This window comes from Micropterus salmoides, unplaced genomic scaffold (assembly GCF_014851395.1).
Source record: "Micropterus salmoides isolate LMB-PRFRI ecotype aquatic unplaced genomic scaffold, ASM1485139v1 Ms_hic_scaffold_11, whole genome shotgun sequence".
Classification (NCBI taxonomy): Eukaryota; Metazoa; Chordata; class Actinopteri; order Centrarchiformes; family Centrarchidae; genus Micropterus; species Micropterus salmoides.
In genome coordinates this window covers 23802828-23947006 of record NW_024040152.1, presented here as the reverse complement: position 1 = coordinate 23947006, position 144179 = coordinate 23802828, and the positions used below count along the sequence as shown (strand labels likewise).

At 41.1% G+C, this 144179-nt stretch overlaps 4 protein-coding genes, 1 long non-coding RNA gene and 1 other non-coding gene across 6 annotated transcripts in view; 2 read left to right on the top strand and 4 right to left on the bottom strand.

Annotated features, from left to right (window-relative positions):
* adcy2a (adenylate cyclase 2a) overlaps positions 1-8228 on the bottom strand; it is an 80752-nt gene extending 72524 nt beyond the window's left edge. The window contains exons 1-3 of the mRNA XM_038711912.1: positions 6764-8228; positions 4981-5530; positions 1-112 (exon numbers count right to left, since the gene is read on the bottom strand). The exon at positions 1-112 is cut by the window's left edge and continues 86 nt beyond it. Coding sequence (XP_038567840.1) covers positions 1-112; positions 4981-5517 — 649 coding nt within the window. The 5' untranslated portion in view covers positions 5518-5530; positions 6764-8228. The remainder of the gene's footprint in view (positions 113-4980; positions 5531-6763) is intronic.
* Positions 8229-28667: 20439 nt separating this feature from the next.
* LOC119896869 lies at positions 28668-29319 on the top strand. Its single transcript, XR_005443300.1, has 2 exons — positions 28668-28717; positions 29243-29319. It is a non-coding gene; the product is annotated as an uncharacterized LOC119896869 (long non-coding RNA).
* A 23568-nt stretch (positions 29320-52887) lies between these two features.
* On the bottom strand, positions 52888-64361 carry LOC119897893 (terminal nucleotidyltransferase 4A-like). The gene is made up of 12 exons (XM_038711911.1): positions 63362-64361; positions 62822-62945; positions 59326-59372; positions 58299-58419; positions 57671-57778; positions 57463-57591; positions 57104-57317; positions 56520-56646; positions 56325-56428; positions 55958-56142; positions 55530-55667; positions 52888-55254 (listed from the first exon to the last, which is right to left on the bottom strand). The coding sequence occupies exons 1-12, from the start codon at positions 64072-64074 to the stop codon at positions 54808-54810; spliced, it is 2457 nt and encodes an 818-aa protein (XP_038567839.1). The 5' UTR covers positions 64075-64361; the 3' UTR covers positions 52888-54807.
* A 659-nt stretch (positions 64362-65020) lies between these two features.
* On the bottom strand, positions 65021-80346 carry ice1 (KIAA0947-like (H. sapiens)). Its single transcript, XM_038711910.1, has 20 exons — positions 80114-80346; positions 79875-79933; positions 78867-78978; positions 78595-78671; positions 78468-78505; positions 78256-78338; positions 78012-78088; positions 77735-77772; positions 77525-77607; positions 77391-77427; positions 77041-77097; positions 76854-76937; positions 76341-76699; positions 73309-75732; positions 70504-70672; positions 70086-70246; positions 68647-68837; positions 68431-68531; positions 68205-68303; positions 65021-65845 (listed from the first exon to the last, which is right to left on the bottom strand). The coding sequence occupies exons 1-20, from the start codon at positions 80201-80203 to the stop codon at positions 65664-65666; spliced, it is 4521 nt and encodes a 1506-aa protein (XP_038567838.1). The 5' UTR covers positions 80204-80346; the 3' UTR covers positions 65021-65663.
* A 435-nt stretch (positions 80347-80781) lies between these two features.
* trnae-cuc lies at positions 80782-80853 on the top strand. Its single transcript has one exon. It is a non-coding gene; the product is annotated as a tRNA-Glu (tRNA).
* Positions 80854-82967: 2114 nt separating this feature from the next.
* On the bottom strand, positions 82968-143377 carry LOC119897891 (A disintegrin and metalloproteinase with thrombospondin motifs 16). Its single transcript, XM_038711909.1, has 24 exons — positions 142751-143377; positions 142507-142597; positions 139479-139837; positions 127252-127675; positions 124451-124653; positions 121571-121654; positions 120524-120683; positions 118722-118827; positions 118196-118333; positions 114644-114797; positions 111909-112004; positions 108988-109136; positions 107203-107375; positions 106926-107056; positions 106514-106637; positions 106052-106296; positions 105770-105905; positions 103585-103711; positions 86539-86743; positions 85518-85712; positions 85334-85390; positions 84907-85122; positions 84615-84762; positions 82968-84456 (listed from the first exon to the last, which is right to left on the bottom strand). Exons 1-24 carry the CDS (start codon positions 142832-142834, stop codon positions 84341-84343), a joined length of 3921 nt encoding a protein of 1306 aa, XP_038567837.1. The 5' UTR covers positions 142835-143377; the 3' UTR covers positions 82968-84340.
* Positions 143378-144179: the final 802 nt, after the last annotated feature.

The following is a 144179-nucleotide window of genomic DNA, read 5'->3' as shown; positions in this document are numbered from 1 at the left end:
CACGGAGAAGCTTCTTGAAGATGGACTCAATGCAGACGAGTACAAACACAGCCAGGAAGATAGCCAGTGCTGTGGGCACAGTGATTACAAAGGCCACATGGTCCTCAATGTTCTGAAAAAGAATAAAACAAAAGGAGAATCAGACAGAAACAGTGAGACACATGGACAGACAATTTAAAAGAGAAGAACATATATAAAATGTATCAGAGAAAGGGGAATTAGAGACTGAGAGAGATAAATAAAGAAGCAAATCTTTTCGAAGGGGCATTAAACTGCCAAACTGTTATAAAAAGCCACTCTTCTAGCTCCGTCTTTCCTCTTTAGTGTCCTGAAAATAACCAAGGTAGACATGTGCCCGAAAAGCAGTGAATGTAAAATAAAGCACATTCTCCTCTGAATCTTCAGATTTAAAAAAAAAAAAAAAAAAAAACACAAGGTGTTCCTACTAAGATCTTTGCTACAGTCAGTTCTAATATGAAACCAATGCCAACAAAATGGTAAATAAATGCATAAAAATATAAAAACTGGAAATCACATGAAAAGGGGTGTACTTTGTTATACGATATGGTTGTGTGCCATGGTTGTGGGAAAAAGAAAAAATGGCACAATAGCACCGCCTACAAAATTTCAACAACGCATTGCCATATGTTTCACCAATCTGTATGAAATATAATGTATCATCTCTAGACTTAAAAATAGGCCTCTTGGAGCCATACCCTTAGCCATTTTGAATTTTACACAAACTTTTTCACCATTTACAGGCTCCATATTAACAAACTCCTCCTAGAAATGTAATCTGATCAACTTCACATTTGGGCAGTCCAGTCTAAAGATTGTTGTGTTGCTAATCGCAAAGGTTTTTATGAGCCATTAAATTTTGTGTCTTTGGAGTGGCAAAAAAAAGATGTGTTGATGTTGACAGGCCTCGTCCTTTAGTGAGCTCCTCAAGATTTAGGCAGATTGTCTCCAAATTTAGGCAGTGCAATCTGAAGGCCTGTTGAAGGGAGTGTCCGTGACGTGGTGTTGAACTTGAAAAGGATGTGGCTTGTAAATGGACTGTACATGGACATATCTGCCCCAAACTTCACAGATTTGATGAGTCGTGTCCTGAATATATTTAACATGCCAATATTTATTCATAGCGCCACCAACTGGCAACAGGAAATTACATGTTATATTCTTTGATGTACTTCTAGCAGGATGATCCGATTTGGCTCAAAACTGTCTCAGAAAAGCCTCAAGGCCTTGATGTAATTTTGTAAAAAACTTGAGCTGTTGTAAAAGCATTAATCGCCATGAATAGGAAGCGCTTTTTTGAGAGGCTAAGAATGATTGAAATCTCAAAACTTTGCACACACACGGAGAATTTTCTGGTGTCTAATATGGTTTGGGATCATGGTTGTGGAAATAGAGCTCGAAAGCTCATTACAAATTCAGTGATGCAGCCCCTGCCCAACGTCTCTGATCCACATCAAATTTTAGCAGTGCAATCAGAGAAGCTTTTTTACGATTCATCAAACTCCGTTGCCATGGCGATAGATTATTCACCATGAAACAGGAAGCTGTTTTAAGGATGCTTGAAAATTCACAAAACTTGGCACACACCTTATAAGGTGTATATTTTGTTGTCCGATATAGTTCAGAGACATCAGTGAGGAAAAACAGCTCAACAGCGCCCCCTACAAATTTTCAACAAAACAGCCCCTGGATTTCACCTAGATGTACAAAATTTGGGATGTAGATTTGTAATTTCTACGCTGTTGCCTTAGCAAGGAATAATTTGCCATGAAACAGGAGGCTGTTTTTTGAGAACGACACCCTAAACCCAACTGGAAGCCCCATTTTGAATTGAATAACTGACACATCAACCAAAAATTGTCAGTTATTTTCAATACTTCCCATGTGTGACATAATGCATTGGTAACTTTAGAGCTGTGTCAGCTGGCCTGTTGTGTAGAGACCCTAGCTGTATCTCTACCCGAGGCATTGATGAGGGTCCGTTCAACACTGCTTGCAGCTTTAATATCTTTTTTTTGTAGTATATTTTAAAATACTCGTCTACAATGGTACTCGTGTGTACAGGTTTGAAATATAAATTAAGTTTTATAACCAAGTTCGGGAACAAGACCACACCTTGAACACATCCCATTTCAGCACAAAAAGTACTTCACACCATATCTGTTCCCCTACCCTTTGAAGCAGTTCTGACATCCCTCTCCCCCATATTTTCTCCCTTTCCCAACTCTCTTGTGTGAATATAGGAACCACTGGGGCTCTGTCCAAACCAAGAGTACATGGTGAGACAGCTCCCCCACTCAGAGTGTCTACTCCCCTGGTTCTCTCCTGTCATCCCACCAACTGACACCAGTCCATCATTGTACTCCATCCATCCGTCCATGACCCTGATTTCTCCTCATCCCTCAACCCTAACCCCCCTTCCCTTCATCCATCCCTCCTGCATCCTCTTACACCTCCATACAGAATATGTAATAAACTACTCTTAATTCATATCTTTATTGGTGTGGTCTTTGTTAGTAAAATTCTAAGATAGTAGGGTCAAAAACCTATGGTAAATATTATAATATGGCTGAATGTACAAGCCAAGGTTCCATATCCTTTTTTATACATAACTGTAAAAGTGAAAAAAATCTTCACTGATAGAACATCCTATGGAGTTTGGGAAACCCCTGAAAAGCCCGCAGTGTTAGCCAATAGCAAAGCTGAAGCCACATCCATAATGGATTCGCTGCTGCCTTGCTGAAACACACTAAGATCAGAAAGTTCTAATTAAAATTTCAGGAGTTTCTTCAAAAGGTGGATGTAGGAGGATAGTGAATTGAGTCGTTTGCGCTGCCTGCCTTTGCTAGGCTTAATCCTATTATTGCTTTTCTAGTGACGTGTCGGGATGGAAAAGGGTCAGGATATGGCTATGTAGGCAGATATGTCACATCTGAATGTTTAGGCAAAGGAATATGTGAAATACACTCATAACTACCAATCACACTTCAGATTCAACCCCAAGTCGTATTGGCATTGCGTGAATGCAGCTTCCAAATTTATTATTTCTTTAACACATCAGCTGTTAATTTGCTGTTCACTAGAGGACCACACTCTGTTTAGTGACAATGTATCCCCATCTGTAAAACAGAGCTTTGTTTGGTCTTCCACTCATTTTGGATCTTTAAAAACTCCAAATATCCACTGTTATAACACTGTATCCACTATTACACTGCATAATCCAAATTAATGAATTCATTATTTTCAACTCTTAAAACAGTGAGTAAAAATGTAAGTTGTTTTTTTTATTAATTGCAGTGACTAATCACTAAAACAAGTTCTTATTCATTCCTCCAGAAGTGACCTAACCATCAAAATGTTTTTATGCCAGTCTCTCTCACAATGTTTCTCTTTGGATTTGACCTCCATCTTTCTCTCGCTTTAGCCCCCCGCCCCCACCTTCCTTCTGTCTCATGCACACAGTCAATGCACTGGGACAGGAGAGGATATGCGTGGCTGCAAAGAGCCACAGAGAGTTTGTCTCGCCCAGAGCAGAGCTCCAAAACAGCACAAGATTTAGGTCAGCCAGCCAGCAAGATGGAGGGATGATAGGATACAAATAAAAGAGAGACAGCGATATGAGGTGGTGAGAGATGACACAGACATGAGAATGTAGAGAAAGGAAGGATGAAGGAGGGGGAAAAAAAGTAATGCCTATCCAAAACAAGGATAGAGTATCAAGAAAAGAGGATGTAGGACAGGTATAGTGAGCAGTGGCCTGACAAAGGCATTTACTGAGATGCTTGGTCGCTGTGAGCCCACGAGTTTGTGTCTGATTGTAGGGAAATATTTTCCTCAAGACTGGAGATATTAACTTTCACAAATACTGCCAACATACATATTATTCATCAAAAGATTGTTGCCTCTTCTAATATTTTAGATAGGGGATTTCATTTGTTGACTTACTAGGTAAAGTACCTGTTTTGTCTTGATTGCACCACTGATGTTACTGACCGATCTATTAGTTGGTGGTATTTTATGGTGCATGAAAACAACTTCAGCATCCAACACTTTTAATTCTGTTTTTCAGTTGTGCATGTTTAGCTAAAATACATGTGTTACTATTGATTACTGGTGTTCTAGTGAATTTGTGATGTGGAGGGATGCGTGTGTGTGCGCGTCAATGCCCTCTTTGTCTAATTGTCTCTTTCACTGTATTTTAGAGTAATCCCTTCTTAATAGCAGACTCAGCTGAGACAGGAGAGGTACTCTCCTAATGCAAAAATGTGATATGCTATAATGTTAGTATTTATCAAAAATCAATTGAATTCGATTGTGCTAATATAACATGGATTTTTTTATCATTAAATTTTTAGATGCATCTAGTCAGGTAGGTTATTTAAGAGTTACACCACAGCCAGTCAAAATCTGCACTTAATGTTTTGCTTTTTTAACTTCAAAATGTCTATTTTTTAGAGTGCCTTGCCTTCACATCAATGAATTCTTCAGTGTTTTAGAGGAAAGATAACCCTGTCAAAATAGTGACAGAGGGAAACAGATCTGTAGTTCCGTCAACCATGAGGCGATAACAAAGCCCCTCATTCCCCCTCTCACTTTTATCTCACCCTTCTTTTCACATTAATGCTGCGATGAGGACCGCATGCTGTGAGTGTGCGTGCATATAGGTGTTGCACAAGCATGCTTGCAAGTGTGTGCACATTTTTGTGTGAGTCTATGAGAGCGGGGAGCTCATGTATTGTGTTTAACAAGCCAGCAGATTTTGTGTGTGTCGCACGCGCGCCAGTGTGTTTGACCCTATTTTTATGCCGTTTATTTCAACGTAATTCACAGCCCAGACAGTGATATGCTATAGTGATAATAAAATGCAATCCATGTTTGTATTATCCAAGATGTATGGATTTTTTACTTTTTTTTTATTTGCATAATGCATTTCTGTGTGTGTGTTGTGAATGAGCAGCTTACCAATCCTGAAGCAAAGAACACAGTCAGCAGAGCCAGGCAGGCTCCCATCACTATGAGCAGCAGAAACACAATCAGAGGATGCTGCTGGCTCATACAGTAGTAGGACTCATACAGCCAATCTGGGGACCTGTTCCTCTTCTCCTGACCTCCTCCTTTATCCCCTTCACCAGACTCCCCTGTCCGGTCCAGGAGATACCGCTTCCTCCTTATTGCCTCTTGCCACATGGATCTTGGAGCCGAGAAGGAGGAAGAGGAGGAAGGGAAAGTAGAGGAGGCAGAGGATGTGGTCACTGCTGAGGTATTATTAGTTTCCACCACAGATGAGGAGCAGTTGCTCTGTTCCGGTCTCCTGCGGTTGTTGTTCCTGTTGGGGACCCTGGTGTGAAAGCTCCTGATCTCCAGCGTATCCTTTGGTTCCTCCTCCACCTCCTCTCTGAAGTCCTTCAGGCGGAGACAACTGAAAGCTGAGGCTGAGTCAGAGGCAGCATGTGCTGACCGGAGAGGTGGCAAGAACGCACCGAGAGTAGAGCGCAGCATCCTCTTTCTCCTCCTGCCAACATGTTGGAGCGGGAAATGAAGGGGAGTGCAGAGAGTGACTGCTCTTTACAGTGAGAGAGAAAAGTGGGAGGGAAGTAAAGGGAAAAGGGAGGGAGAGAGGGCTAAGGGGGAGGGGAGGAAGAGAAGAAAATAAGCAGTAGCAGGGAGAAGTCTGCGAGTGAGAGAAATTAACACTGACATTTCTGCAGTATGCGTTATACTAAATAATTTGAGCTGAGAAACTGCAAAATACATGTTAAACGAAATCAGTTTCAGCTCTATCCCAGAGCTCGATTTTGCACCTACACCTCATGTTTTTTTTTTTTTTAAGTCATTCCCTTCCCTCTCTCCTGCTTTCTCCATAAAGTTAGATAATTTGCCTTAATGCCAGATTTGTTGAAACTGTTCAATAGTCAAAGGTGAAGTGGTGTCAAATGCATAAAGAGAAAAAGGGAGTTATTCACCAGTAGAGGTCAGTTAAGAAGAGTTCAGCATCAATTACAAGCTCTGCAGCAGCTTGGAGAGTGACCCAGCCCGATGGCCACTGTCTCTCTGCACATCAAACATAGCTTATATAGGACATGTTTTAGGTATCTGTTAAGTAACAGAGAAGGGTGTAAGTCTGCAAAGTAAAAGGTCAAACCCATAGAAGGGTACAGTACTATTCAGAGGTAACAAAACACGGGGTTAGAAGTCAAATTCTATAGAAGGGTTCAGTCCCTACATAACCACCAATCACTGCTCTCCCCGTAGAAGGTCACTGACCCTCTGTCATGCTGCTACAGTGTTATTTTGAACTGTTATGAGTCAATGCACAAGCACTGTACACTATACTAGTCTCTAATTTGTTCATTCTAAGTACTAAATGTCCATAAAACTACTTATGTATAACAGTTACTTCAGTATTTTCAAAGTTAGCTGTAGCACATTGTTTTAATATCTCGCCCCATCCAAGATTGTTACGAACCTCAGATGGAAGCCCAGGGGCTAGGAGGTTAGTACAATTAATTGTTCCAGGGCAGAAGAAAACGACGAAATAGTAAGCTTGCAAAGAAAAGGGTAAATTATTTACAATAATTAACAAAGAAAGTGTCTCTTAACACTCAACAGAAATCAACTCCCAAAAGGGAAGCGAGCAACAAGGGTCCTTTTTAAAAGATAACTAAGGTAAGTGATAAACACAAAAGTAGTGGTAGCAAACTAGCACACAAGTACACAGTGCAAAACAAAAACAGTAAATCATTACACTTAACCACAGGACTTCCAATGTTCCACTGCCGGTTACTGTCTTTGCTGTAGACCACCATACTCTCACCTACAGCAGCTTCCTTCACCAGCCCTGATACTCTCCACTGATTAGGAGAGTGGAATCAGCTGCGCTCCTCAGGTTGCTGGCTGCAGCCTTGGGGGCAGGGCAAGTTCCTGCTTAGAGCAGAGAGGGAAAACACACAAGCACAACATCCCATATACACAAACGGCCCGTGGGTCGTAACATCGATTTTATAAGAAGTTGAACATGTTGCCACAAATGGCACCCGATATAGCTCAATAGCCCACTAACCAAACCATGTTTATCATATCCCTATTGCCTTCTGTCATACCGCTTCAGCTGCAAAACCTTTGAATTTTCACGTGAAAATATCTCATGAGTTTAAGAATATTAAATGATCTTAGGTTGAAGTCAACCATGTCTGACTACTTGAAGTAATTTTGCTCTATTGTGTCATACCTGAGTAGTTTCTAAATTATGACTATTCAGTTCTTCTGTTTGAATAAGCAGCTCAGAGAGCAAAAATAAAGTGAACAAAAAGGCCATTTACCAATAATGCATGCACACATTCAATGACGCACAGGGACCAGCCAAGCATGATGAAAGTGGCGCTGGCCAAAATGCTGCTTTTATAAAGTTGAATCAATGACGATTTCCAGATTCTAATCCCATTACGACTACTACCTCATTTGAGTGCTGAATTTAAGTTGTCAAACTATTACTGCACAAAGCAATAAATCCCAGTTGTTAGGGTTCTCACATGTGTGAGAGTTCATGCTGGGCCACTAAATGTATTTTGCAACCTTCATTCACATTATTAAGGGGGCAGACAGTCACTGTCAAGCTGCCATCCACATCAACTGCCTGCGTCTGAGCATGTGTTTGTGCGGTTTACCTATTGCAACAACACCTCTCTGTCCCTTCCATTGAACGTACTACAAAACCCTTTAAAGTAATATTTCCCATCTGTCACACTAAATCAAACACCTATTCATTAATGTGTTCACATTTGCAAATGAGCATACACCCATAATCACATACAAACAGTTTGACCATGGAAGGTAAAGACATTTATTATTTCTTTTCTGTCAAATTAATCTAACATTTGGTCTTCAAGTTTGGGTCAGAAGCATGAAACTGTCATGTTCTACAGCTCTTTGAAGGCAGCCACCCTAATGAAGGCAAAAATAGCTGAAGTCACTTACGAGGAGAGATGTGTCGTGCTTTAAAATGAGCTTGACTTGCCTCTGATGTTCCAAGTTCCTAAAATGACATGTCACCATCAAAATACATGTAAAATCCTGTCACAGAAGGCCAAGTGCAGAACAGGACCTAAATGCAATACACCGGAGAGCATGATGCAGTTTGTGACATTTAACACAAAAACTGCAGACAAGGCTTACATGTACATACACAGGCAGAATCCAAACACCAGTGATAAGCCACACATCCAAAGCAGGTAAGAAGTGACACATTTATACTCAGGTAAATTAGCTGGGCGGGAGAGCAAGCAGGTGGAGCACATAAGGCAATCAAGACTGGGTGCGCGCGCACACACACACACACACACACACACACACAGAGTGAAGCACAGGTGACAAAGATAAGCAATCAAACAGACAGGACAAAGGGCTTGTACTAACACTAGACTAACCTAAACAGAACAGGAAACAGGCAGATTGAACACAAGACAAGAAACAAACAGGACTGAAACCTAAAACACAGAACAGACTAAGCAGACTAAATAACTGGTAACACAGACAGATTCCAAACATGACAGAGTAACAAGGATCTAGACAAAGAAACAAAGAACAGACAAGACCAAATCATGACAACTACTTGTCAAGTGAACAATTAGCAATGCCATCTTGCACACCATACGTAAGGATAATTTGCCACTCATTGAGGAAACTATCATTTCTACCAACAGGCAGGGCATTCAATGCAGTTAACTCTTTGTGGATCATTCATATACTTTACAAAATTAAAAACGCAACACTTTTGTTTTTGCCCCCATTCATCATTTGCTGAACTAAAAGATCTAAGACTTTCTCTATGTACACAAAAGGCCTATTTCTCTCAAATGTTGTTCACAAATTTGTTCATTTTTGAGTGGCCTTTGGCACACCTGTGCAATATCATGCCATCTGATCAGCATCTTGATATGCCACACTTGTGAGGTGGATGGATTATCTCGGCAAAGGAGAAGTGCTCACTAACACAGATTTTGACAGATTTGTGAACAATGTTTGAGAGAAATAGGCTTTTTGTGTACATAGTGTAGTGAACAGCCAGTGTGGATTTGATCATTTTATATCAAATAAATTTGGTGATCCCAAATTCTTTTTTTGTCTATCCCTGAGAGAAATAGGAGGGGCGTTGAGATATCAACCCTCAACAGACAGCCGAAGTACCCCAAAGGAGGGGGTGAAAGGTTTGCTCCACTCCCAAGTGCTGCTTGGGTAGTTTCAGCCATAAAACCTACCACCGCCAGTGAAGTTGAGATAACAGACTCTATGCATGACTGTTAAACTGACAATTTTAACATTACACAGAGACTAACCTCAACCTGAACCAGGCTGTGAGGACCTCCGCAGCCATAAACTAAACAACCTCTAAACACTCCCAAGACCAAAAGGGCAGGGTAACCATGGTAATAAAGTTCCTCTTTCAGATTACTTCCAAACATCAAAGATCTCCTCTTCAGTCTTGACTCTCTACCCCACCAAAGAGCCATTAATTTGGACTCTTAACATGCCCTCTCACTTTCACAGCTAGGTGTGAACTCCAGACGCCAGAGAAGGACACTGCTTCGAATTCCTTTTTGTGGACAAATGAATACTGTTTCCTTATAACTTGCCTATTACCTTGTTTAATTAAATAATCTTTGTTAAGTTACTTAGCAGGTCTCTCCACTCCATTTGAGTAGTTATCTTACCATGTTGTTGTTGAAAAGAAGAATCCATAAAGAAATTTAATTTGCAGTGTTTTAATCGTCCTCAATACTCACTGATATTCCATTAATTTATGTTATACTAATGCCATGCTTCAACATGTTTATATAGTTTCTTGTTAAAGAACATGATACAGAAATATTATCCTGTGCTAAATTAATTTTCCAGCTCGAATTTAATGTTAAATAACCATTTCTTCCCTAGTGAGAGGATCAACTGTTCTCTCGTGGAACCAGTGTCCCCCAAAAGGACAAACTAAGTATTACAGGTCCCTGTTTCTTTAATGCCTCTCCCGCTGTTTTAACGTTTCACTCTGTACTTATTTGTTCGTAATCTGATGCCATGTTCGTGTAACTTGCTTATATTCTCTAAGTAAGAATGTGTAACAGCCAATATTATCCAGGAAATATTGAGTTAAGTCTCTTTCATTCTGAAATCCTGAAAATGTGTTTAACTGGTAACCAATCCAATCATTACTGTTGTGGTGGCAGCCCAGCTGACGGTGAGTGTCCTGTCTCTTCCTCCTTTTCTTTTTTTTTCTTACATTCTGTTTTCCCCTGAGTTTTGCCTCTCTCCCTGTGTCTCCTCCCCTCTCCCTGTGTGTGTGCTCTCCCTCTCTCTCTCCGCTGCTGAGCCCGGCTGACAATCCACACCTGTGCCTCATCAACCTCCACCTCTGCCTGCCACACCTACCAGCAATCAATCTCATCTCAACCAGTATTTCTACACTGGTTGTCCACTCAATCTCCGCTTGATCGTCGCCGCTCCAGACTTGGTGCCACTGCTATATTCAAGCTTTTTATGATCTTGTGTGTATCTCGCTTCTCCGTCTCCTGCTTCCCCGAACTAATCCTGCTTGTCTAACTGTTTTCCCTGCCAGGTCCACTCACCTCCGTCTCCCGTTCGGTCAGCTGGGCCTGTCCGGTGTTCCTAACGAGTACCATGACCTCGCCCTAGTTTTTGGTAAGACCAAGCCCTGTCCTTACCCCCCCACCATCCCTACGACTGCTCCATAGATCTTCTCCCGGACGCGCCCCTCCCATCTAGTCACCTGTACAACCAGTCACCTCGCATCCGGAGAGGGAATCTATGGAGCAGTACATCAAAGACTCCCTAACAGCCAGCATCATCCGCCCCTCCTCGTCTCCGTTAGGGGCCGGCTTCTTTTTCCTTGCCAAAAAAGACAAAACCCAGCGGCTTCTGAAGAACAGGCTCTTCGTCAAAGCAGAGAAATGCGAGTTTCACACACCCACAGTCCAGTTTCTCGGCTTTATAATCGAGGGGGGAAAGCTCCGTGCTGACCCGTTGGAGATCCAGGCGGTTGCTGCTAGCTACAGCTACAATGCTTTCTCGGCTTTGCAAACTTCTACCGCCGGTTCATCCACAACTACAGCACCATCGCTGCCCCCCTCACCCGTCTCACCTCCACCTCGGTTCCCTTCGTCTGGTCTCCGGAGGCTGCTGCGGCCTCTCGCCTCAGGACCCTGTTCACCTCCGCCCCCGTCCTCACCAACCCTGACCCCTCCCTTCCGTTCGTTGTAGAGGTGGACACCTCGGACGTTGGCGTTGGTGTCACTCTCTCCCAGCGCTCCCATGAGGACGCCAAACTCCACCCCTGCGCCTTCTTTTCACGCCGGCTGTCACACACAGAGAGAAACTACACCGTGGGGGACCGAGAGCTGCTGGCTATCAAGCTGGCTCAGGAGGAGTGGAGGCACTGGCTTTAGGGAGCAGAACACCCCTTACTGGTACTGACCGCTCACAAAAACCTCTCCTACATCCAAACCGCCAAGAGACTGAACTCCCGCCAAGCCGGCTCTCTTCTTCAGCCAATTTAACTTCACCCTCTCCTACCTCTCCGGGTCCCGTAACACCAAGCCAGATGCTCTCTCCCGACTCCACTCCCCCGACACCCCTTCTAATCCCCCTGACACCATCATGCCACGCACCTGCCTCGTCGCCTCTGGTGGTCTGGGAGGTGGAGCCTGCCGTTCGCCGCGCCCAGTCCACTGATCCTGATCCCGGTACTGGCCCCCCTAACCGTTTCTATGTTCCATTGAGTGTCCACTCCCGTGTTCTCCAATGGTCGCACGCCTCCAAGTTCAGTTGCCACCCCTGGATGGTCCGCACCCTCTTCCTGCTGCGTCAGCAGTTCTGGTGGCCCTCCATGGATAAGGACTGTCGGGCCTTTGTGGCGGCCTGCAAGGTGTGCGCCCGCGCCAAGCTCGCTTCTCCGTCTCCTGCTTCCCCAAACTAATCCTGTCTGTCTAACTGTTTTCCCCGCCAGGTCCACTCACCTCCGTCTCCTCCACAGCGCTCCCCCGGCTCCCCTTCGCTCCTTGCCAGTCTGCCAGCCACCACACTCCTTTCCACCTCGGCCTCCTGTCCCCCTCGGCCCTCTCGCATGAACCTCTCCTGCCCCGCCAGCTCCTCGGTCCTCCACGCCCGCGTCTCCTGGTGTCCATCTCTCCCCCTTCTCCAACCCCTCAACTCCCTTTTTTTCCCTTAATAAATCACTTTAAAACCAGAAGCGTTGCGTTTGGGTCCGTTCTGTCCGAAACCATAACACATTGCAACGATTAAGTAATTGTTTCCTTTCCTTTTTATCAAATGCTTGAAGCTAAGAATGGTATAACTGTCATGACATTTAAAGGTTTGATTGGGGGAAGGTATTTGATTAAAATACGCGCAAATAGATTTTAAAATAGACATTAAAGTTAAGGGACAGCCTCTCTCAGGGGAACAAAGCCCTCCTCCTGAGACACGCCCTAGACAACAAAACACGGCGACACACGCCACTCTCTCTCTTGTTCTCTGGTCACTTCACTCTTGCTCTCTGCTCTACACGCTAATGGAGCGTATCCCGTCTCCCAGCAACGGCCCAAGGAGCCCGGCTCGGCATTGCCGCGAAGATTTCTTTGTTCTTCTCAAGCCACAAGCGCGAAACGCTGCGACTTTGGCTTTCCCTTTATTCTCAGCAACTTACTTGCTTTATATTTTCTTTTCTTTTGTTTGTTAAAAATTATCAGACCGTTTCAGTCGCGCAACTTTGAATTTAAGAACGACCAAGTACTTTTAAACTTTATTCCGTCGAGTTAACTTTTACTGCTTCCCCGAATTTCGGACTCAGCCACGTGGGTTAGTTGCGCCAGCAGCCCAAAGGACATCAAAACCCACGAACCGAGCCAAGGTTAACAGCCATCACTGCAAGTTTTCTTCAACTAAGTCACCAGCCGAAGGGCGGACATCCCGGAGCAATTCCCTGACAGAGAAAGCAAACGGCTTGTTAAGCCGTCTCAATCGAGAACGCGCGAAACTCAGCACTTTACAACAACCAAAGTTGACCAAAGTGCTGTACAGAAAAATAAACATAAACATATGTACAATTGATAACCATACAATAATAAAAAAAACAAACATTCAAAGTAACAAATAAAATCAAGTAAATGAAGTCGACATCTTACTAGGTGTCAAAAGCCAAAGAGAAAAGATGGGTTTTAAGAAGGGTTTTAAAAACTAAAACGATAAAGAAGAGGCCTGCTTTACATGCAAAGGCAGATCATTCCATAGCTTAGGGGCAGACACAGCAAAGGCACGGTCCCCTCTGAGCTTATGCTTAGTTTTAGGCACAGTCAGGAGCAGCTGATCATCTGACCTGAGAGCGCGGACGGGTTTATAAGAGTGTAGAAGCTCAGAGAGGTATGGCGGGGCAAGACCATTTAGTGAATTAAAAGCAAATAACACTTAAGTAAACACTTAAATCATACATCAGATCTTGATGAACGAAAAAGTTCGAAGTTCAAAATCTTTACTGTACATTGTAGGATTGGTTGAGGATTGATTACTTAAAAACAGTCAATGAAAATCAAACTAGCCCGATTGAGGGTTCAAAATCACAGCAAAAATTTAAGTAAAAAATCTGCAATCACAGGCAGATCGAACTTGCGTAACTTTCATCATGGCAACTCATAAATGTGACTCAGTAGTGTGTACTCCTGACGACTTCTGGGCATGCTCCTGATGACCCAATGCCAAACAGGTCATGCTGGATGATGGTGCAAGCAGCACTCTTTGACATCTGTCCCATGTGGTCAGTGTGAACCTGCTCTCATCTGTGAAGAGAACGAGGCGCCAAAGGTGGATCTGCCAATACTGGTGTTCTCTTGCGAATGCCAATGGAGCTGCACAGTGCTGGGCTATGGGCACAGATCTTACTAGAGGACATCAGGCCCTCACGCCATCCTCACTGAATCTGTTTCTGACAGTTTGGTCAGAAACATGCACACCAGTAGCCCGCTGGAGGTCATTCTGTAGGCCTCTGGCAGCGCTCCCCCTGTTCCTCCTCACACAAAGGAGCAGATACTGGTGCTGATGCTGTTGCCCTGTCTAGCTCTCCTAGTGTAACGGCCCGTCTCCTGTTATCTCCTCTATGCTCTTTAAAATGTGGAGACGCAGCAAACCCTCTAGTAATTTCACGTATAGGCCTTCCTGGAGGAGCTGGACTACCTGTACAACCTGAATGGGCTGCTGGTACCACCTCATGCTACCAGTAGTGACAAGGTGCAAAACTAGAGAACAATCAGTCAGTCAGGAAGGATAAGGACAGAGCAATTGTCTGTGGCCACCACCTGCAAAACCATTCCGTTGTCTTGCTGTTGCCTCTCAAGTGCACCTGTTGTGACTTTCATTTGCACTTAAACTGGTGACAGTGACATTCACAATTGCTTATGCTTCCTAATTGATATCCCTGAAGTTTAATTGACACAACGTTACACTGTGATGAAGTGTTCCCTTATTATTTTTATTTTCCCGCTTGCCTCTAGTGATATCTTATTCCTGAATGAGTTCCCACTGAAAATTAATAGAATATCAATCTGTTCAAAGTCCATCTGACCGAGACCTGAAACCACCTGAAAATAAAGTTTAAAAAAGGATGAACACTGCGTCCAACAACACACAAAGTCAGAAACGTGTTCACCATACACCCAAACATAAACATAGATATATGATACACAGTAACAGTATAAATAAACAATAAGACCCCCCTCATTTAACAAATCTAACAAAACATCTTCTGCTCACTGCAGATCTGTAAAAACCAATCAATCAATCAATCAATCAATCAACCAATCAATGTCATTGCTGTCTGCTGTAATGATTTTGTTATCTTTCATACTCTGCATTGGCTCTGGTCTTCTCTATGTCCTTTTCTCTTCTCCTACAAAGACCCATTTTCCCCACAGGATGATTACAAGCTTCATCTTATGTGATTTAATTAGTATGGGCAGCAATTTTGTAGATTTTATTGCAAAGCATGACACAGTAAATAACTGTGAAAACATTTTATTGATTGTGTGCAGTTGATGGAGATAATGGGAGTGGTAGTGATGGTTTTATTACAAGAACTGTTGGGCAGCACTAACAATTTTGTTTTTTCTTTTACCTCATCTTCATCACTCCCTGCACTTTATTGTGCCCTTTCTTTTACCTCCTTTCTCTTATCCCTCTCCTCCGTCTTCACCTCTTATTTCATCCTCACACATTTTCCCACTTATTTTCCCTGTGATTTTCAACCAGTATCCTTCCTCTGCTCAAATACTCACACCCTTCACCCTCATCGTGTCTAATATCCAACCTTTCAACCTTTCTCTTCTTCAAAATCCTCTTCCTGATTCTGATTGTTACACTGTGTGTGACTCTTAAATGGAATGTACAGTAACTAAACAAATATTGTTTCATTGCACACTCAAATCAGTCTTATCTCTGCTCTCATTATTACCAACATAACTTGCTTTCTTGTCTGACATAATTCAGGCTGGTTTAATTCACTGTTTGGAACAATGACTTTGCCTTAGTCAATAATAAAAAAGAAATGCATTTACATTTGTAAACTAATTTAGAAATAGCATTTTTGTAATAAGCTTTACAAATTACCAACATTTTGGTCTGTATTTCCTCAGTCAGGCTTTTTTCTTTGCCAGTAAGTGATACATGTAACTAACAGTACATTCAGATTGCATGTGAGACACAAAGCTACAGAAGATGAGGGACTTGGCCACAAAGCATACAGTATGTCTTGTTTTGTCCCATTTCATTTCTTTAAATTCTTCCTGAAATGCTTGTAATTAGGCTACTATTATCAGTACTATTCTTAATCACTGTTCTTAATGTTTGGAAAATTACACTTTACCTACATAAGTAACATACACTACACCACAAAGCTTGTTCAATCATGTTTTTATCAACTTAGAAATATAGCAAAAATTCGATCTATGTCAACTTTTAAGGACACCGAGACCATTTTACACGCCTTCATCTCATCACGCCTGGATTATTGCAACAGTCTTTTCACCTGTTTAACCCAAAAATCTATTGATTGACTCCAGACTGTCCAGAACTCAGCTGCCAGGCTTTTAACCAGAACAAAGAAATATGACAACATTACTCCTATTTTAGCTTCATTACACTGGCTCCCAGTATGTTTTAGAATTGACTTTAAAATTCTATTGATCACTTTTAAAGCTCTTCATGGCCTCTCGCCTTGTTATATTTCTGACCTTTTAGTCCCATACGCACCAGCACATACCTTGAGATCCTCGGGCAGAGGTCTGCTATCTGTTCCAGAGTCTCGACTGAAAACTAAAGGGGACAGAGCGTTTGCTGTCAGGGCCCCGAGGCTCTGGAACAGCCTGCCCGAGGAAATCAGGTCGGCTGAGTCAGTGAACTCTTTTAAGTCCCTTCTTAAAACATACTTTTATAGGAGAGCCTTTCCCGATCTTATTTGACTTTATTTTATCCCTTTTATTTTATTGTATTTTACTAATTTTATATTAATTTTTCATGCTCTTATCTTGTTTTTTTTGTATTATTCTTTACACTTGTTAATGCACTTTGTAACTTGTTTTTGAAAAGTGCTCTACAAATAAGGATTATTATTATTTATTATTATTACTTACACAGCAGCTATTACGTCTTCATTTAATTGAGTGAAACATACCATTGCATAAAGAAACAGATGACCTGAATGATTCATTGTTTAAAAATCTATACAATATGTAAAAGTGCAATTTTCAAATTGCGAGAGCTTCCGTTTTAATTATAGCTTACGTAATAACAGGCCTTTTTCACAGAAACCATTTTTACATGCCACACTAGGAAAAGCAAGTGTAAACAATAAACTTGATGATGGCTGAAGTCCATTTAGCTGTGCGCTTTCAGGGTCTTGGTATTGTACATGCTGGCTCACTGTCACCGCTTACTGGGACTGGGACACCTGAATAGAATAAAGCCATTTCCAATGTTATTAGTAACACCTGTACTTTTCCTACTATGCCAGGTGAAAAGGTTTTCTATGGAGAGTCTAGCAGCAAATGTAGCCAATAGCCAATTATTCCATGAGTTGGTCAAACTACATGAAACTAAGTCCTGATCATATTTGAATGTCACTGAGTAACGTCAAGTAAACTGTAGATGACATTTAGTTACATTAAAAAATAACTAATTTACTTACAAGTTGACTTTTGCAGAACCAATTAGCATACAGTATGAAACATAATTGGCATTAATATACATGATTTTGACAATTATGACATCACATTTGTCTCTCCTGATTGCTAAATACTTATAACTTTGAGGAGGGTGAGATAAAAAAAAAGTGATGTTGTTTGTTCACTTGTGTGCTAAGGTGACAAGAGCAGCATCTAAAAATAGACTACGAGGGAGGCAGAAGGCAGTGAGATGAATGCAAAAAGAGGTAGTGAAGCAGCTGGCAGATATTGACCTATTCAGGGTTAAGTGGAGGTCAAGGAAAAACAGACAGAGTGTCTGTGTGTTTTTATGTACAACTCCCACACTAGCATAGACATGTATGCACATAGGTGCACACATATTCCAGCAGCACTTGCAAACATTGTGCCTAAATCATTGCCAAACAGCTTGTTAATACATTACCCAAAGCTGACCACTATCCTTCCCACTATGCTGTATTCTAAGATATCAGCAGGTGAGGTAACTGACTAGTGGTACAAACGCAAATGCAACAAAAAGTACTTCACCAAGAAAGTCTGTCACCAAATGATTAAAGACCACCTTCTGCCAAGAAAGGAGACAGACCACCTGAAGCTATGGCATTTAGCCTAGTGTTTTCTGTGCATGCCAGCTGAGCATGTTTTCTAGCTGCCTGAATCTAGGAACTGCAATTATTCAACCACCAAACACATCAGTTGTTTTTTCTCCAAAGGTATTTATGAGTAAATCTCTTTGATGCCATTGCAGCCTGAGAACAGGATAGGTTTGCAACAATTTCAAGAATCCAAATGCTTGATTCAATTTTAAGATTTGATGATGCCAATATTCTTAATCCAGCATTGAGGCTTAAGCTGACCATTTACAGAGCCAGCTCACAAGTTCATGACCATGACAGTGAAACTGTAGCATTGAAATTGGACATATTTCTTTAATACTGGGACAAAATGATCTCCATAAATAACCAACTCTAGTAACAGTAACGTTAAGTTAGCCGAACCTCATGACCAATCTTCTTCTTTTCTTCACGTTTCTTCAACACTAAAAACATCTGTTCAGTAAAGTTTAAGCCTCAAGCTCTGATTTACAATCACTGACAAAGCTCTAGCCTGTAAAATACCACTCACCTTGTTAACCTATACATTTATCAGCATATTCCCACATTTTGGTAAGTTGTTCCAGAGTAGAGTTGTTAGGGCTGTTGGTTACTTTAAAACTAACCATCTGGGTGATCACAAGGATATGTAAATATTTGATCTTTTAACTGGTTGCATTCGTCAGATTTATAGCATTAATCGTAAGGCAGAGAAAAGATGTTGCTCCCAAACAATGTCCACTTAATCAACAGTGTACTGAGTAAGTGTAGTGCTGAAGGGATGGAACAAATATATCAATTGATAGATTGATAGATTGATAGATAGTTTACAAATGATTTCATGGTAACTTTGAAAAGTATTTTAATATTTTTGAAATACAAAAAAATACAGAAGTTTATTTGGATAAATGGCATGGTTGCTGTATTTATTTTTATTTTATTTTAAAATACATTTTGATGTATCTACGCCCATCCCTGGCTTGTGAGAGGGCTGAGGGCCAAACCTGTAGTTGACTACATGTAATGAAGTGAAAGAGAGATTTTTGTAACTTTTTTGCGTCCAAGCACAATATGTGTGATATGTAGTTCTGTTGGTTCGTATCCTTTGTATCTTGCAAATTTCCACTACTTAGCTGCACAGTACAAGCAGAAATTCCATAAAATACTACTTTAAATAGGGAAAAAATTTTAATTCTTTTCACCTGTATAGTTAAATTTTAATTCAATCAATTTGACGTATCTCATTTGTATCCAACAACATAGTATGTCCTTATATAATTCTCTTTCTGGTTGTCTCCAGTTCTCATCTGGCATAACCTAGATCTTAAAATAGATTGGATATTTTCAGTCACTACAGCATAATTAACCCTTCATAATCTGTGCATGAACGTGCCATTTTAACTCTGGGTAGAAATTAAATTGATTACTGTATTTTAACCTGTTATTTTTGCATCATTTGCATAATTAGTTATTTAAAAACATAATTACAAGTGAAAAACTGAACTAAAGAGGGTCGTCCACTGATTACAGGGTTGGAGGTTCGATCCCCGCCTTCTCTTGTCCATATTTCAATGTGTTCTTGGGTAAGACACTGAATCCCTGATAGTTGGTCAGCATCCAGCATGGTAGCTTGCTGCCATCGGCGTGTGAGTGTGTGTGCATGAATGGGTGAATGAGCTACTAGCAGCTGATGTGCTGGGATTGTGAGCTGAGCATGACTTAACCTTCAAACAACCCTCTGAAGAAATGAAGAACTGATGAAATGTTATTTCCTTTACAAAAGTATCCCCTTCCAGATTTAAATGTTTTTTCATTAAACAGAGCACAATATCTCATCATGCAACAATATTTGTAAAACTGACCAGTCCTGTCTGCCCCAAATTTGCACAAAGCTGAAACAGACAACCAATAAAGTTAGTAAGATGGGTCCCTTTTCTCTCACTATCCATTTGTAATACTTAAGCAAGGTGGCTTATGTTATGACATAGTTAACTGTACATCTTTCTATTTACTTACAGTTCGTGTTCCTCTTCTGTGTGATGCATTTATCCTTCTCCCATCGGGTTTCCTTGACGTGACAACACTGAATTTGTGCTGCAGGAACCACAGGAGCCATAAACCTAACAAGGGACTCATTGACCTTTTTGTCTAACCACAGACAACCAAGCTCGTGGTTTCCAGATAGAATCAATCCAATTATGTTTCTTGTTTTGTCTCATCAGTGAAAGGTCCCTGACTGAAAGAAGAGAATAGGAGACCTCCAATTTGCATGTAACATCTCAATTATATCTCATTTACTATGGTAAAGATATACAAGGTGTGAGTATTCAGAATGGGAGGAAAAAAGAATCAAAGCTTCACATTAGAGGTGGTGGGGTTTTTTTCTGCTGCCATAATTTGCACACCACTTCTCTCTCTGAAAATGACTTCAATTATTCACAGCTTCTCTGTGGTGTGAAAGGTGAAAATGCCTTCATTCACAGTTCAGAAAGTGTGACACATTCTGACTTAACTTGATCCACTTTTTATTTTCTAATTTAGTACTAATCAGGGGCTCAATTTTCTTCCAATTCAGTCCCCTGAGACTTGATTACTATCCTGTGACAAGTTAAACTATAGCCTAGACATTAACCATAAAACACAAAATTAAACTGTTTAAGGAATGTGGGTAAATAATAAAGAGTAAATGTAGGAAATTTAGAGGAAATGAGTGAGGGAATGGCTGTGCTTCATTGTCACTCTTTGAAATGGGTGGAGGGTGATGTGACAGCATGAAGTACCTTCTGCTCCACTGTGTGGATGTGTGCCTTGACAGAATGAGCACAGCTGGAGTGTGGTTATGGGACTTATCTTTCTCTCCTTCCATCTTCTTTTCACTGCATTACATTGCACAAAGGGAGAGGCAATCAGCTGCTGCCCTTTTACAGTATTTCCAGCTAAACCACTATTTTGTATTATCTCCCTATTTCCTTCTCCTACTCCGTTTGCTAACAGAAAATTGGAACTATACTTAAGTTGAAAGATTTTTCATAATAATAAAATTGGTTGTTAAAGGTAGTCCTAATGTGCAGACCCAACCACCGGCATACACTTGATTGATTTCAATATCATACTACCACTTGCTATTATGCCTGTACGCTGATGATTGTTAGAAGGCTGGAGTCCTCTTTCTAAAGGCATTGTATTAGGAGATGCTTAGCAGTGTACACATCCAATATACCTCTCAGCCCTGATATGCAAGTTACCTTGGCAACATTTATTTATAGTGTTTGACGTTGTTGCTACATGACCATCTTGCAGGGCAAGAAACATGTCAGGTGTTTGTCTGAATCAAAGCAAAGTCAATTAATATAACTATAGGTCCTACAGGAGGTACACTCAGGGAATGGACAAAACATCCCATCAGCATAAAAATCACTTTTGTTTTAAAAAAAGGTTAATAAGACTCATTAGGTCAAAAATACTGCATTATAGGGCACAAAGGGCTTGTTTTCTATGCAACATGTCCTCATACCTAAACAACAGAATATGCGGTTTGCTAATGACTCTCAAAATGCTCAAGTAGCCCACAGGTATACCGGGCCTTTAAAATCATGCTAACAATAATTAACACATGGTTAATGATGTGAAACAGTTGCAGTTTGGTTAGGTTTAGGCACAAAATCTACTTGATTAAGTTGATTTCGTTTAGGAAAAGATTTGAAATAAGTGCATTAGTTACGTAATTTAAAATAACTCAGCGTTGACATTTGGTTTCACACGGAACATGAACAGTGGCCTCCTGGGTGACAGTCCTGTGAAAGTCCTAAGTTAAAGGATAACTTCCCATGTTTTTTTATCCACGTGACTAATTTGGAAAACATTTTTTGAAAATTTAGAGTGCTCGTGTCTGACAACACTATGTGAAGGTAGAAGAGATAGAAGCTGTGCAATGTTCTTTCACTGACTTACATTATAGCCGTGTTTGAATTGTAAATCAGAGTCATCATCAAAATTATTAGAGTGGATAATATGGAAATGTAAATCAGAACAGTCTTCCATTAGCAATATTTTACACATTAAATTTGCTCTGGAGGCTGAAGAAAATGTAAACGCTGTAATATGCCTTCAGCATCAATAAGAAGGCTGAGTTTGAAGGTCTCAAAATGAATTGCATGTTAATTATTGCATTCTTCCTGTCTCCCTTCTTAAAAAATCTGTATCCTAACCTTTTTGCAAGGTGAAATGGGGGAAATGCAGCAAGCTGTAAATTCAACATGGGCATTTCATCATCTCATAAAGTCTGCCATTTGGTGCTGAGCAGTAAGGAACCCTTAGACCTGAACATACAGAGCCAGGTCTAAGAGTTCCTTACTCTGAACAACCTCTTTCACATTACACATAGTCATCCATAGTTAGGGGAGACCGGGTATGGGTATGGTTTCCAACAGGAACAAATGGAAATATTTCCAACAAATGGAAATTCACACAGCCGTTACACAGCTGCTACCCCCAAATCATTATGCCTCCTTCGAATACTATGCTGTCTTTGTATCCGCTCCGGTAAAGGTCTCTGTGATTGTCATATACTGCCCACCAGGACAAATGGGTAACTTTGTGGAGGAGCTAGACACACTGCTGTCTTCAATCCCAGAGCATGACTGTACCCTACTTGTCCTCGGTGACATGAACATTCACTTAGACAATTCAAACTCAGCAGACTTCCTGTCTCTGATTCAGTCCTTTGATCTAACACGGGTACTCAGCCCCCCCGGCCCACAAAGCTGGCAAGGTGCTTGACCTCGTTCTTGTCCGAAACTGTGCCACAGAGTGCCTAACAGTCACACCTCTACATGTGACCACTATTTCATTCAGTTCACGGTATGCCTACAGGAAAAGCCCATTCTTCCAACACCATTGGTTTCACACCGCCGCAACCTGTCTCCCGCTCACTTTGCCTCAGTGGTAGCTTCCGCTCTACCCTCCCTCAACACATTTTCCTCACTTGAGGTCAATGATGCCAGACAATCTCTGTGCTCTACACTAAGCTCGTGCCTGGCTAGCCTGTGTCCTCTATCCACCAAGCCTGCTTGCCCTAACCAGTCCCATCCGTGGGCTCCGTACTGATCTCAGAGCGGCTGAAAGAAAATGGCGAAAAACCAAAGACCCCGCCGACCTTAAGGGCTACCAATTGCTCCTATCCTCCTTCTCAACAAGCATCAGTGCTGCCAAAACTGCGTTCTATAATAACAGAATTAGCAGTGCCACTGACTGAGGAAATTATTTTCCACTTTTAAAGTGCTACTAAATCCTCCTCCACCTCCACCACCCACAAACTTGTCTGCTGATACCTTCATAGGCAAAGTGGAGGCTATAACTAGCCAATTCTCTGAAACATTAAAACTCAACCATTGTATCAGTCCTATTACTGGTTCTTCACTCTCCTCGTTTACTCCTCTCACAGAGAGCGAAGTATCAGAACTCTTGACCCGTAGCCGTCCAACTACATGCCCACTGGACCCGATTCCTACGAATCTCCTCATCACTCATGTGATAAATACTTCTATGGCTTCAGGAACCTTCCCGACCACTTTCAAAAGGGCCCGGGTTACACCCTTGCTCAAAAAGCCCTCACTTGACCCAACTCAAGTTGAGAACTATCGACCAGTGTCTCTTCTACCATTTTTATCCAAAACTATTGAACAGGCAGTATTCAAACAGGTCTCAGAATTCCTCTCACGGAATGATCTCCTAGATCCATACTGGTTTTAAGAGTGCCCACTCTACTGAAACGGCTCTTCTGTCTGTAACAGAAGCCCTAAGGTCAGCTAAAGCTGCAGCCCAATCCTTGGTTCTTATCCTGCTTGACCTATCAGCTGCCTTTGACACAGTCAACCACAGGATCCTGCTATCAGCTCTCTCAGCAATGGGCTTCTCGAGAAAAAGCACTCCTGTGGTTCGAATCCTACCCTGCGGGGCGTTCCTACAATGTTTTGTGGCAAGGACAATTATCCTCCTCCCACTGCCTCTCCACAGGGGTGCCCCAAGGCTTAGTGCTTGGGCCCCTTCTCTTCTCAATTTACACCACCTCACTGGGGCCGATCATTCGCTCGCACGGCTTCTCTTACCACTGCTACGCAGACGATACACAACTCTACCTATCCTTCCCGCCAGGCGATCCCACCGTCTCAGTGTGGATCACGGACTGTCTATCGGACATATCTGCATGGATGAAGGCTTGCCACCTTCAACTAAACCTCTCTAAGACTGAACTCTTGGTCATTCCAGCCAAGCAATCTATCCACCATAACATCACACTACAAATTGACTTCTTAACCATCACTCCAACCAAGGTGGTGAGAAACGTGGGTGTCATGATTGATGACCAGCTGTCCTTTTCAGACTATGTTGCTGCTGTCTCTCGGTCATGCTGCTTTGCTCTATACAACATAGGGAAAATCAGGCCCTACCTCACTCAGTACGCCACCCAGCTTCTGGTACAGGCCATGGTTATCTCTCGCCTCGACTATTGCAATGCCCTCCAGCTTGTGCAGTGAAACCCTTACAAATGGTTCAGAACGCAGCAGCGTCTCTGGTTTTTGATCAGCCCAAAAACTCACTCCATTACTCAGTGACCTCCACTGGCTCCCCGTGGCCTCCAGAATCAAATTCAAGTCACTAATGCTTGCATACAAACTTACGTTCCTTCTTGGCCGCTACGCTCCTCCAACAAACGCTGCCTGGCTCTGCCATCCCTTCACACAAAGCAATCCCAGTCCCGGCTATTCTCATCTGTGACACCACGATGGTGGAACGAGCTACCACACGCCATCAGAGCAGGGGCGTCCCTCTCTAACTTCAAGAAGCTCTTGAAAACTCATCTCTTCCGAGAACACTTCCTCTTATAACACCTCTAACTCCTCTAACATGCACGTCCTGTGCTCCTCTTCTTCTATCCCCTACAATGATCTTGTATTGATTGCACTTTTTGTTAACTTACTTCCTTCCCTAGGTTTTTACCCCATCGATGTGATAAGTACTATGAGCTCTTACTAGTACTTATTGCTGCTCTTACTAGTATGTATTGTCAGTTGTAGATCTGTATTTGATGCTCTGTTGATGCTTGTATGTTGTTCCTCAAATGTAAGTCGCTTTGGATAAAAGCCAAATGAGTAAATGTAATGTAAATGTAATGGTTGTAACACTTTTTGCTTCAGTAACCATAACTCACTGAATTTTTTAGCTAGAGTTCTCAAATTTTTATACAAAATATCCACGTGTTCACTACAAATGGCAGCAATTCAATCCTCTACAAGAATATCACATATCTCGTGAGTTGATGGCAAATGCCTTGTGTTCCCTTGTTACAACCTACCCCAATAGCGAGGTAGGTTGTAACACGTGCTGGGGTAAGTTGTAACAATCACACAAAAGAATCAAAAATAGATGCCGCACTATATGATAAGCTTCCAAAACAGGTAGTGATATCAAAGAAAAATGTTTCACTCTTGCTGTAACAGACTTTGTCTGATGACTCACGTGCATGAACAGTATGTGTATGTAAATTTATCTATAGAATAAACTTACTTAAAAGTATACTTAATAAATACTACTAAAATGTTCCTAATTAAAGAACATATCTGTACATCCTTAGGTCTAACTAAAAATAGGTGTATGTGTGTGTGTGTCAATGTGTGTATATTCTTATTCAGAGTCACTTGCTTGAAGTGGGCTGGTATTCAACGGTACGTATATCAGCACTTCTATATTTTACTCTTTGGCGTACCGTGACTCTTTTTTTGCGCACAGGCACTTCTTACAAGCTGCCCATACGCTTTTCTACCCTCTCCACCAGCGGAGACCGAGAGTATGGAAAAGTTCGAGTGACAATACACAAGCTAACATGTGTACAACATGTGAATGGGGAGTACTGGTCACAGTGCTGACAAATTAATGCTGGTAACCCTGGAGTGCGGGTTTGGTGGGCCCAGACTGCATAGGGCAATCTGTAAAACATTAAAATCAAAGAAAGTCCCTAGTTTTATGTATAGAGGATGGTTGTAACACTTTTTTAAGAAGTGTTACAACCCACCCCACCCCTGTCAGCCAATGTTGAGCTAGCGGTATTACCATAGTGGTTTGAAATTAGAAAGTAAAAAATGCATCACATGTTGCCTGAGAAACTATATTTCAATCTTATATAAGTCAAACAATTCTATCTGCAATAGTATAGATAGTCTTGGTCAAAAATTTTACTTTCTTACCTCAAAATCATTTTTCTCTATATATTCTGAATGCACCTCTTTCCAGACTTGATAACCACCATGCTTGATCTGGGAGGAAGCAGGTAAATACTGAAATGATCACCTCACTCCTATCTTATCTCTATTTGGTGGAATTGGTGTTGTTACAACTCTCCCCATGTTACAACCATACCCGGTCTCCCCTATTAGAAATATATTATTATTATAGTAACTTTAAAAGGCATGACATTTAATAAATATTTTTCAATCCACGCACCACCTGCTGAAGCGATATGACAAATCTCACAGACAATGCAATAAATTGCCTTCAAATTTCTCACATTTCTCAGAAATGTGACAGTATGTTGCTGTATTGTTTTGCATAATGAAAAGAAAAGACAAAAGATAATGAAAACAATTTGAGTATGGCAACTATGGCAACATAGCTTTCTGACATCATTGTTTTCCCACCATTACCTCTTTTCTTGCAATGTCACTTTAACAGTTGTGACCCATTGTCTCAGCAGCAAACCATTTTTTATTTGTTATAAACTGACTGTCAGTGGAAAACACCATTGAACAAGAGTGTTCATGAAACATCCAGTGAAGGTTATATCAGTGGCAACTGACTTGGTTGAAGATACTTGAAGAAAATGTTTCAGCTCTCACACAAGAGGCTGCTTCAGTTCTGGTGAAGAAGAAATTAAGTTGCCCTTGAGTTAACCTTCCTTGGATAACTATGACTTGGATGACTGAGAATTTCCACGGACAAATTTCATGGCATTTCTACGTTAATTAAGAGTATAGTGTGAATGACATCCAAAAAGGAAGCAATAACCAGATTCAAACCCATAGAAGAGCAAACACTTGGTACAATAATCTTGCTAAGCCTCTGGTCGTCATTGTCCAGGTGTCCTCTGCATGGAGAATAAACCAAAAGGATGTAAATTAGCAGGCAAGCTCAGCTCCATTCAGTTGCATAGGGCTAACATCTCTTTGTGCCATCCTTCATTCTTATCAGCCGTCTAGGAGGACACTGCTCAGACAAGCACTGTAATAATAACAAACCATTACTCTGCCAGTCCAAGCTCAGACACATGAACTAGCGCCATGCTGTGAGCTTTACTTTGCTTTTCATTGTCGTATGATGTTCATTGCAGGTAGAGATGAAGTGTAGTGTCTTCCCCATTGCTAACATATCCAGGAAAGGGTATATTAAGTGTGTTATCAAACATTCAGACAGAGGTTTATTTCATCAAAATAGGAGTTCTGGCTGTATAAGTCATAATGTGGTATCTATTGCCAGTTGTATTTAGCAGCACATATTCCACTATGACTTAGAAACAAAGGTTTTTATCTTTTCCATATACAAACAAATTACAGGTTGTTAGCCAACAACATGGAAATTAAATCTGATGTCAGGAGGGCAGGAAATGCCTTTCAGAAAAATCAACCACGGTCTCTTTCCTGCTCAATTTACTGCTCAATTAACATTGAATCAAATGTGGTAAAACTGACTCTTGAATACAGTCTTCATTTCGCATTATTTTTTTTAAAGCAGCCAGACACACAGCAGCAGATCACTGAAAACATTGTAAGCATGCAAGGAAAGCAAGGCATTAATATAACACATTTTAAATAGGAGATAAATGTGCATTACATAAGCTATAAAAGTCCAATAATGCAATTATAAAAAGAAATTAAAATTGAATAAAAAGAATTAAACCTCTTTAAATAGACACATGAAGACATAGACAAGTGAACAGTTAAAGTACAGTTTCAGGGCAGTTCCAGTGCAATATACTGTAGCCCAAAATTGAATAAAGGAAATAAAAGTGCAGTAGAAAAATATAATGAAAGGCACGCTTCTACTTCAGCATCTGTCTGTGTCTGCAACCGTGAGTGGTATGACTGCAAACAGCAAGCCACATGGATCACAGCAATAACGAGAGAGTGACAGAACACTGACGCACACACACATTTTGACATCCCAAAATACTTCACACAGTTGACTGGCATGCATGCGAAGTAGAATGTGTTAATGAACAAGTTTTGTAATTAAAGCCTTACCGTCACTTAAGGGGCTTGGATTATGGTGACAGACATGACAAGCAGGCTGGAGATGTTAGGCCGTGTTCATAAAAAGCCTCCAGCCCTCATGTCTTCATGCTCAGGTTAGGTGAGGCCACTGTCATCTGTTCATCCAACTGTTCCATCACGTTCTCATACCTAAACGATAGAATAGGTCAAACACTCCCAAAGCAATATGACCATCCACAGGAGAATACATATATAAAGTGACCAGATTCCTGAAATTCCCACTTTGGGGGTCAATATATCATTAAAATATCCAATGTTATTGTTTCTGAAATAAAAAAAGGGGGACAATTCCAGTTTCATGTATTTTTAACTATGGTAACTGTATAAAAGGCTCTGACATTTCTGGGTGCCTGCCGCTTTAAGACTCTCCTTCTGTGGTTACGGTAGGGGAAGTGTGTAGCTAGTGTGTTGGCTATAGTGGGAACGGAAACCTTTTGAAGTTCAACGAGCATAGTTTAGCCCACGTACCTGTGACGATATTTCCTCCTGAATGATCCAGCTTCCAATATGCCACGTGTTGAGTTAATGACGAAAAGTAAGTGACTGCAACTTTGTTGTGTTTGTTTCTGTATTGTAGAGTTAACATGCATTCACATGTGGCCAGCGTGGTGAGTGAGATTTCTAATGTTAGCACAATGTTCATGCTGTAAAACGCTGCAGGAAATAATAAGTTACCTGGTGTGAGCCTTCTGATGTCTAAGTTACGCAGTGACACCTATAACATTGAAGTAGGGAGTGTTCGTGTCGTGTTTATTAGACCATGTGCAGACGCTACTGTGTAGTAGCCTCAGCTAGCCAGAGGGTGTCGCCATTGCTCCTTATGTGAACCCCTTTCAATGCAATCTATGATGTAAACTGGTCAGTGAGCTACGTGAAGCTCCTTATGTCTTTCCAAGGAGTAATATCCACATTTCTGTAATTGTAAACTTATGTTTAAAGGGGAATAGCAATGTTTTGAGATGTGTATGTTGGATGATTTAATTACATAATGTATGTGGATTTATTATTCACGTTGCATAGTAATTCAAGTACCTAATGGTGATTTATTTGGTTTATACAGACTATAATGACAAAGATGGATATTGGAATGTTCTGATGAGTACTGCTGGAGCTCAATACAGTTGAAGGAAGAAATTACATCTCCTTGTCTTCGTTCCTGTGTCCTGACCGATACACCATCCTGTTCACTAGCTGAAAACCTTGATGAACTAGCCCTACCTAGTTGCCTCAGTAACATTGGTCCTTCGAGCCGGATCAGTAGTATTCAGGATGGAGTCAGATGAAGAGATGTATCCTGATGTGAGACCTAAACGGCAAATACGTCGACCCACCAGACTTCAAGACTTTGAAGTGGACTATATGGGATATAGTCAACGAGATCAGTTGCAGTGGGCCCTGCCATCCCCTACCTTGGATGGGACAATGTTCCTCACCCGGGCGGGTCCAGGCCAGATGACCCCCTTTCAGACAACCCACTCTCACTCTGGTGGCTTCACTGAGAATGCTGCTCACCTTGAGATTCCTCAGCTAGCCCCAGCCCACAGCCAGAGGAGAGATTTAGATGGGTTTATCCTGCCTGCACAAACACCCTCATCCCAGCAGAGCCCAGCACTGGAGTCTCGTTTCCAGGAGGAAATTAGAGCTATTCGAGAGGAGAACGCTAAGCTGCTCCAAACACAACAGGCCTTCCAGACAGGTATAAAGGAACTTAATGAAGCACGGCACGAGATGAAAGAGCTAATGGAGGTGGCCCGTTCACTGAGAGCAGACCTGGCCCAATTGAACAGCCCAGCCTCGAACTACAGTAACCCCAAATCTCTACAACCCGGTGCTGTAGCCTCAAGGAATTACCCTGTTGCAGCACACTCAAAGGAAATGGAGGTGGAGGACTGGCCTGATCCGCCACCCTGGCCTGAACCTGATGAGAACCTGTCGAGAGGCATGGGCAACCTCGGGATTGAGGAACAAGGGCTAGACAGTAGCTGGCTCTACTTCCCCCCTGAAGCTAGAGTATGTACGCCTTGTAAGCCTCCACCGCTGACACAGCAGCCTCCTCAGCATCCTACTCCTGCTCCTGACCGAGGTAAATCACCATACCCCTCTGCACGACCCCCTCAGCTGCTCACACACCCAGCCCCAACCCATGCACTGTTAATGCAATCAGCGCCTGCAGAAGCCTACCATCAATTAGCAGCCACTGGAGCCGTACATGGCATGCCGCCACCTAATCAGTCTATGCAGCTACCAGGGAGAGAACAAGTGTATCGAGGGCCCCAACCCACAATCCCAAAGTTCATTCACCCGGATCCCAGTGAGTTTGCCCGGCTTCGCATAGCTCTAGAGAACCTACTCCCATCTAATGCTACAGAACTCTTCAAGTATCAAATACTTGTGGATCATCTAAGGCTGGAGGAAGCTAAGCTTATAGCAGATGCATATCTAAACTCACCAACCCCATATAGTGACACTATGGCAGCCCTCCATGATAAATTTGGTCAGCCCCATCAGCTCGCCTTAAAGAAGATAGCAAGCATTCTAGAAACCCCTGAAGTCAAGCGTGGAGATACGGTGGCATTCCAAAGGTTCTCTCTCCAGATACAATCGTTAGTGGGCTTGTTGCAGACTTTGGGTCCTGAAGGGGAAATTGAACTGAACTGTGGCTCACATGTTGCTCGTCTGCTGAGTAAGCTCCCTCCCGAACAGCGAGCTGATTTCCGTCGTCATCAGTTCAAGCAGTTAGGGGTTACCCACACTCTGCAGGATTTGGCAGAATGGCTTCGCTATGAATCGTGGTGTCAGGGTTTCGACAGTCAGGCTACTGGACGTAGCATTAAGGAAAGGCAGAATGTGAAGGCTGATGGTCGGCCTGCAAGACAAACGGTGACCGTCCTACATGGAGCCGGTGAGTCTGCAGAATGCGTCTCTGTCCCACAAAGAGAATTCAGCAAAGAAAGGGGCCAAGAGTAAAGCCTACTGTGCCTACTGTGAGAGCACGGAGCATTATCTCAGTCAGTGCAGTGCAGTCTCCAACCTATCCAAAGACCAGCTTAGAGAGTGGATACGGGTTAACAAGCGGTGCTGGCGCTGTGCACGTGCTCATCAAGCAGCCCAGTGCACATTGAAGAAACCCTGCAACATCTGTCAGGGAAAACATCTACTGGCTCTCCACGAGATAAATACAAGAGCAGAGAGGGGCAATAAAGATGTAGCAGTTAAAGAAGAGAGCTGCTTAACAAGCTCTGCCTCTGACTCACTTTACCTGGACAGACCTGGAGCTGGTAATCGAGTCATGTTAAAGGTCATCCCTGTGCTTGTTCATTATGAGGACCGGACACTCGACACCTTTGCAATCCTCGATGATGGGTCAGAGAGGACTATGTTGTTGCCAGCAGCCACTAAGTTTCTTGGCATAAAGGGCACTCCTGAAGCTCTTCCTCTGCGTACAGTCCGTCAAGACATCCAGATACTCCATGGACACACAGTGTCTTTCCGAGTCTCACCAGCTGCAAACCCTCGGACTAGCTACAAGATCAATGATGCCTTCACAGCTGGCCACCTCAGCTTAGCGCACCATACTTACCCTATCGACCGCCTGCAGCGGAAATACAAACACCTGAGTGGCATCCCCCTACGTGCCTTAAGAGACGGTCAACCAACACTCCTGGTAGGTTCCGACAACCCTCAGCTGATAACACCTGTCGAGCCTGTCAGGCTTGGTCCACCGGGTGGCCCAGCTGCAGTTCACACCAGGCTTGGGTGGACTCTTCAAGGCCCCACCCCATTCATGGGGCGGCCCATCCAACCTGCGCAGTGTCTGTTCACTTCATCTACGCCACCAATGGAGGAGCTTTATAAGCATGTTGAGAGGCTCTGGCAAGTAGACACCGTACCTTACCGACATGAGAGAGAAGTGACTCGGTCAAAGCAGGATCAGCAGGCTGTAGCATTGCTTGAAGCCAAGACTGTCCGCACTAAGGTAGATGGAATTCTCAGGTACGCCACACCATTGCTGCGCCATGCAAGCATGCCCCCTTTGCACTCACCGAAGTACTGAGAGGCGTCTCTTGAAAGACCCCAAACTGGCGGACGCCTACAAGATGGAAATGCAGAAGCTGATTGAAGCAGGTGCTGTGCGGGAAGTCATTGAGGAGACCTCCACCAAAGAAGGCTGGTACATCTCACATCACCTCGTCAGCCACAACGGAAAGAACCGCCTTGTCTTTAATTGCTCACACCCATACCTCGGACAGACCTTGAACCAGTACCTGCTACCTGGCCTACCCTCGGTGCCCCGTTGCTGGGGGTCCTAGTGAGATTTCGTGAACATCCCATAGCTGTTAGTGGCGACATCAAGGGGATGTTCCATCAAGTCCGTCTCATCCCTGAAGATCGTCCTCTCCTAAGGTTCCTGTGGCAGGACCTGAAGGTGGAAGAGTCCCCAAGAACATTTGAGTGGCAAGTTTTGCCTTTTGGCGCCACCTGCAGCCCCTGCTGTGCAACATACGCCCTGCAGCGTCGTGTTGTTGACCACTGCCAGCCTGATGACAACCTGAGATTCTCTGTTGAGAACTGCTTTTACGTCGATAACTGCCTGCAGAGTGTGTGTACACCAGGTGAAGCCAAGCTGCTGGTGGATCGGCAGAGGGATATTCTGACTGCTGCGGGCTTCGAGTTGCGTCAATGGGCCTGCAACGATCCAAGCGTCCTGGGCCATTTGCCTCAAGAGGCCAGATCAGAGAGCCTGGACCTGTGGCTGGCACAAGATAAGTCCAACCCTCTGGAGTCAACACTTGGTCTCAGCTGGAATTGGGCAACAGACTCCTTGGGCTACAAACATAGGCCTGTGGCCTACGAGGCACCAACCTTGAGGAACATTTACCGAGTCCTAGCTACTCAATATGATCCCTTGGGTTACATGTTACCTTTCTCCACCCGAGCAAAGCTCATCATTAGGCAGCTGTGGGATAAGAAGCGAGGTTGGGATGACTCTAACTTACCTGCCGAACTCCTGCAAGCCTGGTCCAGCTGGGAGGCTGAACTTCAGTCCTTACCTCTTCTTACCTTTCCGCGTGCATATGCGCCTGCGGACGCCAACCTTGAGGAACATCTTCGCAGACGCCTCTGAACAAGCTTATGGAGCTGTAGCCTACATGAGAACTGAGGACAAGGAAGGCCAGATCCACCTTTCCTTCATCCTAGCTCGTTCCCGAGTAGCTCCAAGACGTCTGCATTCCATCCCACGCCTGGAGCTCTGTGGAGCTCTGGTTGCAGCGCAGCTAGCTCGTGTCCTTGAGAGGGAACTTACCTTGACAGTGGATCGTACTGTGTTGTGGTCAGACTCCACTACAGTGCTAACTTGGCTGCACTCCCAGTCTTGCCGCTACAAGGTCTTTGTAGGCGCCAGAATAGCTGAGATACAGGAGTTAACAGGGACGTGCACCTGGCGCTATGTGGACTCGGCAAACAATCCTGCTGATGATCTGACGAGAGGGAAGACCCTGGAAGCCCTTACAGATCCCAACCGATGGTCACAAGGACCTCCCTTTCTTCTCCAGAACCCAGACACCTGGCCAGAAAGGCCCCGCACTGAGCCACTTGAGGACAAAGCGGAACTCCGGAAGGCTACCTTCTGTGGAGTAACAGTTACCTCACCGACGTCTATCAGCCAGGATGACAAGGTGTACCGCACCTGGCAGGAGCTCATGGATGCCACCGCTCAAGAAATCCAAGGACAAACGCCTTCCAGTCCTCCGCCTAATGCTGAACAGTATCAACAGGCAGAGATGATCGTTCTCCAGCGAGCCCAACAACAGTCATTTCCAGAGGACTACAAACTCCTGGCAGCAGGGAAATCCGTCTCCTCTGGAAGTCGATTACTTACCTTGGCTCCGGAGTTAGATAAATCCACGGGCCTCATAAGGGTAGGAGGTCGGCTCCGACGTTTGGAAGACGACGTGACATTGCACGCTGTTGTCCTGGATGCCTCACACCCAGTTACACGCTTGCTTATCCAAAGGTATGATGGCGACCTGCACCATCCTGGTCCAGAGCGAGTCTTTGCAGAGTTGCGGCGGTCATTCTGGATAATCCATGGAAGGGAGGCAATTCGCAGACACCAGCGTTCCTGTGCGGAATGTCAGCGCTGGAGAGCTCAGCCTTCCATTCCCAGAATGGCGGACCTTCCCACTGCTCGTCTTCGATTACACAAACCAGCCTTCCACTCCACCGGTGTGGATTGTTTCGGGCCCATGTTGGTGAAGGTGGGCAGACGCCAAGAGAAACGCTGGGGGATAATATTTAAGTGTCTAACAACCAGGGCGGTACACCTGGATCTCCTCAGAAATATGGATGCGGACGCTTACTTGATGGCCCTAAGACGGTTCATTGCCAGAAGAGGGACACCTGCAGAGTTGTGGTCGGACCAGGGGACCAATTTCAAAGGGGGAGAACGGGAGCTTAGAGAGGGTTTCGCCAGTATGGAGCCAACCTTGAGGAAACGACTTGCACGTCAGGGGATTAAGTTCCAGTTCAACCCCCCAGCAGCTCCACACTTTGGCGGAGTGTGGGAGAGATAGATCCGCTCCGTCAAGTCTGCACTCTACACCTGTGTGGGGGCCCAACCTGTTCATGAAGACGTCCTTCTCACAGTTCTCCTGGAAGTTGAGGCAATTCTCAACTCCAAACCATTGGGTTATGTATCCGCCGACATTGCAGATCTCGACCCTGTGACACCCAATAGTCTGCTTATGGGGCGGCCTGATGGATCCCTCCCCCAAGTGGTCTATCCTGAGACGGAGCTCCTGAGCCGCAGACGTTGGCGGCATTCACAAGTTCTCGCTGACCAATTCTGGTCCAGATTCATCAGAGAATACCTCCCTGGGCTGCAGACCAGTCAGAAATGGCACTCCTCTTCTCCTGAACTATTGGACAAGGCCGTTGTCATGTTGGTGGACCCACAGCTGCCTCGAGCCCTGTGGCCCATTGGGCATGTAACCAAGATTCACCGCAGTGACGATGGGTGTATTAGATCTGCTGATGTGGACATCAAAGGACATGTGTACACCCGACCGGTAGCTCGGTTAGTGATGTTGCCGGCTCTCCCGTCCGAAGAGGACGACGCCTCTGTGAGTCCCCCTCAACCTGACTGATAAGCCTTTTATTGGAAGCAAATGTGCATTGCACATTTGGGGGCAGCTGTATAAAAGGCTCTGACATTTCTGGGTGCCTGCCGCTTTAAGACTCTTCTTCTGTGGTTACGGTAGGGGAAGTGTGTAGCTAGTGTGTTGGCTATAGTGGGAACGGAAACCTTTTGAAGTTCAACGAGCATAGTTTAGCCCACGTACCTGTGACGATTAGCATGTTTATTTCCTCCTGAATGATCCAGCTTCCAATATGCCATGTGTTGAGTTAATGACGAAAAGTAAGTGACTGCAACTTTGTTGTGTTTGTTTCTGTATTGTAGAGTTAACATGCATTCACATGTGGCCAGCGTGGTGAGTGAGATTTCTAATGTTAGCACAATGTTCATGCTGTAAAACGCTGCAGGAAATAATAAGTTACCTGGTGTGAGCCTTCTGATGTCTAAGTTACGCAGTGACACCTATAACATTGAAGTAGGGAGTGTTCGTATCGTGTTTATTAGACCATGTGCAGACGCTATTGTGTAGTAGCCTCGGCTAGCCAGAGGGTGTCGCCATTGCTCCTTATGTGAACCCCTTTCAATGCAATCTATGATGTAAACTGGTCAGTGAGCTACGTGAAGCTCCTTATGTCTTTCCAAGGAGTAATATCCACATTTCTGTAATTGTAAACTTATGTTTAAAGGGGAATAGCAATGTTTTGAGATGTTTATGTTGGATGATTTAATTACAAATTGTATGTGGATTTATTATTCACGTTGCATAGTAATTCAAGTACCTAATGGTGATTTATTTGGTTTATACGGACTATAATGACAAAGATGGATATTGGAATGTTCTGATGAGTACTGCTGGAGCTCAATACAGTTGAAGGAAGAAATTACATCTCCTCGTCTTCATTCCTGTGTCCTGACCGATACACCATCCTGTTCACTAGCTGAAAACCTTGATGAACTAGCCCTACCTAGTTGCCTCAGTAACAGTAACTGTCATAAATTACAGGGCAGGTCGACTGATAAAATTGGGGGATTACCAGCTTAGGTAGATTACATTTTTGGATAACCACCAGCTGTTCCTCCTTTCAATTCAGCAAAATCAAGCAGTTTTGTTGCCACAGATTTGCTGCCATCATGTATCTTACTACCATTAGCAGCAGTTTTACAAGTCCACAGTTTGATTGGAAGCATCAATGGACAGGGATGCAGATTCGACCGTGGCACTGTACCAAAGTAGTTGCCCACAGTGCTAAGTAAATGTCACATTTGGTCACAGCACATGTAAAATTTGGCTAAATTTACCTCCTTAAAAAATGTGTTGACAGAGGGCAAACCAGCATGGATAATCAGAGAGGCTTTATGCATTTTGGTCTGTTGATGTTCTGCTGAAAAAGAGGAATTACAAAAGGGTGCAGTGGACCATTGTATTGTCTTGATCTGGACGTACAAATGGAAATTCTTTAATCATGTAAAATGACATTTACGTTTCTTGGAAAGAGCCATTGTATCTTTTCGGCCTGTTCTTCTTCATGTGTCCCTCTTCTTACTCTCCTAAATTTTTCTTCTTTAATCTTTCTCATCCTCTTTTATTCACTTGTCATCTTTCTCTTTACCTTTCCAGCTCTCTCTTCTGCACTCTCCTCGCTTCACTCATTTTACTCCCTTAATTGTCCTTTTTCACTGTAGTCTCCTTCCCCTCCAATATTTAATAATAAATTGTACATTATTTGATCAAATACAAAAATACAAAAACAGATTCCCCTTGCTTGCATATGTCTTTGTATTTTATCTCAAAAACCTTGTTTGGATTTATACTATAAATTGGCAGGCTCTGTAATCACATTTTTTCTCTTTCCTTCTCTACCTCCTTCACTCTTTTTCCTCTCCACTGAGAAGATGTTTGTGGTGATGTTGTGGATTGATTTGTTTGTAGTGTTGTGTCCTGTGAGAACACATGTAATCTGTCTAATCATGTCTAAAAAAAATCTACTTTTCATGAGCTCAGTTTTGGATTTTCCAGCTGATCCAAGTGGGGTCAAATTTATTTATCTAGCTTAAGAAGGAGAAGCCTTTTCTCAGCCCATAAAAGTATTTATAATAAATAGGTTAAGCCAAGGTCGAATCTTTCATGTCACTGTTGGAGTGGACAATAAAAAAATTATTTTTAGAACATTGGTAAGGGTCTGAAGAAGGTAGGCAGTGGACTAAACAACTTTGAGGCACATGGGGGGGGTGGACATAATCTTTCAAAACTTTGAAAATGCATTGGACTTGTAGTAGAGAACACAAGCTGTTAATTCATTAGCTAATGTATAACACCTACATTGTAATCACTATTTTTGTTAAAAAAAACATAAATGCATAAATGTGAAGGTTTGTACCAAAATATATACAAATTCGTAATGACTTTTTCCCTGCAATCCTCCAAACATTAAAAGCTGCCCTCTCTTACCATATACAGTCAGTAGTTTGATGAGGTTTTTTGAGTTTTTATATATTTATTTTATCTTTTAATCTATTGCATTTTAGTGAGCGAGGCGGAGATGAAAATGAAGCAATTAAAAGTCATCCACTGCTGTCATAAAAACTCCTTACCAGTGACACTCAAGGAAGATCTGGACCTTTGCCAGGGAAAATTAATCATCCAACAGTCAATTTACCTGTCACTCTCCTCCAGTATCCCAACACTGTGGGCTATATTCAGCCCAGTTGTCAAACTGAAATATCCTCTCAGAACTGGCTCTATTTCACACTATGATGCCTTTAACCTCATCCAAGAAGAGGTCAGAGCTAGTTGCAATAAACAAATCTGACTCTACTATTTATATGGTTTACTGCTGATGTGTACACAACTGGTATATGGCCACAAGACCATTAAGCTTCTAATACATTTAGCTATAATAGTAAATACTATAGACCAGGAGTTTTCAGTGTGAGGCGGGCTTCCCAAAGAGGGGAGGCTCAGTGAATGGAAGTGAAACAATATTAATTATTGCATTACTTATCAAAAGGAGATCACATAGAATAGCCTACATGTTTGAGAATGCAGAAATATAGTAGTTTTTAAGTAAGTTCATAAGTCAGAAACTAATAAATGCCTCATGGCAGACCTTTTTAAAACTATTTGGTGTAGTCAGAAGTTACATCAAACAGCAATATAAGGCTATTTTGACTCAAATGTTGAGTGTCTATGGGATCAAATGACAATCATGATCCCATAGGCATAAAGGAATTGAGCGAAACTTACCAAGTAAACTAAAGATGTGGCAGGGGGCACGGGGCACCAAGCTTTGTCTGAGGAGAGGCCTGCAGTCTCAGACTGTGAAAACCCCTGCTATAGACAGTTTACAGTATAACAATCCTGATTGCTCATGTGCCATGAAATGAAAATGAACCAGCACTCCTTTGGTGACACATTATAGACTGCACTGTGCAACAATGCTAGTGTATATCCCATTTTTATTATGACTGTATATCTGCCTTTATTGATTTTTTTGCCACTTGTAGGCAGGGCAGTAAGCAGTAAACACAACATTGACATAGTATCACCTTATAATGTCTTTTTGGTGAATGTGTTAGCAAACAATGACTTACGGACCAAGGGCGTAGGTTTGATCTCAAGCCTATGTGGGAAAAAACAAACAAAAAATGGATTTACTGCAAAGCTGAATGATGTTTCTCTGTTTTTGATCTATTTTATTGATTAGAGCAGCTTTAATAATACCAATCTAAATTCACAGACACAATTAAATAAGAGTATGCTGAGAAACCGCTTTAGCCTCAGTTTCTACAACTGCGAGTGGACATTTACACGTGTCAATTGACGTCCAGTGCATCACTTGCAGCTTGTTACTGCATAAATGCTGACAACATTGATGTGTTGGATTTTGATGGCTTAGTTGTTTTTACTGCACTGAAAAAAATGGAGTATTATTTACTTGAGAAAACCTAGGAAAGTTTTTGCACTTAGAAATTGAAAGTAAATTCTACAAGGGCAATCAATCATCAAGTAAACTTTATTTGAAGATATAAGTTTATTTTACTAGCAAACCTCACGTAATTTACTCATGTTTATTAATATGGTTATTGAATTTTACTCTCTACTTCTTTGTAAGTTTTACTTAAACTCAGATTTCAAACTTCTGCGAGTTTGAGACACGTTTTCTCCACTCAACTGCAGTGAGCGGTATCTTAACTTCAAACGTCCAAAAATACATCAATAATCAATAAAATGTCTCCATACTGTTTGTCTGAGTGTCCTGTAGATCACACATGCCAAGACGTTTGTAAGAAACATTACAAACTTGTGTTTTCAGCGGTGTTTGCTCTGCTGCTCTTCCCATGCCTTCTCCTTCCAACGCTGCACACAAACTTAATTTTTTTAATTAATTTAAAATGTTTGTTTTCTGAATGGAGTTCGGATCGATTAGGGCTATGCTATGCTAACTTGGTCACAGTAAAGTACAACGATAGCTGGACTAAAGTTACATACACATGTTTTCTTAACTCACCAGGTAGTTCAACCTCCTCGCTTTCTTTTGTCCCAGCAATGTCAAGTTTTGTCCGGTTTTTATACTAATATGAAGTAATGCCAAACAACGCTAACACTGGAACTGGATGTGCACGGAATCCAGCTGCTGAGAAGCTCGAGTGAAGATAAATCAACGTTGTAATCCTATAAATTAAAGTAAAAAGCTTATTTAATAAAAGCAGTTTACTCCGAGCTCCTCCCTCGAGCAAACGGCGTAGTTGCGAGCAAAGTCCAGTCCGACCACAGGTTTTTATTTGTCCGAAAGCTGGAGCACTGCTCCCTGCTCCTCTAGCCCAAGTTTAGAAGCTCTCAGCCGGCCTGCAGATTTTCAATCCCCCGCTCTCCCTGGCCCTCTCCACACAACGCTCTGAAGCTGTCGGTGACGTACGGACAATCTCAACACTGATAGGCTATCGCGACTCAGCGTCATGCGAATTTCTCGCTTCCTTCGCTTCGCCGGCACCGCCCCCTTCACGTCGCCCAACAGGAAATCGCGGCTCTACGCGTCTGTGCATTGACTTTGTATGTAAACTCACCGCCCCAAACGCTCACTTCGCTTTTGGTCTGAAAGCACCATTACACACTACTAACTTCCAGCCAGCCCATCCGTGTTCACGCAGCACCACAGAGGAAGCAGAGCAAACAAATTCAAAACACAATATTGTTATGTTTTTTTCGAAACATCTAGGAATGTGTAAACTGCAGGACACATGGATTTCTTCGGATGAGCAGTATGGAGACATTTTTTTGATTCATGACATATTTTTTGGATGTTTGAAGCCAAGTTGCTGTTCACTGCAGTTTTGTGAGAAACAAACATCTCAGCAAAATCCCACAAGAGCATGAATGTTGACAAAACTTCAGTCCCATCGGCATCAGGGTGAGTAGATGATGTTAGAAATTTCATCTTAGGGTAGCTAAAATGGGTTTGAGGTAGCTTGTTAAAAAGGCACAAGGGCAAGTTCAGGAACTGTTTGCATAGAGCATTTTGCATTTTAAACCTTAAACTCTCGAAAAAAACATTTGACATGCTTCAGGAACCTTCAGTGATGCCCATGAACAGGAGGCGGGCCTTTGCAACACTTCCACAGTTGTCAAGTACCTCAGTCCTTTCAATAACAATTGACACAGTGTCGGATGCACCTTCATCTTCTTCACTTGTGTGGAAGACACAGATCCTCGGGACTTGCTCAGCCTGGTCCTCTTGCGTTTCCTCTCTGCTGATATCCTGTAAAATATATGTGAATACATGTTCAGGTGCATAGTACAGCTTAATTTTTTAGTCAAGTTATAGACTAGTGTCAAAAACATCAATATTTCAATACCAAAACCTACAAAAAGGATGATACTGCCAAATGAGGATGAAAGGGGTAGCAGGGAACTAGAGAGTACATCATCGTTGTTGTTGTTGTTGTGTATGCATATGTTTTAGGGTCTGGAAACATAAGCTTTGCTTATTCCAAACCCTTTTCAAAGTCTTGTATCACTGTCTGCTGTGGAATTTGTCTTGTGAATATTCAGTTTGAAATACATTTTTCTGATTCTGAAAATATTCTTGTTCCACAGTACCGACAGATAAAATAGAGGAGACACGCCACTCAATCACATTCTCAATACATTCTAATAACTGTATGGGGAAAGCCCGTAACGGCAAAGATGGCAGTTATCCCGCCCATCCCGCTAGAAAGCCAATCGTCTGCTTTAAACAGCCAACGTGGGAAACATTTCAGCCAATCGTGTGGTTCCACTGACAATAAGGGTCTGTGCAGAGTACTTGTACTCCTGTTGTACTCTTAAACACAGGACAAGAATCGTGGGGCAAATAAGAGTTTGCAGCAGTGAGGTAATACTTTACTCTATCTTTCCTACTCTTGAGGTGCTATTTCTTTGCACTTTTACTGAGTAATCCACTAGAATCTGAATTGAATGAAGGCACTGTGAAATGTATGGCCCAAACAAAAGATATTAGGCTACATGCATACATGCATGTAATATACACTGAACAAAATTATGAATGCAACACTTTTGTTTTTAACCCCATTTATCATGAGCTGAATTCAAAGATCTAAGACTTTCTACATACACAAAAGGCCAATTTCTCTCAAATATTGTTCACAAATCTGTCAAAATCTGTGTTAGTGAGCACTTGTCCTTTGCCGAGATAATCCATCCACCTCAAAGGTGTAGCATATCAAGATGCTGGTCAGACAGCATGGGTACTGCACAGGTGTACCTTAGGCTGGCCACGATAAAAGGCCACTCGAAAAATGCAGTGTCACTGTATTGGAGGGAGGGGTCTGGAAATCAGTCACTATCTGGTGTGACCACCATTTGCCTCACATAATGCAACACATGTCCTTGCATAGAGTCGATCAGGTTGTTGATTGTGGCCTGTGGAATGTTGGTCCACTCCTCTGACGATCTTGGAGGTGAAGATGCTGGATGTGGAGGTCTTGGGCTGGTGTGGTTACACATGGTCTGCGGTTGTGAGCCTGGTTGGATGTACTGCCAAATTCTCTGTAACGCCTTTGGAGGCGGCTTATGGTAGAGAAATTAACATTCAATTCAAGGGCAACAGCTCTGGTGGACATTCCTGTAGTCAGTATGCCATTTGCATGCTCTCTCAAAACTTGCGATATGTGTGGCATTGTGCTGTTTGATGGAACTGCACATTTTCGAGTGGCCTTTTATTGTGGCCAGCCTAAGGCACACCTGTGCAATACCCATGCTGTCTGATCAGCATCTTGATATGCCACACCTGTGAGATGGATGGATTATCTCGGCAAAGGAGAAGTGCTCACTAACACAGATTTTGACAGATTTATAAATAATATTTGAGAGAAGTAGGCCTTTTGTGTAAATAGAGAAAGTCTTAGATCTTTGAGTTCAGCTCATGATGAATGGGGCCAAAAACAAAAGTGTTGCATTTATAATTTTGTTCAGTGTATGTTGGCATTATCAGTAATGAAAGAATGAAAGAAAATGGAAAGTTTGTATTGAAGCTTCTTATGTTCACAAAACAACAAAATCACTCAGAGCACAAAAAAACCTAAGTGTCAAAAAAAAGTGTGTGTAAAAGTAATAAGCATCAGAAGCTTTAATAAATATGTTATTGTTATTAGTTTATGTTTTTCACAGTCTCGTCCACTCACAAATCAAAATGTTCAAAGTGACAATAGATCAAATATTGATAAATCCAAAAAGAATGATTAGCCTATTCTGCAGTTCTCGGAGCGCTTTAGCATCAGCTCATTGTTTTGGTTTTAGCGGCCAGAGACTATTTTGGTTCAGTCTCACAGGTATCATCAACCCCGTTTATAAAAAGATTCTTCAGGTGGACAGGCACACAACTCCAAATGAATGCTAATTTTGCTCCATGTCTGCTGGATGTTTGAATAAGCAGCTGTTTTGCTAACATGTGGCCAAAACATAAATTAATGCAGGTTTCATTTTACTGCATGGGGCCAACATTCAACGTTGTGGCTCAGAATAAAATGTTCCAGTGTGCACATGTAAAAAATGTCCAAGAATACACAATATTTATGCAGAAGAAAACACACTTATAACAAAAACATTACTTTTATAAGGGTCGCCTCTACGGCTGATTTAAATGAGTTCAGCTAAGCACTTACAGCTTTTTTTCTTCAAATATCAAATCCTACAAGATTTGTGCCAGCCAAATTGCATCTGATATAGCTACAAGTTGTGAGTTAACTAAAAATTTCCATTGGTAACACCCTTAGAAAATTTTTGACCAACCTCAGTCAACAAGCAGGTTTAGGTTGTTGCTGGTTGATGAAGGTCATGCCTCAGAGGTTTTTGCTGTTCGTGCAACGTTTGTTGACATTCATGACATTCATATTTTCCATGTAAAAAGATGAAAAATGAACACTGACTAAAACCAAGCCACTGGAAGAAATTTCAAAAATAGAAGTCATGAGATGGAAATATAAATGTAACTACGGTGAGCTCCACTCTGCTGCAAGGGTCTAAATATGTTTCTTAAAGCTGCAGAAAAAGAGATGCTCCATTATTTACAGAAAAATAGGTTTTATGTGAAGCACCTGAATACTGGTGTCTATGGGTCATTAGTGTTCTTTATACTGGAGAGAGGCTGAATGGAGCCATGTTACCAGGCTGTATACAGAATACAGAAACCATCAGGCCTCTTTGAGTGGAAGAAGAAAGGCTATCTCAACTGAACACACTGTGGATCGAACTGTGACAGAGCATGAAATCAAGGTAAGAGAGAGATTTGCTAACCGAGAGATATGCTTTGACTTCAGAGACAAATAAGTGAGATAAGCTTTATGATAATTGCAACATGGATGAAACATGAATGGACATGGCTCCATGAGGACACACTGGGAGCTTGCTTGTATAAAATACGTTTTATGTTAGAGAAGAGAAGGATGGTTGGCCCTTCCAAGGGACTCAGCATTAAGTTTCCCAAAAACACATCAATGGTCTGCATTACACAAACCCCCATTAAAATGCAGGCTAACACTGATAACACTGGCCACATGTTAGTCCATTAAAGTGGAACAAAATCAAAATATTCTACAACTAATGACATGCACGTGTCACAAATTGTAAGAATCAAATCACAGGGATGCTTCTTAATGAGCTGCCTTGCCCTTTAAAAGAGTCGGCCCCTCTAGGTGTTATTCATAGATTGATGAATAGTAATCAGAGACACTGTTAAGATCTCAGTTTGATTTGTGTGTCTACATACACAGCATCAGGTTAGATGTTTACTTTAATCATGAAAAGTAAGAGGATGTATGATACGGGACAAGTACAGCATTACTACATTAGCATGACAGACATCTTGTTATGAGGTATCAAAGAAAGAAAAACTGAATATGTGTCACAGATGTTGCAGATGCCTTCATTATTTTCCAGGGCTAGGATATATATATACCACTGACACTATTTGTATCAGATGACAGATCAGTTATCTAAGTGTAGGTGTTAGAATAATGAACATGTTCCACACAATGTATGATCACAGATGATGAAAAATATAAGTACATGAGCCTAGAATAACATAGTGTTGAAGGGGACTTTTTCTTCCTTTCCTTTTTGCATCAGCAATTATTTCCTCTTCATTCTATTAATAACAAAGCATGCCTGTCGTTAGTAGCTCCATTTTGTACACTTTGTGGTTTCATCATCTGTCTCTAGGTGGTTTCATGCTGTAAATAGCATAATAGCTGAAATGCGTCTTCCATACATCTTAAGAGCAACAAACAAAACCTGTCTGTAGTTAAAGCAGAGCCTTTGATCACATTTCTCACTTTCTGAATTGGAGATAGATATAAGGTAGAGCAAGAGAGAAAGGCAGACCTGAAGAGTAATTGGCACAAAGACAGGGGAATGGTCTGACAATGTTAGAAAAAACACTTTTTCATAAATTTAACCTAAGCTAAATGAACTGCAAAATGTGCAGTAAAAATGTGGAAAAAAAACGTTGGATTCTGGGGGTTTGAGTGTGAAAGATTTAAATAGTAGCCTAATGTTTAAAAGGGGCCATGTGTAGTTTTCAGTGGCCTCTAGTGGTGAGGTTTTAAATTGCAAGCACTACTTTTCTAAGCATGTGCTCCAAGTAATGAGAGAGCACTCTGCGTTGGCCAAAAGCAAGACATGGTATCACACAAAATGCTGGAAACTCCGGTAAACTCCCACTGCAACGTTATATCAGCTTTATGTTGAACTAATTTCATGCTCATTGCATGATAACACTACACTGACACCATTTAGCTGACATGATACGTCGTTAGCTCACCTGCCGGCTTGTCAAGGACTATTTCATCTTTCACCGGAGAAGTTCAGCAATGTGAGCATATTTAACATAAACAGTTTGTGAGCTAGACTGAACATTATAAATGAGATTGTTGGCAAACTACTATCAGAGTTAGTGTTAAAGAGGTGGTATTATGCTTTTTGGCTTTTTCCCTCTTCTTAATTGAGTTATATACCTTTTTTGTGCATGTAATAGGTTTGCAAAGTGAAAAAGCCCAAAGTCCACCCTAAAGGGAGTTCCCATCCCCCACAGAAAACACTACTCTGAACTGCTAGAAAACAGCTCGTTTGTAGTCCATTCCCTGTGACGACACAGGGATGAAAGCTAAATGCGCCTCATATAACGCTCGCCAAGCGGCTAGTCCGACACGCCTTCAAAAACACCTGTGGAAAAACACTGAGCTGCAGCACACACCTCCTCTCCTTTCCAAACGCTAGCTACCCTCCAGGCAGTCAATGGACACAAAGCTGTTACTGTGATGTAGAGACAGAGCTGAAAACTAGCCTACTTTTGTTACAGATTAATAACTCACCACTCTGAAACTCTTGCTCCATTCTATGTTGCCAAGCTGGTCAGCAACATGTAGCCTACAGCTGAATAAAATGCTGTTTACCGGCTTCTCGCTGACTCGCCCTTCTCTGCTTATGATTGGCTAGTAGTCCTTAACTAGTACTGCACATGTGCAACTCCCAACAAAGATCATTTAGAGATAAGATGTATCAATCCATAGCTAAAACAAAGCGTTCAACACACATGGTGAGAAGAGGAGCTGCAGCAATGTGCAGTATGAAAAAAAATAGGTGTTTTTTGAAAATTAAACCATGTAAACCTGTTCTGGTACAAACCCTAAATAGGATTTTGAACCTGAAAATGAGCATAATACCACGTCTTTAAAAAGGCCAGAAACACTTGGAACCTTCCACCCACACATTAAGACAATTACAAAGTCAGCCTACTATCTATCTGACCTGAAGAATATATCAAGGATTAAAGGACTTATGTCTCAGCAAGACCTGGAAAAACTTCCATGAAAAATCCATGCATTTATCTTCAGTCGACTCGACTATTGTAACGGTGTCTTTACAGGGCTCCCTAAGTAATCCATCAGACAGCTGCAGCTGATTCAGAACGCTGCTGCTCAAGTCCTCACTAAGACCAAAAAAGTGGATCACATCACTCCAGTTCTGAGGTCTTTACATTGGCTTCCTGTATGTCAAAAAATTGATTTCAAAATCCTGTTGTTAGTTTATAAAGCACTAAATAGTTTAGGGCCAAAATACATTTCTGATCTTCTGCATCGCTATGAATCATCCAGACCTCTCAGGTCGTCTGGGGCAGGTCTGCTTTCTGTCCCCAGAGTCAAAACTAAACAAGGAGAAGCAGCATTCAGTTATTATGCTCCGTATATCTGGTACAAACTCCCAGATAACTGCAGGTCTGCTGAAACTGTCAGTTCTTTTAAATGAAGACTTAAGACTTTTCTTTTCACCATTGCTTTTACTTACATATTTACAGGGTGAGAAATGAGTAGGTAATTGAGTGAAAAGATAATGAGAGTGAGATTGAACAGAGTGAAGGAAGTGGTCTTAAATCTCGTGCCTGAGTGATTTGCAGGACCCTCTGTCCACCTGTAAACACGCAAGTGGGTCCAGAGTATAACTGGATCAAAGTGGCCTGCGGACAGACATGTCCTGGTTTCTCTGTAGTGTCCGAGGATTTTGGAGTTTCAGTGGACCCAAAGATTGCTGTGGACCCAAGTAAAGACTAGCTAGAGAGAGTAGATTAAGTGTTTATTCTCTTTTTTATTGTAACTCAATTATTTTCTCAACCCCTCAGTTTTTATTTTCCATTTTACTCTTTTAACCCTGATTGTACACTGCACAGCACTGTAACTTTTACTGTACTGTTTTACCCTGTTTATTATATATATTTATTATTATTATTATTTTATTTTTTTAATCCTGTTTTTATGTTGTATTTCACCAAAATTATATTTTAATGTATATTTTTTCAATTTCCCTATGTTGCTTTTATGTTTAATGTAAAGCACTTTGAATTGCCTTGTTGTTGAAATGTGCTATACAAATAATCTTGCCTTGCCTTGCCTTATCTTAAAGTGGTCCTTTCTGCCCAACGCAGTTCACAAGATCATGGAGAGATCTGACAGTTCCAGTAATTAATCCAATTAGCTAAAAAAAAAAGGGGTGTTAATGGCTTCGTTTCCGACTGTTGTGTGCATCTATTGAACTAACCCCAGACCTATCACTATTCGGCAATAAAGAGTTCTTAACCAGAAGATCTGCACTATTTTGTGACTTGACTCGTCACTTCAGTAGTGGGTGGTGAGTTCCTTAACCCAAGTATTGTGAGAAGCCACATCAGATTGTAGTAACATTCCAATGGGTTAGGGTGACTGAGACCGGTGGAGAATTCGTTTAACTGAGTATCGGTAAAACGGCAATAAATCTAAATTGAACATTACGAAGCAAACAGTGCCAGATCTATGCTAATGTAGCTGGCTGTCCCAGAAACAATTTGCTCTACATTTGCTTTGTACTGTTACATAATTTTTTGCAGGCTAAAAGCAATACTCTGACGTAATGCTGGTGGTACACATAAAACTAATATGGAGCACGCTAGCATGTGCAGGGGCGGTTAGAGTGATTTGGAGGCCCTGGGCAAAGAAGAACTTGGAGGCCTTGGTGTAAGTTACTCACAAGTCCACAACCACACAATAACATTGTTCCACATCTTACCATAAACCACTACAAAAATCACCATATTTCTACTCAATTTTACATAAAAATTGGGCAAACGATTTGAACGTTTGCTCAGTAGTTTTCACATCGGGTGTAACGTTAGCATTATAGCTATAACTTTAGCTGTGTTAGCCAACGTTTACAACAACTCCGCACTTGAACAGTCTGTGAAGTTACATTTCCGTGTTTATTTTAAATATAATTCACAGCCAATAAATAATACTTACAGGTTGTGATTGTGAATTCCCAGGCCCAAACAGAGTCTGGGTTGCATCGTCTTTTAGGACTAAACGTTGAACTGTTGCCGGTGTCCTGACGATCTATGCTGTCTTGCCAAAAAATGCTACCATAGTGCAAATCGATAGACTTGACTCTATTCGGCCCTGCTCCGTTTTCCATTGCAGATAGTACCCAGAGATAGTACGTAGCATGTCGTCATAGCAACGCCACACACACCAGCGATCCACACAGCTTTCTCTTTTTTAAGTTAAAATGTTTCAACATTCCTCAGAATGTAAAGACAGATAAGCGATATGAAAACCTACCAGCTGTGTTTTCCTCTGCCGTTGTTGCTGCAGCGATCTGTGTGACGGCGGGAGCAGAGGGCTCTGTGCTGGCCAGCCTCGCCAACTCCTCCCGCAAGTTGGCACAGGCATCCCCCGCAGCCACTTGCGGAGCTCCTCAACCCCGAAAATATTCAAGCACATTTTTGTTCCGCCATCACTTCTCGTAAAACTGTCAATATTCGAAATCTACACAGCTGATTTCTCACCTCAAAACTTCTCAGAAGTGGATTTAGTGATGAAATTACATACAAAAACTGTAAAATATAAAACTTTCTGTTGCTGGCCTCTGTCTGGCGCAGCAATGATGATGCAGTGAATAGTGAATATTCTCTCTGACCAAGCAACAGTCTGTCCTGTTTTCACGTTTCATTTTAGTATCCCTCAGCTCGCTTGGAACCTTGACGGAGGTGAGGTGATACGAAAAAAAGGTACAGGTACAACATTTCTACAATGGAAAACCGAACAAAGGCAAGTTGAGCCAAGTCTAGCTGGTACTGTGCAGTGGAAAAGGGGCTTAACTAAAATCAAAGGGCCTCTGCTCAGACTAGCTTGGTTTGAGGGCGTGCCTGAACCCCGCTAGGCGCTTGGCAAGCTTTATGATGCGTTTTCATTGTGACGTCACAGTGAAGGAAGGGAAACGGCTGGACTAGAAACGAGCTGTTTTCAACCAGTTCAGAGCAGTGCTTTCTGTGGGAGATGGACTTTGCACTTTTTCACTTTGCAAACCTATTACATGCACAAAAAAGAGATATAACTCAATAAAGGAGAGGGGGAAAGCCAAAAAGCATAATACCACCTCTTTAACAGAAAGATAATTTGAGAGTCGAGTCATGGCAATCACTAATATCATATAGCCTAATATCTAAGTTCACCACAGTGTGTTATTCATTCAGTGCTTAATTCAAAGCCCACAGTTCAACCATCAATGAATGAGTTCAAATCTCCACAGAGTCCATATCTCAACAAAATCTTCCTCTTCTGGATCCCAGCAAGGAAACAAAACATACTGAGTGTCAATATAAAAGTTTGCCAACAAAAATAAAACCAAGTGAGAACACCGGAGTTACCTCCCGTAGTCTGGCCAGCCAGAAGAGGCCCAGTCTGGCACAGCCAGTGTGTGCTGCTTACCAGCAGCAACACACACTGGAGGAGACTTTGAAAAGGAAAGTGAAATCGTGAGGCCCCCTGGTGGCCGAGTACCCGGTCAATTGCCCACCTTTGCTCAATCGTAAAACTACCTATGAGTTGGTGAAATAACATGGCAAGCCATACAGCTATAGTATTTTTCAATAGATACTCTTCATTACTCAAACGCCTTTCCAGTGTTGACTGTGTTTTTGCATGCCTTTGATCTGATTCTCATTTGGCGTTATGGGCTTCAGCACATAAAACATTATTGTTGTTTTTTATCCTTATGGGGAGTTGGATAAAAAATTGGTGTTGGAATCTGTGTTGTGCTGGAAGCTGGTCGTTTTTGGTGTTAGCGGACTCCATTTCGCACAGTCAGAGACGGCTAGAGTAAGTGAACGCTTCTTTTATTGTTGGCTTGGCTTGACAATTGGTTTGTTTCAGAACTATTGGACCTATGAGCAGCACGGCCAGACTGCTCAAGTGCAAGCAAATCACCCTGTTAGCACCTGAAGAGGACAGAGGGGGAGGGAGAGAGATAGAGAGCAGGAAGGAAAACAAACAAGGCCTGCTTGGCACGTAACACTCACAATACATAAAAAGTGCTCTCATTTTATTATTAACTATGGCTGAAATGTTCACACATACAATGCGAAAGGGGTCGCTTGTAGCGAGAATATTAGCATCTCTTAGCTAATTGTTTTTGGTTTTACAGCCTGTACTGTTTTGATTCATTTCACTATTCTCATTAATGTGTTTCCAGCAGCAGCATGTGGCTAAAGTGGGTAAAAAGCCATAGGTAAAAGCCCTGTTAAAAAGCCCTCACTAGAAAGTGAAAATCCCTTCTGAGGTTTACTGCACACCATTGGTGATTTCATACAGTTGTTTGCAGTGAATGAAAATTTCATTTCATGCAAAAATGGGGAAATGTTTTAATTTGGTTGCAATATGTCAACTCAAAAGGTGTCCAATTCATTCAGAACTCTTCTCGCCCAATAATAAAGGAATTATGACAATTATGTGCACCTGGATGCACTGTAAGTTAAACAGAAATAAACTGTCTCCTGTTTGCTGATCATCACCAAGATCGGTATGTTGATATTTTCGCGGGATAACATATACTTTCAGAAATACCAGGGTATTAAATGATTGCAGAAAAAAAAAACATTCAATCCTGTCATGGCCTGAGGAAGAATCTGAGGACACTGGGAAATGACATTTATTTACAGTGTCAGTCTGAATACATTAACAGTCTCCTGACAGCATAACACTTAAGACTTAACTGAAATCTCCTTTGTCCTGGCATTCACTGTATGCCATTTGAACAATGTTGTTTGCAAACACTAATTACATTCGCATGCCGATCCACATCGCACTGTGGAGTGCCTGTGCGTGGGACTGGTATATGCAGAGATGCAAATTTTCTACTGTCAAGACACTGACAGCCATAAACAGCCTTAAGGTGTATGCACTGACCTTTTCTTACATGCCACTGTGACTTGGAAGGAAGGTCTTTCAAAGAACTTTATCTTTTTATTTCAACATGACTGTTTTTGTTACTCACACTTACTGTATATTGTATCAGTTCACATGGAATATAGTTTACAGTCTGAATTTACATTCAAAGACTAAAATACAGGGACATTCCCTGACGTGTTTAGGAAGGAATTCTTTAACACAATAAAACACTTGGTATCTTTGCCCCTGCTTAAACAGCAAATGTTTCATTGTAATTTTGTGCTCGTAGTGCAAACCAGGCCCTGGTGTAAGTATTTTGTACAGAGATGTGTCCTCTTTATAACTGCAGAACTCTGCAGAGGCTGCTTGCTGGAGCCTTCTTCTTTTATCTCCCCCCCAGACTGTGTGCGTCATCCAGTGGCCATTTAACTACACACACACACAAACCATGTTGCAACATTAGGCAACGGCTTTGTGTAGTGGCAACTGGATTTCTCATCTGAACAATGACAAGACTGTCACATGTGCATTTGTGCCTGCAGATTTTCATTGCAAGATCACTGCGGTCCTGCCCATCTAATCTGGTTAATATATCCCTCAGGAACAAAGAGCCAGCTTTTAACAAGATTATGAACTATAGCCTGTGCCAAAGTATCACTACTATTTAATCATCAATAAAGACAGATCCAAGAAAGTGGATGACGACAAGGAGGCAGGATATAATTTCCTAGTGCCTTAGTCAGCTAATTTGAGTTAGGAAAGGCTAAAAGGGGTCTTAGGGAAGGAACTTGTTTTAATTGGAATAAAATGACAGTAGTTCCGGCCACTAACCTTCCAATGGTTGAACCTTCAGAGGAGTGACACACTCCACCTCCCTGTACCCAGCTGACAATCTTGAGAGGTAATGATTAGATCCAACTAAACCAAGCAATGATCCACCAGTGCCACCATCAGAGACCACGGGGAATTACACCAGATGAGCGACTGCTCCTCAGTGTTTCCAATTGTGTTGAACCAAGACTAAAGTACAGCATGACTAAGAATAAAGGTCTCTGAAAATATGGGTAGCTATAGGGTTCCACTCCAGGACAGTACAAGACCAACTGGAAACCGTGAACATTAACTAAAAGCTGAAAGTTCCCCTCTCAACAAACCCAGGTAACAAACTTTAGCATTATTAATGCTTTACATGTTTAATGTAGGTATTCTTTCACATCTTAACCATAGCACTATATCCTTCAGTGTAGAGTAAGAGTGTACTGGCGAGCACTATAATGAATAAGACATTACAAACACACAAAAAGTACATACTAAATTGACAATGGAGTTTTAAAATGTTTATTAAAAAAATAGAAAAACTTACATAAAAAACAAGGTATACATCTATATGTCAGTTTCACATTACAACCCATCCTTAAGTACACACACGAGCTGGGGATTTGGTTTGTGGCAATATGATAACAACCCACCTATTATCCTCTAGACGGCTGAATGAAAGCCGCACTGAAAACAAGGGGATTATACTAACTATTGTGTTGACCATCAGTTGGCATCCAGGGTGGTCAAATAATCACAGACTTTTGAAATGTGACTCCTATAAAAGAGAATCTGTGATATCCCAAGCTCAAGTCCTCTTATGGATTGGTGTGTAAATTATATAGCTTGGAAACCTTGTCGTGAGTCTAAATATGGGAGAGGAAAATCTCTGAAATGTAAGGGCCTCTTATACAACTGGTTTACAATTATCACCTTTGAAGTAGGGAGAAAGGGGAAAAAAATAAAAATAGATGTGACATGATGCTAATGCTGACAATCATTGACTGCAGTAGGAGCCTACTCCTGGAACATACACCCAGGAGCTGCATGTAAAAATAAAAGCCAAGTAAACCTGGCAGTGCAAATGGGTAATAGAGAAAGCAGACTATGGACAAGAAAAAGGGCAAATTTGGTCATTTAAGAAGGCAGTTAACCTGTTGCTTTAACAGAATCAAAAGGACATAAGGCAAACACAAGCACTTTGCTGGTAATAAATAGCACCAACTATTTTTGAAATGAATGAGTAAACTCTGCTAAAGGTGAATTTCCTTTAGCAGAGTTTTTCCTTTAGCTTACAGTCTATGAGGAAGAGGCAAAACACCCAAATAAAAGTTAAACTACTGAATAGAGTGATGTTTTTAAAAATAGAACTAGTGGTGGAAAAACATTTGGACAGGCAGTTTGCAAATCTTCAAGTGATCATAATGCAATGGTAAAGTAGACGTAAAGTAAGATGTTGGCATCATGGGATTTTTGGCACATTTCTCATGTTGCTAAACCATAGCTCCCCCTTCCGCTGGAAAGCCCCCCCCCCCCCCCGCCGTTCCTTCAAGGCCCTTAAATCCATCTATTGCACAGATCAATGTAGTCTTGGAATTAAAAAAAGCAAACTTATAATGGGGGGAACCCCTAAAATAAAACTAAAATGTGAAAATAAATAAATAAAAGCAAGTCAATATTGCACATAAACGCAACAAACATAAAATAAGGTGGCAATGTTTACAATACAAAACCCCCCAAAACATAATAGTTCCAATGTGACCTAAAAAAAAAAAAAAAAAAAAAATCCCTCTGTGACAAAAATAGGAGAACAAAAGATAATGGCCGACAAACAACTAAACACACACGGTACATTCAAACAAGTCATCACAGTTTAAGCACTTGAGACAAGGTCCGTTTTGTGCCATCACACCATAAATATCAAGCCAGCGTTGCGCTGCATAGGTAGAAAGGTAGTGCTTCGCTTCAGTCCAGAGTACAATTTGTAGATGATAGTCCAAGCTGTAAGAGCTCTGACTCAAGAGCATAGCCAATAAGGAGTTGCATTTAGAAGACCAAATGAGCCCAAAACCTATAAGAGCCCAGTAAGAGTCAAAACTTCAAGAAAGACCAGGTTTGATAAATCAGTTCAGTACTATGGCACATAATGTTGCTTTTTAAGATGTTTCAAGTTGCATGGAAACTCATCGGTTTATAGCAGCTGACACTGGTGGGAAGACCCAGTCTGGGAATCAGAGATTCCTCAATCAACTCAAATTCTGTGCTGGTGTGCATCACATTTAGAGGAAGGGCTTCTGACTGGCATCAGACCGATGAGCGACCAAAATAAGCACAATTAAGCCTTCCCAACACCATGACTCATGATGGGCTAAGTGAGGCCTTCAAAAACCAATGCCAGTCAAGTCAAGTAATGCAGCGGCAGTCTTTCATCTGCTCTGGTTGAGAGTAGAAAGATTTTCCCGCTTTCTGCGGCGCCAGGTGTTACGGTTGTACTGCTGCTGGTTCCTGAAACCAGGTGCCGTGTTATGACCCTGGGGAACAAACCGCCGCTGGGGACTGTAGTTACCTTGAGAGTGATGTTGACCTTGGAGGCTGCCACCTTGGTTGTGCTTGAAGCCAACTTTGTGCGGCTCAAGGGAGCCATGAGAATTGGATCTCATGGTGAAAGTGTGACACTGTTGCCCTCCTACCTGAGGATGGTGGAGCTGGTGGAGGGGGCTGGGGAGAGGGCTTGTGGAGTTAGTGTGCTGGGAGACTTGCGCAGCTTGTGACGTGTGACGGTGCACAACACTGATTGAAGGTGGATTCTCATGGTAGAACTGGCAATCAGAGAGTGAGGGAATGGTTAGGTTTTCTGGGAGGGACATCTGGGCCTAAAAAAAAAAAAAAAGAAAAAAAAAAATAGAGGAGGAATGTGAGCTTTTGTCAAATGTATTTTAGTTTGAAAAGCCAAGATAGAGGGAAATGCAATAGCTCCCATGTGCACATTAAACATGTGCATTATATATATTTTCAATTTTAGAATAGAAAAATGAACCATCTCTTTTACTGGGTTAACAGGTTTTACACTGCCTCAATTGGGAAAAATGAAAGTTCATGGTTTTTCCTGCAACCTGCAAAAGAAAAAACAAACAAAACAAGAGGCAACCTGAGGTGTGGCGTGGATAAAGCCTGCTGGATGTGTGGCCCTCAGATCACTAGCCATCTGGATTACTGAATGGACTGAGGCCAGGGTGAGGGGGTGGAGTTGGATAGCAGCATTACTGTTCGGAGGAGAATCAGACTCCTAGAAAAAGACCCACAGTTTAAAAAAGTTGCACAGACGGAGAAAAAACTTCAGCCGCTGATCTATGGACATGTGATGGCAGAGGGTATCATAGTTGTTATGATTTTGTTATTCTGACAAAGATCTTTGTGAATGAATCAAACACTGTATTGATCCCAGAGGGGAAAAGCATCAACATAAATTCAGAACACACTAATGGTTTAACACTATGTGTTGCCAAAGTGGTTGTGAGACACTGAACAAACTGATCTAGTAAATGTTCGAGCAGACAGAATATTTTTTGGCCTTACCATGTCACTTCCAGAGGAGGACGAGAGCGAGCAAGCAGAGGATGATGATGAATGGTGTTGAGGGCTGGGCAGGAAGACTGGAGAAGGTGAGGGGGAGTCGGCACTAAGAGGGGAAGAAGTGTCCCTCTGATCCTCCACAGAAACCAGCATCAGCCGGGCAAGGTCCTGCTCACAGGTCTCTACATCTGCGGCCAAACAGAATACTATTGTCAAAACGGATCTGACGGCATCAGGTATATTTCACCACATATTTAACTCTTTAAGATGGGGAAATATGTTGTCACTTTTCTGGGGGCATCACAAAACACAAATTCAGTCTAAAATTGTCCACAAAGTAGATGCAAACCCAAAGATGCCACAAAGTTACCATGGTTCTCCAGCTTGGCATACTGCTTGGCTCCCCACTTCTTGATTGTCCAGTCCCTGTAGGCCAACACCTCTGGGCTGACTTTGATGATGCGTCCTAAAGTACTGAAACACAGAAAGGTATGGTCCATAATACTATCAGGCCAAATAAAATTTAAAAAAGCTGAGAAATTATTTAATTTATGAAGAAACCAACCTGTCATACTCTTTGTTGGGGTAAGAGCGCGCAAGAGAAGACACGCCATGACTCAGCACCATGTAGGCAAAGTCAAACACCTGCTTGACTTGCAGGATCCCATATGAGCTCCTGCCCACGTCGTTTCCTGTGAAGATCAAAATGAAAAGCTTTGGACAATATAATATATACTACAACCCCGGTATGAAACTCCAGTGAAATGTGTAACTGTACTAGCCACATAGGCATAAAAAAAGTGCCTGATCCATCCTATTCTGGAGGCGGACTTGTCAGCCAAATCAGTATCACGAGGACTTCAGTCATACTGAGTACAATTAAGGAAATCATGAAATTACATGAATCCACCCATTTTCTTTTCTCCAGTTTCTTTAGTCTTTCTGAATTTGTTTTTGCAGTTGAACAGCAGCTCTTTATAAACGGTCACACCATGTGTCATGTTTTCCCCCCATGTTAATGCACTGATGGCAGACTGATGGCTAACTATTTGCTACTACACTGATGTCCCATCCATTATCCCTCTATATTGATAGGGGCGCTGATAATGTCACGCTCCATGTATTTGTGAATTCAACTCCCAATCTGACCTGGCTGTATTGGATCTTCTATGCAGAGCATGGATGGCCTGTTTCCACTCCCCATGGCCTTGAGCATTTCCTCCTTGGACAGATAAGCCCCTTCATTCTTCACTCTGATGCCAGTTTTCATGTAGTTGAAATTGTGGCCGTAAAGCTGAAAGAACTCGATCAGCAGGATGCCCAGGTTGATGTTGGCGCGGCGTGTGTCAATCCGAGGGTGTAACTGTGATTAGCAGGACAAGGAGAACTCATTACCTAGACTTTGAGAGCTGGAGGAACAGTTAATTTGGCAAAAAAAAAATAATGCGATAACAAAATGTGCAGTGTTTTGAATAGACAGGAAAGCATTTTTTGTCACTTGTGTGTACCTGCAGAAAGCTGATGGCCATTAATATGAGGCTGTAAGAGCTAATTCCTCCAGTGAAGACTTCATTCAGATCCCTCTGAAGTAGGAACTGCTTCAGGACGAAGATCAGAGGCGGCAGAACAGTGTACTTCTACAAGCCAGAAAGACAAACATAACAACCAACCCCGAAAAAAGGGCCACACTATTGAAAATGGCACATACCGACTTACCTTCAGATAGCTTTTGATCAACTGTGCTGCTTTAACAGCAGTCTCTACATTGAAGCTGATGTCCACTTTCACCTCTGTTTCATGGTCAGTAAGCTTAATGATTGGCACCTGAGGACAGATTCAAAGAGTCAAAATATCATGATTCATAATGAACTATTGACACAACCTCTTTTATTGAGTCACTGGTAGGAACTAGGGGTGTGAAGAGATCTTGAGTCATGTGATATTAAAATGTGACGATATTTCTCGTCAAGGTGAAAAGCCTGCTGATAAGTCTCACTTATCAGCAGTGTGAGGATGTTAGCATAGAAGACGTTTGAGTAGCGTTTTGAGTACCAGGTGCAAACGGGCGTCAAGACACGACCAATATATTAGCAACATTTCAAAATGCGCCTGCATTGTTTTGCATTTTCTGACTTTCAGTCGAATAAAACACAATTTTTCCTAGTCATATATATTTTGTCCTTCCTTAAAAATAGTGTTAAGTCATCATCATCTGGCCATTGTGAATCCAATATTGTGTATCGTCTCATGATAGAAATGTATTGTCACAGTTAGGACCTAATATTAGTTGCAAACTGTGTGGGTCCCCAAAGTGAAAGGACACACTCAACTCCTGGTGACTTACTGTGGCTTTGTCGAGGACCTTGATGGGATATGGGCCGGCCACATTGTGCTTCTTCAGAGCTTGTTCCAGTTCCTGCAGTGGGGGATGGTCCCACTTTCCAAACACCACCAGGTCAATGTCACTAAGAACAAAAACACAAAGTACTTTTATAAAATGTCTTAAGTGTCCTCCCTACACAGTAGATAGTGATAGACAGGTCACAGAAAACACAACATTACAGTCTAATTTTATGTTGTTAAAACTAAAGAGGCAAACTGGAAACAGTGATGACTTGTTTGGAAATGTGCCCAAAGAGGGGGGAAGGGGGCGGCAGACCATAATGTGACAATGAGAGAAGACATTTAGAAGATGAAAAAGAAGAAAAGGTGACCGTTACTGTAGGCTGTAGTGAAGCAACGTGTGTTTGTCTCTTCAACTAAACAAAAGGCAGAAGAGATTCTAAAGGATTGTGTAATTATACAAAGTACCTTGATTAATTAATGAAAGAAGCAGTGATTCCAAGGAAATTTGTTTAGGGTGTGGTCATCTTAAAGACCATGTCCTAATCTATAATTAATGTGTTCTTGATCTGGGAGTCCAGCACAAATTTAAACTGCTGCCTTATTCCCCCCCCCACTCAAAAAAAAAAAAAAAAAACACCAATTACTGCTAGACTGATAAATGCTTTTGTTTTGTTGTTTATATGCACAACGAATATGTCGAAATGTCAACGTGTTCCAATAAATCTACTCTATGACACAGTAATCCTCATAACAACGAGGCCTTGAGAAACAAACTGTATACACAAACACCCTGACAGCACATGACAAAAAGTTCCAAGTAAAATCTTAATTTCCAGCAACCTCGTTGTGCTACTGAACAGTAGTACTGAATACTGTGCGGTATCATATTACCGAAGCTGACAAAAAACATAAAAAATAAAAAAAAACCTACAGAAAATAGTGCTCCCACTTCCTTAAAACTATCAATTCAATGAGACATTTCAAAAAGAGGTCAGAATGTACATGGTAGATGCACAAAATAGTACCTTGTTGGAAGGTAAAGTCCTGTGCTGAAGCTTCCAAATATCTCCACCTGCAGAGCACAAGACAAATTAATACAAACCCAATTTCAGCCGCAACACATAATTGTAACCATTATCAATTTGACAGTATCATTGTTTTTGCTAGTTTGACCTTTGTGTGTTGGCTGTTTAGACATTTAAGTGTTTAGCTATATTGGTCCAAAATTTGTTTTATCCCCCACGCACATTCTTTCTTAAAAATCTAATGATAAATACGTGCAAACTTGATAAAAAGTCACTGCAACTTTGCTGCTTGGTGTGTGTCTCTTTAGCTACCTTAAATCTCTCCTGGCATGTTGTTTTGGTGTGAGAAAGCTCGAATATCTTAAGTGTTCAGTTATCTTTTCATGCCATGGTACCTGTGAAACATGTAGGCTATGCCATGTCCAGATCAACTTTAATTGCATCGTAATTAAGCTAATATTCATTCTAATAAAGCCCTAACTTATGATTTCTTTCTATGAAAGGGGACAGTGTACATTAATCAACATTCAAACAATGTAAATGAACCCGAGTTAGCTAAAAAGTGCTAATTTTCATCAGTAGTCCCCCAGCCAGTTGTAAAAAGGCAGCCTTAAAAATAATCACAGGTATAAAATCACAAGATAAAATTACACACAAAACATTATGGTTAAGAAATACAATTCATGTAAAATAATTATATAATATTTAAATGTTCATAGAAAGCATTAGTGCCCACAAGTTTGGCTCTCTACAAGCCATTTTTATTTTATTTTTTTTCCCCCCCATTCTTTTTGAATGAAAAGAATGACAAAGACTCTGATGGTTTCAGGCACTGTGTTCCATTGCGGAGCTGCTCTTACGGAGAAGACAGGCTGACCAAAAGCCGTTTTTCTCTGGGGGATAATGAGTCTTCCCTCACTGCCCCTCTAGTTACTCTGACCTCACTGGATCTAAAATGTATAAAATCATAGTGGAGGAGGTGCTAAACCAAGTCTGATTTTATAAATTAAACAGATGTTTTTGAATTTAATGAGATTGTCCCAGGTAAGTAACCGATATTTCCTCAGAATACTACAGTGGTGGTAATGGTATGGTTTTTTTATCCAGTATTTTTAATGCTTGTTTGTATAATGTTTCTAATGGTTTTATTGTTGTAGAGTGAGTATTGGACCAGCTTATTAAACAATATGTTATGTGGGATAAAATCATGGAAAAGAAATGATTTAGAAGCTTCAGTTGAAAGGAAATCTCTGATGAATCTGAAGTTTGCTAGACTGAACTTAATCCTATTTCTGACATTTTTGATGCGAGTTTTGAAATTGAGGTTTGAGTCTATATGTAATCCTAAATATTTGTATTCTGTGACTACCTGTAATCTTTCTCCAGATGTTAAAATTTCGGGTTTTATATTTATATTGTTTTTTGAAAAGAACATGGTAACTGTTTTGGATATGTTTAATTCTAGACAGGATTGCTCAAGCCAGGTTGAGATCAGTGACATGGCCTCAGTTAGTTTTGAGGCAACTTCCTCTGTGGATTTTCCATGGGCCAAGATAACTGTGTCATCTGCATACATCAAAGTGTCACAGTTCTTACACACAGATGGTAAATCATTAATGTATAAACTGAAAAGAACTGCACCTATAAATTGAACCCTGTGGAACACCAGTTGATAATAGTAATTAGCCCAATAAAAAAATAATATAGGACTTCCTTACTTGTTAGCATTATGTGGATAACTTCAGTAGGTGTTACTAGCCTAACTAAGCGTTACCAACAATCATAACAGTTAAAAATAATACAAACTAAAGACGCATAATATGGGAGATGTATGAATTAGAGATATTTTTATGTTGTACTGAAAACTTTGACTTTGCCAAGGCCAATCAGAATCTGGGTGTGCATGCCTTTCTGTAGTGTTTAATTCTCTACATATTAGTGCCAATTTCTGTATAGTGATAGCAGATATACGTTAATACTGAGTGACCTTATTTTCTGGTCAGGCACCAAAGCCTGCTACAAAAATTTAACATTTATACTACCGCAGCTTGAAAGAGTGGTCTTTAGACAGAAGAAGTCTAATTTACAGTGAGGCCCACTGGGACATCTCTGGGGCACGATTAGCTCAAAATGTTTACATTGACCAGTGAACCAAAAATTCTATTTCTTACAAAGTAAACTATGTTGAACACTCTGTTGGCAACATACAGTGGAACATAATTCACCAATGTTACTTTGGGAATGCAAGGGACGTTAATAAATATTCCATCTGGCCAACTGTTTGGACGTGCAGTGTAAACTAGGCCGTTGATTGCCTGCAGCATGGCCAAACAGGACATGTAAAGTGCATTAAACCTCCAGCCACACTGTCTGTTGAGTATATAAACAGTGATTTACACAATGTATAACAGTTTGGCAAACTAATATGCAGAGCGATAAATAAAATACAAGAAATAAAATGTAGTATTAGAAAACAAGGTTACATCATGACAAAACCTGCAAATCAGAATATTCTAATTGTAAATACAATGCAATAAAAAAAAAATAATCCTGATGCAGAAATATACTCAAGGTGTAAAAATGTGTCCAGTGTGTGGACTGCTCATGAGTCTTGGTACACACTGGCTCATAAGGAGTTAAAACATCTGATACAGTACCAGAGGGACCACAGGTCCTTTTGACAGTAGAGGCTCAGTGGGTTGACAGTGAAAGGAGAACAATATGGTAACTGGACCAGTTTATCAGGTACACCTGTATGATCTAAAGCAATCCAAGACCACAGCCCTGCAGTCAGCCCCATGTGAGAGAAGTGGTAACTCAACGGTAACAGTCAGAGTTTGTCATGTATTTAAATGGGAGAAACACATCAGACACATTATGTGTCTCAACATAAGGCAGAGCACTGCAATGTCACCAATTTCCTCCACCTTAAACCGAACAAAGTTGTGCACCAGTACCTCAACCGGTAGAGCGCATACCACTAAGACTGAGTCCTGGGCCCCTTTGCCGCACATCTCTCCCTTCTGCCTTTCCTGACACATTCCAATATTAAAGGCAATAATGCCCAAAAACAAATCTTAAAAAATAAAAACAAAAAACATGAGTTGAATCATCACTTCTCTGACACAACATCAACAGAAACAAACTAAGGGAACTAGTCTTGCTATAGAGAAGTCATGACCCAGGACCATGTCACAGTAAACATTAAACTCTTCTCAATTACAACTTTGAGGTTTTAATACTTGATGAAGCTAGAAGCTGCAACTTACTGGGATTGTTTGAAATGGTAATGAATAGGGAAAAGGTGTAAAGAATAGCATGGCCTCAAGAGGTGGGTACTGTGGTACACCTGAAGAAATAAAAAAAAAAAATCTAAAGACAGGTCAGAGTTTTACATACTGTGTAGACCAGACTCTGCTCCCACAGACAGGAATCACAGCTTAAATTACCTCTCCAAGTATCTGCACAGAAACACGTCTATCCTACGGACACTCACCCGAGCCGTGGGCCACAGGTCCTTGATGACACTTTCTATTCGGTTCACGACATCTCTTCTCATGGCCTCCTCCTCTGGTCTTGGTGACATGAAGTTGAAAAAGTCTACGATTTCTTCATGAAGACTGTATGGAATGAAGGAAAACAGGACACCTAGGATCACGGATTGTTATACAAGGAGGGAAGAAGAAGGTGAGCACTGTATGACCATGGACCGCATTGCTGGATGTATTCGAGAGTTCAGGTGGAAAGTATTAGGCCTGGGCCTACCAGAGACTACACTACTAACAGACAAAAGGAAATGTTTTAAGCGCTGGGAAAAACAGTCATACATCTGCTCACACAGGAAGTTCACTTAAGATTTTTGCAAAACAATTCAAATGTTTTGTTTTTTTCAAATCATACATACATGTCATTAAACAGTGTACATTAACCACTGCTCATTTTGTTGGCTGACCTACTGGAATTTCTTTGAAATACATCCCCAGATCTCACTGTGAGAACCCTTACATGACTTTAATAAAACTCCACATCTCCTTACCCATTAATACCCGGGCTGTACCGCCTGGTTTTCCACAGGCTACAAGAGGAATCTACGTGGTGTCCATTGCAACCGTAAGACAGGAGCGGGTTGATACCGTGGAAAGTGTTGGCCCTGTTCAGAAGCCTCCTGCGGCCGGTTGGATGTGACTGATGGTGGTGGTGCTTGTTCCCATGCTGATTTTTCACCCCGGTGGGGGTGTGGCCGTCAGATTGTTGCATGCTGCGACAGTGTTGCTGAACAGCGTGAAAAGGCGGAGGGGGATGTTGCCGCCTGAGATTGTTCTCGTTCAACTCGTGCTCGCCGTAGTGTAAAAACCGGCTGGCCTCTTCTGCGACGTTTAAATTGTCGATGTGCAGAGAGGAGCCAAAAGGCGAGGAGCTCTCGGCCTCCGAGTCCAGAGAGGAGGAGGACGGTGACAACGAGCCCTTCCTCCGGACACTTCCCCTCTCTCCGCCGCCGTCTCGCTTCGGCAGTTTCCCAAACACAGTCCCCGGCGGCGGCGCTACATTTTTGCAGTACTCGCCGTTTAAGACTGCGGAGTTGGCATTTAGCGCTGCAAAGTTGCGTTGGTGGTGAAGGTGGTTGTCGATGGCGGAGTTTGCTCCAAATCCCAGAGGGGTTTCCCAAATGTGCATCCACAGGGAACTGTCAGGTCCCTTCTGCTCCTGCTGGATCCAAGCGGTCCTGGGATCCATCGGAGTCGAGTTCATCGACAGCCTCTTCACGGGGGGAAACGGCGAGTAAATGAAACACTTTGCAAACAAAATCCTACCGCGTCGGTTTACTTGCTGTCCTCAAAGCGCTTCATGCCTGGAAACTGGTTTGTTTTTTCAAGCGGCTTGTCTAACTCTGCTCCCCACGTAAACCTGCCAGCCAATATGGCGCACCCAGCAGCACGGATCACCTTCTACGCATGTCTGAGGGATTTAAATCTTTGAACACACCCCTCCGGCCTGAGAGATGCGTCAAGTCACTGATACACAGGCCGGAAAACCAGGAAATTTATTTTCTTCCCTCTCTGAAAAATAATATCAAACAACACACCAAAGACAGAATTACTATAGACTACAAATATACTTACATTACTCACAGACTATTTTTTTCATATCTTACACGTTTTTCTTAATGTGTTAATTTGTCTATTTTTAAAGCTGTTGCCATACGCAGGGGTTATGACCATAGACTACACATATAAAAAGGTGATCACCAGTATCTTTACAAACATTTGATCTCACTAAAATAAAGACCAACGCCATTTTATAATTTAATACACATTTATGGCTGTACTGAAATCTGTTAACAAGTGTTTTCTTGACATTATATAAAAAACTTCTAATGTAATGTTTCAAATATAGTTTTGGCTTTTATTTTGAAAACCTGCAATGGAAGTGGTTGCTTGTGTATTGCATCTTACGGTTTCATCATTTTACACAGATCACACCGGTCGGGATAAAACGTGATAGTTGTAGTAATTTGGCTGGATCGTTTTGTCGCCTCCTTCATCGGCAATTTTTATGTAACTGTGCTGTGGTAGATGACTTTTTTAAATGACTCTCACACAGCCAAAAGGTGAATATTAGGTCTTCTTATCCCCACAGGGAAATTTAATGGCGTTATAAGGCAGGTGAGGAGAGAATGCACCAGGACAGACACGGGTTCAATATGTAGACATTTTAATAAGAAAAAATTAAATAACCTCTGAAACTTTAAACTGTACAAAACATTTACTGTGGCAAACATATTTTTCAAACATTGATACCTCATATTTACAAACACTTAAATGAAGAAACATTTACAGCAGTGCCACAGCTAAACCAGAACACACATGTACATGTTTTACAGTATTTTAAAACATTACCTGAGTATAGCAAAAAAAGACTGGCATTATGCCAGTGCAATTATTACTGGGTATTGAGAGTTAAACATTTGAGGAAACTAAATTGTACATGTGGTAACATTAAAAAGTCTGGAAACATTTGCTACATTTAAATGACATGTTAAAGTAGAAGTGCACATAAAAGCAAGTGACAAATGTTGTCTGGAACTGTCTTTGACGATAAATTTCAATTTGTGACTCACTATAAACATCTGCACACCCTGTATTAAGACAGGCACAAAGCCCATTTGTGACCAGTCATGTGTCCAAATGGTCAACAGCTCCATCACTGTCTGCCAGTCGGCAAGATGAAATGAACGTTATGGTGCATGGTGGCATTTTCATTCACCCTGTCTTTAAAATAGGAACACAGTGACATGTATGTCTATTTGGCTTTGTACAGCATGTGCGTGCGTGTCTCTCTCAGCTCTTGACCTGTCTGCAGACAGAGGCTAACTGGTTAATGCAGCTAGTAACAGCAGGAGGGACGCTCTGAGACGTTTCTCCTCTCCATCCTGCAAGGGCATCCAGGGCTTGTTTGGGGTTGCAGGGAGACAGGTCATAGATGCAGTAGATGGCTGCTAACTGGACCTCCCATGGCACACCTGGGGAGAGAAAGAAATGATGACATTAGAATTCTTAATGCAAATACATCTGCTGGAGGGCCTTTCCTCTTTCACATCAGAGAATTACATTTTTTTGTTTAGTTGGCACAATTATGACAAATAAACACCAACATGCGACTATAATTTAACACACCAGGGTGAGATAAAAATACAGGAATCTGCTTAAGTACATGCAGTTAAGTAATTGTGTGCCCATTATCCCATTTGTTTTCCCAAATCCTGATCTATAGTCCCCTCCAAAAGTATTGGAAATTCCTTTGTTTATGTTGTTCACTGAAGACATTTGGGTTTAAGATCAAAAGATGAGTAGGAGACAAGTCAGGACATACCATCCTTTGTTTGAACCCATCCATTTTTCAAGTGAGCAAAACTATTGGAACACGTGACTAACAGATGTTTCTTGTTGCCCAGGTGTTGCCTTTTAGGTTGATTGTACAAACACTAAATAGCTCTACATGACTATCATCCGTGGTTCAAATCTATAAAGACTGCATTTACTGATAAAGAGGATAAACCAACATGAAGACCAGAGAGCTGTCTATGGGAGAAAAGAAAGCCATTGTCAAGCTGAGAAAAGAAGGAAAATCAACCAGAGCCATTGGAAAAACATTGGGCATAGCAAGCACAACAATTTGGAATGTCCTGAAAAAAAAAAGAAACTACTGGTGTACTGAGCAACAGACGTTGAACTGGTCGGCCAAGGAAAACAACAGTAGTTGATGACAGAAATATCGTGACAGCTGTGAAGAAACCCCCCAGATCATCAGTAAGTGACATCACCAACGACCTCCACAGTGCAGGGGTGAAGGTATCACAATCCACTGTTCGAAGAAGACTCAGAGAGCAGAAATATAGAGGCCACACCACAAGATGCAAACACCTCATCAGCAGTAAGAATCGAAAGGCCAGATTGAAATTTGCAAAGAAGTACAGAGATGAGCCGCAAAAGTTCTTGAACACAATCTTATGGACCGATGAGACCAAGATTAATCTCTATCAAAGTGATGGAAAGGCCAAAGTGTGGAGAAAGAAAGGAACTGCTTATGATCCGAAGCATACAAGCTCATCTGTGAAGCATGGTGCAGGTAATGTCATGGCTTGGGCGAGCATGGCTGCTTCTGGAACAGGCTCATTAATATTTATTGATGATGTAACTGATGATTGGAGCAGCAGAATGAATTCAGAAGTGTATAGAAACATTTTGTCTGCCAATTTATGGAGAAATGCATTGAAACTAACCGGGAGGAAGTTTATCATGCAGCAGGACAATGTGCCGAAGCACACTGCCAACAAAACAAATGACTTCATCAGGGGGAAAAAGTGGAAGGTTTTAGACTGGCAAAGTCAATCATCTGGCCTTAACCCAAAAGAGCATGCATTTCACCTCCTTGAGGGCCCGTGTCCACCAAAGCGTTTTTTGCCAGCTGAAAACGCGAACTGCTGTTCTGAAAATACCTAGCTGGGAGCGCTAGGGTGCGTTTGAGTGTTTGCAGTGTTTTTTTCAAGATGCTGTGGTTGCTATGATACATAATTTCCGTGGAGGTGATGTGTTTCAAGTAGGGTAGCCTACTTAATTTTAGTGAATGTAAAAATGTCACCACAAAGTACGTAGGCCTACTTGCTCTGGCCCCTGCTCTGCATGAAGAGAAGGCGGAAACATGAGAGCACAGACTGTCCGTCTGTGGGTTCATGAGATTTTGCAGGCGAGGACACACATCGATTCATTTGAGATCGGATGTGCTCGGTGCGGTGTTTAAAAAAACGCTCAGCGCCTCATCACGCTCCTGGCATTTTTACCAGCTTGGAAAAACGCGGTGCTCCCATTGCAATGAATTGAAAAAAAGACGCTGGCGTCAGAAAAAACCGCTTTGGTGGACAAGGGGCCTAAGAGGAGACTGAAGGGAGAAACACCCCGAAACAACTGAAAGAAGCTTCGGTAAAAGCATAACAAATGAAGAATGCAACAGTCTGGTGATGTCGATGGGTCGCAGGCTTGAGGCAGCTATTGCAAGCAAGGGTTATGCCACCAAATATTGATTGTTATTTACTTTAAGATTATTTGTTCCTTTACCTTTGCTCAACTAAGAATGCTGTGGTCTAATACAAACGGTGATCTAGATGTGAATACCAGGAAATGAAAGCTGAAATTCTGAACTCTTGTCTCATACTGATCTTTTGATCTTAAACCCAAATGTCTTCAGTGAACAACAAAAACAAAGGAATTTGCCTTACCGTTCCAATACTTTTGGACGGGACTGTATGAAAGTGTGGAGAAAACTGGCAACACCCTCAGCACACAGATGTAGGGTATTAGTTAATAGTTTCTCTTATTTCATACCTTCAGTCTGTCCATGCCTACCAAACGTGTTGATGACGTTGGCAACAGTTACCACAGAGGAAACACACCTCTCTTTGATCCCCTGTTGACCGAGGCGTCCTAATTTAAAAAAAATAAATAAAAGGACAAAAAAGACAATTTCCGACAAATGTCCTCTGGCGATCATTAAGTTACACATCCTTTCAGGTTATGGATAATACCCAAGTAAATTAACAAAGCAACTCACCTATGAGTCGGAGTACAGTGGCGACAGTCACATCAGAGACAGGAGCTTGTTGATCTCTGGGCTGCGTCACCCAAGTGTTCATTAATGGCCACAACTCCTTGCTGTCAAAGCAAAATGAACATATTAGCACAGGATCCTTGCTTAAAAAACTATTCAGCAGAACTTTAACATGATTATTTAAATTTTGCTTGGAAAATAACTGGGAATACAGCATACCCCAATATATTTTCATATGTCCACTTCCACTTCTTGTGTGCACAAAGGAGGTTCAATGTGAAGACATGTTCCCACGCCTTAGTGCCCAGACCGTCCCCGTACCGACTGTGTTTTGCGAAAGACAGGTTCGACCCGGACCGAATATCAGAGAGTGTTCTGGAGATCAGCTTGTCAGTGTCACATGGAGGGCTCTGCAGTGATAACAGGGAGATTAGGATTTATTTTACTTAATCTGAGATGATACAGATGGGAAAGCAGAGAAACATAAAGACAATGAATGGACTCGAGTTGCGTTTTGACCAAAGGCAGTAAATGTAAGTTGTGTGTATTTGTATAGCACCTTTCTAGTCTTTTCGACCACTCAAAGCGCTTTTACACTACATCTGCATTCACCAAAAAGTCCCTGCTTGGGCGGTAGGTTACTGGCTTTAAATCAAGCATTTTCGGTGTTTTTTTTATACTACTGCTCCTCTTTTTCCCCACCGTTGTTTGCAAACCATTAAATCACAATCAACAGTCTATTAGCCACACAAGTCTCGCCGATGTCCGCCTGAGATCGTATGTTGCCATTAAATATATTGCTTGGAAATAGCTTCCAGCATGCAGCGGTGTGTTTACAGCAAACAGCTGTTGGAATTACCCTAAATACTGAAAAAATTGTTTTCATCAGTCAGGAAGTTTTTACAATGAGCCGAAGTCAGTCTTCTCTTCTCCAAAACAAGCGGAACAGCTGATTACAGCAGGTAACAAAGCTTGTTAAAGATCATGTTCCTCCGATGCTCAGGCGGACACAGACGCTGATCTGCAGCTCTTGTTGGCTGGAAATGTTTTAATAACCTTCCAAACTGTCGCGATTTTATTTATGTGTTGCTTTCTCTGTGCCAGAGTTCTATTCAGAACTTGATGGCTTTATCCAGTTTGTTATTAAATTTGTAACAATCTTTACTGTGGGTCTCTTCATTATACTCCCCCACAAAAAAACTGTTTTTATGGTCAAGCATAGCCTATAGTTTTTCCATTATATTCCAATCAAATCTGATATTCATTTATACATTTTGCTCATGGATAGTGGTTACTAAATACTGATGCCTGTGCATCGCTTTGTACGGCTGGTTCATTTACCTAATCTTCACAGGTCTTTAGACAAAGGTGCACACAACAATTGGCTGAAGGAACCTTTTAGTTCCTTGAAAAGAGATCTGGAGACTTAAAAGTCCTGGATACTTTTGGTGGAAATGCGGTTTAAGCTCCAACAGGTTAGACATCAAACACTGTATAAAGCAAGAATGACCTCAAAAGTGTCTAATATTCACAGCAAATGTTTTCATCAGTCACTCAATTTAAGTCAGAGGATATATGTAATACACAGTAGATTTGAGAAAAATAATATACAGTATGAAACATGACAAAATGTAGACCCCCAAATACAAATACTTCACCTTCTCCCAACCAAGGAATGCTGAAAGGCAGCTGAGGAGGTTTTCTTGTGCTTTCAGTTTGGTGACAGTATGTATTGCCTGGCACAGACAACTACTGTGTGAGAAAACATTGGGCCATGTTGTAACCATGAACAAAATCAGCTTAGCAGAGTCTGGGAAGTCTGCAGTGGGGGAAGACACAATAACAAATAAAGTCTTAAATGGTGTAGGAATTCAAACAGCCTATAAAAACAACATAATTTACAATAAGAGCACAATGGGTTTGAATGGCGAAAAATCCGTCCATGTGTTTCAAGGTGCAATAAAGGCAGTCTTCACAGTTGAGAGAAATTTGGCCACAATAAGTTAAAATACCTATGCGGGTATATCAAGGGTGTTTGAGGGCTTTAAGAAATACAGTATGACACAAACTGCCAACCTTCTGCTAGAATGCTGTAGGCCAGGATGTGAGCCTTCTCCCAGTCTCTCTGCTGTCTGCAGATCCCTGTGTAGACTCTGCAGAGGGCCTGCATATCATTTCTGCTGAGGAATCTCTTCTCTGCTTTCAGTTTGTTCAGGATGGCCAAAATCAGGTCATCTGCCTTCAGCTGAAGAGAAAAGTGAAATAACATGCACTTAAAGTTAATTTCCCATTGACACAGAAAAGATGAGATCTTCTCCCTCTTCTCTCTCCGTGACTTCTGGGGATACTGCATCTGGTTAACACATGGTGTGAACATTTTCCTGTACTTTTGACTGCCGGTCAATACAAAATAATCCCCACTATCATCATTTGAATAAGAATCAGTTTGGAGTGAAACCCAAAGTAAGAATACTTACTTTAATTTAATATACTTTCATAGATAGATTATATTTATCAATTAACAAAATACAAAGTGAGTCAACAGAAGAAAATTTTAAATCACATCAATATTTGGTGTGCCTTCAAAACATCAGCAATTCTTCTAGGTACACTTGCACAAAGTCAGCCGTTTTGTAGGCCAGTGATTCTTTGAGAGGGTTTCAGGGGTCCCGAGCCAAAAGGGGAATAATTTATTTTCACTATAGCCCCTTTTACACTGCACGGTACCAGCTCTACTCGCCTTTTTTTGGTTTTCCATTGCAGAAAAGTTGTACCTGTACCTGCTTCCAGGTACTTTTTTCGTATCACCACCGTCGAGGTTCCAAGCGAGCTGAGGCTATACTAAAATGTGACGTGAAAACACGACTACTACTGACTGATCAGAGAGAATCGTCACTATTCACTGCGTCATCATTGTGCACGCCTGACAGAGGCCAGCAATCATTTTTATACGTTATTTCATCACTTCTGAGAAGTTTTGAGGTGAGAAATCAAGTGTGTAGATTTTGAATATTGACAGTTTTACAAGAAGTGATGGCGGAGCAAAAATGTGCTTGAAAGTTTTCGGAGTTGAGGGGCTCTGCAAGTGGCGGCAGTGGAAGCCTGTGCCAACCCGCGGAAGGAGCTTGCGAGGCCGGGTAGCCGTCTGCTCACAGAGCCTTCTGGTCCCACTGTCACAGAGACCTCTGCAGCAACAACAGCAGAAGAAAACACAGCTGCAAGATTTTCATACCGCTTATCTGCCTTTAATTCCATCAATGAGTAACACAGGGACAGAAATTATGACGTCGTGGGATTCATACATTTTCTGTAATAAAAGCTCTAAAACCCAAAATCCTATCAGATGGGTGATCCTGGGACAAAATCTTATCAAATAGGAGTCCGTGGTCTAATTTGTGTCAGTTTAGGGGTCCTCGACATGAAAGTTTGAGAACCACAGTTGTAGGCATATCATCAGGTGTATGATTAAACAATTGTACCAAATAGGGACTAATGTTCACCAATTCAATATTTAGGTTGAAACACAACTATTAACTGAAACAGAAACAGCTGTTTGAGGAAAACAACTGGATGAGGAACAGCCAACTCAGCTAACAAGGTGAGGTTGCTGAAGACAGTTTACTGTCAAAAGTAATACTTTTTAGCAAGACTGAGCACAGCAACAAGACACAAGGTAGTTTAACTGGATGAGCAAGGTCTTTCCCAGGCAGACATTTCAAGGAAGACAGGGGTTTTCAGATGTGCTGTCCAAGCTCTTTTGAGAAGCACAACGAAACTGATAACGTTGAGGACCATAGACGCAGTGGTCAGCCAAAGAAACTTACTGCGGCTGATGAAAGGCAAATCATGCTTACTTCCCTTTGCAATCGGAAGATGTCCAGCAGTGGCATCAGCTCAGAGTTGGAACTAAACAGTGGGACCCTGGTACACCCATTTACAGTCTGGAGAAGAGAGTCTTAGAAGAGAGGACTTGTGGCCAAAAAGGCATACCTCCGACATGGAAACAAGGCCTAGCGACTCAGCTACACATAGAAACAAGGGAACCGAGGTGCAGAAAAATGGCAGCAGGTGCTCTGGACTAATCAAAATTTGAAATATTTTGGCTGTAGCAGCTGTGGCAGTTTGTTTAACGAAGGTCTGGAGAGCATTACGCGAATGAGCGTCTGCAGGAAACAGTGAAGCATGGTGCAGGTTTCTTGCAAGTTTGGGGCTGCATTTCTGCAAAAGGAGTTGGGCCTAGGGTTGGGCTGATAAGACGATGCCATCCCATCGGCGATGACATCACGAGGTTGAGCTGGCATCGTGATTGTAAAACCCCCACCCCCCCCAGCAAAAAAAGTCTCAAATTTTCACATTATACCACCCTGTGAAAGCAGCTTTAAATGACCACAAACATTCTTATTATTGTTTAAGTATTCATTGCACCTGCCTCGGAATTCTCTTCTCCCCACACTCTGACACTCAGCTACACCTCAGCGTAAAGAACAAGGAGTCCTGTAAGCGATGGTACGGCCCCCACAGAGTCCTGACCTCAACATCATCATCAAGTCTGTCTGTGCATTGATAAATATAATCTATTGCATTATATGTCTATTTTTGTAAGCATTCTTACAGCATTTTCCACACCTGCCTAAAATCTTTGCACAGTGCTATATTTGCAGTACAATAGTTCATAGAGTTCCACCCCCCATTAAAGTAGGGCGTGTTTATGTCACAGGTATGGAGTTAAAACATGTGTTCACCCCTTCAGTTTGATTCAGTTATGCAGATAATAATTCTGACTGTTGAGGTTAGTACCAAATAACCTCACAGGGATCACCTGAACAAGAATATAATGCAAAGTGACCAGGGTGTCAAAATACGTCAGTCCAGTAAACTCACCATGCTGCTTTTGCAAATCTCAGAGATAACTTCCCTCTCCTCGTCTCTCAGGACAGGCTTTTTTGGCAGGTTACCGACATACAGGTGGCTCTGGATCACAGGCAATAGATCAAAACAACGGCTTTGAATTTTCTTTAAAAAGTTCACTATGAGATTTTGCTCTCCACAGTCCATGGATGGAGAAGTTGCCTCATTTTGGAGTGCACTGAGCGTCAGAGTGTGGGGTGAAGCGGTCTCCTCTCGGCTGTTTGAGGAGGAGGTAGGCAGCTGCTTGTGACTCACACTAGGACAGCAGTTATCTAGCCTGAGACATTTGCTGTTTTTCGGTTGAGGCAAACTGATGGCCTGTCTTTTTTCACCCCTCATCTCAGTCTTGGTGAAGGCTGTTGAAGTGGAGTTAATAGTCTTAAAGCCAGACATCTGACCAACGGTTGTTGTAGACAATGTTCCGCTCTCTGATGAACAAATGCTGAGACTGACATTCCCTCTGAGGATGCTCAAAGTTCGTGCATGGGCAGAGAGCTCTGGGTACATGGTGTCAAGAGTCCTCATGGAGTTTTCCTGATATGGGCTGGAGGAAGACGATGGGGAAGAGTTCATTACAGTCGAGGGCAGGCGGCCTGGGACCGGCACAGCATGTTTTGGAGTGGCAGAGCCGAACTGGAGTGGTGATGAAGGGGCTCCGTTTGGAAAGAGGGGACTGTTTACAGATGAGGACCTCAACTGCCGACCGTTGGGAGTCAAGTGGGCCTGGACAGGAGTGGTAGGTGAAGCCAATCTATCCATGGGTGAAGCAAATGAGAGTTTCCCAATAGCCTGCCTTGGATTGATCGATTTGCCCACCTTTGGAGGTGTGCTCAGAGGAGTTAGGAGACGAGGAAGTGGAGGGCCCATTTCAGAGCGAACTTGGCCTATGCATTCTGGTGGTTGAGCTGTAGTTGAACATGCCACCAGGCTAGGTACTTCCTGTCTGATAATTTGTGGGCTTTGTTTTTCAAGCACGTTTGTACGTGACTTTAAACATTTATTTTGTCCATTTGTGGCGGCATTATTGTGATTTGATGAGGTAGCAGGACAAACTTTGCCTTTGCTCACTTTATCGTTATTTGTGTCTATGCTGTCCTGAGGCAAGTCTGTGACAATAGCCTTTTCAATGACAGCTTCTTCCTCTAAGCTGGGCACAGGCTGTATGGTTTTTTCATTCGTTGAAATGTGTTCACTGTTAACGCTGGCATTCAAATTTTCTGGCTTTGGGTGAGTTTCCAAAGCCTGCAAGTTTACAGTGGGAAACAGACACATAGGACTCAACTGCCTGCACAGAGAATGTGTGTCTTTCAAAGATTCACAGGTAACAGTCTTTGTCTCTTGGGAGTCAGAAAGGGAAGGGCCATGATCAGCCAGTATTTCACTGTTCAGTGTCTCTACATCAATATCCTCTTTTGAAGGAATTTCAACATTTGCTTGAGAAGATTCCTGGTCAGCACGGGACTTGTCATCTTCCGTCTTCAACAGTGGAGATTTATGAGGCGATGGAGGTCTATTATCAGCATTTGACTCTGAGGGAGACACTGTTACATAAACTCCTCCAGTTCCTTGTGCTTCATTCCTATCTTCATCCCCAAGAAGCTTCATGGATGCATCCTTTTCAAAACTCTCCTCTGCATTTTTATTTGACACACTGATGCGGTCACTGCTGCTTGACAAACAGAGGTTATCCTCTGTGTGCTCACCAAGACACCCTTTATTCTCATGGGGCTTTAAGACTGAGTCCTGATGGCTTTTTCCCATTTCTGAACCATTTTCTGTATTTGTAACCACATCTCTCACAGACTCAATGAATATTGAGGAAGTAACTTCCTGAGAGATTACAGTTGTGTCACATCTTCTCGGTGACTCTACACAATCAGGAGTGCCCTTTTTGGCACCAGCAACATCAGTAGGGCTTGTGTCTACATCCATCTTTGTAATAGTCTCTGACTGATCTTCCTGCGCACTGCAGGGTGGCTCTTGACTCGACACAATCTGGACCAAAACTGTTATGTCTGATGTGGAAGAAGATGATGATGACGCTGATACTAAATGCACAATTGCTGGCTGCTGGTCAGTCTGCATGCCTTTTTGAGGATGCATTTCTTCACCATCTGTACTTCTGCTTTTGTCCTTCATTATAGTAATGCCTCTCAACACATTTTGTCCCAAGTCTTTGGAGGAACTTTCACTGGAAATGTGTTCCACTTCCTGTGTTGTGACCACTGGCAAATCCACATTACCCTCTGTTGGTTCTGCAGACGATTTAGGACAGTGGCTTGACACTGATGTTGTGATGAGTAAGGACTCCGTTTGCTGAAGATGGACAGAGTCAGAGGATTTGGGATGTTTTTCCTTTTCTCCACCATATGTCTCCATGGATTCCATCTCTTTGTCCTGAAAGAAAGGCAAAGGCAAAGAGAATTTGCAGTAAGATAAAACCACCATAGCACTTGAGACGGACCCTGCAAATCCAAAGGCTAAAAAACTACCGTGGCTAAATTGACCATTTTGTAATTACAAATGTCACACCAAATCTCCTATTTGGTGTGACAATTTTCTGCTTTAATAAAATTACTAAAAGACTAAATCTGTCAATTTTGAACATTTAAAATCACATTATATTCACAAAGTTTGAGTTATACATGAAAAATCTATCTTTTGAATGTTGCTTCACTTGATCATAATTCAATTCACAATGACACACATTTTGTTTTATCAAAAATTCTATCAAATTAAGTTTTAAACTATTTCGGGACAAACTAACCAATGGTGCCTTGAACTAGTAGTTGACAAAACTCCATTTTGGAAAGTGTCTATCTTCTTTGACATCGTTTTAAATGGCTTGTTCATTCATTGTGCTTAGAAGAATCCTTGCATCGTACATACAGTATGAGATTGCAACACAGTATCTTATCATAAATAAAAACAGGGAAGTTGCACATTAGTCGGTAATAAAACAAATAAAAAACCAACATTTGCATGAAACATAACTAAATTCTCACCAAATCTAGTAGCGGTGATATGCAGGGAAGCATTGGTTTAAACAATGCCATTATCTCCTCAACTTCAGAGCTGCCCAACTCAGTAGGTGCCTCCTCAGTTTTGCGTTCCTTGGACGATCGCTTGCTCTTTTTGGGAGTGTCTGTTTGCTTCTTGGCACTTGTTGATGGCAGAGATGCCTGACGCTGGATGGCTTCCTGTCCATCAGGAGAGGGTTTTAACTGTGTATAAGTGACTTCTGTCTGCATGGGGTAACTGTAAGATTCACTGATATTATGAGGAGCAGACTGGGACGTGTTATTCAGACGTGAGAGCAGTCTGTTTTGTGGAGAGGAGGGTAGAACTTGCTTGGAACTGGAGTCTGAAATTACAAGACGAAAACAGGATTTGAGAAAGAAAATGAAAGAAAGAAATGCAAACCGACCTGAAGTCACTGGTATTATTCTAAGGTGAGGACACTTATTGAGTTATGTTAGCAATAACACACAGATATACAGGACTTAATGATGCCTCACCAGGTAAGTGCAACAGGTTTGCAGAGTGCTGCTGCTGAGGTTCTACACATGCCCACAAATTCTCTAGGAGCGCCCGGAACTTTTCTGAAAAACAGACACAAACAATCATAAGCTACAGGTTAACACATGCGATTAGGTCGTCAAATGAAATTAATGTAACAAATGATAACTGAAGCCAACTGCATACCTTTGTCAACTTTAGGCTCCTCAGGTGCACTTGCTTGAGATGATGTGCTCCTATATTCTGTCAAGAAATAATTGAGGTATTGTTTAAATTTTAACTTGTATTTAATTTTAAGTCAGAAAAAGATGCTGCTTCTACAGGTTTAGATCAAGTGAACTAGGTTACATGGTAAAACATGCTTCCTTTATATCAGGGCCTTTGATATCCTATTACAAAACATGTAACATTCTGTCATTTTAGCTATTTTTCTTGTTTACTGAAAAGCTAACTTCTTGAAGAAATGAGATCTGACCACAGCAGAATAAGACTTCATTGTATGCTGTATTTAAAAATGAAGCTGTTACTTGTTGTACCTTTACACCTTTCTCTTTCCAGTTTCATCAGTCTCACCTACAAACATATTGAAATTATACATAATGACAGGTCAGTTCAACAGTATTAAAATATTTCCACAAAAATGCTGTTTATAAAAAGGTCATTACTGCACCTGGAGGTCATCAATATTTCTCTCTAGCAGAATCTTCTCTTTGGTCAGTTGGTCAATTTGATGATTCTGTTTGCAATTTGAGTCTGAAATAAGGACATAAATGTGTATTGCTAAAACACCAAACAAGGGTTGTCATAGAAAGACAGATCCAAGACATCCTTATGAACAGAAAATAATTATTTTGTCTGAAATACAATTTTCAACACAAACCTTCGAGCAGCCGAACTTTATTTTCAAGGTTGTCCTTTCTGTTGATGAGAAAACAGCAGTCTTTTAGCATAATTTGTTTTACATGATTTTCTCAAAAACAAAAGACAACAACAAACTTTACATAATCATACTATAGCACAAAGTTAATTAAAGTCTCATAAAAGAAATGACACAAAAAGACAGAGAGAGAGTGAGAGAGAGACATGACACTCATTAAAGTCCAACAAAAAAAAAAAAAAAAAAAAATAGTATCACTAAAGCAAGTGTAACTTCTTACATTCTTGTTGTCTTGGTGTTCTCCTCTATTAATTTTTCAACCTGATCTGCTTGTGCCTCAGATTTCTTCAAAGATGTCTAGAAAGGTGAAAATGAAAATGTACAAAGAGTGTGAGTGGTAGATTTACTGAGCTACATTTGAGCAGATATGCTTAAAGCAGCTGAGAACAATGGTACATTCAGAGTCTGTTATGAGTTACAGCAAACTCAAATCACTGATTATAGGGAATGCTTTTTTGGCTTACCTGTGTTTTCAGCAAATCATTTTCTATTATGGCCTTTTCCCTCTTCAGCTTTGCATTTTCAAGTGACTGTATTTCTGTCAGTTCTAAGAGTATGAAAGACAATTTAGCAACAAAATCAGTGGTGCATTCAACACATTTTTAACAAATGATGATTTACAAATTATGGAAAACACATAACTGGTAAAAAAATACAGCATGTGAATGGAAAGTACCTTTCACGTCCTTCAGCTGGTCTTCAAGCTTCTTATTCCTAAGGGATATAGAAATACTATTTAACATTTTACCACAAAGATAAAACCATTATAATAACATTTGTCATCTGTAATAATTATTTCTTACTCTGCCATTATCTTGCCGTTTTCCAGCTTAATTTTTTCCATCTCTTCAGACATCTGTCCATAGGCCTTAAGAGCACTCTATAACAAAATAGGTGGGAATATTAGCATGACAGCAGAAAAACAACCAACAAAAAGAAACTTAAAAAAAAAAAAAAAACAGCTGGGGAAATTTATTCAGAGATGCTCAGATTTTGTGTTAATATAAGAGACATATCGATTATTATCGTCAGAAGGAATTTACTTCAAATGAGATTCTACAGAGAAAAGGCATACCTTTTTTTCTTCCAGTTCTGCTTGCACAGATTCATAATCTGCTGTCTTTTTCTCCAGAGTAACCAATCTGATCTGCAGCTCCTCCAGCTGCTGTTGAAGCCTGATTGTGTCACTGTGTAAAATATGTTAAGGACATGGTGTTAAAATCAGCTGCCTTCAACATAAAAGAACATTATTGTCTGTTTGCATCATTGTTATTCATCATAAAGCAACTATGTCCTAACTGGTGTAGTTTCACTAATATTCAAAAGATATATCTGTATTATATCTGTATTTATATCTATATCTGTCTCTAGATTATATTTAAACATTAACCAATTAATTTATATTCTCATACAATTTATCAAGGTATCTACATGAGAAGATAAGCACATGGAGTCACATTTATCAAAAGCCCAGTCAATTTCCTTTCCTTTAAATATTTACAAATCACAAACCACAAACACAGTGAAGTTTTTTTTTTAGTAGCTTAACTTTGCCCACTTACAGTTAAGAGAGTAACATGGGGAAAAAAATGTGATTCCAAATAACACACAATAGTCTTAATATCGATGTTTAATTGCAGTTAGTAATTTATCTAACTCCCGTTTAGTGAATTGATAATCCCCAATTCCCAAAGACGTCACAAACCTTAGGGAACAACTTATAAATTAAGGTTAACAGCTCACGTTAGAAGTAAGCACAAGTTATTGGCTAGCTACATCTAATACCTGCTGGGCTTTGTACAAATATCAGTATTAACGTTACAAATGTGTGTTTCCTGAATATTGACAGGTGTTACATATTTCAAAAGACCAGCTTTTGCTGACTGTATTAATTTATCATGACCATGGCAGTTATCATTCATTAATATAATTCAATTTAATGGGGCTTTATTGACACAGGAAAAGCAAGGGTAAAATAAAAACATGCACATAAACAGAATAATTGTGATTTTGCTAAATACACACACACACGAGTAAAATAAAATAGAACAAAATAAACATAATAATTGACGTTAATACTCACTCCGAAACCGTTATCTTCTGTTTAAGTGCCAGAAATGACGACACATATTCGTTCAGGCTCTGTACCAGCAACAACAAACAGACATGCATACGTTAATTACCAACAGTTCACTTGCACTGATAAGACAAAAAAAATACATGAATCGTGTCTCAATCGTCAGAGACTGTTTATGTTAAGCCCACAAAGATGAAAAACAAGTTTTTAAATCGACTTTTTCTCTCAAAGAAAGACGATCTGACCTGGTGCAAAACAGAGCAGTTTTGACAGTTTCCAACCGTCGCGTCCGCGGCGATTGCTACCGTTTTGGACTGACTGTCCCCTGGCATCATGGTAAGACGAACTCCTAAACACTCACAGCTTTATTTTATATAACATTAATTGACGACCATGTCCTGGTGTCACAAATTCCAGGCAAGTTCAAAACAACTTCACATTTTCGCGTCTCGCACGTTGACCAAGGACCCAAGCTAGGACCCCACAGGGGATGCTTCGTGAAATGCCGGTCAACCTTGAATTAAATAATTCTCTCTACGTTGTAAACAGAACAAAAAATTCGTATATACGCAAATGAATATAAGTAAGACAGTTGTTCGGTTGTGTGTTTGATCATTATGAAATATAATGTTTCTTGTCATGCGGATCTTTCTTCAGGCAGTTCATTATGGCATATGGGGCGTTACCGACGAACGCGCTAACGTTACAGCTCGTCCAGGCCAGCAGGGGTAGTGTAACCCTGTAGTTTAGTTTGTATACTCAGTGGACAGTTTATAGTTTGGTAGTGTATTTTTTGTTTTCAAAGTCTTAAAGGTCGGAAGTCATTTCACGAAATATTGTACTAACTAGCTATTATAATGTTGATGGTCATAGATAGTTACATCAGTCGGAGATATTCAGTAATTTTCAGTAGTCCCTGGTGGTCTAGTGGTTAGGATTCGGCGCTCTCACCGCCGCGGCCCGGGTTCGATTCCCGGTCAGGGAACTATCCTTTTTGACGTCCCATAATAAAATGATCACTTAAACTGTGTTCAACTAATAGTTCAGCGGCTCTTCGAGAGCTTCTAGAAGTTAAGTAAGCGCAAAGTGAAATTTCCAAATGCAAAAAGCCCAAATGCGCAAGTTAAGCTATCCCAACCTTATCTGTCCTAAAATGACACAAAATTGTGTGCCCAATACTTGTAGTGGATTTGTAGCACGTGGTTAAATTTTCATGTGCCGTTTCATTTCTATATATGGTCAGCAGAGGGTACTGTTGTACAGATAACAGTGTTCCTAATCTCTGTCTTTCCCTTTCTGTCTGTCTGTCTCTCTCTCACAAACACACACACACACACACACACACACACACACACAATAACAACAATAGCTGAGAGGAAGCAATTAAAGTTACCATGCAATCCATGGGGGATTGCTGGTAGGTGCATCCTGATGGAAAGATAATAACCCTGTAACTTCAGATGAACCTTCTGAGTGTAGCCTCAAGGCCAAAGAGCCAACTCTCTCCAAACGGATGCAGCCAGAGATAGCATAGTTTCTTCAAAGTGGAAAGGGGAGTGTTGGGCATGTCTTCTCTTTTCGTGTCTTCTCTCTGACAGGTAATCTCTTCTGTTACCTGACATGGGTTAGGTAACACTTTGGATGTTGCCAGATTTGTCTCGATCATCTTTGTTATCTATAGGAAGCCTGTGTCTGATCACTATCTTTGTATAAACAAAAATGCTCCATCCTCTTAATCCCTTTTATCATGTGTGGTTGGATTTTCTCCTCTTCTTTTTTTCTTTGTTAAGGTGCTGTAGCAAAGTACAGTGTGGGGTGGAGATAAATTAGCTGTCTAATGAAAGTCAAAGTATAAGTCACTAACCTAATAAAACCTTTAATACTTTTGAAAACCAAAGTATAAGTCACTAATGCAGAACTAAAGAAGTCTCTCGGGTGATAGGCAAAAATGTCGCTGAGTATCTTTAACCAAGTCCAGTTGCCCTTGATTTTAATTATGACGTGGATGACTGAGAACCTTCATGTACAGATATAAGTCACCAGTTGTCTGTCTATAGTCGGGCAGTTTTCCTGCCCGACTATAGACAGTTAATGTTTAATGTTGACACAATAATGAAACCCACTAATTTGTGTCAGGGTTCAGTTTTATGTTTTAAAAACATTTTGAACACATATTTTTGATATTTGTGTCTCTTCTGTTCTACATAAGATTGAGTTTTGATTTGATGGGATTGCAAAGTGGCTGATGACAGTACATTCCAGAAACTTGGAGGGTTAGAGTAATCTGACTGTGTGTGTGTGTGGTGTTGCTTCTGTCAGCAAACTGTCATTAATTAATAAAACAGTTTTGCATTTCTAAACATCTTACAGAATTTTGCTTGTGAAAAAAAGCTACCCCAGACCACATTTATTCAATAATGCAGTGTTTCCACACAAAAGCACACAGATAGTAACACAGTGCCCACAGCTGACCAACTATAAATCAACTACAGAGAGGTGGCTGACAAGAAGGAAAACCCCCTTTTCTCTCTATACCCACCTCTCCCTCTGGCTCACTGCCTCTCTTTCTCGCAGCATTTTTCTGTGACAGCACCAAATACATAGATGCCCTTCCTCCTCCTCTTTCTCTCTTTACTTTCTTTCTCTCTGTCTTCTTACACTCGTCTTCTCTCCTCCCTCACTCTCTATGAAGTCCTTAGGGCTGTGCCTCGTGGATTATGACAATGAGGATTTTGTTTTGTGCATCTGTGCCTTCTTGACTTGTTGAGGGATGACTAAAAAGTAAAGCCCAGACACAGTATGTCATAGGTGTTGAAATGGCTAATGCTGCATTGGCATTACTGTTGGCCAGGACGCTGGCTTATGTGCTGCACTTCACCCAACTAAGCCTGCATCAAGCCTAAACTGCTCTACCTAGAGTTCCCCCAGTCACAGTTTGTATTTGCCATTTGCGTGTTTTGTCAGGGCATGTGCCCAGTTTAAGACTTGAGCCATAAAATTATGACTTAAGGGATGGAGTTCTCTTCCTGTGCTTTTTTTTTCACCTTTGCAAGAATACATGACAGCTGAAAAGAATGAAATCAGGACTCAGGCCACAGCTGAGATGCTGACATGACACACATTTGTTTATTTTTATTTTGTTTACACTGTAGAAATCACATGAAATAGCATTCACCACCATCTGTCATAGCTTATCATAAACCATAACCAACATATAATGCATTACTTTTGTGCCATATTAATGCATGCAATACATGACTTGTGTAATAATGTTGGGTAATGTAATGGAAAGATGGAGCAGGGGCTCACAGCATGCTCATTCCTTTCTGTTATTTCCACTCGACAGCTGTTTATTTCTTTTTATCATTTATTTTGCCACCAAATCATTGTTGACATTGATATATTGAGCTTTTTACATCGCAATTGTTTTTCCTTCAAAAATAAAAATAAATGGGATTTAAAAAATGTGCATTTTGTCAGCATGAAATCCTATGAAACATGATACAAAATATTAAGGTAATGGGGCTTAGGGTATAGAGTAATAAAAGGACACATTTATGCTGCTCCAGCAACGCTGCATTGTAAAGCCAATAAATAAAACAAACAATACTGTACATGGGTCACACAATTCACTTGCTATTTCCTGAAACTTGAGGATTTCACATTGATTTGGTGACAGAAGACAACGTTGTAGCACCACTGAGTATGAAAGTCAGTTCACACATCACCTTAGAATAGTTTTCTTTTGTATGATGCGTTTAGTTTTCTTGTCTTTCCTTTTTTCTTTTACATGACATTACAAAGCTTCCTGCTATTACCCAGCTATTGAGGAAGCCCATTTTGATAATTTCCAGCATGTTTTTTTATTATCAAGCTTTTTTTAACAAGCTCTTAGAGTACAATTATGTTTTCTTCCCTTTTCATTATCAGAACCCAGATTTCCAATTGATCAAGAATTGAAGCGCGGACCTGCTCGTATCACATGTTGTTGCGTGGCAGTGCCTGAAACCTCGCCAACCGTTTTTTCTCTGTTGGTCTGCCATCATTAGCCTTTGGTTGACTGGAAGATGTTGGGTCTCCTGGGGACAGATCTGTTCAATTACATATAGTATATAAACAAAGCTGTATTTTTTTCAGGGTTTCAGTTTCATTTGGACATGTCAGTCCAACTTGCTTTAATCAAGATTCCAATTTTGCTAGTTCCTCCTCATAATTCTCTTCTTTATTTGTACTGTCCCGATCACATTCCTGTGTTGTGCTGTCAGCACAAGTTCTTGTATCCAGATGTCCGGCATCGCAGGGAGAAGAAAGGGCACTGCAACTCTCTTTGCACTTCCATTGAAATGTCATTTGTTTTTCAGTGCTCGCCCACGCTTAAAGCAAAAACATTGTTTTTTTTCCAAGCATGGACGTCAAATATAGTATATTGGTTACCTATCTGTCTGTGTCACAGACAGAGTCACTCCGTATGATTATACGTTTGAATTCGAACAAGACTGGCAGCACTGCTTGCCGTAGAACTTGTGGTTGCAGACTCCATGCTGGGGCACCAGGTAACACCAGTTGAAGTAATCTCTACACGCAAGGTCTGTGGGAAAAGGGTGAAAAAATACTTATGAAAGCTTATTTCTATTCTGACAAGGTATTTTAAGATAACTCTGGTCAGACTACAGATTACAAGGAACACAGTTTTTAGTTTGTATACAAGCATCAAAGTAGTACTACATTATGTTAGAGCTTTAGTACCTTTCTTCTCAGTTTGTGGGCAGAAGTTGGTGTTGCAGGCCTGGGACATGGAAGGTTTAAGATGCAGGGCACAGCCAGGAGAGGGCTTCTCTTGGACCAGACACTGAACCGTCCTGGCCTGCACTCCTCCTCCACATGTCACTGTGCACTGTAGAGTATAACACATTCAGTGTCTCATCAATCATGAGCTTACAATGTAACTATCAACAAAGCAGAAACTCTGTAGACAAATAATGTAATGCAGCGCTCCTTGCATAGTCCAGCTATGTAAACCTGCTCTAAGTTAACATACCTGGGACCAAGGAGATGAGTGCCATTCTGCTCGAGGTGGAGGTTGAGTGAGGGTTTGAGGTGGATGGGTGCGATGATACCTGCTCCATCGGTGGACTGGCGGGGTAGTCCGGACATTGCACTCAGCCAGGATGCAGGGCCTCTGGAGCTCTACTGCGGGCTTGGGGACATGGTGGCACTTCTTGGCAGCAAGCTCTCTGTATTTACCTGCAGTGTCCTAAAGAAAATTAAAGTCAATTAAAAATATTGTAACATATAAAAAATAAATCAATATATACTACAGGTATTTATATACATACATACACATATACACTTGTATATAATATAAAGCAGTAAATTGTCACAATTAATTTTTAAAGTTGTTCATTTCAAAACTAGGAATTTACATTTTGCCATATTTGAGTAAACACAGCACATGTAATACACACCTTCTCTGCACACTTGATTAACCGTGCCTGATAGCCACGACCACATGTTACTGAACACTGGGCGATCAAAGGAGGAAAGGAACAGAGAAGAAACTTATTTCCATTAGCTAAAAAATAATTTTACATAATGCATTACTACAGTGCGGTGTTAATTTAAATTACGTATTTTTGGCTCATGAATTACCTCTTGCCACGTGGAAACAAACCACTGGACTTTGCGTTGTTTCTGGCAGCGTTTGATGAAACAGGAATCTTGACTGGCGGGTTTTGGCAGGCCTGCACACAAACTGTCTGGCAGCGTATGTGTGTGGGCACCTGGGTTGCTGCTCGTACACAAGACGGTCCTCTTCCTCAAGCCGTTGCCACACTTCCGAGAACACTGCCACATAAACAGAAATGTGACGAGGATAAACGTTGATGTCCTTAAATGTCCTTAAGCGCCTGACTGGTAAGATCATCTGATTATGACGCAACGACAACAACAACACCACAGTATTGTTAGTGAATATTGGCTTAACGGGTTAAATGTTTCTAGTACATTTGTAGTACATCCATCATTTTAGAGGTAGCCTGCCCGCCTTCTTCCTCTTAAAAGTAGGGATTTGTTCAAATGCCACAGGCCAAAGATCTTAGCCAAGCCAACCTTGCACAGAAAGCGTTTCTACCATATAATTCACATTCTCCACACAGGGAGTTATTGTGCTTTACTTTCTTAATAATTCCTTTGAGGTAGTCCAACAATTCCCTCAATATTAATTCTTATCCTATGCACACATCTTATGGCACCGCTTAAATCAAAATCTTGAAAGTGTTTCACCACATTCAAGTGTGCCACAGAGTACCAGCGAGGAAGTAAACTGGACACCATTTGTGGCAGGTAGTTAAGGACACTTGGGGTAAAACGGCAGTTAAAAAGGTTTAATAGTGAGACAAGTCACCACGCGCAATGTATAAGAGTTGGACAGAGAACAAAACATTCATTCATGGTTTAAAGCCACTGAGATCACTGTCATAAAATGTGGTGAAGCCATCAGTGCTAGGCTTCATGTAGAGTTCTTTAGCCCAAATGGTGAATGTGCAACTTTGAAGTGTTTTTTTGTTTCTCCTTCTATGGATAACTAATACAGCAGCATGCCTGTACTGACTTACATCTGTGCATGCTTGTTATTATTCCTACATGGCAGATCACTTTCACACAAGCTTACCTGTGACCATGGCCCGGTGCTCCAAACTGGTGGACAGCTGTGTGTGTTGCAGACTTGCCTCCTGGCTGGGGTGGGCTGGGCACAGCGAGAGTCGGCCTGGCCGTCTACGTTGGCCTGGCTGGTTCTTTGGACACACTGGACCTGCCGCGCCTGCTGGCCTCCTCCACAGCTCTGGCTGCACTCCCCCCACTCTCCTACAGACCAACTGGGACAACACAACACAAGTCCGCTGAGTCAACATGCACAGCTCCTCAATCATTTAGTCAGACATGGCTGTGGGAATTCACAAATGACTCCCTGTGTTGTATCTAAGCCAGTTCTTCAGTGGCCTCTGCAGCTTATTCTATGACCAATAACTTACTGTATGTATAACAAAGGTTTAAATGGTTTAAATGGTTAACTCATGTGAAACATGTATCTTTCTTCATTTTCAGGACCAAAGCACCTTTTCACAGATACACCTAACCTCTTGGCAGACAGTACCAATAATAATAATGTGAGTGATAAATGTAAAGATTAATATTAGTATTCATCACTCTCTACTAAACACCTGTCTTCTTACATTGCTGACCTCAGACACTTTGGAGTGTTGCAGGCCTAACTCTATAAGGGGTTAGACATTTGTTCATGGCTGGCTGGCTTCAGAGCAAGTCAGAACAGCCGAAATACCAGGCTTTTTAAACAGTAACTTAAACCTCACTGCACAGTTTTAAACCCCCTCCTTGCCTAAACTCAGCACTCATGACCAACAAAACTAAACATCACCACATATTTCTCTCCTAATTGCCTCCATTTGTACTGTACACTCCTAACACGTTGGTGATTACAAAAATGTGGCTTCATCGAAATAGACATTAAGGATCCTTCATATTAATGCACAGTCCCTTGACTGAGCGCTCAGTTTGGGACGGCGCAGTTTATGTTATTTTAAGTGCATTTTTTTCCAACACTGTGCCGTGGCAGACCGCATGTCGCCTAATCCCTGAGCGTACTTCTCTCTTCCTCAAAGCTTCACTGCATCTATTCCAAGTGACCCCAAACTCAAGGTGCAGGCAGCTCAATCCCTCATCACACACTCTGTCATCCTCTCCCTTGCTTCACCCCAATGTACCCACCCAGCCTCCGAAGATCTACCCCAAACAACCCAAAAACATTGCTGTCCGCACATCGTGTTGTATATATTAACAGTCTAAACTTTATTTGTAATAATTTGGAGCGTCACTTGCTAGGAATGTTGTATAAGGAGGATGAGAAGAATATAGCTGGAAAGGGCATAATACATGCACTATGGAATCTAAATAAATACAGATAGAGAAATTCCACCTGGTCTTATATATGGTATGGCTTGTCAGGAGGAAGATACACACTGTACTATCATCAAAGAGTGATTTGAGGGAGGATGAGAGGTACTTAGAGGTGAACATTGCTATTCAGCTGTTAATGTTAAACATTTAACCAAGTAATCAACACATACATGTAACATATTTACCATGCTGACATATTTATTGGTCCTTGGTGCAGACATAGGAGCTAAACCCTCATGGTGTCATTTAATACATAAATAAATGCAAGTTGAAGACCAACTTTTAGAGCCACATCGTGTCTTTTTTGTCCATCTTTGTGTCATATTACATTACATTTACATTTACTCATTTGGCAGACGCTTTTATCCAAAGCGACTTACATTTGAGGAACAACATACAAGCGTCAACAGAGCATCAAATACAGATCTACAACTGACAATACATACTTGTAAGAGCAGCAATAAGTACTAGTAAGAGCTCATAGTACATATCACATCAATGGGGTAAAAAACCTAGGGAAGGAAGTAAGAGTTAACAAAAAGTGCAATCAAAACAAGATCATTGTAGGGGATAGAAGAAGAAGAGCACAGGAATATATGTTAGAGGTTAGAAGTTAGAGGTGTTATAAGAGGAAGTGTTCTCAGAAGAGATGAGTTTTCAAGAGCTTCTTGAAGTTAGAGAGGGACGCCCCTGCTTTGATGGCGTGTGGTAGCTCGTTCCACCATCGTGGTGTCACAGATGAGAATAGCCGGGACTGGGATTGCTTTGTGTGAAGGGATGGCAGAGCCAGGCGGAGTTCGTTGGAGGAGCGTAGCGGCTGAGAACGTAAGTTTGTATTATGGAGTTTAGGTAGATGGGTGCAGACCCAGTTAGTCACTCTGTATGCAAGCATTAGTGACTTGAATTTGATTCTGGAGGCCACGGGGAGCCAGTGGAGGTCACTGAGTAATGGAGTGACATGAGTCCTTTTGGGCTGATCAGAAACCAGACGTGCTGCTGCGTTCTGAACCATTTGGATGGGTTTCACAGCACAAGCTGGAAGACCTGCTAGGAGGGCATTGCAATAGTCGAGGCGAGAGATAACCATGGCCTGTACCAGAAGCTGGGTGGCGTACTGAGTGAGGTAGGGCCTGATTTTCCTTATGTTGTATAGAGCAAAGCGGCATGACCAAGAGACAGCAGCAACATGGTCTGAAAAGGACAACTGGTTTCTCACCACCTTGGTTGGAGTGATGGTTGAGGAGTCATTTGTAGTGTGATGTTATGGTGGATAGATTGCTTGGCTGGAATGACCAAGAGTTCAGTCTTAGAGAGGTTTAGTTGAAGGTGGCAAGCCTTCATCCATGCAGATATGTCCGAGAAACAGTCCGTGATCCGTGTCGAGACGGTGGGATCGCCTGGCGGGAAGGATAGGTAGAGTAGCGTATTGTCTGCGTAGCAGTGGTAAGAGAAACCGTGCAAGCGAATGATCGGCCCCAGTGAGGTGGTGTAAATTGAGAAGAGAAGGGGCGCTAGCACTGAGAGGAATTCTGAGACCCGTTTGAATACTGCCCGTTCAATAGTTTTGGATAAAAATGGTAGAAGAGACACTGGTCGATGGTTCTCAACTTGAGTTGGGTCAAGTGAGGGCTTTTTAAGCAAGGGTGTAACCCGGGCCCTTTTGAAAGTGGTCGGGAAGGTTCCTGAAGACTGAGAAGTATTTATCACATGAGTGATTGTCGGGACCACGGTAGGAGATATGGCTTGGAGGAGATTCGTAGGAATCGGGTCCAGTGGGCATGTAGTTGGACGGCTACGGGTCAAGAGTTCTGATACTTCGCTCTCTGTGAGAGTAGTAAACGAGGAGAGTGAAGAACCACTGACCTGGGAGGGCAGAGGAAAAGATGTAGTAGGACTGCTACAATGGTTGAGTTTGAGTGTTTCAGAGAATTGGCTAGTTATAGCCGTCACTTTGCCTGTAAAGAAGGCAGCAAAGGTATCAGCAGACAAGTTTGTGGGTGGTGGAGGTGGAGGAGGATTTAGTAGCGCTTTAAAAGTGTAAAATAATTTAACTCTTATTTGCCCCACGATTCTTGTCCTGTGTTTTTATTACACATTACGCTTGCATTGTTGGCTCCAAGAGAGGAAATTCAATGCTTCTTGATTGATGATTTGAATGATTTTTACTCGTGAAAATGTTTTGTAGCTGTGTGTAAAAGTTTTGTACTCATGAAAATGTTTTGTACTTGTACATTCAAATGTCTGAATGTGTGGGAAAGTTTTGTAGCTGTGTGAAAATGTTTGAATGTGTATCTGAATATCTGAAAAACCCAAAGTTTACAGGTACAGATCGATTCTACAGGTACAAAACAAACCTACAGTTAAAAGTAGTTTTGTCCCACATCTGACACGTTCTAGTGAATAGCCAACGGGAATGCTCGGGTTAAAATGTCATTTGACTATCGAATCAGGAAAGTCAGTTCACTATCCATCACGGATCTAGGGGGGCTGGCCTTTTTTTGTTTTGGCTTCAAAATAATGAGGACAGTTACCTGTAAATTTGGGGGATTTCCGATATTCAGATAAAAATTCAAACATTTCCACACAGCTACAAAACATTTTCACAAGTACAAACCTTTTCCACACATTCAAACATTTGAATGTACAAGTACAAAACATTTTCACGAGTACAAAACTTTTCCACACAGCAACATACATATAATATTTAAATAAACTGTACAGGATTTCTGTGATGTAACATTCAAGCTTGTACTGGTTCACTGATATTGTGGACTTATTATGTAAGAACATTTACCAACTTGCTACAGTATGACATCATACTGGCACTTCCTTAAATCTTATTTTGGCTCTCTTATATCACTTACTTACATCTCAGATATCAGTTTCTGCGCAGAAAAGTAAAATATAGATGATGAAGGTGACATATTAAAACTTTAATTAATACTGATTTATAACCCTAGTGAATCCACTGGCACGGCTATCTGCATCCATATCAAGTTATAGACCACCTTGTGATCTTTGCCTTGACTGTTATTTGTAAGTGTCACTGGAGGATGAGTAAGCGTCACCATCTCTGAACAGAAACATGGGGATCAGATATCTTGTGGACAGGGTGTCACATAGCCTCTGTGGTCTAAATGACGCTGTCTACATGCTCACCAGGGGCATTAAATAACCTGTGACCAGTGTTTCTGGCTGTGCCACCGCGTGTGTTTTTGAGCTTTCACGTGTACGTGTCAGCGTGCGGGTGTTCCTCTGCTTATATCAGTGTACATCCACACTGTGAGACAGAATGCTATCATGCTCTAAATGTGAGCGCAATCGGAAACCTATTTCCATGATGTAATGCCTGTTCGGTCCAACTTACAGGGTGCAGACACAGCAAAATGAAATAACTGCAGGACCTCAGAATAGTATGACGCGCAGAGATGGACAGATGACCAGAGGCAGCTTGTCCAGCCTAGCGTGCATGTTTTGGTCAGTCCAGCACATGTTTTATCTCAGCTCGCAGTTTATGCACAAGTGGGGCCCACAAGTTGTCCAGATGCTCAGTCAAAAAAGAAACATATGCACTTAAACAAGGACAATATGTTTTGGTTAAGTAACTTTTTATAGTCCTGTACCCCTTCAGACATTAAACCTCTAGTTATGTACACCGCCCACCCCCCTCGCACTCTGACTTAATTATGAGTTATCATGTTTGTAACATGAAAATATATATTACCAAAAAAAATACAGGTTAATGAGAAGGGCATGATTGAGGGGAAAAACTCTGCAATGTTGGCTGAATTTGAGAACGTCTGAGTATGCCTACCCCTGTTCTAAACAATACCAGGCATTGGATAAAGGTACAACTCAAAGCAGTTCTGATTGCTTAAACCATGAAACTGACCTCTAATATAGTAGGATACACAAATGAATATGATCATCAGAAACACCACTAACTACATTATATGCATTTTATGAACGTTTAATATGAAATCTGAGATCTGTATACAATGCACTGCAATGCTGCAAATATACATGTAATCAGAGTGTAAAAGCATGGAAATGCAGCCTGGAGGTTGAGACTGCAACCAATAGGAAAATGATATATTACCTAATATTAGTTAGCAAATTGTCTGCTGTTACATGAGAACTCTCTGGCCTTTAATGTTTGTATTTAAATTTGAAGTCAGGCAATATACAGTATGGTGTTACACAGCTCAATAATTCCCAAAGTGATGATAACATAATGTCATAAACTGTTACTCTACCTGAGAAAATAATGCAATAAACATCCTGATATAGAACTATATCACCCTGACAACTATCAATTTATTAATTTATTTTAAGTGATGCAATAAATTGAGGTTCTATATTTGTCAGCATTCATTTTGCATCCTCAACTAAAAACGTTTTGTCTCTAATAATGTAAAAATCTCCAGCTGATGTTATCAAGTGGTGTCTTTAATTACTTTAGCTATATAAATATAAATCTTAATATATGTACACAAAATCTGTTACTGAATACAAAACATGCAAACAGCAAAGTGTCTTGCCAATAGCTGGATCTTCACACACACACACACACACACACACACACACACACACACACACACACACACACACAGGCACGTATACACACAGGCACAACTAAGCAGACCCAGCTGTAGATAATGAAGGAGACGAGTTTAAACAGTTGTGAGATTACTTTACAGCCACTATTATCACTGCGTCCTCAACTCAGTGTAAACACTAAAATCCATTAGTGAGCAAATGCTGATGGGTGGTGGTGTGTAACTATGTAAGTGGTGGGACAGAGAGAGAGAAAATTTTTTTTTTTTACAATTACTTGAAATCAATTAACCCCCAGACATACCATCACAAAGCCCTAACATGCCAGGAGCTAAAACCAGAGAAGAGTCCCCTCAGCCAGCTGGTCCTGAGGCTCTCTGCAGAAACATGTCTCCAACAGCCTCAGGACAGTAACACCAACTCAAGCAGACCAAACCACATTATCAACAAGCAAAAATAAAAATATATTGAATGGAAAGAAACAACCAAAACACAAAGAAAATTACATTGTTATCTGGCTCTAAAAAGAGAATTCACACTGGCACACTACCTGAGCACAATAAACTGAGAAGTGTTGACAACATACAGACTGAGTGAACACAGCCTGGCGATAGAAAAGGGTCGCCACAGAGACTGCTCCCAGTGCAACAGAGGACAGGTAGATGTGTAGAGGTGCTGCTTTCTAACCTCATGTCCTAAATATTAAACCTTAAGAGAAAAACACTTTGCAAACATTTCCCAAATATACCCCGAATTCAAATTTAAATCAGACACACATAAACTCCCCTATTTACTGGGAGAAATGCCCAAATGCCAAATCAGCAATCAGCAAAATATATCTCCTCATGCCATGAACTGAGGACAACCAGTGAAAACTCAGACTAGACTAATAAATAAATAAAATTATTTTACAGAAATATTATAATATTATCATTTTTATTGTTAATTTAATAATTGTTGTTTATTGTTATTATTTATATAAATATTTTGTGTTGTTTATATGTGAATTTGTGCTTTGGCAATATTGTTTACCATGCCAATAAAGCAAATTGAAATTGAAATTGTATTGAGAAGAGAGAGAGAGAGAGAGAGAGAGCGAGAGAGAGAGAAAGCAAAGTGGAGAGAAATATCAGAGGAGCATCAACATCTAAGATAACCACGAGGGAACAGGAGAGCAGTTGTGTTGGTTTACATGAGAGAGAGAGAGAGAGAGAGGAGAGAGAGAGAGAGAGAGAGAGAGAGAGAGAGAGAGAGAGAGATAGATAGATAGAGAGAGATAGAGAGATAGATAGATAGATAGATAGATAGATAGATAGATATATAGAGGAGAGAGAGAGAGAGAGAGAGAGAGAGAGAGATAGATATAGATAGATAGATATAGATAGATAGATAGATAGATAGAGAGAGAGAGAGAGAGAGAGAGAGGAGATAGATAGATAGATAGATAGATAGATAGATAGATAGATAGATAGAGAGAGAGAGAGAGAGAGAGAGAGAGAGAGAGAGAGAGAGAGAGAGAGATAGATAGATAGATAGATAGATAGAGAGAGAGAATTCAAATTTGAACATATTTATAAATGACTTAAAAGAAAGTGAGACAGACAAACAAGCAGACAGAGGGTGTGTATTTTTGTCATAAAGACACAGCCCCTCAAATCCCTGATGAGAGATTAGAAGTGCTGCGACCCGAGGTCACCAAAGTTTGAATGACAGCTATCCTTGGTTGGCTGCATAGTGGTATCAGTGTGTGTGTGTGTGTGCGTGTATGTGTGTGTGTGGTAGGACAGAGTTGGACAGGTCACGGAGATAAAAGAGACATTAGGCCATTAGGGTTGTATGTGGTATGTTTACAGCTCAGCCTGAATCCACCCAGGTAATGGAGACTGCGGTGGAGGTCTTACAAACAAGCCTGAAGGTGCTCTGTGCAGTGTGTGTGTGTGTGTGTGTGTGTGTGTGTGTGTGTGACAGACAGAAACTGTGGTTAATGGAGGGGGACAAGTGGACACAGAGAGAGGCTACGTCTCTTGTAAGGCAAGCTGTGTGTGTGTGTGTGTGTGTGTGTGTGTGTGTGTGTGTGTGTGTGTGTGTGTGTGTGTATAGGTTGAGAGGAAAATTAAGCATCAGTTGTACATCTACAGTATCCTGAGATGAGATGAGTAAGCGGTTAAGTACAGCCTGAAAAGTGGAAATGAGACAGTCACTGTCTCTGGCTACCAGATAATGTCAGGGTGATCACACAATGTAAATGTGCAGATATAAAGCTTGAATTGTTTGGCTTGTAAAGAAACCCACAAAAGTGAGCCAGAGGTTCCCGGGGTCATCCTTGATATATGCCCTCTTCTCTCCTGAGCTGTTTAGTTTCCTGACTCCACTATGATCCATTTACCAATAGTATAATTAAATTTTCCACTATAAGTGTGCGATAGAAACATAATACACTATATGAATTTGGTTGATGTACATATACTGTATGTTTATAGTAATATGTCCCTTGTGTTATCTGATTTCTGCATGGGTATAACTGACAAACATAGTTGAGGCCATTCAGTGGGTCTTGTTTTTAGAGTGCATTAAATAAGTTATTAAAGCTCTGACGGTGAAATATCAGCTTTTATTCCTACAGGAAGTTTATAGAAATTACTATCTTTCAGTTGTTCCCAAATTTTACCTGAAAAACGAGTACCAAAAAGAGTCACATAAAAATGTATTGAAATATCAATATCACGAACATGCATCTTTCTCATTGGTTTCTGTTGAGTACAGTAAGTGAAAAATTCAAACTAACCTCTGCTCAAAAGAGACAAGGCACAGTTAAAATGTTATTAGCTACACTTGAGATTGACAAGTCAAAATGTCTGTTGTAAAAAAGGTAGACATTTGTTAAAAACTCTTTTTTTGTAATATTTCCCTAGCATCTGCTAGGGGAGCTCACAAGATGGGGTTGAAACATTCGGAAACAACTAGTTGGACCTGCGATGGACTGGCGACTTGGCCAGGGTGTACCCCGTCTTTCGCCCAATGTCAGCTGGGATAGGCTCCAGCCCCCCCACGACCCTGTACACAGGATAAGCGGTTGACGATGGATGAATGGATGGATGTTATCTTGTCACTTGATAGTCAATGGTTAAGCTTCCTAGTAGTTAAAATGTGTTTTGTTTAACTGAGCTTGGTAACAGTAATTACCCCAATACACCCTGTAGACCAGTGGTTCTCAACCTTTTTTGGGCCAACGCCCCCCTATCCATTATCCAGGTCCCTTAACGGCCCCCATCAAAAAAGATGTTGGCTATTTGCCCTGAATATTGTTGATTTTTTTATTGTTGTTGTTACTACTGTTACAATTTCTGCCTTTTCTGCACCAATTTATGGTGGAAATATCTAATTATATAAAAGGGAAACACAAAAGTCAGGTGGCATGTGACAATTGAAAATATATAAATATAATGTAGTGAGGCTCTCTGCATTCTTTTTTGCTTTTAAATATTTTTCTCCTGTAGATCAACTTATTTAATACCCTGCTAAGTCAACACACATGATTAAGTCTCATCTCCTCTTTTGTGGGGGAGTAACCTATGTGTTTGTGGCCCCTGTTCATCTCTGTGATAAATTAATCCTTTTTTATTAAGTTATTGACTGGACTTTATTAGCTGATCTGTTAATAACTTATCATATCATAACTTAGTATTTCCCACAGAATGACAGTGTAACTGTGGCGCATAGGGGGTGCGCGTGCGTGCAGTCGATATTAACTACCAGCTATATACAGCGTTCTAGCCTCGAAAACCCAGCTGTCTTCCAACATTAATTTAGCTCTCCTTATTAGCTAGGCTCCTTACATACTTGCTAATACTTTTTAAAGCTGTGTCTCCAACATTGACAGCATTGTGTTGGACATATTTGTGCAGCTGTGTTCATGAGGGAGAGAGAGAGAGAGGGTTGAGTGAGAGGATGTGCAGCGCGAATACGCGATCAAGTACGATTTTAAATAGGCCTAGTTAAAAAAAAAAATCTAAAATCAATATGTGGCGGTCAGTGTTGATATTGTGGCGGAGCGCCACAAATAAATAAACACATGGGAAACATTGTAACTTATCTGCTCATGTTAAAAATCATTCACATTGTTCTCTGACATGTAAAGAAAAAAAGTCGTAATAATAGGAGACTAACGCCATTAGCCTATTTAAAGATAATTTATAATATTTTACTACAAGCCTTATACTGCATTATGTTACTGATTCGCTGGTAAGTATCCCCTCGACCGTCTGACAGAAACAGAACTGGATGAGAGGAGGAGGTGCTCATGTCGGGGGAACACCTGTGATCAGGCAGAAATCTCACCTGTTAACTTCAGCACCTCTGATAAAGTGCCGCTTACAATCCCCAACAAAGAGAGTCAGGACTTCAGTTTTTAACGTTACATTTTTATAGCCTACTGAAACTACTGTATATGTCCTCTTTGGCACAAACTGCAAGTCACAGCACGAGGCGTCGCAGCGAAGTTGCTTTCGTGTCCGACAGCGGAATATCCCTCTTGTCAATGTGTAACCGCTGCAATAACAAGACGTTCACAATGTATTCCTCAGAGAAATAAACACTTTCCCACGGTAATACCAAGAAAGAGAGCGTGAATCTTCCAGAGTTTACACAGTAAACGCCATGTGGGTAAAATTTTACGGATGATACTCTGATTTCCCGTTCCCGTGAAGGCAGCACGAAGCTGTACTACAAGTAGCTGACGGGGGAAAAAACACACAGTCTTGTCCAGTCACAGTGGAATAATCTGGCAGGTTTTAATGTTGCAGACCACAGTTTTTTAGCAAGTAGTTTAAAATTTAAACTCGTATTGTTGTGAATCTTTGGTGTAAACTTGCTTTTGAATTGCCAACTAACAAACGCCCCCCAAAAGCAGCTCAGCAACCCCCTTTCCAAAATATTGCTTCCAGCACCCCCTGGGGGGCGGTACTGCCCCCGTTGGGAAACACTACTGTAGAGTGTAGGTGGGGTACAGTGGTAGCCATCCTAACATTTGGTGGACTCTTTTATCCAAAGTGCCTCACACTCGGACTGCTGATGTTTTTAGCCTGGGTGGGTGCGCTGTGCTCACAACACCAGTTTTTCTCGAATATAACATTGAAAACAAATAAGGAATGAATATTTAAGACACATTACATTACAATGATGACAGAATGTACAACAAACATGCCATTAGGCTTGTTACTTAAAACATCGGACCTAACAAAGCTCTGGAGGCACATCTTTTCAGGCAACTTTATGTGTATATATATATATTGTAAGGCTACTTTATGGCAGCGAAAATGAGACAGCTCTATGATCATCGTGCAGGATTTTCCTAGGATACCTGTTCCAAAACTGACCAAAAAGGAAATAATCAGGCAATGACACTGCTATGCAGAGGGAAAATCCCCCTTTAAAACAGCTGTTGGTTACTATAAAACATGAGATAAATGGTAACGTAACAGAGATTCCATGATTTCACTGCTGATTACATAATATTGGTGCCCTGTATAATACTGCATCGCTCTGAAAATCTTTCTCAAACAGCAGGTTCTTTGAGCAGGTGTTGGGACACCACTAATGGACTGCAGATTAAGAAAGAGTTGATTTCATTTGAATTTCAGAAAAAAAAAGCATCCCGAACAAAAGAAAGAGAGCAGGAGAAAGAGATTGGATGTGAACAAACAGTACTTCTGGAAATGTGTGCATCAGAGTTGATTTTGTAATAGATTTTGTTGTAGTTTTAGACTTTGGACTGCAGTGTTTATTGGGTGGGGTGTAGGAAAGACACTTAAAATTGTTCCTTGGGAGTCTTGATGAGAGGGTGAGAGAGTTTGGGTGGGATGAGCTTCATAGTAATCAGACACCACCCCTGTTCCTCTCCTGCCCTGCCCTGTCCTCTCCCTGTGTGTGTGTATCCCAGACAGCAGCTGATGGCCAGTCATTCTGCTCTTGGCAACATGATGGCAGCAACAACAGCACCATACACCATGACTGTGTGTATCTTGTATATGTTATTTTATATGTACTTTATATGCATCTGAGAATGTTGCATTAACAACAAAACCTGCCCATTTCATTGCTTCTTAATCATCAAAAATAACTCCTATTACATTTCAGGCATTTAGCAAACAACACTCCAATGGAAAGTGACTTATAGAATTGGTGGCACTGATGTCCAGGAACAAAGATGCAACAAGGCCTTGTTTCTCTGGCATGGCCTTCCAGTATCGAGAAATAATGAGTTCTAATCATGCTATTAAAGCCTTGGCTTGGCTACAACATAACACAAGCATTTTTTACATGTAGGGGACAAAGTCACATTTGGACATACAACAACAGAATTTTTCTGGACATCCACATGCAACACCGACCAAGATGAGGTCAGTGTCTCAGCTAAACCCCTCTCTGCTCGTAAATCAAGGCGCCACTTGTCAGCAGTATCCACTTCATTTGCAAGTATTTGGCTGATATTTCAGACCATTGCTAAGAGTATGCATGGGAATACTCAGAATAGGGACACAGAGGAATTGACGCCTCAAAAGCAGCTGTCAAAAGTCTCCAGATAAATGCTCTTGTTATTCCTTGGGACACAGGCATCTACTATACGGTAAGTGTCCTGTTTTAACTGTGCAGGGGAAGTCCTGGTAGAGGCCCCCCAGTTTTGGGACCTAAAAAACGCATCTGGCAGGGATTATCATCCAAAATGTCAGAGATACTGCTGATACGCTGTGCGTTTTTACATTGCTTTGACCTTTCTCTTTAGGTCCCACTTTCTCGCACGCCACGGTCAGTCATGCAGGCGTACACGTCCTTCACTCAAACATGGGTCAAACTGAATCTCAATCATTAGCACTCAGCACCACAGCAACAGCCAAGAGACAGAGCAGCAGCTTGCTTGTCAACAGTAGCACATGGAGCCTGAACAGCGTGAAAAATGCCCAAACGCAGTGCTTGAAATGGCCCGGTACTCATCGTTATGCAGTACCGACACTTCTACATTTTACTTTTTGGCGTACCTGCACTTCTCACAAGCTGCCGGGACTCTTTCCTGCCCTCTCCACTGGTGAAGACAGAGTAGGGAGAAGATCAGGTGCTTTTTTTTATCCAAGTGTGTAAAGTTGCCCATCAATGTTTTTGTAAACTGACCAATCACAGCCTGGGTGGGGCGGTACATTAAAAAAAGGTTGACATGGTGCTACAGCAAACTTTAGAAATGCTGAATTCGTTCTACATTATTTGTTATGATTATTGACAAGTTAGCGCTTAGCATTAACAAATTAGAGACTAACCACGATGTAAACCATTTTTTTTGCACTAGGATTGAATGACTCATCAGAACAATGTACCATAAAGAAAGTGCTGTAACTGGGATTATTTTAATACTAGTGGTAAGGTATAGGATACTATTATGAGAAATGAATCCGTGATCTGTGTGAAGCCGAATGCATGACCTGCAAAGCTGGTATGTACATGTAATTGTTAAATAAAAGTGCTAGCAATCTAGAAGTCCAAATGTAGGGCCTAATAAAGTTCAATAACATAGTTGCATGGTTACCACCAATCCCCATACACATTGCCATGGCGTAACTAATTATACTTGAATCCCCCCCGGCCCCAACCTTCCACCAAGTGCGGGTTTTCCCCCCACTGTCCTCTTTTATGAAAACAAAAATATGATCACCTACTTAAGAGTTTCCCCCATTTGATTTGCAGTTGTGGTCCCCAAACTCTATGAACAATGTCAAAAATAAGGGTAGTGCTGATGCCCGTAGGTTTAATTTTGTTTTGTGTTTGGTGAATAATTACACCCAGTGCAGTACACAAGCACAGAGGAAGTCACTTTATAATTAATTACCAGAGGTAAAACATAATTTTACTTATAATAATAATCCATGTATGATAATCGGACGTTTGCAAAATCCCTCCCTCCGAACATTGGGTGTTCAATTGTATTTATGGGTTTGAAAAGGCTGCTACAAACATTAGCATGTCTAGCTAAAACATTTACTCCCTATGGTAGTAACCTTTCACAGTGTTACTTCAAAGGACAAGGAGCATTTCATAGAACATTATATTGTGGGGTTAAAGGCTATGTTAAAAAGCCCTATTGACAATAGCTCATCACCTGTTTAATATTCCCCACTGTGTGGAAGCTGGTGGATGCTATATCTGAGGGTAAGGTAACATTAGCGGTTCTGTCTTGCTCTTTATTAAATTTGGGGATACACTCCAGCAATTCCAGCCAAACTCATTATCCCTGATAGTGTTATGTTTGCCAAACACATATTGGTTAGTTATCCCAAAGGCTTTTTCTTGTAAAGTAAAAGATACTGTTTAAAAATACAAACAATAGTCTTGCTTGTCCGAGCATATAAGATAAGCAACCAAGGGTTATGTTAGAATGAAATAACATTTTTCCATATACTTATAATACTAGGACTAAGTATCCCAAGGCTGCAATCCAAGAACATTGCTGTTCGGTTCCATGCCTTCTACTTGGATCAGCTGGGAAGGATTCTGACTTTTTGCTGTGCTAACATGCTTCTCACGCAATGCCTCCTTGGTATACAAGGTGTTAGCCTCTCCATTTGTACTGGTAGCCATGGGAGAAGCAACCCAATATGCATCTGTATCTTTCACTGGTAACCTTATCTTATAGGAGTTATGTAGGCCCAAGAGGTCAAGTCTGTATGATATCTTAGAAATTATTACTCCCAACTACACATGCAGAAAATGCACTCAGGGGAAGTAATACCTCAGCAACAGCTGCTGTAGGAATGACACACTCTATGTGCACACATTTGATTGGTATTTAGAAGGTCTGTGGACAATAAACTGTTGTAAAATATATAATGTAGGCTATAACTTACACAACGTATAACCAAATAGTTCATCTTTTTTTTGTGCCCTATGGCTTTAACTAAATTAATTTTCATCAGCTAAATCTCATTAAAACCAGTGTTATCCCAAGAGTGTCTTGCACTGATTTGTTTTCTGGCCAGGGTTTTACCCTTCATGACACTGTCCAGAGCAGACAAGCAGACAAGGGAGGGACATTTCCCCTGTGTGTGTGTGTTTATGTGTGTGTGTTCATACATGTCCTGCCTGTCAACAAGTGCACCACTCCCTATGATGTCCGCAGCATTGGACATTGTTGACTGATCTTTGATCCTCTGCCTTGGCCCTGAGTGTCAGGGGTATAGACAGTGACCGAACCAACTGAGCCAAGCCAAGTTCCCACAAGACCACACCCTGAAACCACAGAACCCTTAGTGGGTCTCACTCCCACTCTCTTTCTCTCTCTTTCTGTCTGGTATCGTCATACATCACAGAATATTTGTTAGTACCACTTTTAAGTGACAGCAGTGTCATTATAAAACATCAAGAAAAACCCTCTTGGCCACAGCAACCTGAAAATGAACCTCAGCATATAATAACATTACCTTCTTTGGTTCACTGTCTCTGAAAATGAATTATTTATTCTTAAATTAAATTTGAGCTTGTTTCTGGTGCACTCTTGTGCGAAAAACAGGGTTTGGATGAACCAACACGCCCCATCACTGAAGCTGGCAGTGCATTTTTGCGTAGAGCAGTGTTTCTTAAACAAAACATTCAAAAGTGATAACTCTGATGGTTCTTGATAGGCCCGGAGGCCTAGTGTTTTGTTATGAGCTTGGGTCCCACAGTGATGCTACATGTGAAAAAGTTTACAAGTCCTTGGCCTGCTGTATTAAACAAACACAGAAGCTAACTACTCCTGACAGTTGGTGAGGTATCCTGCTAAACTGGATGAAGACACGACAATAATATCCAGTGGAACTTTCCCTTCTTCCCCGTTTCTCGCACACACATTTGGCCAAAGTTATTTTTCATTACATGAGAGGAAAATGTCATCATCACGGAACAGGTGCTTTACTGGGCTGGGAAAGGGTGGAGAATACAGTCAGTGCTGCCTGACACCCTTCATTCGCTTTATTATGAGGAGATAGTGTGGGAAGTTTGCAAGAGTTGACTCAACCAATAAACGGCTCTTTTTGACACTGCATGTCAAGAAATTACAGAACAGATGTGTAGCTGGTGTAGACCAGTAACACATGGCAGTCAGGAGGAGTGAGCGAGGAGGAAGGTGAAAAGGACAATAGGTAGGAAGAAAAAACCCCAAATGGTGAAGTGGGATTAGAGATACAGAAAGAAAAGACACAGAGTAAACGACAAGGTAGAGAGAATACTTAATGTGCTGTACACAAGATAATCTCTTCACTAGCATGGTCAGCTCGAATAACTATATCAAGCTATTTGGCTGGTGGCCCCTAAAGCTGCCTCCTCAAGTTCCAAACATGAACATGCATGTACAGAATGTTGAGCTGTTGCAGCCAACAATGTTTTTGGCTGTCACATAGCCTACAGTAACCTATAAAGCCCTTCCAGGGTATGTAAATTGAACGAATCAATAACTGACATAGCCTGAAGTGTAGAAGTCTAGAAGGGCCAAATAGCCAGTCTTTTTCCATCCAAAAGAATGTCTGCACCGTTAAAATATCATTTTTTAATGATGTCCAGATTGAGAGCCAATTAAAAACCGAGTGCAGATCTATTGACGACATTATTCCCACACGTTTGAAGCCACACATTATCACTGACATTACTATGGTTTGAGTTGAATGATATTTAAATCACATAAACTCTGATCTTAACAACAAGTCTCTACAAGGCTGTGCTTTGGCACAGCGGGCCCCGGAGTTAAATGCTAATGTCAGCACACTAACATGCTCACAATGACAATGCTAACACACTGATGTTAAGCAGGTATAACGTTTACCATGTTCACCATATTAGTTTAGCATGTTAGCATGCTAATTGCTAATTAGCACTATACTAGTTTCACGTGACGTCACATTCCAAGGAAAATGCTCCCTTGGAGGGCAATCCATCAAATAGCTGTTGAGATTTTTCACTAAAAATCCACTGCATGGTGGTACAAGAGGAAAAGTCAGTAAGATATAGCCTCTGGACACCATGGACATCTGTACATTGTTATGGCAATTCATCCAATAGTTATATACATATTTCAGTTACAGTTAAATACATATACAGTTACTGAGAAGTAGCCATCACCACTATGACCAGCAAACACACCACTGACTTGTGAAAGAGCAGAGGGTCTGACCTGGGAGGACAAGGTTGGGTGTTGCAGGGCATCAGTCCAGTAGCTGGTCTTGATCTGGAATTGCAGTGGGATGTATTCACCTGCACTCTCAAGTCTCTGTAGCACGCTGACTTAGTGTTCATCTGGCCTGTATGGGTTATACATCAGTAAGTTCAGTTATTTGGAACCTACAAAAAAGGGTTAGGGTTAGGTTTGTGTGCTTGTTAGGATGCTATCAAATGCTTGCACATATTATACCTGCAATATGTGACACCTTCATATAACCTTTTTGCTGGTTTCACGCTGACACTCCGGTGCATTCTAGGTAGTAAAATGTATGTTGATGGATATTGATGCCTTTTCACTACATCTCCTTCTACATGTGTGATGTGCAAAAACAATATATTATCTCTGTAACATATGAAATCAACACTTGAGCAGTTTGTTGATGTTTCAACTTTCTAAATTAAAGTATTATCAGTAGCTTTCTCAGGGGCTAATGAACATCTTTAAATGCTCCGACATTTGAGTTGGTAAATTCTGGCAAACATGCAGATCTGACGGTGTTGTTTGATTTATGTGAAACTTGAATGCCAGCTACACAGATCCCCTGGTTGGAATTTGGCCTTAGGCAGGGTCAATCTGCACATCTCAAATCATACAGGCCAGTTAGTCAGTCGCACTCTTTAATAAAGCAAATGACCCCCAACCCAGCACGGCCTACAATCAGGACACAAAGAGGTTGAGGTGGTTAGGGTGGACCGCATCAGACCAGGGTGGGGAACTTTAACCTGCAGTGTCAATCAATAGATACTTTACAATGGGGGCTTTGTTCACACTCAAGCAAGTGCTTGCAGTCACACACAAATACACGCATGCACACATGTACCTTTGTCTACTGACCTTCAGCCTCAAATCACCATGCCAGGGTCTGCCCAGGTCATTACAACAGTCTCTCCATGTGTGTTTGTGTGTGTGTGTGTGTGTGTGTGTGTGTGTGTGTGTGTGTGTGTGTATGTGTGTGTGTGTGTGTGCGCTAGTTTAATACTAGGTCACTGGTCGAAACCATGCATGCGCATGCTTGCTTGTTTAAACGAAACTGTTTGTCCGTGTGTGCATGTAATAACAAGCCTCCAGCAGGACAAGAAGAGGTCCCACCAGTTCCAAAACAAGAGCAACTAATGTCCCCTCAACAATGATGGGACCTTTCCTCTCTCCATTTAACCTGCAGCTAAAAGCCTTATAATAGATCAGAGGGGTCAGACTGAAATCTAGATGCTCGCCCAGATTGAAGATGTGAAGGTGATCTGTCCTTTGTCATTAATGTAATAGACATAAAATTATTTTAGGTTATCTATGGAAGGGACTGTTTGTTGTTTATCAGATGGGATTGGGGGGTTGCTGGTGTGTGAGTTGCATGACCATATATCCACCATAAATAACCACATTTTTATTATTTTATTAAAATAAAAAGCATAGGCTGACCTTTTCCAACCATTAAGTTTCATAGCGAAGCATGACTCTTAAACCACACCCTCAACTTACCTTGTCCTCTCCTATAGTACTACAAAAGATACTATGACACTTTCAGCTTTGAAACAAAAATAAGACGCTAACTTAGTCCAGCCAATGCAACAGGCAAACAGCACAGAGGGACTTCACCAAAACAAATGCAAATCCTCCTTACAAATGATCACATCATCACACAAGAATGTGCACTTCAGCCGAATATGGGCGCATTACAGGCTCCCTTTCTACCACACAAAACGAAAAAGAATTTAATAAGCCTACACATCACACACACACACACATCACAGTGCACACGCAGGCAACATTAGGGACATGTGTATATTAATATTAATGCCGATTAATCCCGAAAGAGGACAATACACAACAGAGGTCGCAGCGGCCAGAATAATGTCAGTTGGCACAGCACCCGTAATAATAAAATTAGAAGTGCTGACTTAAATATAATTTTTTTGAATATAATAGGCTATGATGGTTCCCCTCACAGTGTGTGTGCGTTCACGTTCATTATGACCCTGCACTGCATTGCCAACATGCACTCAAACTTTAAAAAATGTATTAAAAATAAACAAACAAAATACAGCACTTAAAAGTTGTATGTCCTCCCCTATTGCCAAAATTAAAAATCACAAGTCATATTTGCCGTGCCTTTGTTTTTGTTATTCATGCTTACACATACCTCCAGCACAAGTTGCTGAGCATTGGGAGCGTATGATGGCCCATGTATAATTATGTTTGATGTGATTCTTCTTCTCATCAGCTTTCTTCAGAGTGTATTCCCAACGTACACCTGGGTTCCAGCCCTGCAACAATATCTACAGGAGAAAGAATTGAATAAGAATGATGAGATGAAGGACAACAAAAAGTAGCACAAATATACAGACGTAAGTAATCAAGGCAAGTAAATAAAGTAAGCCACATCAGTCAAAACAATGTTTTCATGTGTCCACCGATCCCTTACCTCTATGACCAGTGTCTCATTGGTGGGACCAGTTGATATGAGGCTCTCTGGTCTGTTGTAGGGTCTCTTGTACTCAAAAATGGCTCCGGCGATGGGGTGTCTACCTGGCCAGTCCACCGTCCAGTGTCCGTTCAAGAAGTAGCGTCTCTGGGCATCTCTGACAGCCAGATACGAGCTGGATGTATTCAGTTCCATCACACGGATACTCCGAGCCCCCGCTGGGATGGTTACCACCCCATAGTACTCTAAGAAAGAGTGCAAAACTTTAAATGACCAACAAGGGATACAAAAAAATCCCAATCATACCTTAAAGAAAACAAAACGTAAATATTAACGTTGAACTTTGACACCAATCCACACACATTTTGTAGCACATTGTGTTGTGCAATCAGAACCTTTTAAAATGTCTCAAATGAAATCACCAAAAACACTGAACTGAACATTTGAACTACACTCACTTACGGTTAGTATAATGCTGCTTCGTGTATTGTCCTTTGTAGATCTTGCAGGTGGAGTTGTCTCCTTTACACACTCCGCAAGCATCAGGCACAGCAGTGGAGCCCAAAACACGGTCGCAGCCCACTCTCTGTGGGAGAAAAGCATGATTGCATTTGACAAATAAAGTAATAAAGTAATAGATTATACCGAACACACAATGCAGCATCCCATTGTACTACAAAATACATTACATTACATTTCTTTTTTCGTTGATGTTCTCTACTGCTAAATCCATTCTCAGAATTTATATCTCAACTTCAAAGAATTCACATGCGACGTCTTCGAAAAAAATCTGGCGCTAGCTCCAAATGCTTGGAGATCGTTCTTCAATCAAATCGTGTTACTGTCTCACTGCCTGACATTTTACAAGTATTACCTCACACAATCCGTCAATACAGACATTAGAACTGTCCTGTGAGCAGAGTGTCCCGTCCTTAACTTTGCTGGCCAGGGCAAAGAAGAAATCGTAGCCTTCAGCAAAGCAGTACAGCTTACATACATCTTGATCTGGGAGTAAAGAAAATAGCCACAGGGGCCAGAGGCAACAAGCAAAAGTTTTATTACCATGACATTGCTAGTTGGTAAAAAAACTAATTTTTTTAACTCTTCTTTTTCCTATGTAATTTTGAACATTAATGAAACAATTGTCTCACCATCCACTCTAGTGTATGGCCTCCAGGTGTAGTACCACCCTCTGAACTGTTTGCTGTTGAACTCTGCACACTGCTGCACTCTATAGTCAATGGTGTTGGCGGGACAATCCTCAGTGTTACAAAGTTTGTACGACCTGGAGGAGCCCTGACAGAACTTGCCTCCATATGCAGGTCTGCAGCGAAGGATTGAAAAACACATCATGAAAACAAAGCTCTCCATTTGTTGCATAATACTGTCTGTTTAGTATTTGGTGTTTCATTAGGATTATTTTCTTCATAATGTCCTGATTTCTTGTCCTACAGTATGTGTGTCCTTTAATGTGTGTGAGTGATGAAATGTAATGCTTACAGGTAACACTAAATTGAAATGTACTGATATTAAATTCAAAGGAAGAAAAAGACTTTTGTTGCATTTGATTGGGGTAAGCAAAAGTTAAATTAAAAAAACACCTTCATTGTAATTCTGTGTATTGGCATGACTGAAATATGATGCTTGCCTGTATATGTGGCTGTGTGTGAGTGCACCTTTGTGAAGACTTCTCCAATCCCCGGGCTGTGATCCTTAAAATCCCTTCCACGGGACAATTACACCTTGTATAACCCTTCCAATCACAGCATCACTTATCTCTCTGTCGCTCTCAGATTCTCTCCCTTTATATCTCGGCATTTCATCTCTCGCTTTTTTAATCCCTTCTCTGTCATCTCTCCTAACCCAGCTTTCCCTCCCTCCCTCTCTCCCCTTGCCTGTCTTTGTCTTTCTCACCCACTTCTCCTCATCACTCTCTGTCTAATTTAGCCTGCCACTTGTCAGGATCTTGGCATGACAAAGAGGAGGCCCCAGCATTTGGGAGAGGGCCCCTGTACTAACTGCACCGTGCAAATAATCCTGAGTGACTGATGAGTAGGGGACTAAGTGAGCAGATAAGTGATAAAGTGGCAGACCTATGTGAGCGATCTTCACTATTTTAATCATGTGTCCTAAAGCTACAGCTAGATTTTGTATCCAGCTGAAAAAATCCCACCCCCTACCTTTAGGCCTGTCTCCAAAGCCACTTCCCCAAAACACTTTTTCCTGCACAGTGAGTGTACGGACAGAGTGCATGCAGGTAGGCAGGTAGGTAGGCAGGTTAGTAGGCCATTTTGACAGGATTGAAATGATTCACCGTCGTTATTACAGTCCTGCGACAGCCACAGAGTTTTAATTTTTGTGTCGGAGCATTTCATTTATTGATTTCTGTCAGGATATAAAGAGAATTTCAACAAATATAAAGTGTCAGGTGTCTCAAGTATTATGTCTGATATTAGTGAGAGAGCCGCCCCTCATTCACAGAGCCTATTATTACTAAATGATACCTCATCTTTGGAGCTAACTATAAATGATGGTCGCCTCTTGCTAGCGCGAAAGCTGTTAAATGGATGACAGCTTGCAGTTGGAAATCACCACATGCACTGTCAGTGAGGGAATGGCGCTCATCTTATCGAGATATTGCACAGCTGGAGCTTTCTACAGCACGATTACATTATGCTAAAACACAAAATCTGATTTGCTGGTTAAAGTTATTAGAGAAAATGAATGCTATTTATTATAGCTAATATCCTGCTGGCTCCAGTGCCATAACAAGTTATTTAATGCACAAATATGAGAGTGATCTTCTTTGATCTAATTCTACTAAATAATTCCTCTGAAACAGATACTGATGCTTATATTTTCATTTTTGTGCTGTTGTCATCTTTGCTAACATGCACAGCTTGTTTGTTGGGACCGTTAATTGTGTATATCTCTACCTGGGGTTGTTGCACTGCCTCTCTCGATAGGTGACTCCGCTCTCACAGCTTCGTGAGCAGGCAGACCAGGACGACCACTCTGACCATTGGCCATGCTGGGGCCTCGGGCCCTCGTCACCCTGTTTCACACACTGGCCCCTACGACACCACTGGAGAAAGAGAGTGGGAGAGAGGGAGGAAGACGAAGAAGGAGGGAGGCACACACAAGCAAAGAGCAACGTGTCATAAAAGTGTCAGAAACACAGAGACTTTCCAATGGACCCTGCCCTTTTTCTTCTTTATGATGACTGTTTGTCAAAACATTGAACAGGCCTGTAAGATATAGCTTTCAGGTTTAACTGCTGTTTAAAAGGTTGTGGTCCAGTCTTGGTTTCATGCTCACAATCTATCAGTGAAACTGCAGTTATGCTGCTATTTGGACAGTCTCTACCTTGAGCTGTCACCAGCTGGAATTAATAGAGCTAAGCCAAACACAGCTGACAAGAAAACTCTCCTACAGTGCAATAACACACTCTTCTTTAGTACTGTCACATTTGCATTTCATGTTGCCTTACACTGCGTTTGACCATTAATTTTTTCCTCATTCCCTTTTTAAAATTAATAAAAGTAAAACATTCAACTACAAACTCATGAAACAGGATGAAATACTGTTGCCAACAATTAATCTAGTAATGTTTCGTCACTGCTGAAAAACATTTTTAAACAATTTTAGTTCTGAAACAAAAGAATCAATATCTGCCAAGGCACTGAGATAATATAACTTATTCCCTGTGCAAATTAACTATAAGGGTGGGGTATCAGCCTTTTTGTGACTTGTTTATTAATATTTATATCTGGTGTCTACCTAATTTTTAAAAGAAGTGAACTGGCTAGATTTTTACTATGTACTTTCCAAAAAGTTTCCCCATGTCCTCCCAAAGGCAAAGTGCCCTCACAATCAAGTCGCTGCTAACTTGCACTGATGACCTGGGGAGCACACAGCAAGCCATGTGCACACATGAGCTTAGTTCAGCTGCTTTTTTTTACCCTACAGAGAGGAGATTCATTTGGGTTCATAATTACCTCCTTAGATACCACCACCCTTCTGCACAGGGGCCAACCTGACCAAGTGGCTTTCTGCCCTGAACTTTGCCAAATGTGTTCCATGAGGCAAACAGGCAAGGCAGAAGAGGAACATGAAACTAAATGGCAAGTTATGTGAAAACAGTTTGTCTGTAGAGTTTACTGCATGACATGAAGGAGGAGCCACAGGATACACATGTATACCTCAAAAAAGGCTGAGCCATTAACCAACCAGTCACGTGTTCCAAAATGAGCACAAAATCCCTAAATGTAATATGAGAATACTTCGCAAAATTTAGACTTACTTAAAGCAACATTATGTCACAAGTTGTTTCCTGGCAAAGGATTGAACTGGATTTTTACATGTCAAGATGACATCAGTCCCAATTTACTCAACTGCCCGTCTTGGAGTGATCTCAGACACACACACACACACACACACACACACACACACACACACACACACACACACACACTTTATTATTACGGATGCAACCCACTCATACATTAGTATTGAGAGAGGATGCATATATTGAGCTGTCCTAGTTCTCTCTGTGTTTTCATGGTGCACACGAGCCCACAGACACACCGGCTAGCACACACAGACCCACACACTCCCTTACAGCTAATCTCGTGGTCCTTGACTAAGAACTAGAACAGCTGATTTCCCCTCAGTTTTCCCCCTGCGGCTGAGTGCCATGGATTCCTAAGTGAGCCTGTCATTGTTTGTGTTCAGTTAATTATGCTGTGGAGGGGGAGGGTGGGATTAAACCATCAAGTTCAATACATTGAGAAGCAAATGTCGATGAGGGGCTGTCAGGGGAAAGAGGGTAAGAGAGAGAGTGAGCCTTGGGGGAGAATCATCTTGAAAGAAGTAAGGAAAGAAACAAAGAATAAATAAAGAGCACAGATTGCTTTCTGGCCCGAACCCCAATGGCATATTTTTGCCACGTCATCAACAAACCAATTGCAGCTGCTCCCTGAGGTGAAATGATGGAGGGAGAGTGTGGTACCTACCTATTAGAAAGAGAGATTTTATTAACACTGCACTGAAATGAACCCAAATCTAAAACATAGCAAAGTCAATCCAACTCGCTTGCATGTTAATTTATTGGTCTAAAGTGGGACACTCTGGTGTGTAAAAAGAAGCTGTTAAAAGTGCAGTCCCACTCTTTTGTTTTGAAATGGCCTCTGCGGGAGTATCAGCACTTAATAACCGTAAAACACTCAATAAATGTTAGTTTTATAATAATATCTTCATCAATCAAGCCTGATAAAGTACTATCACTCTGTCTTGTGCAATTTACTCACTCAGAGGTCTGTGGTAACCCTTGGAGGAGGAATCTTTGTGTGTGTCTGTGTGCTCTGCCCCTCTCATACTAAATGTCACACAGTTGATAATGCTAAGCAGCACATCACTGGACCAACGGATGCCTAAAAGGGAAAATCCTCTCCAAAACTGAATTCACAGTCTGTTAAGACTGTGCAGGGAATCTGAGAGCTGACAATTCCAATGTTCTCGTTTGAAGTGTGTTGTTCTGTTGGACAGCACATTTTTCGCAAATGTGCAAAGCAGTGTTTGTGAGAGGCTCTTGTTTGGTGCCTTTCATTTGTGGATTTATTTGGTGAGATTTTGCCATGAAGAAGTGTACTGGCAACAGTCAAGTAAGCTGCATGTCCCTGCTAGCTGTTGGATATGTCTTTGGTATGAGCACTTAATTGCGGTGGATAAATAAAGTCCAATATAAGGGAATGGATTCCCGTGCCAGTCCTGTGATAACACTCTTGGGGTGACAAAGCTTGTGAGCATATCACACCCTCCACCTCACACACACACACCAAAACATGTGTTAAGTCACCATATCAGGGCCGCAGGCAGAGCCTTCAGCGGCTGGCATGAACTTGGTCTCACACTTCCTCCCAACACGGTGGCACCACAGGGCCTTGCAGATATCCTGAAACAATACAGGAGAAAGGCAAAAAGCATTTTACACAGCACTGCTAACATATTTTAGTGCTCCAAATTTCAGAAGTGGGATGATCAGTATGCTTCTCACAACAGCTGTAAACAAAGCTAGCAATGGGAAGGACAATAAATTATGGTAACATTGTTATTTTGCCACTAGAGAGCTATTAAAACATGTTGATGGAAACTTGCTGAAATTGAGATTGTCTGAATGATGATCTTCTGGCAAGCTATCAGTGTGCAGCAACCTTGTATCTTCAAAATATTTATGCTTCAGTAGCTAGGATAACAACATTTTAGGGAGAAAAAAAGAAGAAAAATATATGCAATTTGGTCCAAGTGTTGCAAGGCATTATCCCACAGGCAATGCAATGCATCAATGATCATAAAAATGCACACCCATTGTTTCTGCAGCAGACTGACAAAATCATTAAATGAAGAAAAGCTGCAATCAGTATTTTCACTTACACTTTCTTTGCCTAACATAAAGTACATCTCACAGTCCACAAAAAGTGAAACACACACGGGATATAATGATTAAGACAAAGAGATATTGCTTTGAATTAAAAGGGCACAATTTCCTTACCAAACGTACATGATATCATAGCTGTGTTTGTCAGAGTGGTCTGAAAGATTCAGATGGGAGCACCGGGTGGTTTCCCTGCTCACATTGCCTGAGAAACAAGGTCTGCTACTTTTTAACATGTCCACTCTTTTACTATCTGAATGACTATATCAGATTTTGACAACTCAGTGCAGATGCTGACAGGCACCTTGGCCTCAGCTTGTTGCTGCCAAGAGCCACCATGGAATTCATCCCAAGGCCTATTTGTCCAGCTGTTTTGCTTGCTCAGGCCTTTCATAGCAGTAAAAATGGCTGAGTGAGAGATGGAAAAGAATAAGTGAGTGATGGAAGGAAAAGACAGTGAGAGGCAGAGAGAGAGAGAGATGATGGACAGAGTGAGACAGAGACTGAGTTTAAGAGAGAAGAAGGGAAAAACACCCATAGGCCTACATATTATTTTGCTTTTTTGCTAAGGTAACGTGGCTCTATCAAACCACACACACCATAGAGAGTATCATTTGGCTCCTCCAGCGGCACCTTATCTTGACAACGCCTGCCAAAAAGTTTCATGAAATATGAATTCATTACACGATGAATTGCACTGTTGAGGCAGATTCTTGTAGAGTTTTTTATGAGTAACAAGTGCCTGGAAAGACAGTGTGCATCATGGCTGCCTGGGGATTTTTAGGGTCCTGTGCACCTTGCTGCTACCAGGTGCATGAGCAAAGCCAGTGTACGACTGAAAACCAAACTACGAGGGAGCAATTCTCAAATATGTTATAGCTGAAATAATGCATGTTTTTTTCAGTAAGCAGACTAAGGATGATAGCATGTGCTGATTATCATTGGTTCAAATCCAGCTAATAATCTCCGTGGCATTTTGAAGCCACTTTCCCAACTCAGTTTATTCCATCATGCTCTTGCAGGACATCTTAAAAGAAATATTTAAGTTTGAACACATATTTGGATACAGGACCCATGTGCCAATACAGCATCAAGAAGGTTGCAAATCGGCCTTGGGAGATTTGAACCCAGAACCTCGTTGCTGCACCATTGTGCCATTTGTATTAATCACTTAACCAAATTTCACTAATGACAAATAAACTGCCTTGCAGGCTCCTGAGAGTCTGGGTCCACAGGGTAGATGCCCACTTTTCCTCGTTGGTAATGTAACAACTGTGGGAATTTACCATCCCAGTATACATTTTATTCTTTTAGACATATGAGAGCTTTCCGCCAGAATGATGCCAAAGTAAATATAAGAGCTACTGTCTCAAGAAAAAACAAATAAATATCCATTGACTCCCTTCTATGGAAAGGCAGGACCATCTTCAGGTGAGGTTCAGGTCAGGTACCATGTTTGGGCCCATGAAGATCTCTAATCCAGATGCAAGAACACCAATGATTTAAAACGCCTTTATTGTGCCATTGACACTGAATTAATCTAGACTCCATCTACTCTGTCAGGGTATCTCAAACAGTAACATCAGCAGTAATGAGACAATGGGAGACCAACATTGAGAGATTCCCATTGGCAACACTCCAGTGTATATTTAGTCATCCATCCCAGTGAGTATTATAACTCTCACTGTTTATTTTGTATTGTGTGTGTGAGAGACAGTACAGTATGCAGGTCAGTGTGTGTACGCGCACGAGGGCATGCAACCCTAACCAGTTCATCTTTCCTTTATTCTTCCTTTTTTCCTATACCTCATTCCTCTATCTGACTCAATATCTTTCTCTGTTTTTCCTAAGACACAATTACCACCAACTTGTTTTAAACTAATTAAGGCCTCAAGTTTAAGTGGGGGTGCTGAAAAGAAACACGGAGGTAATTAAAGCATGGCATGAGATTTTTTATCTAATTTTAAAATATGCATGGGACGGCATGTCTGTTGTTTTCAAAGCTTTCTAGGGAAGGGCATTGGAAATTAGCAGTAGCTAGACATGTTGTGATACACCATACTGGGTAATTGTTATGTGATTCTCTATGTATACTGTATCTGTCCCTATTAAATAAACATTAAATGAATAAATGATTCATGAGTCAAATTCAATCTTACCTTCTTGAAGTCAAGGGTGCAGAGTTTGGCCTTCTCCCCAAATTGCCATTTACACTGTGTGTCTGCATCGTACAGCTCGCCAGGCAGCTTCTCAGGGTACCGATACTCCTTGACTGCCCGGGGTTCATCTGATAAGCACATAGCCTGGGCAGAACTGGAGCAGAGTGGAATAAAAGATGAAGCAATGGGAAAGTAGGTAAAGTAAAGGAGAGATAAGAATTAAAGAGAGGACACAAGACAAGGAAGAATAGGTGAGCAAGGTGCAGAGCAGCAAGAAGAGGGGAGGTGAATAGGTCAGCAGAGGACAGGCGAAGAAAGGAAAGTAGGGAATAAATAAGTCAAGGAAAGCTGAATTAATCATTCATATTTAAACCACTTTGGTAAGATAAAACTTGCATGTAGACATACACAATCAGACATGTGATTTAGCTCCAGTAGCTGGTATATAAGGCTCCAGAGCATCAGTCCACGATCTTCAATTGTTTCCCACTTTGGAGAGTATCGCAAAGTGTTGCCGTGGAGACATAACAAGTTGCCAAACTCAAACCTGAGAGAAGTCATTTTAATGCATCAGACACTCAATTATAACAGACATAAAAAATCCTTGCCCCTATTGCTCATATCCTAACACCAGCTGGGGGGTTTCCAATGTTAACTGATATCACTGGTTTACTATACAGAGATGTTTTACAGCTTATACACTGCAGTCAGGGGAATATAATACAGAAATATGGTGGAAAGCACTGGAAAAGGCAAAATTTGTTGGAAGGGTTCATACCACTAGTGAGTGGTCCTGATTGCTTTAGCAGAGTACATGTGTGTCGGTGTGTGTGAGATCTTCTATTGCTTTATGGGTCCTATGTGTCTACAGAGAACAATGGCTGTTCAGCAAGTGCAATATTCTGATATTCTCCATCATTCACATAATACATTTTCTGAAAAATACATTACATTTACAGTGTACACACTTCAGCAGGCCCACAAGTCAGGCCTGTGGACAGGCATTTACGCATGAAGGCAGTCACTCACACATGAAGTGACAAGCCCACTGTAGCTAATTTGCAGGACCTAGGGGCAGATTCCCTTTAGAGCAGCTTTTTGTATTCACTGATGGCACTGCAAGAGGCCTAGGACAAAATGTTTCCTCAAAATTGAAGCTGTAAGCACAAGATTATCATCAGCTGGGGATAAAAAAAAGCATCCATTCTTTTCTAGGACTCCCTGCTGACCTCCTGACTCATCTCTTCCAGACAAATTGTTGGGCATTTCATATTCACCTTGTTTTATTGGTACATCAAAGATGTGTGTTATGCAGCAAGTGAAACAGTCTCAAAAGTCTTGATGACATTTGGCAAATACAAGACTGCCAAGAGGAACAGTGGTGACAGGTGGATCCTCACCTGATAGACACCGACTGTGCTGTATTTCCTTGGCATCACTACTAAAGCTTCAGAAGTAATTATTGATTTGAGTCAACACCACTGACAAAATATTAAAAACTTCACCAAAATGTAAAGCAGCCAAAAAGATTGATAGCACTCTCAAGTCTACAGGGAACATGTAGCTACAGCCAGCAGCCAATTTACTTAGCTTAGCATAAAAACAGTGGGAAACTGCTTGTCTGGCTCAGTCTGAATGTAACAGACTCAGCGCCGCCCATCAGCACTTCTAAAGCTCACTGATTAATACGTTGTTTGTTTAATCCGTGCATAGTGTAAAGTTGCTTGGCTAGTTGCCAGGAAGTTAATGGTTCAGTCCAAGAAGTAGTGTGACACATATAATGCAATACATTATGATACCCTTGAAGTTGCATATTGAATTTTTTTTTTACACTTTGGTTTTTGTATGGATTTGTACAGAAGCAAGACCAGTTTTTATGCTAAGCTAAGCTAACCGACTGCTGGCTCCAGTTATATCTATCGTAAAGCCTTGAGGGAGGTATTGATTGCAAGTGAAAGCATATTTTCCAAAATGTCACAAGACAAGAGCTTCTACAAGACACACAGAGATGTCTCCTCGGACATGTCCGACTCTGAGAAAAGACATGGACCTTAAGAGGACCTTGTTACTTTCATGTATCACTGACTTTTTCATGGATTTCACCTGTGCTCATACAAACAAAAACAACTTAAAATGGCTTTTAGTGGGAATTTTGCTTCCCTTGCTGTGAAAGTTGTCCATCCATTTTAGGTATGACGGAGAGCTCAGATAAAGCATTTGACTATACATACAGTGTTGGCACAGACCTCTCTGTCACAGCTGACTGAGGAGAGGCAGATTTAGAGTGAGTGTGATGTAAACTCTGTTGGCTGACACAACACTCCCCTCCATAGCGCAGATGAAGGTAGAGACATTTAGGAGTCTGGGTTAACTGGTCGAGACACATTTAGCCAAAAACATTTAAAAATCATAACATTCTGTTGATTGCAATTAGGAAAACGTACAGCATTTCAGCGTTTTTATTATTCAGTGATTGTACAGGAAGACGACCCCTGGTTGTTTCAGTGGTGCAGAGATCCCCTCCACGTGGCCTCAGGGGGTGATGGGAGTTTAATATAAGGCTGACAGGCCTAACAAGGGTGAGGTCACCCCAGCTCTAATAACTCAGCGAGGAAATACACTGTCTGTCTCCAACACTCTGAGAGGGGAGACCTGACAGTTCAGTTAACACACTGGTAAATTTAGTGGAGGGTACTGGTTCTGGGTTATCTGGTTTCAAGCACACACACACACACACACACATACACAGACACACATAAACGCAGCCAGACACATGGACGCTATGTCTGTGATGCTTGTTTTCCTTACTTGGACGAGCAGGCCGTATGCATGAAAATGCACACACACACACGAGCGCACGCACACACACACACACACACACAACTTTCTCCCTCACACACTTTCACTCACATGAACTTTGACACATAATGCGCTCTGTAAAACAACACTTACAGGAGAATAGCAGCACCACATATCACTTAAAGTTGCCATTTCAGCTATATATTTCAGCCTCTAACACACACACGCACGCACGCATGCACACACACACACACACACACACACACACACACACACGCACACATACACAGATGTACATACAGTAGGCCTGTTTGTTCTTGCTTTTGCAAAACACAGCAAATTCCTTAATAGTTATAACATAAGTTCAGTTTTTCACTTTGGATCAGACATATCTGCTGCTGACTTGTTTTTTCTACAACACGTGTTCATCTATCAGTAACACATGTTGAATAATGTCAACACAATACATGTTAAAAGTGCCAGGGGGACTCTTGCTTTAATAATTCTGTTTTAGAAACAGATACAGTGCTTTGTTGTATGAGTACTTAACAAAAGCTGGCATGAGGAATTGCTCAATATTTAACAATATGCCATGTGGATGTGATGTAGCTCTTATGTTCTGAAAACTTAATAAGACTCCTCAAGCAGCGATACCCATAAATGTCATTATCAACAATAAGTGCTTCTTAAATCATTCTTTTTACACAGTGCACAAGAACAAAAGATAGAACAATAGAAAATATGGCTGCTTACTTGAGGAAGCGGCTGAGGTACTGGCGGCTGCAGGCAGACCAGGAGAAGATACCATTGTGACCAGCTAATGTGGGAGACATGATGTTGCCCTCTGACTTCTTACAGACATTTCCTTCACCATCATGGACCATACCAAAGCTGGGGAATGAAAAGAAAAGTTTCCATGTACAAGTTATGGTGACGGTGATCCATATTAGTGACGCAGCTCCAAATCTTTTGATCCAACAGTAGAAGACAGGTGGACGTACCAAGTTTCAGCAGAAACCACAACGTTGCATTACTATGGGTACCTGGCATCCTTTTTATTGTAATTATTTTAGAACAATGTATGCATTTACATTGCATTTCACAGTACGGAGATGATAGGCAACGAGGGGAGAGTTGGGGAATGACATGCAACAAAGGCCCAAGGCCAGACACTGACTGGGGACGTTGTGGTTCATGGGCGACACCTTAACTCTGCCATCATTTTCAGCACTTGTTTTTTTGTTATCATGCGATCACGAGAGGGATGGAAAAACCTTACTTATGTCCAGATTCATGGGCGATGGTGAATGCCAGACCCAGGCCTGTATCCTCATTAATGGTACAGCTCCGGTACTTGCTGCACATCCCACTAATTGGTGCAAAACCTGCAAAACCAGTGAGTCAGTTTTTACACCACAGTTGAATGATTTCATCAGTTGTAAGAGTTCCAATATAAATTGTAACTGATTGATTACAATAACTACTGTCAATGTGTTTACTCCTACTTAAGAAAAAAATGCATTATCAGTACAAAACCAAGAGGATTCTCTCAGATGGGGTTCAGAAAACTCACCCTAGTCTGAGCCAGATGTGGACTCATGCATAAGAAATATCAAACACAGCATAACTGGATTAAAAACCCCTCCATGTGTTAAAATATGGGGCTCTGTGGGAACATTCCTAGATCCCCTCGCAACATTTCACTTCACTTTAAAAGATTCTTTCTCTGTCTTCACTTCTTTCTTATTTCTCTCATTCTCTATTATACTCCCTTTTACAACTCTGCTCCCTTTATGCATCTCTCTGTCCATTCTCCTTCTGTCTCTTCTCCTCACACACACACGGTACCCTTGGCTCTGAATCTAAAAGGATAATGCCCACGGGGGCCTCCCTTAATGTTTTCGTCTCAGTGTCTGAGGGAGAATTTAGCCTTGTGTTTTGTTATTTTACAGCTTCTAAGTCATTCGCCATAGAGTGCAAAACCTCCAAAGTAATGTTCTCATATGAATAATGACATTAAACTTAAGCAGGCAGATTGACTGTGAAAACTGCCGGAAAAGAGGTAGATTATTGATATTATATACTGGCTTTGAAATATTGAGGAATGAGGGATAGGGCTGTAACAGTCATGCAAATAAACTGTGTTATATACCGACTGGTAGCACTAATGGTCATTTTGCCTTGCACCTTTGGGGATTAGTCAGAACAAACTCTTTTTTGACTACAAACACACAGAGGCACACACACACCTTTGAACTGGGCTTCCATTGCAACGACTAGGGCTAATGCTAGCTTCAACACTTTGAAGTCAAAACTTAACTCTGGCGTTTGAAGGTACTGTGTGTGTTTGTTCGTCCATATGTACATGTGTGTGTGTTTCTGTGAGACACAAAATGGGAGTTTTTCTCACAGTGTGGAGGACAACAATGTGCTGGCACAGTCATTACCACAAACAAGCTGTTAGTTTGTTAGGTGGTGCACACTCATGATGAATGAGTGTGTGTTTAAAGTAGCTGAGCTCAGCTAAAGAGCGCTTTTTTTGTTGATGTTCTGTGATTTAAGTGAAAACATGATTAGCATGTTTAATTTCATTCTGGTGTTATTTTCTGTGGGTCTGTATTTTCTAATGAGTATGTTTCAGCCCTTCTGATGATGCTTTTTTAATGATCATTCAAGTTAAACTTCATATTTCCACACATTACTATATACAGCGTGTGATACTGTGGGGCTGAAAAGATCTGAAAGCCGCAGATTTTTTCAACATCTGGTCTGGCTGATGTGACCCTCAGTCACACCGTGTCACAGAGGACACGTCTTCTCATTTCCTACATCAAGAAATAATTATATATTTCTATCAAGAGCAAGAAACAAAGAGAGAATAGGGATGGCAATTATGTGACTTTATCCATTGGAGTGAGTGTTACAAAGAACACTCTTACTTTCTCACTTGTCATTATTTTAACATTTGGATCCGTATATCCTCTTGTCCTTGCATTTTCTTGGGATCCATTAAAATGTCCCAAATTACACTTTCGGGCATTTTGAAACTGCAAAATCTACTTCTCAATGTTGAAGATGTACCAAGTGTGTCACAGGGTTCATTCTTCCAAGAGCAGATGTCAAGTCCTGTCAGGAGGATGGCGTGGTCATGGTGTCGGCCCTCTCTGCCTCCCAGAGTGGACTGCCAGTGGCAGAAGCTGTTCAGTGTGTGGTCTGCATGGTGGTTGATCACCAAGCCATCCTGTGAGATAAGGGATATAAGGAGATAAAAGGAGGCAGCTGTAGATATTATAATATTGTTTTTATGGGAGGAAGCTGTGAGCACAAAAAAATGTCAGTCAAATTAAATGACATATCAATATGTCTTGTGATTACCGGTATATTTAGACATACTGGATATATTTTAAAGGCAACATTAAGATGTAAAAGGGGACACAATAAGTGTTGCAGCTAGGAAGAAAAATGTGTATTTTTGCAATTTTTGGCATTCCTCTGGCTGATAATTCCCTCTTAAGGTAGACTGAAATCTATTAACATCACAGGTGGACGGGAACAAGAATCAGTTCTGTTGTGCCTGCTTGACTCTTTTTCTCTGACAGTACCCCGCCTGTTTTTCTCTGCTTTATGTCCCCCTCTCTCTTTTTATTTTCTACTCAAGCTGTCCTTCCATCTCCTGCACTCTATGAGAATTTCCCTAAATTTCTCCTGAATCTGGCAAAGATCCAAGGAAATGTATACCCTATAATTAACCACTGTAAAAGTCCTTAGTAGTTAGGACGACCTCGGTAAAATCTCTGAGAGACCTAAGAGATTTGGACCTTCAGGCATAAAAACAAATAAACAAATAAAGGATCTGTTTTTTGCAGTTTCTTGTGTGCAGTTCTTGCATTCCCTTCATGTCTGAAACTCCATGACATGTACAGACAACGCAGAAGGACAGGCAATCTTACTGGTGTTCTTGGAGTCGCTTTAACCTTATGAATACAAAACTCTTTATGTGAGAATTGTTCAAACCCTTCTACCCCACCATTTAAAAATGCAGTCAGTCTCTTATTGTTGTTTGAGAGGCTGGACTTTTGGACATTCAGGGCTTTCATCTGCCAAGGCTACAGGCTTTGGGATGCTCACCTGCTCTTCATCCAGAAGCACCAGGCCAACTATCACTATGTTGATGTTCCCTCCTATTGTGCCGTCTTTGAAGAGACTGGAGACCTAGAAGGCACACAGGCAAATGTTATTACATATTGCTAACCTTTCTGTTTACAAAATCCTTTCATTTATCCACTCACCTTGTCAAGGTCCTGTCACAATGATAATGTTTGCAGTATGTAGTTATCAAGGAAATATTTTCTACAAAGTGACTTTGACAACAGTTAAACGATAGGTTCACGTTTGTCTTAAGTCTGTCAAAAACAATACTCATATGCCCACTGTAATTGTTCCTTCTGTCAATGCTGGATATGATCACTTCCGAGAGTTCAGTTAGAGCTAATATGAGGCTTTAGAAGTTTTAAGTGAATCATATCAAGTGGGTATCTTGCAAAGTTACAAAATTCCCTTTTCTTGTTTGCCCACACAGTGCTTTCTTGCTGAGCAAAGATGAAGGGATAGTAACACAATGAGAGAAATGGGTACTTAAATGCAGTAAATTTGGAAGATACTCATTTGTTTTGTCTGACTAAGACTGCTTAAACCTCATATTAGCATCAGCTGAACTTTGAAATACATTTGAAAATGAAACAAGCACAATGGATTTAGTCCCCCATCACTTCCACTAGAGCGATGTTAGGAAGAGATCTCTTCGCACCAAGTATGGAGAGAAGGAACGAGTGCCACAAACACTTTAATTGTACATGTGGGGATGTGATTTATGTTTTAAGACAGACTTAAAGCATAATCTAGAGCAGAATCTATCCCTTTAAGAGGGAGAGAGGCTACATGACAAGTAGACATTTTGAAATGTAGTCTGAGCATACATGACTTTTGAACAGGTGTTTTCAGAGAGCGTTGGATGGTTATTGGTTATTCTGACTTCAGACATGCAGGATCAGTCATTAAATTATTCTAATTAAGAATAAAGTACATCTTCAAAAAGCATCAATTAAATAAACGTGTTGCTTATGTGTCCCTGAAGAAAAATCTCACAGCTAATCACTAATCACTGTTTCCCACCATCTTCCTTCATTTGATGTGAAGATCTTCTCTTAATCATTTATAACAAGCATAAATTCCATGTCTTTGTGTCTGCCAGATGTCATAAATATAAATCTAAATGTGAAATCATGAGATCATTATGGGTATTTTCATCTATTGGTCAAGCTTAATAGGACTACATTAAGTCTTGATATTAATACTTTTGATCTGTAAATTCTTCTACCTTGTAGACACATACAATAGAGTGGTCCGTGTCAAATGTATGAGACAACACACCTTGACATTCCTGTAGACATAACACAAAAACCCCTTTTGATGGTATCGGTGAGGTATGACAGCCAAAACTGCTGTTTCCAATTTAGCTTCTTGTACTCAAACGGATATCTGACCATCAATCATTAGAGTCTGGGCTTTGAAAGTGGACTCCTGATCTTTTGCTCTTATGCACTCTCTGTCTTTCTCGCAGGCCCCGTGAATACCTCAGGTGCCACTCACTAAGCCTTATTTTCCCCTTCAGGAACACTCTCATTTGTTCCTTATGTTCCTGATGTTTGGTCTTCCTCTTCACTGACTCATGAGAAGACACATGGCTGTGGTTTGTTACCAAATTCCAGCTAAACTCCGAGGTCAAAGAGGCAATCAAAACCATTTACTTAAACTAGGATCTGCTGGAACACCAGTGTTTGACAATTCAGCAGATACAGTGAATCACTGTGTTTTCACTGCCTCATGAAAGAAACAATCACCCGTTTCCATAGAGCTTAAGTGTTTTGTAATACATAATGTACAGTGTTTTTTTTTTAAATCTGTAATTACAAAATGTATCTTTCCACTCTGCCATGAAAAAAACATAAATCTACGCAAATGTGGAACAATGTTTTAACAAATATTAAATCACCTTTTTAAGACACATGAGAGCTGGCAGGTGGGGTATAGGGAGTTGGGTGTTTTTTTTTGTGAAACACCATACTGTATTTATGTGACTCCTCTGAGGCGGGCTGCGACTGCTCCAGCTTGGTCTCTACTAGAGGGAACTATGTTTTCAAAATAGACAGATTATCTTTGGATTTGTCAGTCAGTCATTAAGTAGCAAAATGAGCATGACGGAATTTGCTTGCAGATCAGCTGAGAGGGACGGGGGGGGAGGGGGCACTGTGAGCGTTGTGGCGATGATCTCACCCAGATATCAGTTTCGTGTTTTCAGATAGGCTCTCTCTGATAAGTGTGAAAGGAAGAGAGGGGTGTCAAGTCATTAAACCCTAAGCTATGGCAAATGAATTCATGTATGGCTTCTGAATGAATTTCTGCTGATGTTTGCCTTATGCTGTATATGACAAACCATCTAAGAACAATTTTGAAGTCACTCTAAGGTTTGGCAAGTGTATATCTTTCCAAAACTTTATTTCATGAGAGGAAATACGCCTAACTTACACCAGGCTTTGTAGTATTATTGTTAAATCCATTTAGAAATGATTTTTATACTTCGATGCATTGCAAGACCCTCCTTTCTCACATAATCTAAAAGACGATGGTGTAGCTAGTAGAAAAACATACCCTACAAATAAGACTGAGAATCAGCCACCCTACTGGCTCTGTATGGCTGTACTTACGGGCACCATAGTGCTTTGAGCCAAATCCTAACATCAGCATGCTAACAATGATAATGTTAACATGCTAATTTTAGCATGTTAGCATAAACTTACTGGAAAAATGTATGTCACTGCAATTGACCTTGAGTGGGATGTCTACACCCAGTGTCATGACTCCAATTGTTCATTTCACAATAAACAACGTCCAAAGTGATGAACTGAATGACTGACATTACCGCAGCACGTATACTTAGGCTTCCCTCACCATATTAAGCACGGTAAGAACATATGTGGTAATGTTCTCGTGGCCGTGGTTGTCCATCATCTTCCTGTCCACCACCACCAGCATCTCCACGTTGAGCTTCTGATTGGCCTGGTTCTTCATTAGCACTGCTCTTTTGTATCTGTGGATGAACCTGTACTCATCTGGAAGGATAAAGACATCCCCTTCCGGAGGTTTGGGCATGTCTGAATAAAACAGGATGGAGGGAGTGAAAATTCAATTACTAATTGACTGTTTTGAAAAAACAGCAACAAATTTTTATGAAGCACATTCAGGCTGCACAGTCAACATTCTAGGGTCTGGTGTACAGTATAGTTAAGTGATTGATGAAAGTAAAAACAATAGTATATATAATAGCATTTTAATAGCAGTTATGACATCAATTACAATATACAACCCTTCCTTCCGACAGCTGATTTTATGTTGTGCAATAATTGAAATGAACCTATAGCTACCAGCCAAATGACCACCTTTGCCTGCAAGTGTTAACCAGTGAGTCTGGCAAGTAGCTGACAACCATTCTGAATGATTAACTATATTCTTACGTTAATGAACTTATGTCATGGATAAACTGCAAACTGAGCTTTTTCTGTTGTTGACTCTGGCAGTCTCAGTGTTATGCTACCATTAAGCAAAGTGTGAAACCACAGTATGTGGTTGTACATTAGCAGCAGCTATAGCAAGTCATGCTAGAGTTATATGCAAGCTTTTTGCTGACAGTGTAGTCATCAAAATGATCTCTGAGCAATGCCGTTTTTGTATACATAACACAATGTTAGATGATGATGGACAAGGACCATTTCTTGATTTATTATGAGAAGTAAAAGCAATTCATGTACAGTTTTAACCTATCTCTGTTACAATCCACTTTGCAAACTTTGTTAATGAGGGTAATTTAAAAATCAAAATTGTGTCACTGTGTCAATGATAAGATAAGCTTTTTTTTCCCTAAGGGGAAGCTGCATTATAAAAATGATGATGTAAATAGCAGTGAATTCATAGTACAAGCTTATTGTGAGAACTTATCAGTGCTTTGCTAAGTGAACATGTGACTCAGACAAACACAGATTTTATCTTAACATCAAATGCCCAGCTGTGCCCTGTTCTTAACTCTCCTTTTGAAGCTGAGTAGCCTTCGGGAAAAACAGGTCTCACATCCATACTCACTTCTACACTATGACATGAGATCAATTGCACACACACAAGCCAAAGCAAAGCACAGCCTAAAACTATTTCAGCCTGTGACATTATCACCTCAAATCTTCACGTCTATGTTTTCAGGCTATCAAAACTTTCACCCATCACTGCCTGACTGCGATAAACTATAAAGGCTGGAAAGTTTGCTTATATAGGCGGATAGCAGGTGAGCGACCAAAGTGCCTTTTTGACTAAAACACGGCACAGGTGTTCAGTGATGTCACACTATGGGAATGTAAACATCAGTGTGTTTTCACAGGGGACGGATAGCTGTGGTTCTGCAGGGTAATGGTGGTGGTACCAGTCCAATCCCTGTCTTTCAAATGACCCCTGTGACACCAGAAATATTAAGTGATCTGCTGGTAATTTCCTCAGAGAAAAAACATTTGTCACAGTGAACATAAAACATTTCCCTTAACCTTTCACAGATTATGTCACTGATTTAACCAGAAATGTCAACATAAATTGTGATAATTTTCTTCAGAGGAAACATTTGTCACACGTGAAAAGCAAATCAAAACCTCCTCTGAAAGTGTCCTACCCCGTGGATAATTTTCCAAGGAAATTTACCAAACATGTCGATTTGCCATTGGGTCCAAAGGTAACAAAATCTTATCTGACTGACTGATAAGTCAAAAATGCAGTCAACTCTGAAAAAGCTGCATGTCTGGATTTATTATCCACCCTCTTGTTAAGCCAGTAAAACACAGTTGTTTTCTCTCTTTAACACAACACGGGCTAATGTTGTGTTAACGACAGTATATGTTAGCACAGAATTTTTAAGAACTACTTTTTAAGAACTACTTTTAATGTACTGTTGCAATATGATGCACTATGTATTGCTCTTGCTATATAAGTTTTGTAAGTATCTGGTAAGTATCTGGGAAATATATGATATGAATATTGGCATTCATTGCAGTAACATTAGTATGGGAAATTATTACTAGTGGTGTCTCTATCTATATTCTCTTTAACCAAACAATCTCACCTTGGGAGGTAATTGACTGCTACAATGTAAACAAATGGAATTATTATCATATGTCAATCTTTTCTCCATGACACTGTAAGCAGTGCGATAATTTCAAATTTTTTAAGTTCAAAACCACAAATTTAGTTATATCTGGAAATTTAAGAATATTTTGACAGTGCCAATGTGAGCTGTAGGTCTAGGTGGGAACATTCTCACTGAAAAAGGCATGAACAACATGACTACATGATATTTTTTCAGAACATAATATATTACATAATTTAAGTTCAAGTAAACAAGATCCAAAGGCAAATTTCCCTTAGGTGGGAGAATTTAGGTGAGTAAGGTTGAGTATTTAAAGACATCTTCTATCATCAGTGAAGAAAAGGTTCATGCAATGTTTTTCTCTTTTTACTTTTTACTTAGAGTCTACTTTGATTTGTAGAATTTAAACAGAAAAATAAAGAACTTTCTGTTACTTGCTCTCTGTCTTCCTATTTACTTAATATATGCATGGGAAGCAGGTGCATGAATGTTTAATGTATGTCAACATGAAGAGGTGGTGTGCAAAAGTACAATTGCTGCATGTGGATTAGAATGAGAATTTGCCCTTACATACATTTCTTCCGTCTCCCGCAGAAGTGTTGCCTCTGTTTCTCCCTATGTCTGTAGTCACTATCATGGCGATGGCTGATGCGGTGATGGCCACTGCCACGACTGTTGCTGTTATCTTTGTCACTTAGCTGTTTCTGCAGGCCCATGTTTTGATCTTCGTTAGCTGTGTTATAGGTCGGGTCTGTCTGTGAGTCTGTGGATCTCTTGGTGACAAGGTCTCTGTGTGATTTGCGATGAGTTGAATCTGTGGATCTCTTCTGAAGCCCCCGAGGCTTGTGACCTCTCTGCTCTGACGGGGAGTCTCTCTCGCTCTTGTAGAGGATGTGTGGCTGGTGACTGGAGGGTGCCGTGAAGTTCTCTTTCTGAGCGAGGCTGCGGGACACGGGTCTCAGAAAGTAGTGTGCATCCTGTGTTCTGATCAAACCTGACTAGAAGCAGAACAGAACAGTCCCATTAGCTGTCCAGCAAATCTCTTCAACGTTTAAAGCCTGGGCAAATGTTTTCTTTGCACCCACGCTAATTTGTATGTGCTTAAGCCACATGGGTTCATACTTACATCAATTTTAGGTGCAAAAACATATAGTATTTTGCAAAAATTTGTAATGCTTGACTTTTTATACTTGCCCAGCCTTTATTCAAGTAGGTACAAGTTTCATAAAATATTTACAAGTGTAAAGATATATTTTTGATGTCCAAAACCTCAACCTCTGAGATGTACAAACGAACAAGAACCTTCTCCAGCTATTTGTTTAGCTTCCCAATCTATCTTTGTCAGCAATTAGTCAAAATCTGACTCTGGGGTCACTGCAAACCTGACCTAAACCTCTGTGCTGGTCAATTACTGGCCGTGTTTCTTCATGTTCAACATCTGCATTGCTGTTAAGGGTCAGACGTTATCTCAGCAAAATCTAAATAAGACTCGGCCAGACAGAATGAGTTTCAAACAAAGTGTGAGGATGAAAGGAGGTGGCATCTTCCATACTTTAATATTCACATGTATTAGATATCGAGCACACAAAAGTGGCTCCTAAAGTATTATCTGAATGTTAAATGTAACCAACACTTTCTGCAAATATATTCTTAGTTGTTATGAATATTTCTCAGTCTTTGAAACTGCTGTTATGGAGAGCCACATGAGGGTGAAGGCCCCACTTTAAGAACCAGTGGCTTATGCTTTCGTTTTTTAAGAAATAAATTATGGGAAAGCCCCTTATAAATTTCCTCAGTTGACCTTATTCTCTCTCTCTCTACCTCAGTCTGTCTCAGTCTCTCTGGGAGAGAGACAGAGACATTTTCAGTGTTCATATTCCATTTTCAATAAACGTCTATCAACACAGCCGATTCAGACGCTCAGAGATTACTTTCTCTTGCTCTCTGCCTCTCTCTTTGTCTCTCTCAGTCTCTCCAAACACGCACCACATCTGTGTTGACAGTCAACTGGCACAAAGTCTTTGGGCTGTAACTGCTCTTGGCAGAAGTAGTTTCCCTAAAATATGTTTAATTGACTGAAGTTTTGTTTTTTTCTCCACTATGAGTGGAGTGTGAGGTCCTTCGTCCCTGCAGCCAGCCCGCTGGCTGACAGAAACAGGCAAACACAGTGGCAGTGGTAAGGCTATGGCTGGCCCAGGGTGAGTGTGCATGATAGTCTCAACACTGTACAAGGAGGATGTGTGTATGTGGGACAAAAAAGGTGAGTGTGGAGGCTGGGAAGACTGAACTGAATGTCTGCCAGCGTAAATGTGTGCAGATTTGTGCGTACCTGTTGTAATTAGTCAGTCTTGCAGAAGCAGGCCTCTTTAGCTGATGTGTTTGATGTTGCTGTAATGATCCCCACTACAGATTTTCCCCATTCCATCATCACTTACTCACCCAGGCCTCTACCTCTGCCAGTCTATCACCACAGATCAGGAAACTAGTGGGACAGAGTGCGTGGAAAAAACTGTGACTGTATTAAGCAGTGAATTTGAAAATGATGAACTCTGAGAATACAAGCCAACACAGATGTGTAAGCTGTGACTACAGCAACTGTACAGTTTACAGCTTTCATCACGTTGTGTGGCAAAAGAAAGTTATCATGCATTTATGTTGCATTTGTCCGTTACTGGTTCTACAGCAGCCAAACTGGCTTAGTCTCTCAATTGTTATAAAAACATGAATGCTCAAAGTTTGCACAATCTAACAGCAAAAAGAGAACAAAGACATTTAAAAAGAACACATATGCATCTGTATGACTCCTAAAGTGCAAGGTAATAGTAGTTTATTGTCAAATGTTGGCTCCCATGTGGGGAACACTTGTTTAAATCCAACTCTTAACTTTTCTGCCCTTACCACAAGCCAGTGTTGTTTACAGGTGTTTCTGCATTGGATAATGATCATTTCCCACCATACAGTAACTTGTATTTGACAGACAAAATTAAATGCTTCATAATTAACTCTTCTCAGACAATGCACAGGTTTTTCTACATCTAATTCTAACTCTGCACTACTGTTTGTATGCTCTGTAATATACTATGTATGTCTAAACCCCTTAAAAGCATAACTGTTGTTTTCCTTATCGTTCATGACAATGTTGCACCCAATTCTATGAGACGGCTTGGACCATTAATGATTGACCCTGATATAGCGTCCACTTTTCTTCGGGCTATAAGAAAGAACAGGGTGGGGTATCAGAAAGAGAGAAGAGAGAGGCTTGCTAAAGCATTTCCACCTTCCTCTGTACCGTAGCCTGCCTGTGAATGGTCAAGAAATAATCTTTGCTGGGAACCCCTGCCAGGATCATTGGTTACAATCACATGTGACAACCAGTGAGTGATCCTGTCATCCGCATGGCACCCGCCCCGGAGCTGTGTAATCACATGCAATTGTCATAATTTGGTTCCAAGTCACGGTGAGGCCTCTGACCTGAACTGCGCTGCTGTCATACTTGAAAATGTCTCATGCTAAGTACTTATTGTGTCTTGGCGGGTTGTTTGGGTGGGGGTTGAGCATCTGGACATTAGTGGAGCTAAAGCCGTTCTCCGGGTAAAATAGGTGGCATGTGATAGTTAACAAAAAGGTTTCTGATGATTTGGTATCTTCATCCTAACAGTAGAGAGCTGAAGCTTTTGGAGGAGTGGAATAAAAGGCAATTTTTTTATGTTGTTTTTATCATGAGGCGTTATTTTTGGTCAGTTCATTCCAATGGCAGTAAAAGGTGATGGCACAGACAAAGAAAAGAACCTCCATGACGGAAAGATACAATCATAGGACTTACACCAGCAGTCTATTGCACTTCTTATCAAAGAGTTGTTATAGAAATTGTCATGTTCTGATATACATTAAAGACTACTCTGGAGTTGACAGGGTGATCTGGCTGACATTCTGTCTTAAAAAGAAGGATGTATTTTCTGTGCAGATATGAACAGAGCTGTGTTTGTTACAGTGAGCTTATTTTCAACCGCATACGGCCAACTCCATCTAACTTATGTAGTAAGACATTTCCAAACATGGCATTGCTTCTACTGTTGTTTATTTCTCCATAGAACACTGCACTATTGAACAGTATGCAGATGTGTATGCATTAATCCATGCATTTGTCAACAAGCATGATGTCATGATAGCTATGACTGCATTTCACGATGGCAATGTTCACTCTCTGACTGCCACTTCTGTTTCTTCCCTTTCAGTATAGCATGCATATGTTACATTCTACCATTTCTATATCCAGTTTGGCCTGTCTTTTCAACATTGTTGGTTTTTGCTGTTATCATGTTCTGTGCAAAATAGATTCACTGGCTCTATGATACTGTATGCCAAAATGTATTGTGTGGCATGTTACACAATTATTCCTAAATAGGGTTCTAGAGATCTTCAGGGGTCCTTGATGAGGTTCCAATTCCAGGGTCCCTCAGCAAAATAAGGGATTTATGGTGGTCCTAAGTTCATACTGTCTCTAAGTAGATAATTGATTCCACTTTCCCTGCAGTATGACACAACTGTCTATTTCTAGAAAACTTCAAATTTTCTTTGCTGGTTCATCAATGACATTGTGGTTTCATGGTTTCTGTACCTTTTGTCAGGTGTCCAGTGGAGTTAGGGATGAGCTACTGGTATGGCTTTTGTTTGAGGCTCCATCGTAACCAAAAGCACACTCTCCACACATCCTATTGTTTCATCTCATCTATGACTGCTGTCACACTGACACTGGATGGACTGTTTTTCCTCAAGATAGATCAAAGCCCCTTATTGTTTAATGAATTCTGTCTTTATTCTGACTTTATTCAATCCAGATGGTATATTATTTAACTTGTCTTGGTTGGTTCACTGTTCTTTTGAAACATGCACATTTTAGTGCACAGAACAAGCTTTTATTTTTAGGCAGGAACCAGTCTAAGACTTGAACAGAAAACAATATGCAATAGCATTATACTTTATGTACAAAAAATGTTTCTGTCTTAAACAAAGCAACATGCTTTTTGTCATAACAGCCAACATGCCCCACAGAAAATCTTTTTATGATGTCTTTAGTCTGTTCACTGTCTTTAACTTTAAGCTTGGCCTTATATAAAACAACATGCATTTGTTACTTTCTCAGAGTATGTGTGTTTGAAAGCCACTATATTAGGAGATTAGGTCAGCTAGAGTCTTTCCTAAATAGCCAAAGACATCAAATTACACACTGCACTCTACGAGGTGCAAATAGCAGTCATAAAACGCTGAAACACTACTTGGGAGGGCATAAACAGCTGGACTCTCTGCAGTCAGACGCATCCAGACAAGCAGCGACAGGAATGAGGGTAGGCGGGAAAAAAATGATAGGAAAACGGAACTGAGGGGGGAAGCATTCAATGCATTACAAGGTGCACCTGACTGTGTGCAGTATATGGCTCTCTCCTTTGTTCTGCTGACCTCTGAATGGAGACCAAAAGAGACCAAAAACTTGTTGCAACACTTAATTCTTAACCATCCTTAGTTTCCAGTACTCTAACCAAAAAACAAAACAAAAAAGCAACACAAGAATTTAAGTAAATAACCACAAATCCATTCTTCAAAAACATTTCAACTACAAGCCGAAGATTTCCAAACATTTTTTTCACAGACCAAAGTGCGGCAATAATTCTTTACTTTGTTTGGTTCATGCTAAATGGTTCCATGATGGCTATATTTCAAGCAGTTGACAGCAGACATTGAAACTTTGGCACACTGTTGACTGGGCTTATTGGAATACTCTGACATTGCACTTCAGCGCTAGACACCATTCCTTAATCAATTAGCTATTTCACTTCAAGCTGTACCTTAGTCATCTGTTGGCTAGCTGTCCAAAACACATTACACCAACTGGAGGTCTATCTATTTGGAAACAACAAATGTTCCTCACTTACTTAACTCCAGTCTTCGAGACATATGCCCATGACATGAGTACCTAATGTACTTTGTATGACTGAGAAAACCACGAGTGATGTTAGAAAATAAGTAAGATCATTTGATTGATCTTACTATATGCCTATTTTGAAAATTGATTATAGCAACCTGCCAAGACCACACTGCCTGATTTTCAAAGCATTGTCACATCAATAGACCATCCCTCATATATTCTTGGAAATCCCAGAAGTGGGATAAGTGTGTAGCATTCTGTTATTACTACTACTACTCGGCCTGAGGCAAGGAACACACCCGCCCTTTTAAAAGAGGAAAACACATGACCTCCAAGTGATTTGTAGTGGGAGGACATTTAGCATTTCCCTTTGGTACAAAAGAAAGGTGTGCATTAGATGTTGGAGTAAAATTAGATTAGACAAACAGATACTGATGTATGTGGAGCTCAGGGATAATGAAGGACATTGAGAGCAAAAATAGACACAGAGACACAGAAACAGAGCTAGAAGTGTCCACTATTAATGTTTAATAGTTTAGAGAGTGACTGATGTTTATGTAAGTAGAGGACCACATGCAGATGACTTGAGCGACTGAAATGATAGAAGAATTCTGATTCTACTAGGCCAAGCCGTTTTCATTCAGGGTGTCTGTTTAAACTTAAAATGTTTACAGCAGTCAAAATGTTGTTGAGATTGATATTATAGGTGTCTGTAAACATAATGGAAACAAAGATAGACTGTTTTAAAGAGTAAGATCCTTTTTGTTTAACCAGAAACAGGCGCTATATCGCTCCACCAGCTAACTCAATCGATTTGTGTTATTGTGTGACTTTGGTGTTTTTAACCCTTTTAAAAACCAAAGTCACACAATAACACAAACAAACTAACTGAGAGGCAGCGGTGGACCAAAACGTTCCGTCTTCTGTGAGGTAAAATTACTGTTTTTATCTGTAATGTCAGCATACTGACAAGTTCACAATGATTTGCTAACATTCTGAAGTCAGATGTTCACCACCTTAGCTTAGTGTGTTAGCATGCTATGCTAACATTTGCTGATTAGTACTAAACCCTAGAATTTATAAAATAAATCATATTTTGTAAAATTATGGAAGTAGCCAACGTGACGTCATACATTGGTTTGTGGAACAACGTTACCATTTTGAAGCCTCAGATTTGGCATTTTGGCCTTCGCCATCATGATTTTTTAAAACCAGAAGTGACCATATTTGGACAGGAGGGTAGAGGTAGCTAGATTGGTTATTATGGTGCATCCGTTATTTACGTGATATTAATTGGGATGCTTATTTGGGATAGCGAAAAACAGGCTTAAAACTAAATGTAGCCTGCTTATCTTACTCCTTAGAGTGTTTTTTAGACTTTTTAGATGACCAAAATGTTACAATTAACTTTCATGAACAGAAAACACTCTTTTTTTTTTTGACGAAAACACAGATATTAACCAAAAACAGGTTCACGGCTAATTAAATGTACATAGTGCAGTGGATACGATTGCCCTCTATCCTGACTGACAGATCGCCATGTTAGCGACAGGGTAATCACAAGGTAGCCACGTCCTAAAGCATACCCAGCTTTATTGTCTATTTTTCTCTAAATGGGACCATAATTTATTAAATGAACATAATGCTGTATTGAACAAGACTTTAAACTATAGCGACGGAGACGATAAACTCATTAGGAATGTGTTTACTGAGGTGATAAATCAAGTGAGACGTAGGGCCATTTCATCATACACTCCAATACAATCGGACTTCTTTTTTCAACCAGTGGAATGGCCAGCAGGGGAAACTTCCGCATTGGCTTCACTTTTCAGACCCAGAGGTTGCTGCTTGCACTAAACAGTACAGTACAGCTGAGGCTGGTGCGAATGTCTGCAAGTATGTAGTCATACCAAAGTATTGTAACTAGGCCACGTCGTAGTAAGTAGATCAGTAGTAGTTTATCCAGTAGATGTTGAGATATTTTAGTTTGGACCAAAGTGGTGGACCGAAGTAACAACATGGCCATCAATAGAGCCATACCACTAGCATTGACTAAAAATCATACAAGATCCCCTATACAGGGTAAAAAGGTAAGACTGCACTCTACTTACCCCTCAACTCCCTCACCCCCATAAAAGCCAGACAAAAGAGGATTACGCTGCAGCATAAAGTCGACGCAGAGAAGGACCCGCTTTATGATCTCCTCTTCCACATGTGTGTCACTGTGCATATTCTCAAACCATTTGGCAGGTGAACAGAGTCAGGGATTGGGATTGGCCTGCTTCTTTTATTCCACCAAGTCCTTGCTTGTACAAGATTTTTATGGTTGAACTCCCTACTGTCATCAAAGTGGGGCTAACCACTATATGGGTTGCCAAAGGAGGGGAGTTGAAAAGGAAATTTATACATAAGCTTTACAATGTAACACTCCTTAGAAGGGGGTTTTCAGCACTTCAAAATGCCAGGGAGGGAACAATGACCCTTATAGCCTTCATTTGTACATCTTTATCTCTCTTTCATCCTCTTTTTTTTATCTGTCTCTTTGCATCCATCAGCCAGTTGGATCAAACACTGATATACAGATTGTGTAAGTCACTGTAAATGCAGATGAATAATACTAAAGAATGACTAAAAAGATTTCCATCTTTACACAAAACAATGCCAGTGAAATCTTTTTTAACTATTAAAGTTATACAATGTTTTGGCAACAAATGCAATTATAGCTATTGTGTGGCCAATAATGGTGACGAAGAGATTTGAAGAGATTAATTACAACATAATTAAACACAAAGCAATCCATAATTAGCAATTTAACAAAAATATATATTAAATATAGCCACAAGGGGAAATGATCAGGATCCAAGCATTGTGATGCATCAAAACATTTGACATTTTTAGAGTAGAAGACCAGATGCAAATGCCAAGCTGTTTTAATTCAGATTGTGCCTGATTGGGTTGGTCAAAATGATGAAATTCTGAAAACTCCCACATCATTCTGCTGGTTTTAGGTTTCTTGTTAAATATTTTGGAGACAATTGATCCAACACAAAGAAAGAGCAAAGAAGAAAATGTTGTGCATACAATCCAAATTGCAGAAAGATATTGAAAATCATTGCACCATTTGACCAATCCTAAAACCTTTTCGAAATACTTGATCTGCCATCTAGGATATGTCTGTGTCAATTTTGGTAGCATTTGAACGTAGACTTGTGCAGATATCAATCTTAATTGCTTGGGCATATTATAAGATATACAGTGATGGACTTCTGAATTGACCATAGTTTGCAGTGAGGCAAACCTGTGCTGAAAAAAATTCAGTGATTCAATTCTCTCTAGGAAGTACGATTGATTTTTTGAAGTTTGGAATGAGAAATGTTACTTTCATAACTTTGAATCAGCAAAGTCCATATATGATCCTGCTGAAGTTTCAGTAAGACTTGCCCATGTTTTTTGACAAGTTCTCAAAAACTAAATTGAGGAAGATTTTGACATTTTTAAAGCAGAAGAACATTGGAGCAAAGATGCAGATGAATTAAAAGATAAAAATGAAATTTGAATCTAAGCCAAGCCTTTATTGAAAAAAATTAAACTTGATTATTACAGTGCCACTTTTAGGTTAATGAGTGTAATTATGTGTGCCTGAGGGGTGGGTGGAAGTTGCAACCCATCTGCCAATTTTTGCTGACTTGTGGTCTTACGGTTTTTGCTGCATTAACAGTTTTAGTGGAGAAAGGGGCTTGGACCCCTAATACAAAACAAACTTTTCAGAAAAAAAAGAAGATATTCCTTTGCACTGACTAACTTCATATCTCTCACACATATGTATACTGCTATAGTAAACATGGTAGTAAACTTTTGGTTAGTTTTATACTGAGTGAACTGTTCCATTCTGAAACATAATTGCCTCACCAAGTAAAATTTGTCAAACAATGACAGGGCAAATAAGGGTGATGAAATTACCTCATTTAAGAGGTGTAATGCAGTAATTGAAGACCAGGTGCTCTCACTGATACAGCTATTGATCTGAGTTCCTCTGGTCAATATTTGCCTACCTCCTGCCAAATAGGAACTTGACCAAAGTGCAAGGTCTCCCTATGAGCTCTCAGATGGCCTAGTAAACTTTGTTACCAAGGTTTGACCAGTCATAAGCATCTAATCTGGAACATGTGGAGAACGCAAAATGCGTGTGAATTTGAACTTGAGTCACACACATAAACACGTAAATAACATTCAGAAAATCAACATAAACCTATTCAAATGCATACCCGCGTTGGAACAGGGAGAGAAGTTCAATGATTACACTAAATCAAAGATAGAAATTGATTTTTTTTCTACATGAATTATGATTTTATTTGATTGACAGAATGTAAAAACTCATCTTATATTCAGTATTTGGGTCATGTTGCAAAAACGTATTATATATTGGTAAAAACTATGTAGTTCAGCAAATCATAACAGACATTTTGGCATTTTTTGAAAAATGAGCTTTCCCTGGGAGCATAAATACCTTTGTCTGCTGATGCATCTTTGCAATTCCCTAATTCACATCAGAAAAAATCTAATTCTCATTGATGCACTGACCCAGTTCATCCTAGCCAGCCTCAGTCGTGAGAACCACATTTACAGTCTCTGCAACCCTGGACCTTTTGGCTGAATCTTTTATTGGGATCTGGTCTGAAATGCAGACACACGCACACGCACACGTGCACACACACACACACACGCACACACACACACACACACACACACACAGAAGAAGCCTCCCTGGAGATTTCCCATTTTGTCTATAGTTTAAGAGGGCAATTCGCAGACACAGTAGTGGTCAAAAAAATATAAACAGAAAACCAGCAAAGAAACCCTTGGAATTTATAAGAAATAAAAACCACAGAAAAACCATGCTGAAGTGAAGCATGGTCATACTGGTTTTAAATGCATTTGTTTGGTTAAAACTGTGAAAAGACAGCAAAATTGAAAGACTAAATTTCATTGTATTGTATTTTTTTTGCTGTAACAAGGTCGTCTAGAGCTCATATGACCCCCCGGTTTACACATTTAAATATTTTGTATTGAAAAATAAGTAACATTACATCTGCCTACTGGCCAGCTGCCTCACTCTGCCTCCAGTGATTGTTGAGTTCTAAATGAATATTTGTGTATGTGAGTTCAAGACTGAGAGGATTATTGTGTATTCATAAAGTCCTTTGTTCTCTAGTTGAGACTGCTAAGAGGGCTAGCACTTGGGGTCTTGGGGTGGAGCTGCTTCACTTAGGCTTACTTAATGTCATTCTTACAGTAATGTTTTCTTTATATTCCTGCTGAAGAGGAGGACCACCAAGGCAAGAAATGAAATTCAGCCAACATTCTCCTCAGAACAGAAACAAGTCCAGGGCTACTAATTAATATTAGCCTACATCTTGTAAAAATAACTTTTACCTGGGACAAGTTGGATGTTTAACATGAAGAGAGGTAGAAAGAAAACTGAAATCGCCCTGCAAACACCACCATAACAAATACATACCTATTCTTTGGTTCACACACTTCAATCCAACCTAACACAAAAACACCACGCATATCTGCTTATTTTTTGGATTTACATATGAGCATATTAGTTTTGTTGCTTTTAGTATGTTGTACATCATGGCAATATAAACATAACTTATAAGTTAGCTCCCTACACAGTTGTTGTAACCCACCCTTCAGACAATTTAGTTCAATTAATCTACTGTATTTTGCAGTTTGCACACAGTCAGATCCCTAATTATGGTGCCAGCTGTGTTAGATCTGCAGAATATTATTGCTTGTGAGTTGAGAACCTAAAAGATGGCAAAATATGCCACTCAAGCTTAAGAAATATTAAATTAAAATATATATTCATGAACTGTTGGCCACCAAAGTTGGTCAAACACTGTGCTAAATAGGAGGATGAAATGCCACCGAAACATTGCTTTGGCATGCGTGTGTTTTGGGGATTTTCCTGGCTGATTGACCAAGAATTCTGTGGCGTTCACAGACTTGACTTTTCCATTCATTAGTTATTCATTAGCTGATTTAGGCAAAAGTGCAATACACACTGAATGAGCTAGAACTAATGATGCATGGCAGACTAGAGGAAGAAACGTCTGTGTTTCATGACTTGACATCTTAGCCAGTGGGAATTTAAGTCAACTTGAGTCACTTTTCTGAACAGACTGGACAGACAATGCACTGACTCAAGTGCTGTGTGAAAGGCAGCCACACAGTAGCATACTGAAAGGACTGCTTGATGACTGTGAATGTGTTAAAGGGCAGCGCGTTACAAAAAAAAAAGTTTTATCTAGATTAACTGGGGGGGTGTAATCAGATTTTTCTCCTGCTTTGATACTTTGTTCCCCACTCACTCTTTCCTTCAGTTCAGTGTCTGACTGGCATCTGGTGTCTTCTAACCCCAAATACTAAATGCTAAGTATTTATGCTTTCAGTTATTTACTTCTACCTAGTCTTTGCGCTAATTCACTGTTTCCTAAAAGTTGAAATCCAAAACGGGTCATGGACATCTCTCTTTCCCTCTCTCTCTTGGATTCACCATGACAAGAAGACTAATGCAGTGTTTATATTATCAGGGTTCCCAGGATGAGTCAAATTTAAGAAATTTGGCTCCCAGGCTCAATATTTCTTCTAGGTCAGTGAGTGCAATTACAGTATTCACTTGGTAGATCCATCCAAATGCTGCCAAAATTTAAATAAAATACAAATGTCCAAGATATATATACTTTCAAATTAACTGACCCTTGAGTCCTTTTCACTGATGCAAACACACGCCAACCCAGATCCGACTCATCCACCCCCTCCTTCCTATCCAAACCCTCCTGCAACCCGACTCTGTACAGGTTCAGACTCACCATCCCTGTGCATGTGGACAGTGCCACAGAGGAGTTGACCCTTGACTTCAGCGACCCCTGGTAAAAGCAGAGGTCGTCCTGGTGGTAGGCCCTCAGGGTCTTGGTGCCGTTCTTTCCCATGACCTGGATGGTGAAGCCAGGTGCAATCAGGCTCTCAGAGGCCTCCCTCAGCTCCATGTGGAAGTCCTGCCCCAAGCCGCTCAGTCGGAAGTGGACAGTTTCGCTGCCGCTGTCAGTGTTTGATGAGCCTGCATCTGGGTCCAGGGATCTGCGTCGCCTTCTGCGCTGGTGGTGGGCAACTTCGTGAGAGATGTAAACGCCTTGGTGGTTGACCTCATAGGGAGATACAATCTCATATTCTAGATGAGAGATAAAGGAAGACAGGAAGGAAGAGGAAAGGGTGGTTTTGCGCCACATGAAATACTGAATAAAATCAATTATAACAGCAGCCTGTTAAATATAGATATATTAAAGTTGACGTGGATTTTGATTTTGATTTATTAAATACATACAGATGTCATGGGGTTAAAACAGTCAGAGAGATTGCTGAGAGAGAGCTAGATGTCATGAACTATATTTTGTAGATGCAACTTGCCAAAAATATAACACATTGTCCTTGTGGTCATCTTGGTCACCCCTTACTAATTTGATCTGCCAACATCATTAACTGTGAGATTGCATGCTGTGTCTGCTGCTACCTTGGTTGCATCATGGACTGAATAAAAGTGTTTCCCTTCCTTTATAAATTTTGCTTGACCTGCATCATATACTTTTGCTGGCAGGTTCAAGAAAGAGTTACTAGAAAAGGAAGGGCATTAGACAATTCAAACACAGGCCCTTCAGTGGCGAGTGAATCATGTTTGACCTAGTGTTTTACTACAGTTTTTACTATAGCTCTGGCTGGATAACTGCAAGTCATAAAGGGAAATGGTGGCAGGTCACAGATCTTGCCTCTTAGATCACTTGAAAGGCCAATGGTGTGTTGATCACAGAAAGTAACACCCTTTCCTCCAAAGGTCAAATCAAAAGAGTAACTGACTCTTTGAGCTGCACCGAAAGTAGTTTTCCAGAGAAAATCAGAGAAAATCACCCAGCTCATGTCCATCCTCTGTGTAAGAACGGGCTGACCTACTAAAGGAGGGCATCATGTACAAGGAATGAAGCATGTTATTGTCTTTAAGGCTTTGGATAAATTGTAGGGTTTCGGAGATCCCTTCACAAATTTGTTTAATAAAATGGAACAAAATGTGAATTATTTTTGGTTTAGTTCAGTTTTGTTGCTGCGATGGGATCTTTTTATTTTTTGAGTGATGCAGTTCTGCCCTTAGTGGTAATAGAGGGAGCCTGGTAGTGCCATCACACACCTTGAAACATTATGCACTTGACACACTTTGGGTCTATGAGTAACCATCAAGCAAACAAATGCAACTGTGTCATTGTTGGATTTGTTAAAGTGTTGTAATGGCCTTTGCAAATGTGTTAAAACTTGCCATGGGAAAAATGATATGTGGTCACTTTATCAGCTCAAAGTGCACAGAAATAACAGCAACCTTGGACTTAAAGTCAACGAGAGCCAGTCTCAGTTACTGTACAGTATGGCCCGAATAATGAATAAATATAGCACAGAGACAGACATGTTTTGGCAGTGGGAGAAACACGCAGGGTGACAGACAGTGTGTCATCACTGGCAGTGTGAATGGCTGAGGTTTGAACTTGGCTTATACTTGACTAATAGCTCCTACCCACAGCATGACATACACTTATTAGTGGATGCATTTATTTAAAGCATGTTGCATTATGTTTTGGCTTGGATGGTCACAGTGGGAAGCAAACCTCCAACCCTTGAAGTGTTTCAACTGTGATCTACCCATAGAGTTACAGGACTGCAAAGAACACATACTTTGGTCTTAAGCCTGTGCAGGCTTTTTTTCCACCTACCCCCAACACACACACACACACACACACACACACACACACAACCATAGTTAAACCTAGTCAATTGTGTTTGTTCCGCCCTAACCAAAAAACCAGCTGCAGTGACCCATGTCACTGAACAGAGCGCACACACACACACACACACACACACACACACACACACACCTTGTCCGATGGACTGAGACAAGATCCTGGGGTGGGTAGTTTGTTGATTTAGTGGCTCCTGAGTGCCATTAGTATTGATAGGGGGTCTAACCAATGGGTGCCTTGGCTTAAATTTAACAAATCAACTCAAACATAGCTGTATGGATGTTAAACACATTAACGCTGAGCAAGAGTTGTTAAAGCGCTGGCTGCGGGATGATCTGAAACAGAAGAAAGGGCTTCCCCTCACTTAAGTTTTAGATCATCTCCACATGTGCCAAGAGAAAGGAGTTTTGATGTTTGTTTATTTGTTTACGTCTCTGCTTTTCATGGTAACTTAAAAAAAAATCAAAGGATCTGGAAGGAGAATGCACAGCCACAGCAGTTGCTGACTCAGCACACCACATGAGGTTAGATCCACAAAACAAAGAACAGATGAAAGTCTCAAACTTAAGGCTTGCACTACTTACTGAATATACTAAGCAGCTACAGTGAGCATCAGTGCATCTTCACTGAAGGCTTTGGTGACTCCCCATGATATACAAATCTAAGGTGAGGGTGCCATTTGTCATTTTGTGTCACATACTGATACTTTCTCTTTACTGCTTATTGTTCAAATCAATCATTCCTTTACAGTTATTTGCTTAATGATCTATTGCAAAAGCAAACTGTTCTCCATTTTGTTGTGGATCCCACTTTGAGCTCCACTGCTGCAGCAGACACTGATGGCTATGTCTCAGGGTGCAGGTCGCCCCCCAGCGGTGAAGAGAGGCAACACAAGGCGCAGGTGAGCACCGTTTGATGCTGCTGGCCGTTTGAGGGATGTAGTTGAGGGCTTAATAATGTTATGGTACCAAAAAGTAAAAGCATGAACCGGCGGATCATCCCGCATTCTCCCACAATAAAAAAAACACAGTTAAGTCATTTGTTACACTTGATGTAGGCCTACCTGTATTTTGAGGTAAATTGAGAGATCTTAGCAGGGCGGATGCTTCTTGGTGAGATTCAGCACTGTCAGCACCATCACTCAAAAGCACGCTCTGTAAGGAAGGAAATGTTAATATGACTTGGTCTGCGTTTGCTGTAAAAAAAATCATTGAAAATAACTCTGCACTCATTTGAGGTGCTGACAACTTTATGAGCTCTGCGTGCATGTGCGTACAGGAGCGGCGGAGATAGTGCAGCTGACTTACTTTGCTCAGTGTGAAAACGCAAAAGAGTTGAAAAGCGAGCAACGGCCGCGTCCAGTTTGTCCAACAAATCCGCAAGAAAGCCATTGTTTTCTGTGGATCACCTTTGTGCAAAAGCTGAATGCCTAAATCACACGGTCACTGGCCAGCAGTCCCATAAGCTCCAATAAACCAGTCCTACAGCAGCGGTTCTGCAGGACTTGCTGTGAATTGAGCATCAACAAGTTTCAGATTCAGGCTTCTTCAGCTGTGCCACTTTGGTTTCCATTCATTTCCATGCGCAGTATCCCGATGCGGCAAATCGCTTGAACTCAAGTCCTCCGTCCCCGCAAGTCATTTTCTTTTTTCCCCCACTGAGACAGTCAGACCAGTAGCCTATCGAACGTCTCTCTCTCTCTCTCTCTCTCTCTCACACACACACACACACACACACAGGCTCACTCTGCCGGTCTCTCGCTCTCTACCCAGTGACCCCCGAGGATCATTTTGACTCCCAGTGAAATCATGTGATTGTCTTAAATAGGCTGCGTCTCCTCTTGGCAATAGCAGAGCGACTTCTATGAAAGTCGCAATGAGTCTGAATCTGTTTCCCCCGGGAGTCTGTCTAGGGAGCACAAGGCAACTGAGGACTCTGTGTGTGTGTGTGTGTGTCAATGTGTGTGTTTTAAGGAGGGGCTGTGGGTAAGTAGCTTACAGCCTGTAGCCAATCAGATTGACACCTGTGCTGAGAGATGCGCTTTGTATCCATTTCTCAGGTTGCAGGAGGATGTGTACAAGTCACTGTGTGACACAAAAAGTGTGAAAAACAGGTAGAATGTTATATTTGCTTGCAGGGTAATGATAATTACATTTCCTCCCTTCATGCACTGCAAGGACACTGCAACAACAACTGTTTGTTATGTTTGTTCCACATCAGGGCATTTCAAAACGATGATGCATTTCAAAGTTTAAAGTACAGGAAATATTTGAATTCAGTAGTGTGCGTTTTGTAACTCAAACGTGATTTGGAGATTACACCCTGTAGCAGGTAATCAGTAATTTGTGATGGATTACGGTCTGAAACTTCACCTTTGACCTTGTTTAATCTGCTCGTCATTCTCCCATCTCTCCCGTATTCCGCAGCTGCACTGATAGGCAGCGTGCCAACATTTCTAAACTCCCCACAATCATTCATGGAAGTGCTTAGGAGTGTGGGAGCCAAAGGGTCGGGAGTGCTTGTTTCATATTCTGGAGCATTTCATTCTCCCCAAAAGAAAACCAGATGAGTTTTCTGCTGTGCTGCAGGAGAAATAAATGTGTGACGGTTTACGGTGTGATCTTTTTGGCACTAAGTCAGAATATCAGACTGAAAGGAATCAGAGGTGATTGTAAGCAAGCTGGTCCAAGTTTTTTAAGCTATAGCCTCTGTTCCACAAGTGTCAGTCTGCAATGT

Coding starts and splice junctions, on each gene's coding strand:
- LOC119897893 (XM_038711911.1), bottom strand. CDS start 64,074: ATGAACTCGACTCCGATGGATCCCAGGACCGCTTGGATCCAGCAGGAG. Junction 57,779..58,298: donor AGGTCCTCGACAAAGCCACA/GTAAGTCACCAG, acceptor ATCTGTCCTCAG/GTGCCAATCATTAAGCTTAC. Junction 55,255..55,529: donor TTATCCACGCCACACCTCAG/GTTGCCTCTTGT, acceptor TTTTTTTTTTAG/GCCCAGATGTCCCTCCCAGA.
- ice1 (XM_038711910.1), bottom strand. CDS start 80,203: ATGATGCCAGGGGACAGTCAGTCCAAAACGGTAGCAATCGCCGCGGAC. Junction 78,506..78,594: donor AACGGCAAGATAATGGCAGA/GTAAGAAATAAT, acceptor TATATCCCTTAG/GAATAAGAAGCTTGAAGACC. Junction 68,838..70,085: donor CATTCCTTGGTTGGGAGAAG/GTGAAGTATTTG, acceptor TTATCACTGCAG/AGCCCTCCATGTGACACTGA.
- LOC119897891 (XM_038711909.1), bottom strand. CDS start 142,834: ATGGCTTTCTTGCGGATTTGTTGGACAAACTGGACGCGGCCGTTGCTC. Junction 124,654..127,251: donor CTGCGGGAGACGGAAGAAAT/GTATGTAAGGGC, acceptor TGTTTTATTCAG/ACATGCCCAAACCTCCGGAA. Junction 103,712..105,769: donor CTCAGCAACTTGTGCTGGAG/GTATGTGTAAGC, acceptor TAACCCATACAG/GCCAGATGAACACTAAGTCA.